Source organism: Cupressus sempervirens, chromosome 5, assembly GCF_028749045.1.
Source record: "Cupressus sempervirens isolate cs-2001-9-10 chromosome 5, ASM2874904v1, whole genome shotgun sequence".
NCBI classification, from domain to species: Eukaryota; Viridiplantae; Streptophyta; class Pinopsida; order Cupressales; family Cupressaceae; genus Cupressus; species Cupressus sempervirens.
The window spans coordinates 700,604,535-700,748,713 of NC_143122.1; the positions used below are offsets into that span (position 1 = coordinate 700,604,535).

Consider the following 144,179-nt stretch of genomic DNA (forward strand, 5'->3'; position numbering starts at 1 on the left):
ATCTGCTTTGTTAGCTCTAGGTGGCCAGGTAAACCCTATCCCCAACCTTGTCCTGTCCCCTTCAACACTCAAACATTCTTGGGCATGCCAAACTAGAATGTTCCTAAGGGTCACTAAATGCAATAGGGTTGCGATCTTTGACGGGGCATATCTTCGAGCTCATGTCAGGTATGGATGCGATTCTAGTTCCTACAGGACCATGTTGTGGAGACCTACAATAACATCTCTCACTTTTTGGAGATCACACTCCATTTTCATTTTACGATGCCATCTCGGGTGATGCTGAAACTTGCAGTGTTAGCTAATACAAAGTTGCCGACTACCAAATCTCTCTCAACTTTCATCGTGGGATCAAACCATCTGCTTTGTTAGCTCCAAGTGGCTAGGTAAACCCTATCCCCAACCTTGTCCTTTCCCCTTTAGTGCTCAAACATTCTCGAGCATGCTGAACTGGAATGTTCCTAAGGGTCACTAAATGCCATAGGGATGCGATCTTTGATGGGGCATATCTCAGAGCTTGTGTCAGGTATGGATGTGATTCTAGTTCCTATAGGACCATGTTATAAAGGCCTACAATAACCTCTCTCACTTTTTGGAGATCACACTCCATTTTCATTTTACAATGCCATCTCAGGTGATGCTAAAACTTGCAGTGTTGGCCAGTACAAAGTTTCCAACTAACAAATCTCTCTTAGCTTTCATCGTGGGATTCAACTATCTACTCTGTTAGCTTTGGGTGGCTGGGTAAACCCTATCCCCAACCTCATCCTATCTCCTTCAGTGCTCAAACATTCTCGGGCACGCCAAACTAGAATGTTTCTAAGGGTCACTAAATGCCATAGCATTGTGATCTTTGATGGGGCATATCTTAGAGCTCGTGTGAGGTATGGATGCAATTCTAGTTCCTACAAGACCATGTTGCAAATACCTACAATAAACTCTCACTTTTTTGGAGATCACACTCTATTTTTATTTTATGATGCCATCTCAGGTGATGCTAAAACTTTCAGTGTTGGCCGGTACAAAGTTGCCAACTACCAAATCTCTCTCACCTTTCATCGTGGGATCAAACTATCTACTCTATTAGCTCTAGGTGGCTAGGTAAACCCTATCCCCAACCTTGTCCTATCCCCTTCAGTGCTCGAACGTTCTCAGGCATGCCGAACCAGAATGTCCCTAAGGGTCACTAAATGCCATAGGGCTGTGATCTTTGACGGGGCATATCTCCAAGCTTGTGTGAGGTATGGATGTAATTCTAGTTCCTACAGGACCATGTTGCGGAGACCTACAATAATCGCTCTCACTTTTTGGAGATCACACTCCATTTTCAATTTACGATGCCATCTCAGGTGATGCTGAAACTTGTAGTGTTGGCCAGTACAAAGTTGCCAACTGCCAAATCTCTCTCACCTTTCATAGTGGGATCGAAATATTTACTTTGTTAGCTTTGGGTGGCTGGGTAAACCCTATCCCCAACCTCATCCTATCCCCTTCAATGCTCAAACATTCTCGAGCATGTCGAACCAGAACATTCCTAAGGGTCACTAAATGCCATAGGGCTGCGATCTTTAACAGGGCATATCTCAGAGCTTGTGTGAGGTATGGATGTGATTCTCATTCCTACAAGATTGTGTTATGGAGGCCTACAATAACCTCTCTCACTTTTTGGAGATCACACTCTATTTTCATTTTACGATGCCATCTCGAGTGATGCTAAAACTTGCAGTGTTGGCTAGTACAAAGTTGCCAACTGCCAAATCTCTCTCACCTTTCATCATGGGATCAAACTATATGCTCCATTAGCTTCAGGTGGCTAGGTAAACCCTATCCCCAACCTCATCCTATCCCCTTCAGTGCTCGAATGTTCTCGGGCACGCTGAACCAGAATGTTCCTAAGGGTCACTAAATGCCATAGGGTTGCAATCTTTGACATGGCATATCTTCAAGCTCATGTGAGGTATGGATGGGATTCTAGTTCCTACATGACTATGTTGCAAATACCTACAATAAACTCCCTCACTTTTTGGAGATTACACTCCATTTTCATTTTACGATGCCATCTCGGGTGATGCTGAAACTTGCAATGTTGGCTAGTACAAAGTTGCCAATTGCCAAATCTCTCTCACCTTTCATCATGAGATCAAACTATCTACTTTGTTAGCTGCAGGTGGCTTGGAAAACCCTATCCCCAAGCTCATCCTATCCCCTTCAATGCTCGAATGTTCTTAGGCATGCCAAACTGGAATGTCCCTAAGGGTCACTAAATGCCATAAGGCTACGATCTTTGACAGGGCATATCTTGGAGCTTGTGTAAGGTATGGATGTGATTCTAGTTCCTACTAGACCGTGTTGTGGAGGCCTACAATAACCTCTATCACTTTTTGGAGATCACTCTCTATTTTCATTTTACAATGCCATCTCAGGTGACGTTGAAACTTGCAGTGTTGACCAGTACAAAGTTGCAAATTGCCAAATCTCTCTCACCTTTCATCGTGGGATCAAACTATCTACTTCGGTAGCTCTGGGTGGCTGGGTAAACCTATCCCCAACCTTGCCTATCCCCTTTAGTGCTCAAACGTTCTTAGGCATGCCGAACCAGAATGTCCGTAAGGGTCACTAAATGCCATAGGGCTGCAATCTTTGATGGGGCATATCTCCAAGCTTGTGTGAGGTATGGATGTGATTCTAGTTCCTACAGGACCATGTTGCAGAGGCCTATAATAACCTCTCTCTCTTTTTGGAGATCACACTCCATTTTCATTTTATGATGCCATCTCAAGTGATGCTAAAACTTGTAGTTTTGGCCAGTACAAAGTTGCCAACTGCCAAATCTCTCTCACCTTTCATCATGGGATCAAACTATCTACTCTGTTAGCTCTAGGTGGTTGGGTAAACCCTATCCCAAACTCATTCTATCCCCTTCTGATGTAGAGGAAAGTATGATGAGCCCTTTAAACAACCCAAAATGAGCAAAAGTGTAGAAGTGTTCCAAGAGACCCTTCTAGGTCTTGATGGGCAAAATCTACAAATAGTTAACTCTAGGAGGTTTCAAGGCGTCAATAGGTTTGTTTTGGCATATCTAACATGTTCCAATCAATAAATTTTAGTTTCAATACCTTCTAAGCCAAAATGCTCAACGTACCTAAATGTTGTCAATGCAAGTTTTTCCAATTTTGTGACAGTAGCAGGACAAATTGATTAATAACTTTTGTTTTTCCCAAAAGACTCCTTGAAAAAATGGATGTTTTGGATACCCTTTATCCTTGCACAAAACATATATAAAACTTAGATAAACTTCCTTTGGAAAATATCAGAGAGCTTTCAGACTACCCTTGTTTCCAACAATGTAAGAATGATGCAATTACAATGCAACTGATAGAAGGACTTAAGATCTGGTTTCCAAATTTTGCACAGTCTCTTAAAATGTCTTTAATTAGGAGATTCCACACACAATTTCAATCTAAGGGTTACCTAACCCCAAAAGCCCCAATTCACCCTTTCAGGACCCTTGTTCCTAGGGCTTGGTCAATCCCACACATGCCAACACTTTTCTGACCAATTAAAGATGCAAACATCAATGTTTTTTGATCACAAGCATGTTCCCAAACTCAAACACTATCCTTATTAAGAAAAATCTCCTACTATAGGTCTATCCCCTCAACTTTAACCCTTGTTTTCACAACTTTCTTGCTTGGTGGCCACCAGTTCTTCAGATTAAATGCTCATTACAAGGTTAGTAAGCATGGTACATGTTAGAGAAGTGTCTTAGGGAGTATGGTTTTAGTTGTTCGATTGTATCTATGGTGATTCTTACAAACTAATTGATTTTTTGAAGATCCTTTGTGTTATCGTGATATTTTAAATTGGTTTGAGATAGTTTAATTTTGATTTAAAGTGTTTAAGGCAAGATTTCTAGAAACAATCTAGGAAAAGGCTTGTTAAGAGCTCATTCCACAAACGAAGCCCTAACTTGTATTTGAACCAGTGGAATTCTATAAGATTCTAGAAAATTCAAGTAAGGAGGGTATAATTATAGATTCCTAGAGCTTAGGAAGTGTCTCGATGGAAAAACCATGTTTGCATTAGCCCCTAAGTTGAATAGCTTGGTGTATTCAAGTAGGATTGAGACCAAAAAGATTTTAAAATGTTGAATTGAATTGATGGGTAGTTTAGTGGTGGATTTGAGTTATTTTTGGTTAGTAGAGGAGGTCTAAGGCCATGCACCAATTCATGCACCAATTATCTAGTAATTACTTTGAAAACCAAACCTAGTGTGACCTTATTAGGTCTATGTACTTTACATGGTTTAGGTGCTACAGGAATGGAATTGGGAATCTAGGCTTTGGAGTCTTAAATAAATTCCAAAAAGGATGTCTGAATCTACCCATAGAATAGTTAGATTTCAACCTAAGAGGAATTTAAGTCTAGAAAATTAGAGTAGGAGACCTATAAGTAATTCTATGATAGTCATCATTTTGTACTATATGACAATTGGAGGGTTAAACCAAGAGTTGATTCTCAATCAGTTCAACATATGGAAGGTGTCCCAATAGAAACTTGGGGTTGGTGAAGCCATTGGTGAAGAGTTATAGTTATTGGATTGGAATAGGGCTAGTGTCCCTAAAACAAAAAGGTGCAAGATCTTGATTGAAGAAGTACTCACTTTGGAGGAGTTCACAAATAACCTTATCACTTTGGATAGGCCACAAAAATGATATCCTAAAGGAGTAAGATATTAGGAAGGCCACAATTTTAGTTTGGTAGATTAGGAAGAAGAAAGTGCTTAAACCTCACTTCTTACTCAACATCTCCGCATTAGTGAGGGGGAGATAAAGAGGATAGATGGCTACATATCTATGGAAAAAATAGAAATATAAAGAGGGGGGGAATAAGAGAGAGTGAGATACAAGAATAGAGTGAGATACAAGGATAACATGAGCCAAAACTAACAAATTGCAGTGCTTGAATCCTTCATTAGAAAATTGACACCCAAATTTGAATACAAGTCTACAAAACAACATGTTCCTTCCACTTGTCATACTCTTTTATTTCATTTAAAGGTGCTCTATGATTTTCCATAACATGCATTGTAAATTTGTTAACGAGTATAGCTCCCTCTTACAAGTATCTTATGTGTCATCTTAGATTCGTCCCCCTCTCATGTGAGATATCTCTCTTTCCTATACATCACAAATATTTATTAAACTTTTATTTTTACCTTAATCTAGTTACTATAGAATAATAACAACACATTCCGATCAACTGGTGATTATGTTACAATCATTAATATATGAAAACACATAAAACTATCAGTGATTATGTTACATTTATGATTTTTAAAATGACTTTTTTTGCAAATAATCCATCTTTTCTCTACTATCTTTGACATTTTTTAATTGATGATAAAGAATGGTGGTTATGTATTGAAGCTCAACAAGCTAATTGTGTTTTCTCTTCTTGTCTATATCCTTTTTGTAACAATGATTTTTTCTTCTACCAAAACTTTGTGACCACTTGTGATCAAATTTTTATCTTATTTTTAGCATAAATGTTTAGAGAACTTTTGATCTAATTTTGTTGTATAGAGTAATTTCAAACAAAGATAATTGTCAATAGGCCATTGGTCTATTGATGAAGTTGAAATCTCTTTAAGCTTCCAACAAATATCAATTTTATTGAATGTAAGACAAAATTTTAAATGAAAAATCTTCTATCAAAAAATTATTTTCATAAAAGATTAAAACTCTATTATAACTAAATTATTTATGATTTATAAAGATTATAAAAATAAGTACTAGAGAAGAGCCACAAGTGACCATGAAGATTCATATTGTAAAAATGATATAACTAAGCCTATAATGAAGAAATATTTAGAGCAAAGTTATATCCATTAAAATCTTTAATAATAAATTAAATCAAAATCAATACAATTTATTACTTAAAGATATTCATAGTTCCATCTAACCAGCTCCCAAATCAAAACATCATGGAGCCAAGATTGCAATCAAGGGACAAAATTGACTTATTCAAAATAGCATCTTCATATGGATTGTCATATAGCATAAGATTGCAATGATCTCTACCTTGGACAACCTCCGTGCAAATGTGTTGATCATTAGGATCATCATAATAAAATGGCCACTTATCAACAATTAAATCATCTTCAACTTCCAACTTACCGTACACCCTTATTTTCACCTTCTTACCTCTCTTTCCAACATAAGCATGTTTCTTAACTCTATCCCTATAGCTCAAACAGTTGCTGAACATGGAGAAGATACATAGAGATAGAGGGAAACAAAAGAAGGTGTAGGTAGACATGAAGATTAAAGGAAATAAAAACATAGTGATAAATGAATAGAGATATAAGAAGAGGATGAATGTGAGATAAAATAGAGAGAGTTAGGGAGACACAAAGAGACATCTAGATGGTGATATAGATTCATAGAGATCATCATATTAATACTTAGTTTTCTCTAATTCAAAAAATACCGAAGATATCATGCTAGAACTCTCTTATTTATTTTGTATCGACTTCATACTTAATTTGTCTACTTGAAGTCATCCTTTTTAGGTTTAAGTGTATGTGCATACATTACTGATTATTAGCAATTGTAAAACTTGATCTTCTTCTTATGTAACAATATTTCTATGCTTAGATGAATACACTATTTATTTGATTATATATCTATAAAATTGGTCTGTACAATGAAGGCTAGCCGTCTATAGTCCAAGGTTTTAATTCAGCTAACAAATGGAGAGCTTCTCAAGCTACTGATTTCTTTCATGGAGTTCCTAATAAATCTCAAGGTTCTCATTTAGGTGACCAATTGCTAGGAGGTCCACAAATATTACCTGATAAAGTTTATTGCTAGGAGGTTCTAATCGATCTTGACTGATAAAGTTTATTGCCAATCAATATTGTATCAAAAATTCAAAGTAATTAGGTATTGAATTAAACTTGATAAACAAATGATAGAGAAGGAAAACTTTAAACATGAACAAGATCATAAATCATATGACAATGACATATTGTAAATGATTAACTTATGGTTAAATAGTGATAAAGTTTATTGTTAATCAATATTCTATCAAAGTTTCAAATAGATTAGGTATTGAATTTAATGTCATACATAAACATATCTAATTTAATATCATACATGCACATATCTAATTTAATGTCATACACGAACATATCTAATTTAATGTCATACATGAACAAACATATAATATAAAATGATAACCAATAATGTCATGTACATTAACAAACACATAATATATTATGATAACCAATAATGTCATAAGTCGAATAATGTCATACATCAAATAAATGTCATACATCAAATATAAAATGTCATATACATCAAACACTAATAGATTTGGCATTGATTTGTGATGGCTATGTGTCACAATTATGACAGCAATGTGTCGCCACTGCGACAGACATAGACGTCGTAGTTATTTAGTCATAATTTACGATGTCTACCCCTTTCCATCGCATTTGTGACACCTATTCATTGCTATGCAGCCACCTTGTTGTCTCATCATCCTCGTCACAATTCTTGTGTTTTTCATTGCAGTTGCGACGGGGTTGCCGTCGCACCTACAACAACCTCGTCGCAATTGGAGGGTAGGTGTGACAGCAACCGCATCACAATTCTTGTGTTTTCTGTTGCAATTGTGACGGTTGAAGGATTAAAACAAAAAAAAAAATTTTGTGCTTTAAGCTATCCTTCAATTGATATTTGGATGCCTTTATTGAGGGTTTATCCAGTACGACCAGTGCTGCTTCCATAGGCAAGCCATGCATTATGCTAGAAAGGGCTGAGAGTACTTTGTCTCAAAATGAAGCTCTCTTTAGCGTGGAACTGGCTTGCTCAAACTATCTACCAGTGCCATGTTTTGCCTGTGATAGGAAAATGTACAAGATAGAAAATAAAATTTAAAATCCATTAGAACAGGCTGAAGAGATCAATAAGGCAAACTCACTCACCTATACAATTCTGATGATTTATAGATTTCACTAAAGTTGACACCTAGACGGCACTCTTCTGACATAGAAGTTACTTCCAACATCCACGTAGCTGGATTATAACCTTCCTTGATCTGTGGAACCCCCTCAATGGCCTACATGAATCATTTTCAATTAGCTGAAACATATATGATGATTGTAGCTAGTGCTTGACTCTGAAGCTCAACGTATTGAGAATGTTTGCTAAAAGCTTAGTGGTCAACACTATTCGGCATGACCAATTCCTTTTATGTAAAATCAACTTCCTATTGGTTCTAGTACAATAAACTATGACTACTTACAACTCCAAAATTCAAACTACTCATCAAAAGGTACCAGATTCAGATCTAAATCTCTCAACAGAACAAAACTGTAGTGGATGGCATCTTACCGAAAAATATTCTATAAGTTTGTTAGAATTGTGACCAAGTGGACCTACATAGATAAGCTGACCTCCTCGCTTCATTAAGAATAGTTACAACATATTTCATTTAGCTTTAAGAAGATGCCAATTTCAAATGCTTCACAAAGCTATTTTAAGAAAACCAAATCTTTACCTCGTCAAATACCTCGAAGATATCAATACTAGGCTGATGGATTGTGCAAACAATAGTTCTCCCCGTGTCAACTATATTTCTTACTGTTCTCATAATTATAGTTGTTGCCCAAGCATCCAAGCCTAAAGTTGGCTCATCCATGAATATAATTGAAGGATTAGCCACAAGCTCTACTGCTATTGTTAACCGCTTACGATATTCAGTAGATAGGCCATTCAGTCCAGGAAGCCCAACCAAGGCACCTCTCAAAGAAGTGAGCTCCACAAGTTCCATTACTTCATCCACAAACATCTAAACATTGAATTTCACATTGTAATATTACATATATAATTAAATAGAATAAAAACAAAAATAGAGCAATGAGGCTAGAGTAGGAATTTAGAATATTAAAAAACAAATAAAAAAGATGGTGCCAAAAGAATTCCAGATTAATATTCATCGGGAGTTCAATTTAGAAGGAGATTGTTACAGTGAATATTTTTGTAACACTTATCAAATCTTTGGTAGCCAGCAACCTCTTTGCACTGGACTTCAACTAGGTTGTTTATCCAGCAGTAGTGAGTCAAGGCATTAATAACAAGAAGTCAAATGGAGATCCTGATATTCAATGCTCACAAGATCAAAACAGCTTTTGTGTATACCCCAAATTTATGGTTGGCAATGAAACTAGGGCTAGGTTTGAGGCACCTACCAAGCTTCTGCATGCTCAATCTGTCAAGTAGATGAGGACACTACCAATAATCTATTTCTCAATTGTAAGTGGACTGTTCAAATTTGGTGTCTACACAGCTACAATTCTCTACAACCATGCTTGGATTGATGATCCAAATATCAAGAGATTTAAATTTAATTGTGTTATATCCATAGTAACAATACGGTTAATAAATCAGAGGTAAGCATTAATTAGAGAGAGATGCCTATGTTCCAATTATGACAATACAAGGAAGCAAGTGGGGAAATGATTATGAACCATCTTCCCTAGTGAGTGATTTGAACTGCTCTCACAACTCCTAAGTTGCCAAATTGGAATCATAATTGGGAATGGGTAGTTGCATACAACATACCAATACAACAATGTTTTTTGGGGCTGGGTAACTCCATACAAAAAAGAAAGAAAAAGAAAAGTTACATTAATTTATTTCATTAAGTATCCTATACAACTAAATAGTAAATATACGCAGTTAACAATACTTAATCATACTATAAAATAATCTATACATAAATTTTAAGAATAAAATATCCAAGGTAACATATTTACGCAATTTGGTTACTTCAGGAAAAGATGGTGACTTATTTCAATTTGGAATATGTATCAAGTCTCAAGTCTATCTGTGATATCTTATTGAGAACAAAAATATGCATAACCTTGCAATGAAACATGGTAGTACAAGCCTTCCATAGAATATTCAACTATATGTTCAAAAGAGTTAATGCATATACTATTATTGCTTGGTGTTTTCAAATCTGTTAGTACTGTAATTGTTGAATAAGCAATATAATTGATAAATTGTTATATTATCTCTGTAAAAGAAGTGACAGATTTAAACCAGAGAAGCAATAATTTGCAAAATCACTGATTATACCTGATTAATCATGATTGTGGAGCCAGCCAATATCTTCCCCAAAAATATCTCAATTCATGTTTCCTTCCTTACAAAAACAATAGATATATGTAAGATTAGATATAATGATCAGTTCAAAGCCAGATTCAATGAAAAATAGTATTTTGCACCACTAACCCTGTTCAAGGAAATCATTCTGCACATCACCATCATAATTTTTGCATGCCCAAACATAGGCACCATCACTCTTCAAATCATACACTACCATGTCATCAATAAGCCTATGCTCATACCTGTTCATGAATCAATCATTGAAAGAAGTTATTGTGTGCCCGACAGAATCAAGATAATCAACATTGCAATCTTCATATTATTGTGCCAAGAAACAAAACCAACCAGATTCCTGCTGCATCATATTTAGCTTTCCAACTGGCCTCATATACCTCCTGGAAGATATCTTTAAACCTACCAATTTAAGTCACATATAAGAAGAATCTCCGAGAATATGAGGATCCTTAAGCTAGAGAATCATAAAGAATGATAACATGGGAAGTAAGGTGTGTTAGAGAAAAAGGTAAAAATAAGATCATCAATCCTTGTATTGATTTGAAAACATACCTTCCATCATATTTTTTTAAAATTGTGTTTTTAGTACTCAGGTAAAGTGGCCATTTCTTCTCATAAGCTGTTGCTATTGATGCATCAACAAATGCATGAATAGACTACACAGAAATAATTTTATGTGCATCAATACCTAATTTATTCTCATAAGCTATTGCCATTGATGCATCAATACCTATGACCAATCACAAAATACTCTAAACAAATCAAATCTAGAAATTTTACCTTCTTATCAGCCACCTGGAAGGGTTTCAAGGCTGCACATGAGTGCTCCTTCTAACCAGGTAGTGTAAGACGTATGGGCATCAAACTAGCTATATATTTACATCTAACATGAAAAATATAAGGCCTGTCTAGTTCTGATGTTTACTTACAAGTCCATGATCAAATTAGGAATGAAAAGATACAAACTTTGCTCTTCACGAAAATTTAATACACACAAAACTGAAATACTAGCAATATCTATTGTGGGGCTAGATGGATTTATACCTATTTGGGCTTGCTTGCATCTTCAAATATGGGATGCTTAGAAGATTGAAACTGGGTGGAGGACATGTTTTGCATAGGAGGACTACTCATTTTCTCATAGCAATGGATAGAGAAAAGAGAAAGAGAAAGATGAATCTCATCCTTACCCCAAGATTGAGTCTTTGCACTGTGCTTTTTATTCAGACCAGGCTTTGATAAGAATGGAGACAAGGCTTGAGAAGGCAATGGACATGGCGAAGAAGAAGAAGAAGTAGATGGATTAAGCATAGGCCAAAGGGAAAGAGAATATAGTTTTCGAAATCCACCAAGAGCCAAAACAACTTGTCATCTTGTGCAGCTTTATGCCATATCCTATTAACACATGAGGTTGTTGCCAATGTTCTTGCATCCATGTATCAGTGTAATTGGGAGCCTCTGAGATGACTTCAGGGAGATCAAAATTAAAGGATTTGATATTGGGGAAGGAGCGGGAAATAACGGATCTTGCACTTTGAGTGCATTTTACATCATTTAGGGGCTTTAATAGCCTATTACATCATGTAAACACTACCATCCACCCATAACTCTTCCTAGGACACCCTAGGACTTCAAATGACCCCTTACATCATATAGACTCCCTATTTGTGCCAATTTGAGCTTCACTTACATCTTATTGAGCTTCACTTTGTTTCGAGAATAGTTTAATATTCTCTACTAAACAGGGCCAACCATGTGAAGGTGGAAGCTCATTTGGCCCCACCCCCCTCCCCCTAACATCACTCTACATTCCTCGTTAACATCTAACATTCATTCATTCTTTCAACCATTAATAAAATGTAACATTCAATCAATATCACATGATAACATTCATTAACACATTAGATTCATAAACATGCAACATTCATCAATATTTTGCATTAACACATAATTCATGAACATTCATTAGCACATAATTAAATTCATTGAGACATGAAATTCAGTCATTATCAATTAAGGTATGTAGATGACAATCATTTCTTTTTTTTCTTTCTATTTCTTTTTTCTATGTAAGCTCTAAGAGGAGCATCAGTGTCATCATCAATTCCCCCCTCATCAGTTCTTTTCTCTGTTCTTGATCTCAAATTCCTATGCTGTTGCAAAGGGGGGTCCTCTGCAATAAAAAATAAAAGAGATAAATTAAAAATAATTTATTATAATTGTTACAAGTATTTAATTATTAGACTAAGATAAATTGGATGCAACTTTTTCTGATGTTGTGTTCCTTATATTTATCCATTCAAGTGTTTTACTATAGTTATTTTAGTTAAGTTGGAAGAGGAAGGACCATGTACCCACACATGAACTCACATTGGCAGAGCACAACAACAAGTTGTTACAACTTGAAATGTACTAGCCATCTAGAAGCAAAATAATAAAAAACTACGTAATACTAAAAGTAGTAAAAGCTAACTTACATGAGTTGCTATCAATCATAAAGAGAATTAACTTCTTTCTGCTACTCTTATCTAACATATTAAAGCTAAAAGTATTATCACCATGTCATAATTGCTATAGCTACTAGTATAGTTCATACTCTTCATATTCCCAACAAAGGGAAGCCAAAAAATTAATAGAGTGTCTTTGGAGAGACTATAAATCTAGTATTAAAGTGAACTAGAGTAAGTAAACAAAAAAGAGACCTACAATTGATTTAAACTTATCTCTAACCTCCCAATTCTTTGAGAGCCTCTTATAATTCTTCTTCTACTCATAGTTGAAGAAGATGGAAGGTAGCTTAATATTTTGCAGCCACAAAGACTATTTTTTCCATATTATCATCTGCAGGTTCATGCCTCCATCAATAGTCCAAAGATTTATCTCCAAGAACTCAGAAACAAATTTGAGACATGCAGGCTTTCGTAGGTTGTGGAGTTTGTTATGGAAAGTCTGATGACTTTCAATTTGTTCCATTCAATGTTGTTGATTGACCAGTCTCTAAGGATAATAGAGTCCTCATTGAATTTTGTTCATCCTACAAAATTGAATTGATATGTAGTATGACATGTACTGTCCCTAATCCTTTGTATGAAAGTGTGATTACAGCCTTCAATGGCATTCTGTGCTTTCTCATAATGTCATGCCTTTGTTTCATTCTGCATGCCCCCTCAACCCTACTCTCTCCAACATCAAGTATCCCTGAAGCATGATCCCTACTCCCTCTATTAGCATGTATCCTTGAACCCCAATCCTCACTATTTGAAACAAATTTGAGACATGGGGGAAGTATTCTTATTTCCTTCTTAGGATAATCAAAAACCTAGACCAAGTTAGGAAAGAGGCATTCCTATAGGCAACAAGGGATTAATTATTTATGTTATTGTTAGGATTGAGGGGGTTATACTCTTCTCTCTTTACGAGAATAAAAAAACCTAGAAGCTTTTGACATTTTTATAAGTATGTTGTCTAAGGTAAGTGATTTTTTCTTGATGTGTCTTGGAAATGTGAAGAGTTAGAGGAGTATGATCTTCTCTCTTTGAGAGAACAAAAAATTTAGACCCTTGAATATGATCTAATTTCTTTATTTTACCTTTATTTTATAGCAGAAATATTAGTGTTTTCAAGCCACTTCTGCTATTATTATTCATGGATTTTTGTGTGTGTGTTGAAGCAGAAGAATCCAGCAATATACAGATCTACAGATCGTTCGAGGTGCTCACTTTAGACATTGATGTAAATCAAACAAACAAAAATGAATGCTCATATCGACCACTCTTTAAAGTCTCATTAAAATTAAAATTTACCCATGTCAGCCCGTCAATCAGACAACATACAAGAAACAATACCCAAATCAAAAAATCAAAAATTCATATTCTCGTTCACATCTAGCCCCAAAAATAATACTCAAACTAACTGTCCACTACAACACCTTGTACCATTGAAAGATTTCGTAAAATCTATTCTATTTAAATGTTATATCGACTAGATAATGAATCGAATAAGGAAAGATCAAAGAGGAGGATGTCTCAGAGAAAGAGATATTTTACCTCTTCATATCAAACCTGGAGTGCAATCAAGATTTGTTTCTTTCCTTCATCTTCAAGAGGAGGATGTCTCAGAGAATGAGATATTTTACCTTAGACCTGAAGTCCAATGAATATTTGTTTGTTTCCTTCGTCTTGCATACAATTCATGTAGTCTTTGGATTCAAAATTTACTCCAAATAATTGCAGTGTGCCACAAACCTAACCTCAAAACTTTCGCTCTATGCTCGATCGGGGGCAGATTCGCTGATTCGCTGTGCTCGGAGGTATTTTTCTGCTCTGTTGGGAGATCTAATTCATTGGGCGCAAACAATGTGAGCAACACGCCCTTTTTTTTTTTTTTTCTTATAACCTGACGACGTCACAATTGTGACATTAATGTCGCAATTACGACGTCGTCTGGTCATAAGACAAAAAAAAAATGCCAAATACACATTGACGTCGCAAATTGACATCGCAAAACACTGCCTAATGTATTAGTGAAATGTGTATCGAATATGTCCACTAATGCCTGTATATATACATGTCTAGATCAACTATATCTTTTCCTTCCCACAAAGGGAAGGTAACAAAGCTCTTGACGTCTTTTGTCATCATGTGGAGGGAGACGATGGAGATGATGGGGTCCTCCTGACATGCTCACTCATCCTCTTGTTGAGGCTCTTCTCTAACTCGAGCTGATACAAACAAAGTAGATATGAATCAATATTTATTATATATTGAAATCAAATATATGTACACACAAAATTCATTATTTTCTTACCGCCATCCGATAGTCACTCTATAAGTCCACCTCGAAGGCTCGTGGACGATCAGACATGATGAGACCCTATAACAATTCAATAAATGTAATAACTTATAAATAACATTAGAAATTTTGATACTAACTATTATAAACAACAACTAAAACTAATAAAATTCTTTCATACCTCAATCAATGGCTATGAGCTAGTCATAGTTGTGGCCACTCCACGATTGACGGACTGTCAAAGATGAGGAGGAGTGTCTGATGTCATGAGCTGCATGTCATAAAATACACGTTAAATGTAATATGAAACATGAAACAAATATAATTAAATGAATTAAATTAACATGAAACAAATGTACTTGTACATAGCTCGTATGATGTCTATGCTTCGAGTCTGTAGCAAAGGTTGACAGTCTAGTAGAGAACTAAAACACATGCATAATTTTTTTTGTCAATCCTTAATATGATTACTTAATAAATATATGTATTAATTTAAATGATTACATTGATACATACCATTAGACTCGTGGAGGGGACAAAAAATGGGGCCGAAGGATCGCTGCTAGGCCCGACAACACTCTGACCCTGAATTTTGAACAATGTTAATAGATGCTAATTAATTAATCATTCACTATACATATGAGATGTGATCAAATTAGTAAATTATAATTGTAATTTACCTATGTGTCAATGCCAAATGTGTCATTCAGGAACTGATCAGTGAAGAGCCCATCATCCGCACCATCTCCAACATCAGTGGCAAATGTGCATAGGGATCTGCATGAAGTGCACATGTGACCACGATGCACAAAAGGATCCTCCTTAACTAATGGGCTCATGGAATGGATGAGGGTCTACATCAAAGCATTAATGGTTCCTAGAGTGCTGACCTCTATATGTTCCTTCACAATTGAAGGAATACTCACATGCTTGTGCTGTGGCTTGACCATAGGTGCCCTAACTACATTAGGGTCACAACATGCTCCTAGCCTCTCAAATGATGACCCCCCACCTCTACCCTAGGAGTCTAATATATCAAAATAATTGGGGATCTCCCCAAGGACAAACTCACAATATAATTTCTTCAAAAAATACATGGGGACCTCATGATTGTTGCAAGGAGGGGCATCAAAAACCATCCACCATCTATCCCAAAAAATATTTCTAATAACATCGTGTATGCACCAATGGATGGGGAACCATTTAGTACCCTCTTTAATAGTATTTTTCTCACCAGGTTTTCTAAATAATGCACATATTCTACCTTTTGGTATATATTTTTTTTAACATCTTCATATGACAATTTATTTGCATAAAATATTTTTTGTTCATCCCTCTTAACCTGCCAAATATCTAATTGAACACTAACTGAGGCTATCTAGGTCTTAATGGATTTGATGGATGATGCCAATTGAGCCCTCATTGGATTGGTTTATCCAAATTCTTTCAACCAAGCAATGATTCCTTCTAATTCAGTTTTGCCTCTCTCTATTTCATTTATTATATTTTCTTGTGTGCTTGGTGGAGGTCTTGCAATTGGTTTGAGTTATAGAATTTGTTGTTCTTCTTGGGGAGGGTTTTGGTTTTGAGGTTCTTGAGGGTTTTGAGGTTCTTGTGGATTTTCTGATTAATTATGGACATTTCCTAATAAAAGATCAATTGAAATCCAAATAAATAAAAAAATCTAAATAAAAATTGTAAAAACCCTACAAAACAATATAAAAAACTACAAAACGATATGAAAAACATATCAAACAATGCAAAATGAAGTTTAGATCACATATGGTGTGGGTGTGGGCATGCTTGTGATCTTAGATTTTTCCAATGAGGAGGCATATTGGCAAGGGGATGGTGAAAACCTTTGTTTCTTCAACCTACATACGCGTTGCTAGTGTAGAAATGCAAAAAAATTGAGATGAAAATGATGGGCTACAGATATGTAGCTCATCTATAAAAATTCACTTTTTTTAAAAGTGCGTACACGCTATTCAAAATAGAAAAAAAGAAAGAAAGAGTTGTCACCTTTTTGGCACCACAACTGGGTCCATATACCTATAACGAAGAACATATAAAGAAGAATGATCATCTACAATAGAGCATACAAGTGAAAGAAATAATATGAAAAAGAACCTTCATTTTTCTTTAAGAAGAGTCATGACATTTGAAATAAATGGAAGAGTAGGGTTTATATGAAAATATTTTTCATAGCTTCAGATCGTGCCTAAATAAAGTGCAGATGGTGCATGGAGATGTTAAGATAGTTTTTGCTTGAAAAATAATGTCAAACCCAGTAAACCACAACCTTGAAAAGAATTCCAAAAGTGCAGAAACCTATGGAAAGGGTGTCAAAAGAGCATTCGAGAAACCAACATTGAAATATAAATACAAAAATTTCAGCAGCATATGCAAAGTTGACCCGACACATTTTTTCACAAGAAAGTGAAATCATCATAAAAAAATTGAAATGTAAAAAATCTTATTTAGAATTTACAGTTCAAGCAAAGTAATAGAAAAGGCCATTTCTAGCAGAAACCTAAAGAAATATTCAGAGAGAGATTCTTTTTTAAAGAGAGGGAACACAACCATACCAGCTAGTAGAAGAAGTGTCTGTGAGGTATCTCCATTAATTTTACAATAGAATCATCTTGGATGCTCCATTTTTTTCACGAAAGCCCTAGTCTCCAAGAGAGAATGAGTAGAGAAATTTTCAAAAAGATGAAAAATAAAAAAATAAAAATGAAATAGTTGTTTTGATGCCCTAAGAAAAATGCATATTAAATGTCATTCAATTAGTCCACAAAGATATGAGTTTTCCGTTTCTTAACTTTATATTAATAATAATAATATAAAGTAAAATATTATTTTTATTTTTATTAATAATGATATTTATTAACATATAATTTATATTTGAAGGAACATAATACTCTTTAGAATATATATAATTATATCTTAATAAATATTATCTTTAGCAAAACTAAGAATATTATTTAATTTTAGTATTCCATTAGTACTTATTTTAGGAGATTATTGTTAGCTCCAAATTTGTCTTGCCAATTGTAGATACTAATACCCAAAATTTTGCTAAGTCAAAGTTGAACTTGAACCTAGTACCCATTTATTTCAACTTCTACTTCAAGCCAATATCTTTCTCACAAATGCAGAATCCTTCTTCCCATTTCCCCGTCAGTCCAATAGGTCCCATGCAAAGAAGGAGTTGAAGTTGAAGCAAGAAAATGAAACTTCAACTTCAATTTCATCTCTTTTATTTCTAATGATTTCACTTTTTTTCTTCTTGCAGGGATTTAGTTAAGCATTACTTAAAGGAGGCCCCACTTCCTTGCCATGTGTTGAAGATGTAAAAGGCAATAAATGTGATGGTGAAGCAACACATGTCAAAAGTACCAGTTATTTCTAGGAAAGTAAAAGTAATGATTATCAGGCATCATTAAAATGAGTTTGCATGTTGATGTGATGGAGACGATCAAGGATAAATAGCTAGAAAGTCTTGTCAAATAAATTCACATGTCAATAGTAATGATTTTGTAACTCCATATCTATCCTTGATTTTCTAAAATCTCATGCTTTAAAATCCTTTCTTTTCTGGTTTAATTTCCTATCTTACTGTGTCGGAGCCCAAAACATCAAGTCGGTAAGAACAAAATTGGAAGTGCCTGAAACATTCTGGCTTCCTCTATATATTTTTCTATCTTGCTCCTATTTCTTTTGATCAAAGTTTTCTTTTTTAGCATTAAGTTTGTGATCCCCTATCAAGGTGGCCATGACCATTTTCCAACCTAAGATTCCTAAACCTCAGAATCCCTATTTGTTAAGCTCTCTGTCTGATATATGAGATACTTTCCTAGTGAATGTAGACCTAACCCAAATGGTAGAAAGAGTAAGGAATGCACAAGCTGGACCCATTTACTAGAAAATCACCAGTAATGGTCGGATAGAAGTCACCACTTTCCTGACTACCATAGGGTGCCCATAGTTGATTGTTGAGTGTATGAATCATTATGATCCTCATACCAGATGTATAAAGAAGGTCATAGGTGAAGTTTTGGTAAAAATTGATAGAAATACAGTCAGTTCCTCCCTAAGGATACCTCATAAAGAACCCTATGAACCATGGGCATCTGAAGAATCTTGACGCTTTTATGAAAAAAAGAGGAAAGATTATGATTCTATTATGGCATAGACTTGGTTTTTAAAGCCAACACTAGGATGCTCAATCTTACCCAAACCACTAACTATTGAGCATTTTATTAAAGAGATTGCCGATATAGTTTTTTTGCTCAACAGAGTAAAAGGAAATGAGCATGATTTTCATTGGGATGACTGGATGTATTTTTTCATTCAAAAAATTGTTCAAGGATAAAAATTCATTGACTAGGTAGATTTGACAGCTGAAGGGTTGCACTTAGGTCTTGTAGGTTTGAATAACTTGAGTCCTTTTTTCATGTCCTCCTTTTTGGTTTACATCCTAGCTATGCAATAAGAATGGGAAGGTCTACCACATGAACCCTAGACAAAATACATGACCATTTATCAATATTATAAAAGTCTAAAAGTAAAGGAACCCTACAAAGAGTTCAAGAGAATTAACGATGTGTTCCTAGGGAGACTGGTTTTTGAGCTCTAAGGTCAAGAGAATTATAGTGTCTCTAAGGAATCTATGCAAGCTATTAATATTTATGGTTGTTTTTATGTATAGTTCTCTAGATTCACCTATATTAGAGTTAGGAGTTTAGCTGGTGAACTTCTTAAATTGCCTCACTTTTGTCTTGATGACATTGTCCTTTCTAAAATCTATAGGTAACTCCTACATGCCATTGATTTGTTTGAAAATATTAAAAAGACTCGTGTTGCTCTATTTCTTATAGAAATCAGCCACTATAGATGTCCTAATGTCAAACAGGCTATGTTGATAGATTCCACAATGTCCAAACTATGCCTCAAGCCCTACCTTGCTAGAGAGAACATTGATTATGTAGGATTTTCTAAGGAAAATCTAACATATGTGTCATCCCTCAAGAACGTTCCTCACATAGAAAACTACTCAACCAATTTCTCTGATAAGTTTGAAGTGAGAAAAAGATTGTGGTTGAGGTTGACCATAAGCCAAATAAAAGAATTTGAAGTTCAACTTGACATCAGTGAGATAAAAGAAAATAATAATGAGGAGGTGGTTGATCCTTTGTATATTGAACAAATTAAATGTCTCCCTATCCCTAAGCTAGAATAGAATAAGAGAGAAGAATATGGTTTGATTCTTGCATGATAGGATTTTTCAAGACAACAGAAAATTGGTTAGCTCAAAAGATGAATCAAGTGTCAATTCAAGAAAAGCCAAAAATGCATTTAAGAGCTAAAAAAGAGAAGCCTTCAAGAAAGTTGACTATGCCCTCTAATGCTACTGTTGGTGATTCTATTATAGGTCAAAAGGAAACTAAAGTTATAGATTCTATTCCTCCAATTCAACTTTGAGTTAAAATTCAAATAGTGAGCACTAAAAGAACTACTTGTTCATACACCCAAAGCAAGAAGGCTATGCAAAACATGGCATAGAGCATGATCATGATAAACTTGGATTCCCCAAAAATCAAAGCGGTAATAGAACAAATCATTGGCCCTAATATGTATGACTCAATAGAAGTCCAACAGAAAATGGTAGGAGGAGATAGTACATCAATGAGTACTTTGACTCTGATTGACAATACTACCACTCTTGGAAAGGATCCTGCAATACCTAAGTACTTAGAGACTTCTATAAAAGAGAAATGAAGCATGGTACCACTCTCTATGCTAGTGGATGACTTGGTGAGTAAATTCCTTGGAAGGTCTTCTAAATTTAAGAAAGCAAAATAGATTCTCAAATTGATTTGGACAAGGACACAGGATGGTGGTTGGCAGAAATTGCTAAACCTCCATAGGATAAGTCTCAAGAAGAACTCACACTTGAAGATTATCAAGTATCAAAAGTAGACCTAGGTAAACGCAGTAGAGTCATGGACATGAAAATATTCAAGGTGTCTAACAAGAAGATTGCAAACTGGTTATAGAAAGATGCTAAAGATAAGTAAAATATGAAGAAAGTGATGGGAAGAATGGCCCAATATATCAATGCAATTCTACATCCTGAATTGAAGCTTGTAAGAATTTTCCTAAGGGAAAAATTCACCCGGGAACTAAGAACTCAAACACAAGCACACAGTAGACCAAAGAGAGAGAGAGAGAGAGTATGATCAAAATGACAATGTATTCAATATGCCATAATTAATGTAATGTAAAAGTACACTAGGAGTTCCTGTATATAAAGGCCTCTGAGATACATCTAGAATGCCTTGTAATCAACACTATGATGTGTCATACAACCAAAAACATGTCCACTAGATATGGGTTATCCTCCATTAAGCATGAAAGTATGTGCAATGATGTGAGGATAAGCCTACAAGGGTGTGACATGCAAAATAGTGTTGTAGACACCATGTGCTAAAATAGAGTTGCATACTCTTGTGTTGTCTACATGACAACTCAAAAAGGTGCACAAACTCCTAAGTGTCTCACAAATAAAAAAATAATGCAAAATAATAAACTAATGCATAAACCTAAGTAAACTTAACTAAATGTAATAAGTAAATACTTATTTACACCAACACCCCCCTTAAGTGCAACTTAGGGGAATGCCCTTAAGATTACAAACTAGGATGAAGATGCATAATGGGTCCTGACTACTAGGCCATATTAGGTACCCATGTACATAATGAAGATGTAAATCTCTCATAAAGCGGAGAAAGAGGGAAAACCTCATGGGAAAAACCCTCCCCCAAAAAATAGAGATAAATAAGGATGCATCGATGGATGGAGTAATCAAGACCCCCCCATTACGACATACATCCAGTATATACATAAGAGAATGAAAGAAGGAAGAGAGATAGAATAGGATCCTCCCCCAAAAAAAGAATGCCAACAAGTGAAAGCCCCTCCAATAAAGAAGGTGGTCCAAGAATGTAGAATGGTGTTCCTCCCCTTAGGAAGAAACAAAGGAAAAGTTACATTCCTGAAGATGTATGGCGGCCCTGAAACCTACTCAAGTATCCTTGTATTGATGTTGATGTTCACCCCTTCCAACTGTGTTGAAAAGAATGAATGCAAATCTGGCAAGGATGTTTGTTGAACCTATTCCACTGAACCATCTATCTCCTTAACTAACAAAGAGACCTCCACTAATTGTTGTTCATAAGGATCCACAATCATGTCAACCTGTGAAGATTAATCATGTAGAGAAGGGACATGAGGGTCAGAGTGAGCCCTCACAACAACTGTAGAAGAATCATTATCAATGAGAAGATGTAAGTCCTCAATTCTGTCTCCCAAGTCAAGTGAAGTTGGAGCTGGAAGACTAGATGTACCATGATGTGTTGGACCTTTCACTATGGCAATATAAGCATGTGGACTGGACTGATGTGACTTCTCATTGCAACTATCGATAGAACCCCACATGTTTGAACCTATTGAAGCACTATCGCTGGTGTCACTGTCAGTTTCCACTGTGTATGATGTGCGGAGAGGAGTAGAGGATAAGCTTGGTGAACTCTCCTCAAAATGAACATCCTTCTCCACAAATATCTCATGAGTCTCTAGATCCATTAGTTAATAAGCGTTCACATTGTCTTCATAACCAATGAAGGTACAAGGCCTAGGTGCCAGTGCCTTGCAACTCTTGGAGGATAGGTTTTCCCATGCTGGACAACCCAACACTCTAAGGTGACTCACAATTGGTTTTCTACCACACCATGCCTCAAAAGGAGTCTTGCCATCTAAGGCTAGATGAGGAAACCTATTAAGTATGTGAGTAGTACTGCTAATGGCTTCAACTTCAAGTGTAGGATTGAGAGACTTAGCTTCAATCATGTAACTTGCCATGGTCTTGAGAGTCCTAATCCTCATAGCTACAACATCTATCTTGTGCAGACTAAATGCTAGTGAGTTCTAAAGATCAATCCCCTCAATTCTGCAAAAGTTCTTAAGTATTCTGTCTACATATCTGTTCTCATTCTCCACCCTTAGTACCTTGATGGCTTTCCTTGACTTATGTTCAACATGAGTCTTGAAATCTTCAAGCTTATGAACCAATTCATTCTTATGATGAAGGAAGAAGACCCAAGTGAATCTGGAAAAGTCATCAACAAATGTGAGTATGTAGCAGACTTGGCTAACTAAAGTCATTGCAAAGGGTCCTGCTAACACCATGTGAACTAGCTAAAGAAAAACTGGAGCTTGAGAAGACTTCTCTTTATCATACTTCTCCTTGAGATTCATATCCACTGAACAAGATGAACTCTCTTCATTAGAAAAGCTGATATTTGGTAGACTTTTGACCATGTGTTTTGAGAAAAGTTGCTAAAGAGAGCGGAAGTCAAGGTGACCAAACTGCTCATGCCATAAGTTGATGTTTGAAGTAGAGTGAGTTAACAAGGCTTGGGAAGGACTCTTAGGCACAAAGTGGGAGAAGGAATAAAGCCTCTTGTCATCATTGACTTTCCCCATTGCTACCAATGAATCATCTTTGAGACTTTGCACCATCATTGAATCTGGAAGGAACTCAACCTTATGACCATCTCCAAGGTGAGTGATTTGGTAAATTGATAGGAGATTGGAGCTTAGATTTGGAACATAGAGAACATCTTTGAATTCCCCATCTTCCATTTCCACATGTCCTTTCCCTTCAAATTCCATCTTAGTATCATCTCCCACGAAGATGTATGGCACATTTGACTGCTTCAATGAAGAAAAGTCTTCCTTTGAAGAACCCATATGGTAAGAGGCACCTGAGTCAAGTATCCATTCCAAAGAACTCATGTTTTCCATAAGTGCTTGACCTTTACCCTTTGAAGAGGTTGGAGTTGAATTCTTGGAAGCACCTGACACTTGAATGTTGTTCTTCTTGAGTAGATTTTCTAACTCATCGATTCTTTTTGTCTTGCAATGATGCTCGTCATGATTTTGCTTTTTGCAATATGCACAAAAGAGTTTGTCCTTATTTTCATTACTTCCTTTTTTGTTTGAAGAAGAACTTCCTTGTTGAGAGGACAATTGTTGTGTCTCAGATTGTGTTTTCTGCTTCCATTGCTGCTTCTTGTTGTTTCTTTTTCCCCCCATGACTTGATTTGTGATCATCACTAGCCACCAAGGCTTTGGTCTTTGATGACTTGAGAAGTCCAAAATCCACCAAGTGAGATTGTTCAACAATCAACATGTCAGCAAATTCATCAAAGGAAGGCTTCTGGTAAGTAGATCCCATGGTCAACTTGTGCGTATTAAAACTCGAAACAAAGTTAGCATACTCAGAAGGTAGCTTCTTCAGGATGTGATGAATCAACCTGTCATCCTTCATGGGATTTCCACAATCTTTAAGAAGTGCCTTATACTCATTGACTTTGATGATGTAATCCTGAATTGTGTCATAATTCTTAGGATCCAAGAGAAGTAGATCATCCTCAATATGAAATCCCTTTTCTTCATCCACTTTACCATACAACTGTTCAAGTTTATCCCAAGTTTCTTTAGAGTCTAAACAATTTTTAATGTGAAAGAGAAGATCCCCATGTACAAAACTCTTGATAACACCTAAAGCTTGTTGGTTTTGTTTTTGCCAATGAATGAGTTCTTTAGCATCAATAGGTTTGGTAATAAAACCATCAACATAAAGACTATATCGTTTTTCCATTAATCTACTCCATGCAATATCTTTCCATGTAGAATAGTTGTGTGAAGTTAGAGGAGGACATTTCAAACCCATGATTCAAAAATGAAAGAGAAAAAAATAGACAGAGACACAAAAAAACACAGTACACAGCCCCCCTTTTAACTCAATCAAAAGACCCCCCCAAAAAAGATGCTTTGGCACTTTATAAGTAGTGCATTTACAATGGGCCACTTGTCAAAATGAACAAAGTGGACTTTCTAATTTTTCTTTTACAACTACCTTATGAGGCTGAAATTTTTCACTTAAGCACTGTAGCTTACTTTTATAGCAATTCTGAGAAAGAATCAAAGCTTTACAATGCCGAAAAAGGCCTAATTCTGAAAGTGAGAAATTGGTCCACACAACCCTAGAATTTGACTTCAGATCTGGAAATTAGACAAAAAAAAATGCACTTTAAAAAAAATTGAACCTGAAAAAATGACCAGATGTGCCCGTACGGAGCTTTTGAAGTTGCAAAACATAGGATTATGTAGGTACAATCACCAAAAAATGCAATTTCTGCAAAATTTGTGCACCAAAACCAAAAAACAACACCACCACTAGAAAATTTAAGAAATTTTACCCAACTTCTAACAAAAATTTCACCTAAACCAGAGTCTAAATGTTCGAGTTATGGGCTCACAAAGTCAGGCTGCCAAATTGAAAAGCAATCTTGGAGAGGGGTCTGGAGGAAAACTGCGTGTCTAAATTTGACGGTAAAGCAACCGTTTCTATAGTTGAAACCTTTCTAGAAATGATAATCAAATAGCCGTCAATTTTAACTTCATGAATTGGTGACATCAGCAAAATATCACGCTCTGGGATGACATGGTAGTTGGCTAGATTATCTGTACTATACGAAATGTACGAAAAATAATGATGTGGCACTATGAGGACTGGTTACTAATTGTGATGTGGTAGTCCCAGGTTGAAGAAATGCCAAGTTGGCAATGTAGTATGCTGTCTACTGTGGTAGTCTTTTGCAGTCACCGTGTGTCAGACGTGTATTGGTTTCGCAGGTCATGACAAATATGCCTGCGCCACATGGCGCCAGGCTATTATTGCATAGTCAAGGGTTTTAACCACATGGGTAGGTTTCCAAATGGGCCAGTAATCTTTGGTGCAGCCGAAATATACTTGGCGTGGGCAAACTTTGCCAAAATACTACAAACAGTCATCGTTGGGAGCTATTATTGCAGTGAATGTCAAAGGACCAAACGCGGGTGCCAAAAGTTGAAGCTTGTCACTAGAATTTGAGGTGGGTTTAGTCCCACATGTGTGGGGTTAGTGCTATGTGCGCTATTTAAAACATACAAGCCTCCCTTTTTAAATAAAATGCAGATCGCCAATGGGACTTGGATGCCCGAAAATGTGTAGGCCAATAGTTAGTTTGGCTTTGCCAGATTTAGCTAGTTAATATCACCGAAAAGGTGTTGGTCTGGTGCGCAGTATTTGTACAAATAGATCGTGTGTTTGATTTGCAGATACTTGCCGAATATAATTAAAACCATGCAATAAAAAAAAATCTGCGGGCTGGGATGTGATGACCCAATACTGCAAAAATATTTTCTCTGACAGGAAATAATTCTGAAAAGGGGCACTAATTTTTGAAAATAATTTTGAAGAATACTTTAATTGTAGAGACAAAAATTAATTCAGATCTAAAAATTAATTAAATAGATCCGAAAATGATCATACCCATATTGCAATTTGGGGCCTCCGAGTTTCGATTTGCAAAATTTTTTTGCCTCATGGTCGACTTTGGGCCAAGGTAGCCAAGTTTATAGTTGATTTTCATCAATTTAGCATTCTGAACACAATGGTGAGGTTAGATCTGTTACTAGACACTCCCAATTTCTACAGCACTCCAGATTTGGGCTGAGGTGATGAAGCAAGTGTGGTCTCAAACGGCTATGTGATGAGAAAATCTCCAAGTTGCTCTAATACCATGTAAGAATTTTCCTAAGGGAAAAATTCACCCAGGAACTAAGAACTCAAACACAAGCACACATGAGACCAAAGAGAGAGAGAGAGTATGATTAGAATGACAATGTATTCAATATGCCATAATTAATGTAATGTAAAAGTACACTAGGAGTGCCTATATATAAAGGCCTCTGAGATACATCTAGAATGCCTTGTAATCAACACCATGATGTGTCATACAACCAAGCACATGTCCACTAGATATGGGTTATCCTCTATTAAGCACGAAAGTATGTACGATGATGTGAGGATAAGCCTACAAGGGTGTGACATGCAAAATAGTGTTGTAGACACCATGTGCTAAAATAGAGTTGTGTGCTCTTATGTTGTCTACATGACAACTCAAAAAGGTGTGCAAACTCCTAAGTGTCTCACAAATAAAAATAATAAAATAATGCAAAATAATAAACTAATGCATAAACCTAAGTAAACTTAAGTAAGTGTAATAAGTAAATACTTATTTACACCAACAAAGCTAATTAATGAAATGTTAGCCATTGTTGATGTCAAGTCTCCAACCAATCAACAATTCTTGGATGATTTACAAAAGTGTAAAGCCACAGCCAAGACATTTGAAGAATGGGTTTAGACTATACAAATTGAAGTAGTAACACAAGTGAATCTCTTGAGTGATACTCGTAAAGAAACTTCAATTGTCACTAAGAAGGTTGAATCAAATATTGATGGATATGAGAAGGAGAAAAATAATTGGATGAAAGTGATACTGTAGATTGATGAAATATAGGGGTATGGCCTATAGAAGTTCCTCTCCGAATGCCCTATGGTTGGTCTTGACGATAAAACTTTCTACATGATCCGATAATGCATTAAATGGAGAAATGAAGCAATTGCATAGGGTATAGTTGACATCAAAGAAACACTAGTTGAACTTGGGGTCATAGATGATATAATTCTCAATGACCTAAAGTGGCTTTATATGTAGTGTGCAAAAGGAGAAGGTGACCCTATCTTACCCATAGAAGATACCATCAAATAAATACATAAGAGATTCTTGGAACTTTAAGAAAATAAATCTCTCGTGAAACAAGACTTTTCTAACATCACCCATGTCAAAGCCATGTTGATAATCAACTAGAAGCACCTAGATATGTATGAAGGAAAGATAGTGAAGCTGAAGAAGGAAAAATAAGTCTAGAAATAGAGCAATTCTTTTCTTAGTTTGCCACATTAGTCAGTCATCTCATCCTTTACTACTGTATATATGAAAGTTGGGAGGATTGCTATTGGCATGGACAAAGCCTTGTGACACTAGGAATTTCTTAGTTGTGTGCTTTCTAGTTTTTATTTTCTCTACTTTGTTTTAGAAAGTTAGGTTGGTTAAGTAACCAAATAACTATCTACTCTTGGCAAGGTAATTTTGGATTCTATTATCTATCCCCAAAGGGTATATATGTAATAACTATTTTAAAAAAGACTCTCTCTCAGTGGATGCAAAACTAGAAATACTTTTGATTTGGTATCTACATTTTGAAAAGAAAACTTTGATGAAATTTTTTGGTTTTGATAAGGAAATATAAAATTCTGTAGTTTTTTGTTTTGAAGCTTTTCTAGAATAGATAATATTCTCTTTTCTATAATGATTTGTATTCTTGAGGAGATTGGTCATTTGTGAAAAGGTTTACATTGTCTTATTACAATTTAGAATCTTTCCATTGAGGTTGAGAGTATTTGAAAGGATAATAGTAAAAGTGAACTTCAAATCATTTTCATCTATAGGGATTAATCATGTGGATGATCTTGGTTATTAAATTTAAATGGTTTTTCAATCTGCACATTCTTTTCATTTTTATGAATTGATTGTTTAAGAATTTTCAATATTTCCTTTAAAATATTGTTGGGAAGATTTTTCCTCAAAAGAGGAATTAATGAATATCTTTTCAAGTTGGTTGATGCACCTATAGTATTGTGAAATAATACTAAGTAGAGAATTCCTTACACATATGCAAAATATCAATCTATTAGTTTATCAAGAGTTTTCTCTCTTTGAGGTTTAAAATTAAAGAGGAAAAACTATTTACTAATAGTTTTTTGGCGACTCTACTAGGGAATTGAAAAGAATTTTTTTTTTCCCTTGAGTTCCTAATGAATTATATGGTTTCAAAAAATGGTTCTTCTTGACCATAATCAATTTCCTATTCTACAACCAAATCTAGGGTTTTAAGATACACAATATGATATTGTTTCTAATCTAAACACTTGTGCCTAGGCTAACTAAGTTAGAAATCAACAATATCTCCAAGTACAACTAGTACTAGGAAGAGAAGAAGATTCAAGGGATTCTAGTAGTTCAGGAAGAAGCAGTTGTAGAAAGGGTTACTTGTGCAAATAATTGGTTTGATCAAATTGTAGCACTTCCCTTTAGCCTGGCTGTGAAAAGCTATACTTGGACTAATAATTTTTTAGGATTAGTGGATGAAGATTTTGAAGACTTTTCTAGAATTAACTTCAAACTCAAACTTTCTTTAAAAAGAAACAAAAGTAAAACTACTAGCAGACCATCATCTCCTACTAAAAGTGGTAGTCCTTTTCCTTCCATCTAGTCCTTAATCATCCCTAAAAATTTGATTCCTTTTGTTATTAAAATCTTCCCTATCAATTTTAGATTACTAGGAATGGCTCTCAATCAGCCTTGGGATGCTGCTATAGGACCTCTACAACTTGCAGGAAATCTAGGAAGATTTCCTAAAGGGGCATGAGAAATTCTCCCTAGATTTAGTTGAGATGGAAAAAAGTCACTTGAAGAACATCTAAATGTTTTTAATATAGTGTGTGGAGTTTTGGATGTAGCAATAGAAGATGTTGCTATAAGGTTGTTCATTCAAACCCTAATGGACTCAGTAGTCAATTGGTTTCATCATTTACCAATTGTGTCTATCACCTCTTGGGACACTATGAAGAGTGCTTTTGAGGTTGGATTCAAGTCAAGTGAAGATGCAAATTCCTTGCTCATGCAATTGAGCCAGATGAAAAAGGAGATACATGTACCTATGCATGAATTCGTAGCCATATTTAATAAAGCCCTGCATCAAATACCCATGGCTAGCATGCCCAATGATGAGAATTAAAAAGGTTTCTTTTTAAATGCCATGCCCCCAGACATTGCTTTTCCAATGAAAAAAGCTAATCCCCAAACACTTGCAACATCCCAAACTCTCACCATAGAGTTAGAAGATGATCTTATTATATCTAGAAAATGGAAGAAGGATGTGAAAATCCCAAATTCTTAATCCTTGACATCCTCTTCCTCAAATGATACACTCATCTAGTAGATCACAAATGACCTAATAGCAGTAAAGAAGCAACTCCCAAAGGTTTCTTATCCTTACCAAGATATTTTGCAAAAAAATTGAAAATAAGGTGCTCCTTATCAAGGTAAAAAATATAGCCTTCTTCCTAATCAACAGAGGCTTCAAATTGAACCTCCCCTAGCAAAAAGAACATGTGCATCTTCCATCTTACTAGTGATCATGAAGGTTTCACTTGTCCTAAGAATGTAAGGCATGAACAAATAAAAGTAGAAAAAGAAACTTCAATAAATGTGATAATAGAGGAAGATTCTTCTTAGGGACTTCGTAACTCTATAAATTATTACCTTGAGTATAAATCCGACTCAGACAAGGGCGACAATATTATGCTAATTAATTTTGGAATATCCTTCATTTTCAATCTTGACTAGAGCACAATGAGTAAATAAGATTGATTCTTCATGAAAAAACTCTACAAACCTACTCAAGAAAAATATTTCAAAGCAAGAGCTGAAGGTGGGAATAAAACATTGCAATCTCAGTCTCCTTTGCCTCAAATTCTAAAAAGGTCTAATCCTCACTCACTTTTTGATATTGTTGAGTTTTGTAAAACATCTAGAATTCAAATTTCTCCTACTGAATATTTGAGAATGAATCCTAATGAACTCTATAAATTAATTGACTTTGTCAACCAATCTTCATCAAATCTTTCCACCAACCAAGAAAATAGATTTTCTTCTATTGAAGAAGCCCAAACCCAGAAGACAACACCCCAAGTACAAAAAAAGCAACCAGAGAAAGTAAGTCTAGGGATATTTTCTAGAGGAAAACCTGACCCTTTCTATGTATCTCTTTTCTTACATGGTTTCAAGCTAAGAATTTGTATCATAGACTCTAGAGAATTAGACAATATAATGCTAGCATTAGTAGCTAAAGCTCTTGACTTACCTCTAACCAAAACATTTGGTAAATGCTACTCAATGGATTCCAAACAAGTACCTCTAGTAGGTCAGATTAAAGATGCCCAAGTTTCCCTAGTAGCCTTTTTGGATAAGAGGATAAAACTCACCATTCTAGTAGTAGACATCCCTACTTGTTATGGCATACCCCTTAGTAGAACTTTCTATTGAGATTTGGGTGGAGAAGTCAAAATGGATTGGTCACAAGCAATCATACTTGTGGGAAAGGAAAGTGTCCCTTTGTTACCCGAAACCAAGTCCAAATATACTGTATTCCCTTCTAATAACCCTAAGTCCCAAATTCTCTATCAGGAAATTGATTTTGCTAACTATTTGATTATGCCTAAAATTGAAGAAACATGAGTTAAGCTTGAAGATACTAATACACCTTGTGTTTTGGAGTTTAATGGAAGTTATTGTTTAAGTGGGTCTAGAGCCGACACAATATTAATATCTCCTTTAGGGAAGATTCTCCCTTCCTCTTTCAAACACACTTTTGAAAATGTAAACAATATAGCTAAGTATGAAACCTTGTTGCTAGGATTAGAGGAAGCAAAGAAGATGAATATAAAACTACTCAAGGAAAAAGGAGATGGTGAGTTGATATTAAATCAAGTCAAGAAATTTTTCTTGATGAAGAATGAAAGATTAAGACACTACAAAAATTTGGTATGGGTGAACTTGATTGGTTTGATGCTTTCTCCATTGAACAATACCCAAAGAGCTCAACAAAAAATTGATTTTTTGGTGGCCTCAGCTTCTTTAATGATTCCTCATCCTAAATTTGTGATTGAAAAATATACTGTAGAAATAATCCATAAACCCAGTGTACTTGGCAATAATAGTTCATGGTAGGTGTTTAGAGATGATGCCTATATTGATGCTTTCCTACAATGTATATAACTATTTGCTACTAATTACTTTGAAGGCTCAAAATTAGAATGTCATGAATTCTGCTCAAATGCTACTACTGGTAAAACTAAGCATGTCATTTAGCTCAAAGGTAACATGATATTTGAAGGGTTAGTTGAACTAGAGAAGCTCTTTTACAGGCAAGATGTTTGCTCAACTCAAAATTCAACTTTTAGAGAGGCTAAAAATAGCGATTATGAGAAAATCAATCTAGGTGATGAAGTTAACCCAAAATGGTGAATCTAGGGGTCTGTTGTAAAGGAGATGAGAAAAAATGATTCATCAAGCTATTAGGTGAATATAAAGATGTGCTTGCATGGTCATATGAAGATTTGAACTTTTAGAGGAGGACAATTTAAGCATCACATCACTTTAAAGCTAGGTACTTCACCTTTTAAGTAGAAAGTAAGAACTTATAATCCAAAGGTATTAGATGCAATCTTTAAAGAAATTGATAAAATGCTCAAAGCCCACATCATATTCCCAATACATCATTCCACTTGAGTGGCAAACATAGTGCCCATGAGAAAGAAGAGTAGAGAGATAAGTATCTGCATTTATTTTAGAAATTTGAATCAAGCAAGTTTGAAAGACAACTTTGCTTTACCTTTGATGGATCAAATTCTTCAAAAGGTTTCTAGCTCAAAAATAATGTCCTTCCTTGATGGATTTTTGGATTTTAATCAAATAGGCATTGCTAAGGAAGATCAACACAAAACTGCATTCACAACTCATTGGAATACTTTCACTTACCGGAGAATGCCTTTTGGGTTAATAAATGCTAGTTCAACTTTTCAGTGAGCGATGAACTCAAACTTTGGAGATATTCTAGACAAAAGTATCATAGTGTATTTGGATGATATGACCATATTTTAAGGAAGATCAACACAAAACTACATTCACAACTCATTGGAATACTTTCACTTACCGGAGAATGCCTTTTGGGTTAATAAATGCTAGTTTAACTTTTCAGTGAGCGATGAACTCAAACTTTGGACATATTCTAGACAAAAGTATCATAGTGTATTTTCAAGAAGACAAAAGAAGCATTTGAGGGACCTAAGAGAAGTCCTGCAAAGATGTAAAGAAATGGGATTTCATTGAACTCTAAGAAGTCTATTTTTTGTGTGACTAAAGGGAAATTTTTAGAGCGTATAGTTTCAAAAAATGGGATTAGAAGATATCCAGAGAGGGTAAGAGCAATACAACAATTTTTCCTTCCAGTAAACCACAATGGCATCAGGTCTTTCTTTGGTCAAACAAATTTCCTTAGGAAATTTGTACTTGACTTTGCTAAAACAACCAAGCAAATGGAAAAACTATTTAGTGAGAAGCAAAACTTCAAATGGGCTGATCTAGCTATCAAGTCATTTGAAGAAGTTAAGGTGGCTATTGCTAAAGCACTAGTCCTCATTCACCCTAATTTTAACTGGGATTTTGTGATGTATTGCTATGCATACGAACATGCCATGTCTTGAATTCTTCTTCAAAAGAATGAAAATAATGAAGAAGTTCCTATCTCTTTTATGAGTATTCCTTTGAAGAAACATGAGTTGCACTATTCTCTTACTAAGAAACAAGCTTTTATGGCTTTGAATGTGATTACATAGTTTTGGTATTATATCCTACATTTGTACTTTGTGGTCTATGTTCTAACTGCAACTACCAAGAGCATTCTCACATAGTAAGACGTAGTTGTGAATAACCAAGCTACTTGGGTATCAAAAGTGCATGATTTTGATCTCAATATCAAACCCACAAAATTGGTCTAAGGAAAAGGGATTTTTAAGTTAATGGTAGAGAATAAAGAGGAGGATCCTTCCCCTAATTGCCTATTGGTAGGGTTGAGAAATGAGTGGTTCTCAGATATAGCATATTTTCTAACATATGGACATTGCCCACAACACTTAAAAAGAAAAGATCAGAGGAGTCTAGAACTTAGAGCTACAAAATTTGTGATCATAGATGACATCCTATATAAGAAAGGTTTAGATGAAATGTTCCTTAGATGTGTCAATGCTGATCAATAAGAAAAGCTACTATAAACCTTTCATAATGAAGCATGTTGTGGACATGTTTCTTCCACATTGACTACTTTTAAGATCTAGAGAAGTGGGTAGTACTAGCTAGGCATGTTCAAATCTACCTATAAATTCGTAAGAGACTATGAAAAATGTAAATTTTTCACTGGTAAACCAAAATTAGCCACCCTCCCTTTAAAGCATGTAGTCATTGAAGAATTCTTTCAACAATGGGGGTTAGATTTTATAGGTCCCATAAACCCAATCTCTAGTGCATGCCACACTCATATTCTTACCACCACATACTACTTTACCAAATGGGTAGAGGCAATAATAGTAAAAGTGACAACATCACAAGTAGTATGCAAGTTCCTAACTGAAAATATTTTGACTCAATTTGGGGTACCGATCAAAGTAGTGATTGATAATGTTCAAAATTTTTCATCTTGATAGATTCAACTTTTCTTATATAATCATGGAATCCAACTGTCACATGCATCTAACTATTTTCCACAAGGTATTGGGCAAGCCAAGTCTACAAACAAGAATTTGATTAATAACATGAAAAAATTGGTAGATGATAAGGGAAGAGATTGGCATAAGAAGCTCTATGAAGCACTTTGGGCATATAGAACTTCTCCTAAAAGAGCCATTGACATGAACCCTTTTGACTTAGTTCACAGAGTAGAAGCACAATTATATCTCCCTTTAGAATTAGCTACACTAAATCTGCAAAAAGTAATAGAATGTGAGATTTTTGTCAACTCTCTTGAAATGTGAACACTTTATCTTCCAAAGATTGGAGAAGAAAGGATGGATTTGATAAACCATATAAGAGAACATCAGGCCAAGGTAAAGAAATTTTTTGACCAAAGGACAAGGCCTAGGAAATTCATGGAAGGAGACAAAGGACTGCTATGGGATAAGACAAGAGAACCTAGAGCAACACATAGCAAATTTGAAAGCATGTTGAAGGGACCATTCATTATTTCTCAGGAGCTAGGATTAAATGCTTTTAGGTTAAAGTATAATGGGGATGATCTATCCCTATCCTATAATGGACAGGATCTTAAGTTGTTCTAGCTTTAGTTTTTCCTTGTTTTTCATTGTACATATTTTTTTTCCCTTGTTGGTTTCCTTTTTTGTCTGTTTTATTTTGTTGTTCCTATTTGAGAGCCCCTTGTCTATTGAAGTATGTTTTAAAGATGAGCTCATGAAGCTAGATATTCTAAATTCCTACCAGATCCTTACAATCTTAGTTCCTAGTTAGAGCCGATTGTAGATACTAGTACCCAAAATTTTTCTAAATCAAAGTTGAACTTGAACCTAGTACCCATTTATTTCAACTTCTACTTCAAGCTGGTATCTTTCACACAAATGCAGAATCCTTATTCCCATTTCTCCATCAGTCCTATAGGTCCCATGCAAAGAAGTTGAAGTTGAAGCAAGAAAATGTAACTTCAACTTCAATTTCATCTCTTTTATTTCTAATGATTTCACTTTTTTTCTTCTCGCAGGGATTTAGTTAAGCAAAGCATGCACGTTTTACTTAAAGGATGCTCTACTTCCTTGCCACGTGTTAAATATGTAAAAGACGATAAATGTGATGGTTAAGTGGTATGTGTCAAAAGTACTAGTTACTTTTGGGAAAGTAAAGTAAAGTCTTGTCAAATAAATTCACACATTGATATTAAGGATTTTGCACACTCCATATCTGTCCTTGATTTTGTGGAATCTCGTTCTTTAAAATCATTCCTTTTTTGGTTTAATTTCCTATCTTACTATGTTGGAGCCCAAAACATCAAACTAGTAAGAACAAAACTAGAAGTGCTTGACTTAGTAGAAACTAGTGAGTGCACATTCTGGTTTCCTCTATATATTTTTCTTTCTTACTCCTGGTTCTCTTAATTAAAGTTTTATTTTTGAGCATTTAGGTTTGTGATCCCCTATCAAGGTGGCCATGACTCTTTTCTGACCTAAGCTCCCTAAACCTAAGAAGCCCTATTTGTTAAGCTCTTTGTTTGAGATACAGGATACTTTTCTAGTCAATGTATACCTAACCCGACTAGTAGAAAGAGTAAAGAATGCTCAAGCTCAACCCATTTACGAGAAACTCACCAGTAGTGGTTTGATAGAAGCTGCCACTTTCCCAACTGCCATAGGGTGCCTAGAGTTGATTGTTGAGTGTGCAAATCATTATGATCCTCATACCAGATGTATAAAGAAGGTCAAAGGTGAAGTTTTGGTTAGAATTGATAGAACTATAGTCAATTCCTCCCTAAGGATACCTTATAAAGAATCCTATGAGACATGGACTTTTGAAGAATCTAAACAATTGTATGAAAAGAATCTAAACATGGCTTTTGAAGCTAGCACTAGGAGGCTCAATGTTACCCAAACCACTATCTATTAAGCATTTTATTAAAGAGATTGTCGATATAGTTTTTCTACTCAACATAGTAAAAGGGAATGAGCATGATTTTCACTAGGATGACTAGGTGTATTTATTTATTCAATTTTTTTTTGAGGGACATAAACTCATTGATTGGGTAGATTTGATAGGCGAAGGGTTGTACTCAGGTCTTGTAGGTTTGAATAACTTCGGTCCTTTCTTTATGTCCTCCTTTTTTGTTTACATCTTGGCTATTTGAAAAGAATGGGAAGGTCTACTACATGAACTCTAGAGAGAAAAATGACCATATATCAGTATTATAGAAGTCTACAGGCAAAGGAACCCTACAAAGAGTTCAGGAGAATTAATGATGTGTTTCTAGGGAGATTGGTTTTTGAGCTCTGAGGTCAAGATAATTTTAGGATCTCTAAAGAATCTTTACAAAAATATTAAGATTTATGGTTTTTTATTATATACAATTCTCTAGATTCACCTATATTAGAGTTGAGGGTTTTGCTGGTGAACCTCTTAAATTGCCTCGCTTTTGTCTTAATGACATTGTCCTTTTTTAAATCTGTAGGCAACTCCTGCACGTTATTGATTTGTCTAAAAATATTAAAAAGACTCATGCTGCCTTGTTTCCTATAGAAATCAGCCACTATAGATGTACTAATGTCAAACAAGCTATGTTGATAGATTCAATAATGTCCAAACTATGCCTCATGACCTACCTTGCTAGAGAGAACTTTGATTATATAGGATTTTCCATGGAAAATATAAGTTATGCATCCTCCCTTAGGTATGTTCCTCACTTAGAAGACTACTAGGTCAATTTCTCTGATGAGTTTGAAGTGAGAAAAATATTGTGGTCGAGGTTGACCATAAGCCAAATACAAGCATTTGAAGTTCAACTTGACATTAGTGAGATAAAAGAAAATGATAATGAGGAGGTGGTTGATCTTCTATATATTGAACAAACTGAATGTCTCTCTATCCCTGAGCTAGACTGGAACAAGAGAGAAAAAAATGATTTTTATTCTCACATGACAAGAGTTTTGAAGAGAAAAGAAAATTGGTTAACTCAAAAGATGAATCAAGTGTCAATTCAAGAAAAGCCGAAAAAGCACTCAAGAGTTAAAAAAGACAAGCCTTCAAGAAAGTTGACTATGCCCTCTATTGTTGCTATTAGTGATTCTATTGTAGGTCAAAAGAAAGCTGAAGTTGAAGTATATGTTCCTCTAGTTCAACTTCAAATAGTGAGCACTAAAAAAACTACTAATTCATATTCTTGAAGCAAGAAGGCTATACAAAACAGAGTAGAGAACATGATCATGATAAAATTGGATTCCCCAGAAACTGAAGTGGTAACAAAATAGATCATTGACCCTAATATGTCTGACTCAATAGAAGTCCAACAGAAAATGGTAGAAGGAGATAGTGCATCAATGAGTACTTTGGCTTTTATTGACAACACTACTGTGCCTAGAAAGGAACTTGTGACACCTAAGTGATCATAGAGTTCTATAGAAAAGAAATGAAGCATGGTACCACTCTCCATGCTAATGGAATGACTTGGTGAGTAAATGCTTTGGAAGGTCTTCTAAAGTTAAGAAAGAAAAAATGGAGTCTTGAATCAATTTTGACAAGGACACAAGATGGTGGTTGGCAGAAATTGCCAAACCTCCATAGGATAAGCTTCAGGAAAAAACTCATGCCTTAAGATTATCAGGTATTAAAAGTAGTCCTAGGTGAAGGTAGTAGAGTTGTGGACATGAAAATATTTGAGGTGTCTAACAAGAAGATTAAAAACAAGGTATGGAAAGATGCTAAAGATAACTAAAATATAAAGGAAGCTATGGGAAGTATGGCCCAATATATCAATGCAATTCTACATCTTGAACTAAGGACAATCAATGAAATGTTAGCCATTGTTGATGTCAAGTCTCTAGCCAATCAACAATTCTTTGATAATTTACAAAAGTTTAAAGCCACAACTAAGACATTTGAAGAATGGTTTTATATATGAACTAAAGTAGTAACACAAGTGAATCCCCTGAGTGATACTTGTAAAGAAATTTAAATTGTCACTAAGAAGGTTGAATCATATATTAAGGGATATGCGAAGGAGAAAAATAATTGGATGAAAGTGACACTGTGGATTGATGAAATGCAAGGGTATCACCTACATAAGTTCCCCTCTGAATGCCCTATGGCTTGTCTTGACAATAAAAATTTCCATGTGATTTGAGAATACATTGAATGGAGAAATGAAGCAATTGCGTAGGATGTAGCTGAAATCAAAGAAATGTTATCTGAGCTTGGGGTCATAGATGATACAATTCTCAATGACCTGAAGTGGTTTTATAGGCAGTGTGCAAAAGGAGAAGGTGACTTTGTCTTACCCACATTAGATGTCATCAAACAAATAAAAAAGAGATTCTTAGAACTTCAAGAAAAGAAATTTCTTGTGAAACAAGACTTTTCTAACATCACCCATGTTGATGCCATGTTGATAATCAACTAGAAGCACCTAGAGATGAATGAAGGAAAGATAGCAAAGCTAAAGAAGAAAAATGAAGTTTGGAAATAGAGGATTTCTTTCCTTAGTCTACCACATTAGTCAGTCATCTCATCCTTTGCTGTCATGTATGAAAGCTAAAAAGATGGAAGGATTGTTGTTGGCATGGACAAAGCCTTATGACACTTGGAATTTCTTAGTTGCATTCTTTCTAGTTTTTATTTTCTCTTCTTTGTTTTAGTTGGTTAGCTTAATTTAGTAACCAAATAGCTATCTACTCCTGGTCGGGTTCTTTTGGATTATATTATCTAGTCCTGAAGAGTATATATGAAATAACTATTTTGAAAAAGACTTTCTCTCAGTGGATGCGAAACTAGAAATGCTTTTTATTTGGTATCTAAATTTTGAAGAGAAAACTTTGATGCAAAATTTTGATTGTGATAAGGAAATATAAGATTTTGCATTTTTATGTTTTGAAGCTTTTTGGAATAGATAATATTGTCTATTCTATAATTATTTGTATCCTTGAGGAGATTCATCATTTGTAAAAAGGTTTACATTGTCTTATTACAATTTAGAATCTTCTTGTTCAAGTTAATAAGAAAATTTGAAAGGATAATAGTAAAAGTGAACTTCAAATAATTTTCATCTACAGGGATTAATCATGTGGATGATCTTGGTTATTAAATTTAAATGGTTTTTCAATTTGCATATTCTTTTCATTTTTATGAATTGACTGTTTAAGCTTTTTTAGTATTTTCTTTAAAATACTAGTTGGGAAGGCTTTCCCTCAAAATAGGAATTAATGAATATCTTTTCAATCTAGTTGCTACACCTTATAGTATTGTGAAATAATACTAAACATAGAATTCCTTACACATTTTGCAAATTTCAATCTGTTAGTTTATCAAGAGTTTTCTCTCTTTGAGTTTTAAAATTAAAGGGGAAAAACTATTTACTAACAATTATAAAGATATCTTTAAAAATAATACTTCAAGCTGATATTTGCATGAGGAGAGAAAGAGATTATTTATATGCATGAATATAATTAGAGAGGTAATTTCTCTTTCTACATATATGTATGTATGTTGATGGGGTGATTTTATTTTTTGTTGGATTCACTGAGTCACATTAGAGTCATGAATTATCTTTTCTCTTTGAATATTAAGTTAATGAAATGTTCAATCCCAAAATAGAAACCATTTTTTTCTCAATTCCTTTTCCACTTTCCACTTATTTGCATTTCAAGAATTGTTTCAAATAGTTTGCATTCAATCACTAAAATGAAACTTTAACAGGATGGTCTAAAAATCTTATTTTTATGGTAGATATTTCATTTGTTTGATTGAAATTTTAAATAACAATGCACAACAATTATCCTCAAGAAAATAAGCACCATTAATTTGAAAGAGAAGATTACAAAAAAAAATTATGACCTTAATGCAAGCACCAATATGAAAATATATGAATGTAGAATTTAATTTAATTACATAATCAATTAGTAATTGAGAAGTGTGACATACAGACAATAACAACAATAAATATTATATTTTCTTTTCAAACTTGAGCCAGGGTAGAAGAACTAGAAATGATTATTCTTTTTTTTGAGAAAACAACCATATGGAAGAAGCAATAAGGCCTCAACAAATAATTCCAAAATACACAACAAATAATTTCAATTTTCTCACATCTATCTGAGAATAAGTCACTAAGCATTCAGATTTTGGTTCCAACTTGTAAAAGTTATGCAATACCTCTTTGTTGAATTAAATATCTTTGAATATTAAGGTGCTAGTCAAAAGTAGTAAGGATCTCAAATTTTGTATCTTGCATGTCATTGAAATAATCTTAAGTCTAAAAAATATGAACCTAGGTTAAACTAAAGAAAATCAAGTAAGATTGTGAGGAAAATAATGTTAGTCTAGTTTAGGATTTCCAAAGTCGAGAAATATGTATAAAAAAGAGAAGTGAGAAATAAGATATAATAAATTAACTTAAAATTTTTTAATAACAATAATTTTTTTGATATGGTATATCAAATGAAGAATGAAACTTCCTGTGTAATATATAATTTGCTTCATCCTATTGGTTGATACAAGTATAAAAAAGATAACCAAGGTATTGAGAGAGGGGGGTGAATCAAAATCTTAAGAAAATTTTACGTTTCACCAATTCAATCACACATTCACCAGTTATCATATGCATGTAAAACTTGTAATGATAAAATTACTGTAACATGTAAATATGATCTATCACATGCATAAAAATAAACACAAAAAAAAATATTTGTTAGCTAGAAACCCTCCAAGGTGAAGGTAAAACTGGGGTGGGGATGACATCCACAAATCTTCACTCCTGCAGTAATAAAGTTAACCTATTAGGGTTACAATATTTGATCATAAAATATGATCTACCCTATGAGGGGTCTACCTTGTTAAAATTGTAAGAGACTACTAGGTCTCACCTTGTTAGAGGATTTAACACTTACAAAAAAGTAAGGACTCTATTAGAAGATTTACAAAGATTGGCTAAGACCACTTTATTAAGATATTTACCCTAATTCAAGTTGATTAGAACTAATTAGGTACCTGACTCTCAGTATGCTCTGTAAGATGATTTGAGTCTTCCCCTTTCCAATTGATCCTCTCATATGATCTAATAATTCTTTTCTTCCCCTTCACTTCTATGATCAGGTCACTTTCTCTATTAAGTGATAGTATAACCCTTTCACTAACTTTTGATCTAATCTCTATCTTTCACTTTACTTATTCACATATTACTCTTGTTGACATGTATACACTTCTCTTCTTCATGCCATAACTTTCACTCACTATAATATAGGTTAAGATCTTCTCTATTTAAAGAGTTCTGTAAAGAGTTTTCCAAATGTTTCCATAATAGCCTCTCAATCTAAATCATTGATCACAAATATATAGATATGTAATCCACATCATTAACACGTAAATATTGCTATAAAAACCTCTACAAACATTAAATATTCCTTCCATGTCATCTCGAAAATGTTTCACCTCAAAATTTGTTACATACCTGACTTTTATGTAAACTCTGCATTGCTCAGTGGTGGGCCTCCAAAAGGCCATCTTTCTAAGTTCTTTTTATCTTGTTTTCAAATAGTTATCTTGCAAACTGTCATGACTTTATGGTTTCAAGTATATGAACTTAAGGTTTTTATGTGTGTGTGTGTGTGTGTGTCTGTGTGTGTGAAGACATGAAGTATAAATATGGATATTTTAAAGATGCTATATTTTCTTGAATTCATAGACATAAATGGTATAATGAAGTAGTTATACATGCCGATAAATGTTTCCCCATCTATGTTATGTTTTGGGTAGTTTTCCTCTTGTAGCCATATGATTTGCAAGAGTGGTAATTAGAACTTTACACCTTTTCTCTAATAATGATGATGAAAAGATATATATGTATATGGGGATTATGTGTGCATTAATTATTTTGCAAGTGTTTGCTGCAGGTATTTAATAATCAATATTTCAGCACTGGAGTAGTCAAAGCCAGCTGTGGGTTGCTAGACTTTCCCAAGTGGAGCAAATAATTTATTTGGTTTTTGTTGTTGCAGTGCACAAATGTAGCTTCCACAACTTGCTATATTCCTGTAGGATTTATTCATGGTTAATGTTGTTTCTATTTTAAACTTTATGAGTCTGTAATTGATCCTCATTAATGGAGTGATCTTAGATTTAGGAAGTAGTTGTAGTTTCCTTTAAAATAATGACTGTTATAACTTTGGGGGCAATTGAAGAATAGAGTAAGTTGATTTTCATAGCAACAAAGTGTGATACTATTTTTTAATCAAGTGTAATCTTTCACCATGAATGAATAGAATGCACAGTTCAAGTTTATATCTCTTATTTTGATTTTATTTTATGTTCACTCATCCAAAGGGGTCCACTTGGTGACCATTGATAACAAAATTGATGAATTATTCCTACAACATAGGTGGTCAAGGTAGGTTATGTCCATAATTGTATGGTTTGTTAGAGTAATTTTATTTACTAGCTCTAGTTTAGTTTTCCTGAAGCTCAAGAATTTGAACTCCATATATTAGTCTTAGATTGAGAAAGTTTAAAGAATATACTTAGCAAATGCCATTCCAGTTTACATCCCTGGTCAATAATTAAATGAGACTGAATAATTCATTTATAAATCAATTAGGGCATCCAATCCTAAATAGGTAGTCCATTGTTGGAGGTTTCTGATACTATTATTCAGCCAACCATTTTTGGCATTGTTTCTGTGGATGGTGTTAATTAAACTTATCTTAGTAGTTGCATTTCTAGTCTTAATATTCTAGAGCTTAGTCTTAAAGTATTTTATGTGTAGAAGGAAAGGCTTCCATTGGAGAGTTCCTCCTCATGATAATTAGGAAGATATTTCTAATCTCAAGTCTAAAGAACCTCATAGTGAGAATGAAGAATAATAACCTTTTGAAAATCCATTCACTAATGCTCAAGAATGAATACCCTCATCCTCTGAAGAATACTTACATTTGAATGATCTTTTTTCTAAACTTGAATACCAAGACAACCCACTTTCCCTTGTTATCTATCAATCACCACTACCAGATCCTCCTCCAAGAATGGCTTAGCCTCAACCTACATTTCCTTTTCCTATTCCTCCTCATCAAGGTCATCAAAATTTGAAGAACATACCTTCTTCTACACTTCTCAAGTTCTATGGCCTAATTACTAAAGATCCTAAAAACCTTCCTCTTTGAGTTTGACATCCTTTGCAAAAGTTATGAGTATAAAACTAATTCCCATAAGCTAAAGTTATTTCCCTCCACCCTAAAGGAAGATGCTCTGAGATGGTTCATAGGGTTGGATGCCGACATTTTATAAGATTGGCCTACAATGAGTAATCTATTTCTTAAAAAGTATAAATAATACTATAGGGGAAAAGATTTGAAAGGGGATGGCATTTTCAAAATATCCCAAAAGCAAGATGAAACCTTGGAAGACTATGTCTCATGGTTCATCTTCAACTTGCAGCATAACGCACAACACTAATTGAATGAGGAATCAAAGAAACATATTTTTCAAAAGAGGTGTAAATGATGGAAGTATTGAGGCTTTAGATCTTATGGCAGGAGGAGATATCACTTAGAAAAATTGGGCTGATATACAAAGTATATGTCTGAATTATTCCACAACTACTGTGAAGAAATGTAGGGGACTTGAAGACCTATCGTATAAGTCTAATGGTGGTTCAAGAGTATCTAAGATGGAGCTATCCAATCTTCTGTCTAATTTCAAACAAGACATCATTAATGATGTGGCTATACAACTAGATATCATATAGGCAAAAAGGAAGAAGGACAAAGTTGATGCCATGTTAGCTGAATATTGTCCACATTATAGGGAGAAGAAAGAACTATAGATGCAAGTTTTTTTGCAAGCATGGAGTCACAACCAATGCCTACTGAGTTTAAAGTCATTGATGAAAATGGAAAGGTGTTCTATGTTTCTCAATGAAGGCCATGGGCCCAAAGAAAAGGTATCCCACAAGATCCTCTTCAAAATTATAATAGTAACAATCAATAGAAAAATTATCAAAATACTAGTTTTAGTGGACATAATAATTGGAAACAACCCCAGCAAGGTTGCTAGAAACCTAAATAGGGTTAGCAACAACCCCAACACGGTTGGCAACAACCTCAACATGGTTGGCACCAACCCCAACAACATTGGTAGTAACCTCAGTAGGGTTGGTGGCAACCCCAAAATTGGAATAACCAACCTAGTTAGTAAGTCTTAATAGCACCACCTCAATAGTAGGCTCTAATGCCTCCTCCTTTAGAAACTAGTACTCTTCCTAAAAAAATTAAGCTACCAATTCAACATAATCCTAATCTGAATAATACCAAACAACCAACACAACAACAAAGCTATGCTATTTCCTTGAATGATATCCACTTAATGTTAGGTACTACTCTTCCTTCACCAAAAAAGCCTATAATAACCAAAGTTGAAGATTCCCCAGCTGAACAAGTGGATGTATTAGTTCAACAGACCTCTCCTATAGTCAAAGAGCCTCTATTTTCTCAGAGGTTGATAAAACAAGGTCAACCTACAGAAAACCAAGTAGTAATTGATTTGCTTAATCAACTGAAGAAAATAATATTCAAAATACCATTACTTGATGCTATTAAGGAAGTTCCTACCTATACTAAAGCCACCAAGGAATCATGTATCAAACAACTAGGAAGAAAGAAGAAGGATCCAAAAACTATTCTTGTCTTAGGACAATGGTTTGATCTGATGTCAGAAAAATTGATTGTACCCAAATATTCTAACCCTGGGAGTCCCATGGTTACCATCACCATTCATGGGATGCAAGTTCACAATGCTTTGGTAGACCTAGGAGTATCCATCAATTTCATGACAAAGGAGGCATTGTCTCAATTGCATGTCATTGGTCTTCAAGAAACACCAACCATAATTGAGCTCGTTGATAGTTCTACTATCAAGATATATAGGGTGATAAAAGATGTCATAGTCACCTTAAACTCATGGGAGTATGTAGTATAATTTATTGTCCTTTACCTAAAGGCTAAGATGGGTGGATATCCTTTAATTCTAGGGCAACCATGGTTAGCTACTAAAAATTCCTATATAGCTTGTCGATCTAGGAAGATGACAATATCCAATGGTATCCATACTAAGAACTTGGCTTTATACTCCTCTACTCAGCCACTATTGCTAGATGACCAAATAATCTGGCTAGACTTGGGTGATGATGATCCAAAGTTCAATTCCATCCATTATCTAATGATGATGGGTCAAGATTCATTTATAGCTTCTTGGGAAGAAGATGAGATAATTTCATCTATTATCACGAATGTGTATGGAGTAGAGTCTCAAGTGTGTCCTTAAGTAGAATGTATCCTAGAAACTATATTACCACCTTTGAACACACCTCAATATTCAAAAGCCTTACAATTCCTTTAGACATTACTACCTCATGAGGTGAAATCTTCTCTAGTTGCTCAGCTATTCATGGTAGATAAGGTCATTAAGATGGAAGTTGGTCTAGGAAGAGAGCTGAACATTAGAAATGCCCTATCACCTTCCCATTAAAAAATTGTGTTGTAGTTACTACAAGAGAATCAAAAAGAATTTTCTTGGGATTACATGGACATGAAAGGATTAGATCCTATGCTCTAGACTCATAATATCTACATCAATCTTGACTTCAAACCTGTCCAATAGCCTCAGATGAGAGTCAACCTTATTTTTGGGGATATAGTTAAGAATGAACTATAGAAACTACTAAGTGTTGGTTTTATCTACCCCATATTTGATAGCCAATAGGTCTCACCCCTATTTATAGTACCAAAGAAGGGAGGAAAATGGAGAGTTTGTGTAGATTATAGGGAGCTCAATTCAATCTCTAAGAAAGTCCACTTCCCCTTACCATTTATAGATCAAGTTCTTGACAACCTATTTAGCAAGAAATATTTTTCTCTCCTGGATGGTTTTAGTGGTTAAAAATAGATACAAATAGCTCTAGAGGACCAAGAATAAACAACCTTCACGTGCCCATGGAGAACGTTTGCCTACTTAGTTTTACCTTTTGGCTTGTGCAATGCCCCAACCACATTCCAACAAGCTGTCATAAGTATATTTTCTGATATATCTACTAAATGTATGGAAATCTACATGGATGATTTTACTATTTACAAGACTCCTTTTGAGGAAGCAAAAAAAAATTTAGAAAAGGTACTCCAGAGATGCCAAGACTATAACCTTTCCTTAAATAGTGAAAACTATTTTATGATGATGGAAGAAGGAGTAGTACTAGGTCATTACATTTCATCACAAGACATTCAAGTAGATCCAACAAAGATTAAGGTTATTATTACCTTGCCCATGTCAAAGAAGAAGAAGGATGTGTGAGGTTTCCTTGGCCATGCCAGGTACTACAAAAGATTCATCATGAGTTTCAGTCAACTCACAACACCCCTTTATAGCTTGTCAATAAAGGATTCTAAATTTGCCTACGACTCTAAGTGTACTACATCTTTTCTACATCTTAAAGAGTTTCTTACCACAACACCAATTTTGAGAGGGCCTAATTCAGGACTTCCTTTTCACATTCATACAGATGCCTCAAACTATGCTATAGGTGTCATGCTAGGCTAGAAGGTAGACTCAATTGAACATGTTATTTATTTTATCAACAAAAATTTGCAAGGTGCAAAGTTCAACTACATAGTCACTGAAAATGACCTACTTGCAGTTATCTATGCACTGAATAAATTCAGGCACTATATTAAAGGATATGAAATTTTTTTTTGTAGTGACCACTTTGGTATAAAGTAACTGATGAATAAGCCTACAATATTAGGAACATTGGCTCATTGGTTATGAATTATGTAGGAATTTGATATCACAATAGTAAATAAGCCAAAAAAGGCCCATGTGATAGCTGACTTTCTCTCTTAGTTGCATGTCCTTGATGATCCTATAGCCATTAATGACAAATTTCTAGATAACCATCTTTTTCCTATTGTTGGAAAAAAATCTATGGTATGCAAATATTATGAATTACCCAACCACAGGAAAGATGCCAATTCAATTCTTTGCTTATGAAAGAAAGTTACAAGTTGAAAAGAGCTTTAGCTATTCTTGGATTTCTGGATTTATGTTTTAAACTAGTCTTGATCAAGTAATGCATAGGTGTACAAGGTAAGATGAAACATATGATATCTTAAGGGCATGCCATGATGAGCCATGTAGGGGTCATTTTTCAGCCAAGCTGACAACCTTTAAAATATTGACTATAGGGTATTATTAGCCAAGTTTACACAAGGATGCAACTAGATACACAAAGAAATGAGATAAGTGTCAATGCATGGGGAGACCCATCAAATTAGATGAAATGTCCCTACGTCCTTAGATAGTCATTGTACCCTTTGATAAATGGGGGATTGACTTTGTCAGACCTATTGAACCCTCTTCACAAGGTAAATCCTATATTTTGGTTTGCACTAATTCTATAACTAAGTGGGAAGAGGCCAAGCCCATGAAACATCCAAGGGATAACAACATTTCCAAATTCTTGTATGAATCCATTTTTACATAGTTTGGTGTCCCTAGGGAGTTGACATCTAATATAATAGTTTCTCTCATGGAGGAATATACCATTCTGCATGGCAAATCATCACATTACCATCTGTAAGATAATGGCCAAGTAGAAGTTACCAATAGGGAGCTGGAAGCCATTTTCACCAAAATAGTAGCACTCCATAGGAAGGATTGGATCACATACCTTCTTGAAGCTCTTTGGGCTTATAGAACAACCTGGAAATCTACAAGGGGTTTCGCTCTTTTTGAGCTCATCTATGGTAGCTTAGCTATAATACCTATGGGGTTTGAATATAAAACATTGAGGACTTCTCTAGAGCTTTGCATGGAACTTACTGTTGCACAAAAAGACCAAATTTTGAGTTTAAATGGCCTCGATGAATGATGCAAATCTACATTGAATAACTTATAACTTATCCAGCATGAACAAAAATAGTGGCATGATAATTTTATCAAGGATAAAACATTTGTTGTAGGGAATTGGGCACTTCTTTATGATTCTAGGTATCAACACAATCTAGGAAAGTTTCAAACTCATTAGTTAGGACCATATGAAATTGTTGTTGTATTTCCAAATGGAGTGGTCCAATTGTCTACTATTGATCCTATTCGATTCAAGTTACTTGTCAATGGGCATCGCTTCAAACTCTACAAAAAACCAATCAATCATGAGAAGTTCTTGTAGTAGTTCTAGCCCAACAAAGGCATAATTGTTCATGTAGCCAAAGAGTTTGGGTCTTCTAACTTGACTTCTGCTAATTCTTGATTCCATTCAAGATTTACATAATAAATTCTTTCTTCTTGAAAGTCATTTCTCTACCATATAGCCCACCTCACTCTCTCTCTTGACTGTCTTTCCATCCCATCCCATCACTCCATCAATTCTGGTGATCTTTTTTAGAACACTTTTCCTACAACACTCACCAAGTTCGTGCCACATAACCTTCCATATATTTTATTTTATTCATTCTTTATTAGTAATTCATGTTTTAAATTTACTACTCTTGCATATCCTTGCCTGGTGGGACCTATGTCCTTAGTTTGGGGGGGGTGGAATATTCATTTTTCAAAATTTCAAATTGCATGCAAACTTTGAAGTTTTTGTCTTATGAGATGACTATCGTCACATGTTTGATGAACTATCCTTCCATAATTGCATCATTAAGGACATTAAAATTTGAAGCTTAACTTTTAATGATATATTAGCAACATGTTTAGGGTGGCAAGCCTGTACATAAGTGAATAATTATGAGACTTGATGCAAGAAAAGATATCATGAGATTTTGTGCATTGAAAATCTTTAATTCCAAGAAGCACATATTAATTGTGCGTCATTTTTTTTGGTTTGTAATATCTGGCTCTGTAAGACTACAAATTTTGTTAATTCACCATTGATGAGTTCCTAGAACACAATGATTTTTCAAAAAAATGTTGTTCATAACAATGGAAGGAGAAATTTAGAGATATGAGCCAGTAGATCATAGGGTTTTGTTGAGTGATACAACTAGTTGTGAAATGTTCAAGAGAAAAGGAAGGTTAGACTACTACCTTAGTCTTAAGGGATTTGATGATGAGGTTTATCTTCAATTTCTAAACTTGAAGGATGGCTTTGAAATGGTCAAGGGACTAAATATTAAATTTATAGAAGATGTTGTCACTAAAGTCATTGGATTACCCCAAGAAGGAGAAAATTGGGTAAAGGGTTTTGATTTACGTTTAGCTAGGATACAATTTAGTTTGCATCTTGACCCTCCACTGGACATAGACAAGACGAAAGGCACTTCTAGATTAATTTTTCCCTTGGATTTTATTTAGTTAGCTACAATTATTATTCAATACTTCACTTGTGAAGGTCATTACAAGTACCTACATGCTCTAAATTTCAAAAATTTGGCTCATCTTCAGCATGACCATAGATAGGTAAATCTTCCCAATTTCCTATTTAATATTGTAAAAAAGAAAGCCTCTTTAGTTCAATCAAGAAATGATCAGTCTGTCTCCCATCATTGTTTGATAAAATTAATTGTGGAAAGGGAATTAAACAAACAATCAATTAGGACATGGGAAGAGTTTTTGTAATTAAATGAGGTAGAAGCTAGATTGGATGGCCCTAGAGGCCAGGGTGTTGGTTGAAGGGAAAGAACATCCACTAATTTTTGTAAAGTTATTCCTAGGACATAAAATATTCTTGAAGCCTCTCTCTCTAGTTCTAAACCAACCAGGAAAATAATTTATAAATCTAATGCCTCCATTTCTAGAAAGAAGAAAAGTAAAAATAAAGAAACTGCTAGTGCGCCCAAGACCCCATTGTCTATTAAGATTAGGTCCTCCATTAAGAGAGGCATGGGTAAAGTTGTGAAACTACAAGAGGAAAAATTAGAAAAAAAAACTCTATAGTGAAAGTTATATTAATGAAACCCTACACTCACATGGGGAGGAAGCTTTAGAAAAACCTCCTGAAGCAGCTAAGTTAGAAATCACCACAAGAAAGAGGAAATGAAAGAATCCTCCATGCTTGTCTACACCCCCTACAAGATGAAGTGCAAGGATTTCTAAAGGTAATAGGGTTACTGAATCTTTTGTTCCAATAGTTAACCTAGAGTCTTCTGAATTTTTGATGGAGTCCTCTTGGGAGGGAAAATTTCAACAAAATATAGCTAGTGACACTGAGTGCAGTAACCAGAAGTTGATCTTAATGTTAACTATGTACTTATTGATAGTGATAAGGATTTTGAAGAGTCTAAAGCATCTAAGGAATTTGAAGAAAATCTTGTTATGCAAGACACTTAAGAGAATTCAAAAGACCTTCCTTCTAAGTAATATCTAGAGTTCAAACAATAAATTATCAAAGAAGTTCTAGAAAAGCTCAATCAAGATGGACTAGAGATGTTGGCTAAAGCAACAGTTGAGTCTAGTAAGAAAGAGAATGTGGTGACAATGCTTGTTATATGGAAGGGAGGATGATCCATGCCATAAAGTACCATAAAATTTCCTCACTCAACACTTGACCGGGTAGATATTCTCAGCCAAGAGCCATTGCCACCATCGGATTTGTCTACACCTCTATATGTAGGGATCAATTTATTTCAACAATTATTGTGGGAAAAAAGACAATGGGAGATGGAAAAAGGAAAATGAAACATGTCATTAATGAACAACGTAATCAATAATTCAAGTAAAGCTTAGACCAAAATGAAGTTTTGATGAGGAGGATTGAACAAATCACATGATTGATTCTTGAGCTTATGACATGCAGATCACCATCTCCAATGTATGCATTATTCCTTAAGGAACATCTTGTTAATTTTAAATTGACACTAATTTTAGAAGGGCTTAGTCCCTCCATTTCAACTCCTCATGAATTTTATGATGCATTCCAGTCTATTCCAATGCCTCTAAATAATTTGTTGTGTGAATTATATCTACATAACTTGGCAGTGCCAAATGATATGGAGTGGAACTCACTCCTTTATGTAGGAGATGTGCAATTGAGGTTAGTTATGTCTTGGATGCAAAATGAAATAAGTAGGGAACACCAAGATGCACCATACAAGGACAATGAAATGACAAATCATTTGCTTATGAGACTAGAAGTCCAAAATTCTCAGCGAACATTTTTGGATTGAATTTTTATTCTGGGGAACCCAAGCAGAGATAATAAAGTATATCGAGTAAGAGAGAAAGCCTTTGTATATTGGGAGTAACATTCATCTCGTAATGTTGAAATAGAAATCATTGTTTCAAGACAAAGGTGGACACAGATGTCACATGATCTGAAGATAAGAGAACCCCACTCTCCACAGAACTTAACTCTTGCCACTATCAGAATTCCATGATATATCAATTTGGGAAGGATTTTGTGCCAATACTGGCTTCCATTAAGAATTTAACATCCCATTCTCCTACATCCATTACTAGCAGTAATTGACAACATAGAGGATCATAATATGTATATAGAAGTTTAGTGATGGAGAAGGCTTACGGAAAATTATGGATACTTTGGTTATGTTAAGAATGAGACAGGCGAGAGGACAACTAGTGATTGGAGAGTTCAAGCAAGAATCTAGAATTTCATGGCTGCTGGGGACCAACAATAGCTCAATTGGGGGGAATGATGGGCCTCCAAAAGGCCATCTTTCTAAGTTCTTTTTATCTTGTTTTCAAATAGTTATCCTACAAATAGTCATGATTTTATGGTTTCAAGCATATGAAGTAAAGATTTTTATGTATGTATATATCTGTGTGTGTGTGTGTGTGTGTGTGAAGACATGAAGTAGAAATATGGATAGTTTAAAGATGTTATATTTCCTTGAATTCATGGATAGAAATGATGTAATGAAGTAGTTATACATGTTGATAAATGTTTCCCCATCTATGCTATGTTTTGGGTAGTTTTCCTCCTGTACCCATAGGATTTGCAAGAGTGGTAATTAGAACTTTACACCTTTTCTCTAATATTGATGATACACACACATACACACACACACACACATACATATACATATACATATACATATACATATACATATATACATATACATATACATATACATATATATATATATATATATATATATATATATATATATATATATATATATATATATATATATATATATATATATATATATATATATATATATATATAGATATATACATACATACATACATACATACATATATATGTATGTATGTATGTATGTATAGGGATTGTGTGCACATTGATTATTTTGCAAGTGTTTTTCATGGGTGTTTAAGAATCAACATTTCAACGCTGGAGTAGTCAAAGCCAACTATGGGTTGCTAGACTTATGCAAGTGGAGAAAATCATTTATTTCTTTCTATTGTTGTAGTGCACAGATGTAGCTTCCACAACTTTCCATATTTCTGAAGGATTTATTCCTAGTTAATGTTGTTTATGTTTTAAACTTTATGAGTCTATAATTGATCCTCATTAATGGAGTGATCTTAGATTTAGGAATTAGCTACAATTTCCTTTAAAATAATGGAATGACTATTGTAACTTTGAGGGAAGTCAAAGAATAGAGTGAGTTGATTTTCATAGCAATAGAGTGTGATATTGTTTTTCAATCAAGTGTAATCTTCCATCATAAATGAATAGAATGCAGAGTTTAAGTTTATATCTCTTATCTTGATTGTATTTTCTATTCACTCATCCAAGGGGGCCACTTGGTGAGTGGATTGTTTTGTTAGAATAGATCTCATTTCCTTGTTTTTTTCTAAGTAAGGTAAAACTCTATTGCTCCTACAACCATTGATAACATAATCGATGAACTATTCCTGCAGCATAGGTGGTCAAAGTAGCTTTTTTCCATGATTGTATGCTTTTTTAGAGTAATTTCATTTACTGGCTCTAATTTAGTTTTCCTAAAGCTCAAGCATTTGAATTCAATAGATTAGTCTTAGATTGAGAAAGTTTAAAGCATATACTTTGCAAATTTCATTCCAAGTTTATGTCTGTGGTCGATAATTAAATGAGATTGAATAATTCATTTAGAAACCAATTAGGGTGTCCAATCTTGAATAAGGAGTCCATTGCTAGAAGTTTTCTGTACTATTATTTAGCCAACCACTTGGCTATTACTATTTTCTGATGCTCAACATTGTTTTTGCTTAGTCTATATTGTTCATGACACATACTATGTCACTTGAAACTTGTATGCTTGAAACTTTCTCGATCACTATTGAGCTTGACTTGTATAGAAAATATTCAGTGACCATACACTTTCTCAGCTCTTGTATATCTTGATACATACTTTCTTATGGACAAGACTTGGCCTATGTAGAGTAGCTTGGTCACAGTGATGATTGTCTGACTATGCCTTGTATAACTAAGTGACTAACACTAAAATAATAGGTAGAGATACCAACAATCTCTGCCTTTGACATTATTGGAAATAATATTTTGTCATATTTACATTGGTACAATATAATATGATATAAACACTCCACCTAAGTCTTACGACTTATACCAATGAATAATTAATAAACAATGTAAAATGAATATGAATCAATTTCCCATAACAAATGTATGCATCTCCCTCTACATGACCTCCAAGTGAGGTATCATCATGGCTTGAATAGAGATCAAATTGGATCTCAAATTTTTTTTAGCTGACTGAAGCTTGACTAATGTGCCTTGAGCATTTAGTACATCACTACAATGACCAATGCTTGATCCTAATAACTTTGAAATAATACTATTGGATCTTTTCATCTCAGCTTGAATCTGGTTTATTTGTACTTGAATATCATTTGTGAATCTTGGCACATCTAAAAAAATGGTTATGGAAACTTTTTCCACAACGTTATTCTCAAATCTTCTTGCAAACCAATCCATCAATTTTTCATTTGACTTTATATTTCTAGCATTGACTTGATCAACTATATTTACAAGCTGGGTGAAGATTGGCACTTCTTCATCAAAGTTTTGAATATCAAAAGTATCAATAATAATATGCTTTACATCATAGAGTACCTAATTTTTCTTTAGATCTCTCTTCATCTCTTCTTGTCATTTCTTCTTTTCCAAAACTTCTTGTAGCAAAATTATTTTCTCTAAGGTGAGATTTTCCAAGTCTAATTATGGCATCTCAATTATTTCATCCAAACTATCAAGAAAAACTTCAATATCTGATGAAATATCCTTTATTGTTCTTCTTTTTCTTGAAAAAGGAGTGTTGCTACTTGACACTTCTTTAGGATTTAGTGAAAGAGTTTCACCACTTTTTTGTGCTAGTGCATTGGTTCTTAAGACAACAATAATCAACTCTACTTGACTCTTTATTTTCCTCAATATGAGGTACTAAAACAATCTTACTATCTACACTTAATTCTTTTACTTCACCTTCTACCTCTGTACCTATAAGCCTTGATTTCTTGACCTTTGGAGTGTTAGGGGTGTCGGCATGTATTGGTGACATGCTCCCTTATGGACTTGGCACACATAAACTTTCTTCATTACTGTAATCATCTTTGATGTTTAAAATGTTTATCTCTGCTCCCTTGGTTGATAATCCAAAAATGCTTTTCCAAAGAAACTCATCTTGTTTTTCTACTATTTCCTCTTTATTTTGTAAGACAAAACAAATTCTATATTTAGGAACAAATCTACTCTTGTACTTTACCAAAAATATGTCTTATTGCTCCTAGGATAGATTAGGCATAACTCTGAGTAATGTGTTAGTTTTTATCTTTTTCTCTTTTTCCTCTGCCTACTAACATCTTATTTTAAGTCTATAATGTAAATTTTTGGGTATCTTTTTCTCAATTTCAATAAGAGCTTGCTTATGATTTTTAATTATGTCTACCATAGCCTCCTCAAATTTGTTTCTATCAATATTATCCAATGTATTATACTTTACAAATATAAAACTAGATAATCCTAGGGAAATTTTTATGTCTGCACATACCTCATCAATAGACTTGGATAGCCCTTTAGGTGGTCCTTTAACCAATATCCTTCTCTTGGTTTTAGGGGCATTGGGCTCTATGGTCTCTACTACTCTCTTTACAATCTTCTCGACACTAGAAATTGTCCTAGTCCTTGGCTTATTTGGTGGTGGAGGAGAGAGGGGTGTCATTGTTGGCTTCTTCTTGGTTCCTTTAGCTGTCTTTCTAGGTGGAGTAACAAAAACAAGGGCTTTTCCTTTGTCACCTTATTCTTCTTCCTCTTCCTTATCACCACTGTCTTTTTCCTCATCTTCTCCAAGACCTTGTGTCAACTATAATTGTTCCTTTCCCTTGCCTAGGGTGTCCAATTTTACTTCTACGTCTTCAATCATTCTTTTCCTTTTCTTCTCATTAGAAGTTATCTTGTTATTTCTAGTTATGCTTTCTTTATCTTCCTCATATTTCCCAAAAGGTTTAGCCTCAATGTCTATCTCTCCATTTAATAATGCAATAATGTTTGTACTTACTAGATCACTATCAATTTCATAGTCAAAACTTTGTAACCAAGCCTTCCTCGGCTTTGCTATCGATACAAATGAATTTTTCGTGTCTACAAGAAAATATATGTCATTGCAATACCTTGTGACCGACTTGTTAGGTATCCTCATCCTCATTTGCATTCTTTGCTTAAATTCATCAAAATAAGCATCCATTACATTCTCAACGTTTGCTCCTAATTGAGTAATGTATTTATTTATCTATCTTGTCACTGGTTTGTCTTGTTCCCAAACAACATCATCAACACTAGGGAAATACTTCTATATATAAAAGAAAATACATACAATGAGGGATCCAAACTTACAAATTGAATTCTTTTCTTTTCTTATAGATGGCATATTCTCTACAAGCTGTAGTCTTTGTAGTGTGACAAGATCATAGTCACAATCTTTCATCATTGTTTTTCATGCTTGGTCCACTGTCATACATGACACACTATTCAATTGTCTTGATTGGTAGAATTTGTGAGCTATTACTCTCAGTGAAAATTCAATTAGTGGATCAAAAATATTTGTAATGGATAGGCATCATCCATTCTAGTTGGCTCCTGTAGTGCCTGCCCCTAGGTCGCATTTTTGCTATCATGGTCAGACTATGTTAGACTAGTTTTATGTTGATGGTTAGCAACATTGTTTTGAGATTATCAAATATTGTGCTATGGATTTAGTTGATATGTGATGAGATTACTTAGACTCTACATTTCATGTATGCATGATGATTATTCAAGTGATTTCATTTATTGATTATTTAGATGGTTTATTATCATGTGTTTTCTTATGGATACTTACCCCATACTTGCATGTGTATGGTGTGCGTGTTTGTTCTTGGATGGCATTTATGATGTGGTTAAGGAAGGGAGTCGTAGTCATCCGATGCGATGCACCACTTCTTGCCATTTCCTATTTAGTTTAGTATATATTGTGCTTGTAAATGCGTGGTTTTTATGCAGGTTGTAGGTACCAGGTATCGACTTTCCTGAATTGCCAGGATGAGCGCACCCTATCACATTATCTCAATGGTAAGAGAGGGGAGATAAATTCTCAAGTCCAAATCCCAACCCTTTAAGCCATTTGTCCTAATTGGAAAATTAGGACAAGTATCTGAGTTGAGTACCCTCTGAATGTGTTAGATGACGTAATTTGTGATATTAACCCTTTTGGTTTGATTTTGTATGTGTTTTGGCTATGATGGGTTTTTGTATTTTACCTTGTGAGTCTTTGGTGTATTTTGTATTAATTAAGCCTAATTAAAAGATTTAATTAATGGTTTAATTTAATAGAAAATTAATATTTATTTTATTTAATTAATTGGGAAATTAATTAAATAAAATAATTGAATTTGAAGATAAAAGTTATAATTTTAAAGTTGGAATGTGATAATATTTATTTAAATTAATAAATATTTTAGCATCTAAAGTTTCAAAAATAAATGTAAAAGTGGAAAAGATATTAAAATTATTAAAAGATTCTAGATTTCATGTGATTAAAATATAAATATATTAAGATAAAAACAAGTGGAATTATTAAAGTTAGTGCATGAGATTTAATAAATAAATAAATTTAATTGGAAAGAGTAAAGTAAATATTATATTAAATAATGTGCATTATTTTAATATTTGTTCACATAGGAGTTTGCAAATTCTCGAGAGTTGTCATGTAGACAACACAGGAGTTTGCACTCTAAGTTTGCACAAGTTGTCTACACTTAGGAGTTAGCATATTATTTGAGCACATGGTGTCTACAACCTTATGACTCATCTAGAAGGTTGGAGAAGAATCATGCTTAGTTGTCATGCTTATCTTCTAGTTGTTTCTAGAGACATTTTAGATGCATCTTAGAGGCCTTTAAATAGAGGCTCTCCTAGTGTGTTTGGACAAGCTTCAAAGCTTACATGCATTTGAGAAGCTCATATGCTTCTACATGCTCATATGTTTCTACATGCTCTTATGCTTCTTCAAGCACTTTAGTCACGTGGGAATTTTGGTTGGCTTGGATCATGGAGGAATTGCGAATGTTGGAGAAGGAAGGGATTTTTCTATGGACTTCTGAGGCATGACAAATTAGCATCAGTGTCCAATTGCACTTTTGATTTTCACTTATTCTATTGCACTCTTTCTCTTCCTGTCTTCGTCGTGTCTGTTATATGTGTCTGAATACTCTCTGTGATTGAATCTACAATTTGAATTGGAATCTAGATATGTATTTATTTGGTTGCAAAGAAAACAATAGGAAACCCTAGTTCCAAATGAGAAAGAATTAGATCTAAATCGGGTTTGGGTTCGAGTTAGAATCAAATTGATAAATAGATTTGAAAAGGGTTTCTAAATCTATAGTCAAACCTATTTGAGAAATTAATGGATAAATTTAGAGAACAATTACCATCCTTAATTCATCGAAATGAAAAGCCCTTCTTGTGTAAAAGTAAATATATGTTCTCTTTGAAAATAGTAATTTTCATATATATATATATATATATATGTGTGTGTGTGTGTGTGTGTGTGTGTGAATGTTTATAGTTATGTATGCTATCCTCCTATCGCCACTAGACTTCCTGTCGCGACGCAATTTTGGATTTATAGTTCTGTATGCTATCCTCCTATCGCCACTAGACTTCTTGTCGCGATGCAATTCTAGATTTATAGTTCTATATGCTATTCTCCTGTCGCCACTAGACTTCCTATCACGATGCAATTCTAGATTTATAGTTCTATATACGATCTTCGTGTCGCCACTAGGCTTCTTGTCGCGATGCGATTTTGGATTTATAGTTTTGTATGCTATCCTCCTGTCGCCACTAGACTTCCTGTCATGATGCGATTCTGGATTTATAGTTCTGTATGCTATCCTCCTGTCGCCACTAGACTTCCTGTCGCGATGCAATTCTAGATTTATAGTTCTGTATGCGATCTTCCTATCGCCACTAGACTTCCTGTCGCATAAGCTCTCTGTTCTGCCACTGCAGCAGGTTTGAATAGAATCTTATTACTATGCATTAGATTTATATGATTTATTAACTAATCTAATATAATTTAATTTTAATTAAAATTAGTTAATACTAGAAGAAGTCTAATTAATTATTAGTCAATTTAAGTAAATGGATTTTTAAATGAGGTCGATTTAAAAGAAAAAAGATATTAATATTGATTAAATTTAATAGATGATGATTGAAGATTAGTATATAATTGTTAATTAACTTAATTAAATATAATTTAATTAAGATTAATTAATGGGGTTGCATTATTATTAATGAAATTAATAGAGTTGATGGTTATCTTATTAAATCTATAAAGATGATTATCCTTAGAATGTTTTAAGGAAATTGATTTCAGGGAAAAAAAAACTATTATAGGGGAAATTCCATATATGAATAAGTTTTTAGAATTAATGAGATCATTATTTAATGGATAAGATTATTAATGAATGATGGTATAAATAGTTTTAACGAGACTAATTGGTCGAGTTAGAGGAAACAGAATTCATTCTATTATGATAATGATTAAATCAGAATCATCGCTTGAGAGAACATTAATTATAATGATTCAAACATTTACCTTTAGTTGAGTTTAGAAAGGTTGATTTCAAAACATTATGAGGATTATACTATTTAAACGAGATAACTATAGGGTTAAAGGAAGTCTTCTTGCTTGATAATAATCATTGAGTTATCAATTAAGTTATGCAATGGATTGATTAATTGAAAATTGATAAGCATTATTTTGATAGTTTAAAATAATCAATTACTACGAGTAATTGTACCTATCATTTAAATATAAAAATGGGTGGAATCAAGAATCTCTTCTACCTAGAAAATACTTTAAATTTGAAAATAGTAGTTGACTTATAACTTACAAATTATAGTTAGTTATTAATCAGCTGATATTCATTGGGTCGTTGATATGGTTATGTAATTATTAATTAAATCAATTAATTACAGTTAATTAGATTTAATTAATAATTAAGTTATGTAATAGAGTTTTTAATTGATATGATTTTTACATCAAAGTTGATAAGTATTATTGTAATGACTTGAATAATGACTTTAGGTATTTTAATGATTGTTAGTGATGATTTAATCAAGAGACTTAAGTTTTAGTGATATTTAATTGAGTTTTAATTAAGTATTATTAGAATGATAAAAGTCATGGATTGGGTACCTATGTTAATTGATTGATTTAATTGATCATTTTAATAAAGTTATAATCTTCTTATTCAAAGATTGATAACTGGCTTTCTTATAGTTTAACGAATAATGATCCTTTGATTATGTTGAAAAGTTGAAGTAGCATTAAAGAAGAGTTAATCAATTAGAATATGGATCACAGTTAAATAAAGAGAACAATTTAATTAAAGGTTAATGATTATTAGTTTAATGAGTAAGTATTCATCCTTCAGTTATTCCTAGGATGTAATTTTAAATATTGGAAGGATAATGCTATCGAGGGAACAAATGGGTTGACTTGTAGGTCAAATGATAAATCCTATACACTTGAATTATACTTGAAATGAAAACTAAAACCTCTACACTTAATTCAACTATGTGATTCTAGTAAATCAAAACATGTGTTTGCATTGTGTTTTCTCTATGCTATCTGTTTTGGGTTTTTGGGTTGACTAGTGTTGACCAGTCTTAGGTTGTTACCAGAGGCTCGGGGGTTATGAGATGTGATGGTATGTTGATCTTATTTGGTCTCGATCATTCTAAACCCAACCATGGTAATGTGATGGTGTGCTCTATGAGATATTTGTATTTACTGATTGTTATTGCTTATCAATCTTCTTGGGTGAAGCTGAGTTATATGTATATGAGACACTTGACTTAACCATTTTTGACTCATCGATCAGTTATCCTTGGATTATTTTCCAGTCACCATGATGGGACTGAAATGTTGATTTATGATGTCATGTTGTGACATGTTTTGACTCAACCATTTTGGAGTCTTTGATTAGTATGATTTTGAGATATATTTTGATTATTGAGAACCAATGGATACTTTTGATTATCAGTGATACCTTCAGTTTCCAATAGAGAACTATTGTGGTCATGATTATCTATGGATGCTTTTCAGATGCTCATGAAGATTTGATGCTTTTATTATGGATATTTGATGATTCTTATTGTGGATTATCTTTTGGTATTTCTTTCCAGTCGCTTGTATAGGACTGGGGTGATTTTATGATTCCATGAGCTTAGGGTAGGTTATCTACTTGTAGTGTCAGGAAGTGGCTTACAATGGGGGCCAGGGCCCTAAGTGGCTACTAGGGTAACTCATTGTAAGTTTTGTTAATAAGTGATAACATTTACACTAAAATGGGGATTAAATGAACCTAAAAAGATAATTGATTTGGTTCTCGCCCATGCCTCGAGTGCTTGTACAGACTAGGATGGGAGTAGAGAGAATGCTTGGTTGCGACCTTGCATTCCATAGTATGCCTTGTCAGTATGAGAGGATACTAGTGGCCACATGAGGATCAGTAGGGACTCGTGGAGTTTAGCTAACTGCCAGGGTAACTTCTACATGATATATGTGATGACACTTTCCTACTTGCATAGTAGGTTTCCTACATGTCATTGTGTGCCTTTGGGATTAGATGTCAGTTTGTGATTGGAATCTTTGAGTTAGTATTTTTTTAGGATTCCTGGACTTAGAGAGTATTTATGCTTTGTGGTTGTTAGCCTATTTGGGACTTGAGATTATCTCCTTAGCATAGTGGGAGTGGACCACTTAGGTTCCATGCGGTCAGGTGGTAGTGTATTTCCACTCTTATCATTTGAGATCCGTCTAAGACATCATGGTTGGAGTATTCTTGGTTGGTATTTATCTTCATTCTATTCTTGGATCATTATGATAGGTAATATACCTTATGATGGATGTATTTACTGGTATGTTTTTTATATTGATGATTTGCATATGTTAGATGATGTTATCTTATGCTTTACTTTGCATGTTAGATTTCTTTTCTATATATGATGTAGTATGTTTTAGGAGTGACATTCCTACTATGTTAATAGCCAATGATCTCTTTGGTGCTTTTGGATGTTACACGCGGAGGGATGGCTAGGATTCATGATGATCTAATGATGCTATTTATGATTGGGAGGAACCATGCATTTAGATTAGATGTGTTTTATGATCATGGCTATCTTTTATGATGATGTATCATGTATGACATGTTGTTTCATTTACTGCATCATGGATTAAAATTGGATGATGATGTACTTTATTGACATGGATGTTTTTTTTTTTAAGCCTTTCATACCCTATGGCATGTATAGCAGATGATTGTGCAGTTGGAAGTGTAATTTAAGAACGTTGGACTTTGCATTGTTATTTCATAAGGATGTGATGTAGATGAATAGTTATGATTAAGATGTAATTCAACATTAAGGGATCTTTAAAGAATGTAACCTGTTAAGTTATGTTATATTTACTTTTCTATTGCTTTTGTTATTGTGTATAAATTGTAAATGGTTTACTTTCATGTTTTAAAAAAAAAAATTGTTGGGCAAACTTAGTGAAAATTTAGATTAATTCTTTGGATCCCTTGGCGGGACATTACAGCTCCTATGTTTGTGTCAACTTCTGTATGACTCAAACATCACATGGTTTTCTTCTTTTCTAGGCTTGGATATCATGTAACCCTATGAATATTTTCTTTGTGACCTCCATGGTTCCATTATGTAACCATTACTTCATATCATAGATTCTTCTCAAAACAATTTTAATCCATTCAATCTTGAAATTCTTCAAAAATTCTAGGGCACAAGTTAACCCTTTCCTCTCAACAATCTTAAATTCATACTTCAAGATTCCTCCCTTGCAAAGCTTCTCATATGCTTCTCTAATCTCATGGTCTCCTACTTCTCCAATCTTACACATGTAACAACTCCTAACATCATGGATTATAGTACATTTGGATGGTATTGAAGATAACACACGCATTGAATCTCCTTTCATCACAATTTTTGGAATAACATGAAACTTTGGTGGAGGACAAGAATCACTCTTCACTAATTGAATTCTACCAATGTTTTAGCTCATTCCAATGGTGGAAAAAGCTTCCATATTTGTTATTAGGGTCTGAAGTCTTTTCTTTCTCTTTTGGATTACTCGGCATAGTACAAATCTTCACTTGTTCAAGCTTCTCATCCAAATCACTCTTGAGATCTTTTACTCATTGCTCAAATTTCCAAATCACTCTGTGCTCTTGAAATCTATATGCAAGGTGTGAGCTAATGTCTTCAAAATTTAATATATACCTTATTTTTATCAATTTAGGGTCTCCATTAATATTGTGTACTTAGGTAGGTGGAAGCTAGCTATCTCAGTCGATATTGGTGCCTTTTAACTAGATCTTTCATTTACAACTCCGTCTCTTCCATATCATTTAGTCTCTATCATTTCACTTGATTTCTACCATTTCACTTCTGATGTGTTTGGTCTATGTTGTAATGCTCATTCAACATAGACAATTTTACTGACACTCGATAAAATTTCATTAATATGTTCTTATGCATCTTCACATATGGAAATATGGACTTTGGCACATTCCATGTAAGGAATTGATGTATGATATATCAATTAAGTATACATATCCATACATACCTTTCTTTCTTAGTTTTAGATGACATGATCACCTTCTCCATTGGATTGGGTGACGAAAACTTCATTAGTTCCACTATTTCCATCATCTATTCTCTTTATCCATTTTTGGTTCATTTCCTTCTTAATTTTCCCAATTTCTATTTTTCCTTTGCCTTTTCTTGATTTGCTAAATGTACTTGAGTCCTACAATTCTTGCTCAGATGTCCAAACTCGTGACATTTGGAGCATGCATTGCTAGGTGCATAGATTTTCCTCTGATTTGTCTAGTATGATTTTGTACATGATCTACATTCATATGCTCTATGCCCATACTTCTAAAAATTATAGAAAAATCCTTCAAATCTAGGTGTAGTAGATACATTCTTCATTCTTGACCTACACTCATGTATTTAATGTCTTTGTTTCTTGCAGTAAAAATAGTAACCAATTAACTTATGTTTAAGATTTTTCATACCATGTTTTCTTAGACAAATATTTCCAGTATGACCAAGTTTTCCATAGTGATAACATGTTAGCTTGTCCTTTGATTTTGCATCTCTCAGTTCTCCATTCCTAGATGATTCTCGTTTCTTAGTGCATGAATGTGCTAACCCATCATAACATCTAGATGACTTCATAAGTTCTTCAAAGTACTTCATTGCCTCTTTAGGTTTGTTGAATCTCTCCATAGATTCTTTCTTAACTTTTGGTTCATTTTCCAGTATGTCCTTTTTTGATTTGAGATTTACAATTTCTTCTTCCTTGTGACTTAATTCCTAATTTGTAAGTATTAGTTTATTCATCATGTCTAGTTGTGTGTTTGTGAGCTTTTGCACATCTGATATCCTTTCTTCAAATCTTGTAGCCATTACTCTTTTGTCTTCTTCAACCATAGTTTTGTCTTCTTCATCTTTCTTCCTTTTTTAGTTACTTCACATAGTATTATTGACTAGATTTCATGTTCTCTTTTTAGTCCTCATATTTCTTTATTCAGGAGTTTGTTCTTTTCAAGTAGGTCTATAGATGCTCTATCATTTGTATTAATTTACTCAAACAATCCTTTAGTTTCAACTTCTTCATAAGAAAAATTATTTTATCTGGATAACTATTTCCTTTCTACATTTTAGGGAATCCTTCAAAACTTGTCTTTCTTTTTTAAGTTTCTATAGTATGAGTTGGATGTCAATCACCTGATTGTCAATAACCTTGTCTAGTTTGAAAGCCTCCATCTCCAAGTGATTAAGATTCTCTCAAAGAACCAATGCTCTGATACCAATTGCTGTCTAATGGAGGCATAAATAGGATAACCAAGATACTGAGGGGGGGGGGGGGGTGTTGGGAGGGGTGAATCAGAATCTTAGCACTTTTTAACTTTTCACCAATTTATTCACACAGTCACTAGTTATTCTATGCATGTAAAACTTGTAATGATAAATTTACTATAACATGTAAATATGATCTACCACATGCATGAAAATAAAAACATAACACAATATTTGTTACCCAAAAACCCTCCAAGGTGAAGGTAAAACTTGGGTGGGGATGACACCCACAAATATTCAGTACTGCAATAATAAAGTTAACCTATTAGGGTTACAATGTTTGATTATAAAAAATGATCTACCCTATGAGGGGTCTACCATGTTAAAAGCTTAAGAGACTTCTAGGTCTCACCTTGTTAGAGGATTTAACACTTACAAAAAAGTAAGGACTATGTTAGGAGATTTACAAAGATTTTTTAGGACCACTCTATTAAGAGATTTACCCTGATTCAAGTTGGTTAGAACTAATTTAGTACTCAAATGTTGGTATGCTCTATAAGTTACTTTCAAGTTTTCTCCTTGCTAACTGATTCTCTCCTCTGATCCAATAATACTTTTCTTTCGCTTCACTTCTATGATTAGCTCACTTTCTTTGTTAAGTGATAACAAAACCCTTTCACTAACTTTTGATCTGATCTCGACCCTTCACTTTAATTATTTTCATATTACTCCTTATTTGCATGTATACACTTCTCTTCTTCATGCCATACTTCTTCATTCACTATAATCTAGGTTAAGATCTTCTCTATTTAAAGAGTTATGCAAAGAGTTTTCCAGATGCTTACATAATAGCCTCTCAATCTGAATCATTGATAAAAAAAAATAGGGATATGTAGTCCACATTATTAATGTGTAAAACTCTCTATAAAAACCTTTACAAACATTAAATATTCCTTCCACGTCAGCTCAAAAAATGTTTCACCTCAAAATCTATTTCTTACCAAAATTATATGTAAACTTTTCATTGCTTGGCCTTTACTATTTTTAAATGCTCGACATTACTATGGCTCAGTCTATATTGTACTTGACACATACCATGTAACTTGACACTTTAATGCTTGAAACTTTCTTAGTTGGTATTGAGCTCGACTTGTATAGAAAATACTGAATGACCATACACTTGCTCAACTCTTATAGAGCTTGGTACATACTTGCTTATGTACATGACTTGACCTATGTAGAGTAGCTCAATCACACTAATGACTGTTTGACTTTACCTTGTAAATGACTAAGTGATTGACATTAATAGACAACAACAAGTAGAGATACCAACACATCCGTTCGCACTATCTATAATATTTATCAACTATATCATGTCTTGAGATGTACAATTGGATAAGAAAATTAAATGATAGTGCATTTTTGTGACAAAAAGATGAAACAATATTCATTGTGATATTTCTATCATGATTTAATGGTGTTTTTTCAGTCAAACTTGTTGACTCATGTTTCATGAGTAGTTGTTCATAAGAATCCATCTCTCGCAATAATAGATAAAACATTAAACACTCATTGGATCTAGGTAATTCTCACAAATTTGAAACACAAAAAATTCCTTAGAGGTCACCTATTTCAGCTCTACTCCAACTCAAATGTGCTTAAATACAAAGTTTCCTAAAAAATTAAGACCATTATGTGTGTCAATACATCAAATTAAAAAAAAATTCACCAAGTGTTGTGCTTTACTGAATCACCAATTATAAATTTATTAGATTTTTTTCAATTTATAATAATAATTATTTTATTATTATTTGTACTCTTGTATAATAATTATATCTTTAACTTTTCTCTCCCTCTTCTCATTCTATCTATTCCTCTCTTTCTATCTTTGTCTCTCCCTCTATACATCTTGATTTATTTATCACTACTTTCTATTTGTTTGTCTCTATATCTATTTGATCTTTAAATTTGTTTCCCTTAACACCTCCCTTCTATCTCCTTGTACCATTATCTCTATATCGCTCTCTCTACCATTTATATATCTAAATATATTCCCTTCCTATCATTCCTCTTTATCTGCCCTTTTAAAGTCATCTTAAGATGACTTTGATTATATCTATTTAATATATTTCTCTTCAACTAGATTATACCAAGATAAGCTAGATGATCCAAACAACCAAAATTCAAGCTCTTTATGCTAAGTAGAAATTTAATTTAATTCCAGATTTCTCTATTCTATAAGAAAATGTAGATATACCATTATTTTTTAAAATTTTAATTGATAATTTAGAGGTTTTGTAATTAATAATTTTTTGCATTTTTTTGAATATTTATATTTAGGCTACAAATGATGGTTGTTGTGGGGCTTACATTATTCTTGGGATTATGTAAATTATAATATAAAATATTAACTAACTAAAACAATTCACTTACATGGCTCTAGTTGATTCACCATACATGATACTGAAAGCTTCTAATAACCAAGGAATATAAATGCTATACACTAAACATTAAAACAAAAATAATAGAAAAGCCTACAATTATAAATCTACAAAAAGTTAAAGAATATATTAACATGATAAAACATTTATCGATTATTGATTTAGTTATTTGTTTGAATGACTAATTATTAGTGGCCAATTGTTTAATCATATTTTTAGTCACTTATCTTTGTCTAACCTTGTGATTTTACCCAATGACCAAATTAGTCATTTATTTAGTTACTTATACTTATAAATTATTAAATATTACTTGCATTTCATCACTTTTAGTCACATAGTCATTTATTTTCCAAAATTTTAATAGTGTATAATTTTAAATCCTTTAATCAAGGTAGACTTAACAATCTTTTATTGTTTTTAACCAAGCAAACCCCTCACAAGGTAGATCATCAGAAGTGATCAAATTATAGCTCTAACAGACAAGCTTTAATATTCTAGTAGTAAATATTTGTAGGTGTCATCCCCACTCAAGTTTTACCCTCACCTTGGAAGCTTCTTGGTTGTGAGGCCTCGCCCCCGACCCATCATAGCATAGTGATACATTACTCTTATTTTGTTATCCACGACTCGAGATGTCGAGACATTATCTGATGCTTAGAACATATTTTATTATTTCATGTTGTGTGATGTTATTTCTAGATATATTTGATGATTGTCATTTAATGCTCATGTATATGTATGTTGATGAAATCAGTAAAATGTGGGATTAACACATTGAGTTGGAATCTTTATGATTAAGGATATAAGTAGGATGCAAGAAAACCCTGATTTATGTATGTTTCAAATTATGTAAATTTCTGATACGTATATATGTACATGTTATTTTTGGGACTACTGAAGTGTGCAATGAGTGTGCAGATATTTAGCCGAGAAACCCTACGGAGGAACAAAACTGATCTCCATGTGCTAAAATTTGGAAACCCTATTGTTCGTAATTATGTTCTTTCAGTGTCGCTTGACACTCATAAAATGTTATGTGCTTCGGTATGCTGGTTAGGGTTAATTGTTTAACCTTTGGTTTCAAGTTAGTGTCAATTTTCTATTAGGTTCTTAATTAGGGTTAGTTTTCCCTATTTCAGATTTGTGCTTGATTTGCAAGTTAGAGTTGTTAGATAGACCTATTTTATCTCTAGATTTTTTTATTTGACTCTAACCTCTTCCCTAAGGCTCTAAAACATGTTTTTATTCTAACCATAGGGTATGGGTATGGGTTAGGGGTCTTTTCCAACCCCTAAGCCCCTAGCTTTGACTTTTGAGGGCACTCAAAAATCCCCTTTTTGCCTTTGTGCGAAAATTGCAAGTGGTTGTCATGAGTTGTCTTACCCCACCTCCTTTTAGGGTTTAACAAAGGTGTAGGTTGAGTTAGGAGTTTCTAGTGTGGCTAGTGGGTGGAAATAGTTATTGCTCCTTTTGGGTGGTTGAGTTGGAGGCTTATTTAGAGGCCTTCCTTGGTCTAGTGGTGGGGGTTGCCCAATCTCTACATTTAGAGAAGATTCCTTGAAGCTTGAAGGAAGGCGGGATACTCTACTCAAATTTGTTCATTGCCATTACCTCTTTGAGAAGGTAGGAAACTCCCATCTCCCTTATTCAGTTTTTGTGTTTTGTTTCATGTTCTTGTTACCTTGTTGTTGTTTTACTGTTGTATGGTTGTGGGTATGTTGGGAAGATTTGTAAACCTTGTTTCTTTTGGTTGTTTTCCTTTCTTGTTTATGTTTGCAATCTTGAGTTTCCTTGCATGGGTGTTTTGGTATTACTCACCCTAGGAGAGGGCAGAAGTGACCAATTTTGGGAGAGGTCTGCTTAGTTGGACTCCAACCTATGTAGAGTCTCTTCTCAAGATGAGAAGAGGGATAAAGGGTAGGGTGTTATGGGCCCCTACCCGTAAGCACAAACCTGGTATGAGTATGGAAAGTTTAAATGGAAGAACGAAAGTTCTTGGTTATTGGCCTCGATTGGGCATTTGAATTGGTGTTGTGCTTGACTTCTCCAGTTGGAAGAATCCACCTCTCCCTAGTCTTGATTCACTGTGAATCTTATTGTGTAAACCATGTATGATTATGTATGCTTGATGTTCTTTTGGCTCTGCTTGGTTGTCACCCGATCAGTTATTGGTTTCTTCCATGGTTCTTGAAATGAGATTTAGAAGACATTACAAACTCCTTGTTTTGATCATGAAGAAAATTTGATAAAATTATTGAAGATTGGGATTGAGATCCTATTGTAAATTGTATTTTTTAAACCTTATTATATATGGCAACGAAGCCGAGTTTTCTTCTTGATTCTTTCCCGGCTGAGCCTTGAATCAGGTTGATAATAAGATAAGTGATTGAGTAAATTTACTTCTCTTAAAATTTTCGTATTCTATGTTGTCATATGAATGTGTATCAAAGATAGGATGCAACAATGATGTTCAAATTATGTATGATTAAATTTGTGATGTATGGTGATGCCTCTATTCATATGGACGGTAGTGAGAGATATTACTAATCCATGTAAATGTATGATGTCTTTATCAAGTGTGAAATGATTTAGTTCATGGTTGATTGTGTTGAAAATAAATTTGCAAGAACATGTAGGAAGAATTATGTCAAGATATCCAAGCTACAATTGAAAACATGATAGAGAAATAACTTTGTGTATTTTGATACTCCTTTCAAAAGGAATGGAGCATTATCATTTTGATCTCTCTTATTGTCTCAAATGCCTTATGACTAGTTTAGTCATTATGTTTATCCATCAGTTTTATTAGATAGTTAAATGAAAACGTAGATGGTTATTTCATGTAATGTGGTTTCATTGAAATGCATGGCCATTTGAGGATTCATGGAAATAATGAATTAGAAATTCATAAGAAAATGCATACACCTATTGTGGTAATATAATTGCAAAAGAAAAATATACATTGAGTTTCAAGAGAGAGTAGACAAATTATCAAATAATCCACCTACAGGATGCTAGAGTTTGTATGAGAGAATGTGATAATCTTTGGTTTACAATAGAGAATATTCTAAGAATCTATTAGTGTTTAAAATTAGAAGTAAAACAATATATATATATATATATATTAAGGATATCTAATACAATGCATAAGTTAATTAACCTTTATAACTTTAATATTCTTAATACCCTTTCTTACCATAAAAACTTTATGTCATCAATGCCCAACTTTTCCTCCTTGGGCGTCAGCCTTAGAAATATATATTTTAAAGGGCTTCTTTGAAAAAAGAGTGGATTGCAAGTATTGGGTCATCATATGGGATGATGTCATTCTGACCCTTGTCCCATCCCTCCCCCTCATCATTTGGTAATGGACGCAGGTGTTTGGGAAAAGCATTTCAATTTTATTTGGTTTAGTGCTAGCAAGCAGACCCTTGCTTATGTCCAACCTCGAACCTTGAGTTGCGCTGACCTCCCACTTGGGCCAGACTCAAGCCTGGGACAGTACATGCCGAGTCAGACTCGGGCAGCGCGTGGCCTGGAGATGTGAGGGCCCCGTGGGGTGAGGCAGGCCTAGGAGTAGGGTGGGCTTAGGGGGTTGGTAGAATTAGTAGGTGTGTAGGGAGGGGGCTTAGAATAGGGGGGCTAGTTGTAGGTAGTTCTCATTTAAGTTTTATTTTAGTGTGTAAGTAGTATGTGTAGTTAGTTTATTAATTTGGTTAAGTTGTGTTTTATTTAAATGCTATTAGATATGTTAGAGTGTTAAGAGTTGTAGTTTAGTTGTAGTTAGATTAGGAGATAGTGTTAGGTTAGTCTTAAAATTTAAGTTTAGTCTTAGATTAGTTAGTTATTTAATTTTTGATCTTAGTTTCTTTATTATATTATATATATATATATATATATATATATATATATATATATATATATATATATATATATATATATATATATATATATATATATATATATATATATATATATATATATATATATATATATATATATATATATATATATATATATATATATATATATATCTAGTTAGTTTAAAATGAATTTAAAATTGTTAAAGAATAATTAGTTAAATAAATAAAGTTTAAGGTTATCTTATTTTTTGATTAAGGACGTTGGTTGTAATTGTTAATATTTCTTTTGTACTCAGTTATGTTTAAATACTAATTAGCTAGTTTTAAAGTAAATGTACTCCAATTGTTTAACCATTAAGTAGATTAAAATTATTGATTAATTGGCAATTTAAATAAGTTTTAATGAAGGTTTGATTGATTTGATATTGCAAGTAATTTGAAATCCCGAATTCATATACATTGTTATTTAAATAAGTTTTATTGAATATCATTATAAGTTAATGAATTATCATAATGTTACCGATATTAATCTAATAATGCAAGCTTCAACATTTTAATGATGTTATCACCCTCATGTTTAAAACCTAGGATTGTAATGTAAAGAACCTGTACTAAAGCTTCTATCTCAATCATAGCAAACTTAGAGCATGTTGAGTTTTAAATACATTATTTAAAAAAAAATAAAAAAAAATTGTTCTTGCCTTCATAGTTTGGGCATGACATCGGTTTCCAAAATCTTAGTGTTATGTGTTTATATTTTCATTGATGTTATGCTTAGATAGATTTCACTTTAGCATTATAGTTTATGATTATATGATATGAGATCTAAGATATGAGATGGATTAGGAGTGAACGTGCTTAATATTTTATATTGTTTAAGGAGCTAAAAGTTTAAAAGATCCTAATTGTGGTTTTTTGAACCTATTTATCCCTCTTCTTTAGCATTCTCATGTCCTATATTGTTATGCAATTTTTGAGTCTTTTCTCCTTGTAAAAGTAATATAACAGTGATCTTCTTTGGCCTTATTGTTAATTGTTTATTGTCTCTTAAGCATTGACAAATTTAAGTTAGTGTGGTTTTCACAAATCCTTAGCTTTAAAGCTAAGTGTTTGAAAGGCATTAGAGAGTTAGTTTTATGAGAAGACTAAGTGTAATTTGTGTTCAATCCAAGCTTAAAATTTGTGAACAAGTTTCATTCTTTTGAACCCCACACCTTGTTACATTTTATGGACTTAGAGTTAATAAGATCTTTTTGTGATCAAACTATTATAGTCATTTCTAGTTGTGAGTTTTCCATTCAAAGTTCTATCATCCTTGTAGTTTTGGTGAATCAATTTCATTTCCAATTTAGTTTATGTTACTATTTCTCTCTCCCCTTTTCCTACTAAGTCCAAGTACAATTTTAATAGGTGATTCAAGGGAAGCTGATCCTTTATATTAGAGGTTGATCCTCTTTATGGCATACACATAGGTCAAGGATCATCCCATGTTTCACTAGATTGTTGAAAGTTCAACTTTAGTACAAGGGTACAATCTAGTTGACAACAATTATCATTAAAATTACATTAACACTTACTCTATAATTTTCATCTTTGTGCATCAATGCAGTCACACTCTTGCGTTATTGAGCATTTTGAGGGTATTAGTTACCAATTGATTCAATTCTTTTCCAATGTTATGGGGGACCTTTTGAACTACAACCATCTGGTTAGGGCTTATATGGAATCAAATGTGAATGGGTCCTCCTTACATGACTCCTCCTAAGAGACTATATGTTATTTTACTTTCTCAGATCATCACCCATTTGTGAAAACACTATTATTACCACTATTAATATGAATCTAGAACATGTAGTGAATAAAAAAAAAATGATAACATTTTGTGTATATCTAATTTGCACAATAACAATGAGGTTTACTTGTTAGGAAGAAGAAGTGCATAAAGGATCATCATTGTCATTTCTATGCAGCAACTCCATATTGTAGCCCTGCATTTTGAAGGGTTTTCATTAAGACATATTAAAAAACATGTTATTCTAAGATATGTTGAATAATATATACTTATAATAGAGCTTAAATTAAAAGAAGAGAAAATTAGACTATACAATAATACTCTATAACTCATTTTTTCCTTTTCAAAAGATTCTATATCATGTAGAGGTTCATTTTACTATTTAATATCAAAATATAAACAAGTCCAAATAGTTATTAGAAAGATAAGTGCTAATTACACTCAACTATCTTAAATAGTACTAATAGTTTACAATTAGGAAGAGAGTGATATATATTAGTAGACTATGCAAGAACTTTGCATGCATATTTTTGGCATAAAGGAGAACTACAATGTACAAAGATCAAATAAGAAAATGTTAGCAAACAAACTTAATAACTTAATGGTGTGTTGGAGTCATTGATTGGAAGTTAGTTTAAATGGTGCATATCATGTACCACCCTAATTATGGTATCTTTGTTTGTATCTATGCAATTCAAATTGTAAGATAAGTAGGTCTTTTCCTACACGTATTGATTTTATTGCACATGTAATACATAATTTCCCTGACATGCCTCAACTATGTAATTGGGTTGCTTAATAGTTGATGCTGGCCACTTACTATTTATATACCCTATGATATTTATAGTTTATTTTTTCCTTCCATCAATTTATATATCAACTCTTTTAGTTTGAACATTGTCTTTTTGTTGTATATAATCTGGCAAGAGTGCATACTTACACATACTTTTTTTTATATCAAACAATCTACATCCAACTACTATAACTATAACAAGGTTTGACATACTCCATCAATTTCAAAACTTTATTGTAAGAGAGGTTTATATCATCCACGAAAAATAGGCCCAAACCATACAATTATGACAATGCTATGTGATATATCCTCTCTCTTACACAAAAATCAATATTTATTGGAAGAATTTCCTTGAAAATCCATTATTTCTGTCAATGTTATTACCTAAATGGCACCTTAGAGTCACCTTTTCTCTCATTGTCATAAGAAGATATTCCCCCTCGAGTAAGAAAATATTTCATGCATTTATTTAATTTATTTTTAATTTTTTGACCTCTAGATATTATCCCTAATCTATACCTACTAAATGTCTCACTTTCTTCTTCCACCCCTATATTTCCCTCACTTGAGGGATACATGTCTCAAAAATACCTAGTTGTTGGAACCTGCACTTAGTGAAATAAGAGAGATAGATGGAAATGAGTGAGATATTTTTCAAATGGTGAAATATAGTAATCTCTACTGGGTCTATTGAGTTATATACAATGATCCATGAGACTATGTGATGCTCATGAAAGGGGTTGGGGTTCCTATGTATGTAATTCAATTATCTTATGTTAGCTGAAAAAATCATGATATGTATACTTAAAATTACATAGTATACAACATGAATAATATACACTGATAATCATTATATATTCTATGCATTCATTACCTTTACTTTATGGTGTTTATAAAGGACACTCAATAGAAGCTAGGTTGGTGATGTCTATAGTCCATTGCATGTTTTCACCAAGGGTGAAATCTTCACACAAAATATAAACATGAAATCAACACCAATAATAAGTCTAAATATATCACATCTACCATAAGTATCACATATAAATATTAAAATCCACATCACAAATTAATCAAATTAAGCATTGATTGTATAACTATACATTTCTATCAATAAATAAATATTAAATATAATAAGAATTGATTGTGTAACTATAGATTTCATTTATGTCATTAGTCTTCTTCTTCATCCATCTCATCATCATGATCATCTTCGTCATCAACTTCATCACCACCACCATCATTGTCATCATCATTGTGATCACTAACAATAACATTATGATGTTCTTCTTCTTTAATAAAATTTGTTCAATAATATCATCGACTAAATCTCAATCATGATCATCATCTATATCATCTTCTACTTGTTCTTCTTCCTTGGTATCTTCTTCTTCCATCACATTATACTTTATCACCATTCCTCTTGGATCATGTCTAAAAACAACTGGGAAACCTAGTTTATGTGGAGCCTCTAAGTAAAATACCTAATAATTTCTCACATTGACTTGGAAGAACATAGGGGTCATCCCCAACTGGCTCAAACAACCTTGTATTAATCATTGGAATTCTATTGTCATGTTCAATAATATTTCTATCAAGATCATTTTGATTAAGTCATATCATGTACCATTTGAAAATTAAAATAATTAATTTTAAGGAATTAAAGTCACACTCAAGAATATCATCCTAAATGCCATAGTATCAATTTTCATATTTCTGAGGATGTAAGTCATTTCTTGATAAAATATTAGTCACCTAAAAGACTGCACTTATCCTAGAATCCCAAATTTTTTTTGTGTCATCAAAATTGTTGAATTGAAATTTATTAACCATTTTGTAACATAGCCTTGTGGTGTTTCACCTGCAATAATATGTCAAACATGTAAAAATGATTGTATCATGAGTTAACAAACATATAGGTGATTAAAATTTTTATACATACTTGGAAATCTCTTAAACCATATGCTAAATCTATTACCCTTTGTGTGATATTGGAATCTTCATTATGATGAGATTCTTTACCCAATGAAGACACACCTTCCTAGGTTAATGTATAACCAAAATGTTGACATTGTTTAATCAATACCATAATCCAATCTTGATTTTTCACAATATACTATTGTACCACATCCCACTCTTGACCAACTACATGAAGAATAAATAGAAAAATTACAAAAAATTATTTAGAAGATTAAGAATCAATAAAATCTAATAACATCTTATAATTTTTTACCTCTCACTTTCCTCAATCTACCTTTCCCCACCAAGTACCCCCCCTTCAAATTTTTTAATGGGTTTGGGATCCTAAATGCAATTGATATGGGTGTTTGTTGAAAGATGAGGAAGATATTGAGTAACATACACCATAATGTAGTATACCATATATCCCTACACCATAGAACCCTCTAGATATTTTCTTTGTTGAACCAAAGCCTTCAAAAAATTTAATTGTGTCTCAGCTATCTGCATTGACCTGGTTTAGGTCCACAAAGTTCAATCTCCTCAACTTGGTGTATGAAGTAGTCTTCTAGTGCAATGAAAAAAGTTAAAGGTAGAAACTTTTTCATTTCACACATTAGATGAGGAATTCTTCTCTTCCAATAATTTATATTTTTTTTTAATGGATTTCTTTAAATGACAACCACCTACAAGAGATTCAAGATAGGAAAATGTATAAATACGAGACAATGAGATATATTCCATAACAATTAAAATAAATTGAAAATATGATAAATATATCAAATAAATTTTAAAAATATCACTTCTTACCTCATTTATTTTACAAGATAATTATATATCACTTTTTAAATGTATTTCTGAAGTTCTTAGGGAGAGATAAAGGCAACACATATTGCAACAATTATAAGTTGATAATTTCATTCTTTTCTAACATGATGCAATGAAAAGAACTTGTAGTTTTACAAATCTATTGTAAATAGAGAAGAACATGACTTACCTTCATGAAAGTATGCCAATTTTGCATTTTCAACCTTGGCCAAAATTCACCTTTCTTTGATATGGGATCACTTATGTTTGCAATGTGGAAAATCAAATTTTTTATATGACTTATTTTATGGCATCACTTTGTTTCTTCATTAATAACCTAGGAAGGGCACTCATATCAATTTGGTCTCCATTTCTATTTGATTCAATGAAAATTTTCATTGCATTATTGGATTCATGAATGTCACTACAAATTTCCATCTAATATTTTCCACAATTCCTTTATTATATTATTTCCAATATGCATAGTATCAAACAAATGCATAGTTTCTAGCTACTTGTAGTAGAGAAATATACTAAATTATCTAGGATAACATTTTAGTGCCTTTAGAAGGTTGTTAGTAATGACTTAATGACCTTCACAATCATCAATTACATTATCAATAAATAAAACATGATGAAATATATAAATTCCAAATATAAACCATTAGGTAGAATGACATTACCTTGACGGTGAATTCTATTATAATTCAGCTTCCATAGGTGAGGTGTAATTCATTGTGGCTTTTATGTAGTCTCTTATTCCTAATTGAAAAGATTTTTTTCAATATTTTGATAATGATTTCTATGGAGGAAGTGTCTATGCTCATCAAACACATTCTTTCTTAACCTTTTCAATGACCAGATTTCATCTTTGGACAACAAACTAGTCATGCAAATTTTCCCTTTGTTTGAAGACCTACAAGATAATGATACAAATGGATTAAACATGTCAGTTTTTATAATTTTAATTATTATGAGAAACTACAATTCACCATAACATGCCATAAAAATATGTCATCCCTAGGGAATCATGTATTTTCCATACAAGTATTGCATGGAATTGAAATTGTCTTTGTCCTATTGGTCTATAGATCTAATACCTTGTGACACCATTCCTTAACTCCACAAAATATTTGATAAGAGGATCACTATATACATTCATACCTTTAACATGGTACTTAACTATTTAAAAGAACAACATCATTATATAATTATAGTGGCCATTTTATTACAAGACTTTTAATCACATGTACATAACTATTTAATGATAAAATAATTCAAACAATCATTTCCAACATAGTGTGATTTCTTCATATTGACATCCATAGAGGAAAGTAATTGTTGATAGTAAAAATAAGCCACACTAAGTAAGCAGATCTTAGCTCTCTAAATGGATTGATATCATCTACTGCCAATGAAAGCTTGAGATTTTGAGGTTCTTCTATAGAGTGTGGTCACTTTTCTTTTGTGTCCATAAATGTCAAACCATCCACATGCATTCAAATAATTTCATCTTGACTTCTATTATGTGTACGATAATCCATAAATTGTTCCAAGATAGTACACCTAAAAAATTGTTACAAACATTGAATAATGAGGATGTAATGAAAAACCTTGTGAGGTACCATTTTTGTTATTTTATCTAGTTGATGTCTACTCATATCATATTTAGGGAATTCTATTACAAATTCACATTCTTTATGATAAATAATATGATCATTGGGACACACATCTATTGCTTGATACTCTATTCCAATATATTTCATAATGGCATGTAATTCTCAATATGAGAGGGGGAGAATGTTTGATGGTGGTAACACAAACTCATCTATCTATCTACACAAAAATGTATAAGTTGTTAATATATACAATAGTAATGCTACATATTTCACCCTTTATTTAGTATGATGACATATATGACAAACCTTAGCATACATGATGTTGTCATTTTTGGATAAACTATTCAAAACCTTCAAATTCATCAATGACAATACAACAGAGAGAAGAGTTATTTGGGAGCCTCCTTAAAGGGTTGTGGTTTCATTCTCAATTAGAGGTATATCATGGAAAAAATCAACATCATCCTAATCATCATCATTATCATCAACTATGTTAATACTAAATGTGTCATGGATCAATACATTCAAACTATCATCTTCAAATGTGTTTTATGGTGTATGATCATTATCTTCAATAAGATCATGATCTTAAGCTTCAATATTTGCACCTCTATGTTTATCCACTCCCAAAACCATACTCTCTTAGATGTGATGATCTATATCACATATTTCCCTAGGGAGATCGAACTATAGAAAAATGATGAGCATAAATAAAGCATATCATGATCTTATCATCAAGTTATTTCATATGTATATTAATTGTTAAAACAATATAACAAAAAACTTACTAATGGATGATAATTAGACCCACCTTCAATGTTACAATTGTCCTTACAATATCTCTTAGTTTTTTATTAGGACTATTCTAGTGTTTAACCCCTTACACCTTTTGCAATGATATAATATTTTGTATTTCCTTCTCTTTGGAATTTAGACCACACTCTAGCAATTGTCTCCCTATTTTGATCTAATTCATTTATATTATCTATCATGATCCTTATTCATGGGAAGCAAAATCTGGTCTAGGGAAACTTTGATCTATAACCTTCACAAAATAAGAAATTTGATGCAAAAAGTAAAAAAATATTCTTAGATCTAGTTATATATAGATATTGAAAAGTTAGTTATGGAGGAAAAAATAGATGTCTTTAGATTATTAGGACCATACTAATAAAATAAGAAAGTATTGTATGTTTCAAATTAGGAAAAGACTCAAGAAGTTGTTAAAGAGTCATTATATGTAAAAAATTTTTCCATAAGTGGTACAGGGGCACACAAGAAACCACCAAGACCTTGGAGCAATCATGAGGGTAGAGGAGGCATTAGGAAGACACAAAGCATCAACTATGGATTGTTGAAGCCAATAATATATTTTGATTTGAATGAATATAATGTATTGTCAAAATGTCCAAATGGTCCTATAAGGACAATTGGACCTAAAAGTAATAATACGTGGAATCATGATTGAGGAAGGGTAAAATAAAATAAAAAGATGTAAAGGGGCTTATTTGGGGTCAAAATAGCATAAATCTTGAAGTTATATATTAGTTAGAAGTTGAAATAAGGAAGCTAGTAAATTTAAATCCAAAATCCAATGGTTATTTGGTAGTTTGGATGAAAAATTGGTTTTAGGCTTTGTTTATCCTTTCTAATCACCAAAATGGATTGGATTTTGTTAAAAAAATTAGACTTTGTGTTGTAAATCCTCTGAAAGGATATACCAATGTATGAGTATGCATGGAGAAGCATCTATTTTTGAATTGGTAAATAAAACACATTATCTTTGTAGTCCAATATTGGTGTAAGCATTAATGTTTAAACTCTATTGAAGGTATATTGATGTTTCAAATAAATATTTTTAAAAATAACTACAAGATATTGGATGTTTTGAAGTTGTACCAAAATTTCATGCCCATAAATTGGGGTAAAAGCACAACAACAATTTTTTTTTAAAGGTGATAACAACTATGTTAAAGACATACTAACATTGAATTCATACGAGAAGGATTGCGACATGATAAAGTGGGTTCGAGACACAAGGTTTAGGTGACAATTAAATTATGATTATATTTCATGAGGATGAAGATTTGACATTAAATCTTACTGCATGGGTTCAAAACCCATAAATCAAAGTGCTATAGGAGCACTTAGTTTGAGTTGCATAATTCAGTTTGACTAAACCATATTTCAAATATGACATCATATTTCGGGAAAATATTAGGATTCCCTACTTCTAGGGTTAAATTTGAATTAAATATGTTTAATTAAATAATTTTAGATCCATAAAATATTATAAGTTATATTAGGTTATTATGTCACCTTCTAATCGTTTCAATATGTCAGTTCAAACTTTTAATGATGATGTTGCTTCTGGATTCGATTGTGTAAGTTTTTTTATCATCAAACTTTTAAGTGAATAAGTTTCACATCTTCAACTATTTATCTAATACCTTAATACTTGATCTCATTTAAAATAATATTTTGATTTAACTAACTAAATCATTATTATTCATCATTTAATTACTTTTGACATTCATTTCATTTTAAAACCTAATCTAAACTACTAACCCAAGATGCCCAGTCGATCTTGACTTACAACACCTTTGAACATTACATGGACATTAAAACTTGACAACTTCACACAACCTAAACATTAATAAACATTAAAATTGTACAATTTAAATATTTAATAGAATGATATGATGTTTGGATTTATTCATTTTTAAAAATATATTTATACTTATACTAAAACATAAAAACAATAATTAGTTTACCTCACTAGGTCACAATTCCCGATTTGACTCTAACATTACACCTGAAGACTGTTATCCCAAAATCATTTTTCCAACTTAATTAAAACCATTATATTCTAAATATGAAATTCAATTTTCAAATGCCACCAAAAAATATTTTAATTCAAAATCCAAACTAAAACATTAATCTCCTAACTATTTTTTAAAAACCCCACTAACCAAGTCTATCAATGCTCTTCTTTTAAAATAAACTATTAATATGTTACTTTTTAAATAACATGACAGAATCATAAATTGTCAAACAAAAAAGTAAAAATAAAATAAACTAATACTAACACTAATCTAAACTATCCCTAATCCTATGATTACTAACTATTAAACAAACTACTAACAATTACTAATGTGCACTATCCACCAACTTATAAATAAATAAATAAAATCTAAATATACATCATGATATCAATAGAAAATACTAATCATATATCACAACACTAAACTCTAATAAATACCATCTAAACTTTATCAAAAAAGAAATTAACCAGCCACTAATCCTAACTCCCTTCCTAAACACCTACTAATTGCCTACACTTGGCAAGGGGGACAAGTAGGTTGTCCCACCTAGTTTCCCCACTTCCCACTACCCACCTACACTTCCCAACCTTCCTACATGCCACCCCAAGTCTTCTTCCTGCCACATGGATGATAGGATGCCTAGAATGGTGGGGGAAGTTTGTAAGGGATGAGGTTATGCTCCCACAAAAATGTACAATTGACCAATTTTAAAAAGATTGAAAACATGATGGATTTTTAAAAAAAAATGTAGTGTTTGATCTTCATGATCTGCATAGTTTATAGTAAAAAAAAACCAAAAAATTAGAAAAAAAATCATTATCTTTTCATGAATCTAGATTTTTTTTTCGACATTTTTTTGTCTTTAGTAATTTTTTGTGGGAGATTAGCCTGTACTATTTGTAAGGGGTAAAACATTAAATTTGGTTGACTTTAAAATAATCTGCACTCTTTAACAAAGACCTACGTCCAATTTGAATAGAGAAGGATATGAGGTGGGGGTGGGTAGCACGTGCTGTCCCATCCCCCCTCTCTCACACATTGATTTTTTGTTTTGTTTTTAAATGTTTTATTTTCCTTGAAGTATTTTCATCCACTTGTAAAAGTGATGATGGGTATTATATATTTTCTCATTCAACATATTAAAACAAAGGGATAAGTAATTGGGCAAAAATGTTACAAAGAGTTTAGTGTCTATATTTATTTTACTTCTTAATAGATTTCTATTTTAAATTTGAAAGAGGATATTCTTGTAATTTCACTTTTGTTGGCAAATAATATTCTCCCCATGCATTTTACAGAGAACATTTTGGCTCTCTCAATTTGATGGAAGTTATAAGTTTTCATTTCTCCTTTAAGTACTAGATTTTCTCTAAATTGGATCATGTGTTAAAATACTAATTAAGATAATAATATCACTTATGAACTATGTTCCTAATATTTTATATGGGCTTACTAAACTAGCAATATATCCATTAAATCTATTAAATCAATAACGTTGAATACTATGCAATTTATCATATCCAAATGTAAATTAATCCAATTTATCATATTGGAAATTCACAAACATACTTAAAATTAAATCCTTTCATTCTTTCATCATTTACACAAGTTGCAAGGGGATGATTTTTCACTATAATGTAAATCAACATTTAACTACCTATATATATATATATTCATTTAAAGACAAAATTACAATGGAGGAACTATTGAAACATTATAATAACTCAATGAAACTTTTCTCATATAAGGACTATTATTTTCTATTGATAAATATGTAAATACAACCTGGATACTTCCATACATTGCAATGAAATTGCCTTCATTTCCTTCAATACAAGCTTGCAACAATGCAACAAGGAGATAAATAACAATGGAGAATTTTCCAACAAATAACTCAAGGAACACTACTAGGATTCCACCAAAAAAACCTGGGATTTCTCCATCATGAGAACCTATCAGACAATCTAAAAAATGCAAAGAAAAACCATCGAGAGCTCACCTCTCAACCTAGGCCTCAATGTGAGACCACACCCTAAGCTAGGAGAACCAACAACCGACCGGGTCACATCAAGAAACCAACACAATGACACAACACAACATATAATTATCATCCAAGGTATACACAACAAGTTTCATAATGAACCTATGATTAGGGAGAAGGTGTATTTTTCTAGGTAGGAGATGTTAATGACGAACATAAATCATATGCCTCTTCCAAGGTTACAAAATCACATAAACTTCCATTTCTTTATCTCCTTATTTTCCCAAAACAAAATTAGTTTTATATTGACAAGCAAGGGTCCATAACACCTTACTTTCTCCCTCTTCTCAACATGAGAAGAGACTCTACACTGACTTGGAGTCCAACTAAACCACTTCTAATGCACATGTGGCCACTTTTTCCCTATCTGAGGGTGAGTAATTGGCATGCCCAAAAATTGGGGCAAAAACACACAATTTTTGTTTGTTTGTTTTGTTTTAAAGTTAATTAATCCATTATGTTAATACATGCTACATTTAATAGGTTAAGGAAATTTGACAAAGGATTAAAAGTGAGTTTTGGTTACATCTCATTAAGATGTAGAGTTTTCATTTCAACCATATTATACAAGTTCGAAACATTTAAGTCAAGGTGCTATAGGAACACCGAGTTCATGTTGACTAAACCCTAATAGTTGATTAGGTCAACCTTTCTTTGACCATTTCATAAGTCACATTACTAATTTTATGAAATTTCATAAGTTATATCAGGTTATCACAATATCTGCTATTCATTTGGTGTGCCAGATCAATCTCATAGGTGAACCAATTTTGCATCTTTGACAAGTTCATCAAATACCTTAATTCCCATTATTAAAACTAACTGTTATACTAATTAAAATCATTAACTATTTATTATTACATTACTCACAATATTTTTTTCATCCTTAAATCATATTCCTAATCTCTATCAAGTTATCAACCGAGGTCCTTTCAACGCCCCTTCGATCCTATAACCTTCACAATTTGAATTAAATGAACTTTTGAGTCAATGTTCTTAAACATTAAAATGAAATATTTAATTTACTTTTCAAATAATATAATTATAGATTCATATGTTGTTTCAATGTTTAATATCAAATCAATCTTTCAACATACACAACTAAACAAAACTATTACTCCTAGCACTATCTCAATTTAACTCTAACATAACCCTGTAGACTAATGTTCATAATTTATCAACTTTGTTAAATTTTATTATAATCTATTATAAAGGTAGAATTCAAGTATCAAATGTCCCAAAAGAATAATTAAATTAAAACTAAACTCTAACATATAAATTCTAACCATTTTCCTGACATAACTAAACCTGTCCCTTCTCTTTTATGAAAACACACCTAATAATTACCCTTTTAAAATACATGTCATGTCTAAAACTTATCAAAATTAAATTAAACCAAAGAAATAATAATTAAATAAAATTACCAAATAAATATTCTAATCTTCATCAAACCAATATTACCTTTATTTTCATTTCCTTTTAACTAACCTAACTAACCTATTCCATATACTCCTTACCCTTGTCCCTTTCCTATGGCCACTTGGCAAGTGGCCTCCCCTCTTCCCTAGGACACTTGGGCATACTCTACTAACATGACTCATGGACATAGCCCCCATGTTAGACCTGTCCCTCCTCTTAATTGAGCACTTAACAAGGGAGGGAATGTTGATTAAAGTTTAAGAGGCCAAAGTTGACTTTGCCTCTACACATGTTTTTAAAATATATTTCCTGCCACCTTTTCTTAAGGATAAATGCCAAGTGGGATGAAAGGGTACACATTCCATAAGGGAAATCGACTTGGGGTAAGCCAAAAGCCTTATAGAAGTTATGTTTAAAAGTTTATTAGGTGAGGGGGAAAGGGTAGAACATTATAGGGGTTAAATTAAAACATTTAACAACATAGATATATTCTTGTTTTAGGATTTTATGAATATAATAATAAAATTCAAAATATGGACTATCATAACCTTTTGAAAATTAAATATTTTTCTCTTACAAGATAGCATCCTATAGGTGCTTCTTCACTTTTGTTTTAAAAGAAAAATTGGGGATAAATTACGTAAGTTTTCCCATATTCTTTTTAACTATTTCTTCACTTGGGCAACATTGTTTGAATGTATTTAATAGGTTTGAGGGAATGTTTAAATATTTATAGTTTGTAATTCAAGATTTAATTTAATACTACTCTTACATCACAATTTAACACCTTAGGTGTTTAAGGTGTATAATGCATAGGATGCAATTTAAATTCAACATTAAACCTCCATAGGAACTCTATGTTAAGATAAGGTCAATGTAATTTTTAATTCCTTTTATTACATGATATTCATGAAATGATCTTAATTTACATTGTTTTAAATCTAAAGATTTCAAAAGGAACTATGAAGTTATCCATTCAAAACTCATGCAAAACTAATATACTTGAGAGTAAGATTAAGTATGAAACTCATGGAAGCTCTATAAATCACATACTTTGTTTAATATAATAACTTGTATTTGCATTTCCATATTTAGAATGATCAACAATTTGTAATGCCCCGCCAAGGGATCCAAAGAATTTCACTAAGTTTGCCAAACAATTTTTTTTAAAAACATGAAAGATAAACCATTCATAACACTTGCGGAAGCAATAGAAAGTACACATAACATAATATAATAGATTACATTCTTTAAGGATCCCTTAACATTGAATCACATCTAAATTAACTATTCATCTAACATCACATCCTTATGAAATAACAATGATACATCCAATGTTCATAAATTACATTTTCAGATTGCTCAATCATCCACCATACATATCATAGGGTATGAAAAGCTTAGAAGATCATACATCTGTGTAAATAAACTACATCATCATAATATCTCTAATCCATGATGTAGTAACATAAATGAAACCATAATCCATACATGATACATCATCATAAAAGATATAAACACCCATCATAAAAGATAACCATATATCACAAACATAAATAACTAAGTGCACGGTTCCTCCCAACCGTAAATAGCATCATTAGACCATCATGGATCCTAGCCATACCTCCATGCATAACATTCCAAAGCACCAAAGAGATCATCGGTATTATCATAGTAGGAATGTCACTCCTAAAAACATCCTACTAACATGCAAAGTAAATCATAAGATAACATCATTTAACATATGCAAATCATCAATATAAGAAGCATAGCAGTAAATACATCTATCATAGGGTATATCATCTATCATAATGCTCCAAGATCATAATGAAGATAAATACCAACCAAGAAAGCATCAGCCACAGTGTCTCAGACGGATCTCAAATGATAAGAGTGGAAAATATACTACCACCTGATCGCATGGAACCTAAGTGGTCCACTCCCACCATGCTGAGGAGATAATCTCAAGTCCCAAATAAGCTATCAAAACCACAAAGTATAAATCTCTATAAGTCCAGGAATCCTAAAAGTATACTAACTCAAAGGTTCCATCACACAAAACTGACATCTAATTCCCAGAGGCACACAAAGACATGTAGGAAACCTACTCTGCAAGTGGGAAAGTGTCATCGCAATTATCACGTACAAGTTACCCTAGCAGTTAGCTAAACTCCACGGGTCCATACTGATCTCATGCAGCTACTAGTATCCTCTCATACTGATGAGGCATACTACGGAATGCAAGGTCGCAACCATGTGTTCTCACTACTCTCATCCTAGCCTATACAAGCACTCAAGGCATGGGTGAGAACATCAAAACAATTATATTTTTAAGTCCATTTAATCCCCATTTAGTGTGTAAATGTTATCACTTATTAACCAAACTTACAATGATTTACCCTGGCAGCCACTTAGGGCCCTGACCCCCATTGCAAGCCACTTTCCGACACTACAAGTAGATAGCCTACCCTAAGCTCATGGAATCATAAAATCACCCCAGTCCTATACAAGCGACTGGAAAGAAAATCCAAAAGATAATCCATAAAAAGAATCATCAAATATCCACAATATAAGCATCAAATATCCATAATAAGAATCATCAAATCTCCAAGATAAGAATCATCAAATCTTCATGAGCATCTGAAAAAAGAATCCATAGAAAATCATGACCACAAAAGTTCTCTATTGGCAACTGAAGGCATCACTGATAATCAAAAGTATCCATTGGTTCTCAATAATCGAAATATATATCACAATGTCCATTGGTTCTCAACAAGCAACCAAGAATATCTCAAAATCATACTGATCGAAGACTCCAAAATGGTTGAGTCAAACATGTCACAACATGACATCATCAAGAAATAAATCCACATTTCAGTCCCATCATGGTGACTAGAAAATAAACCAAGGATAACTGATCGATGACTCAAAAATTATTAGCTCAAGTGTCTCATACACATACATCTCAACTTCACACATGAAGACTGATGAACAATAACAATCAGTAAATACAAATATTTCATAGAGCACACGATCACATAACTATGATTGGGTTTATAATGATCAAGACCAAATAAGATCAACATGCCATCATATCTCATAACCCCCGAGCCTCTAGTAACAACCTAGGACTGGTCAACACTAGTCAACCCAAAACCCAAAACAAGAAGCATATAGAATACACAATGCAAACACATGTTTTGGTTTACTAAAATCACATGGATAAGTTAAGTGTAGAAGTTCAGTTTCCTGTTTGCAAGTATACTTAAAGTGAATAGGATTTACCATATGACCTACAAGTCAACCCATTTGTTCCCCGATAGCATTATCCTTCCATTATTAAGAGTTACATTCTAAGAATAACTTAAGGATAAATATTTACTCATTACACTAATCTTCATTGACCCTTAATTAAATCATTCGCTTAAAAATCAATGTTACTAATAATTAAATAAAACTCTCTTAATATTTAATTCAATTTCTCCAAAAATAATTAAAGGATAATTAACCATCTAATATCACAAATAATTCCATCGACAACTTACAATTTTATTAATAATTAAATGAATCCCCAAATCATATTAATTTATGCTGAAATCTGCACTCAATATAATTTCACAAGGAACTGATTCTAAGAAGTAATCAAAACTCCCAAAACCAAACAAATTACTAATAAAAGCTGCTCTTAAGATTTGGCTATAGCAGCCTCTAATGCTTTGTAAAACCGATGCTCATGAGGGTTAGACAAAAGACTCTTAAAAATCAGATTTTTCTCAACTATGTTTTAACCTTGGAATAAAATCTACATTCGTGGTTTCTAAACCAAGTTGATACTTTATGCAGCCCACTTAGAATCTGATTCTTATACCAAATTAAAATTTAATAAGAAACAGATTTTGCCCAAGTAAAATCAGCTACAAGAAAGCCGATAGAAACATGCAAACTTTTAAAATTTAAATTAGTTCCATAACCAATTCTTGAGAATTGATTCTTTTTAGATTTCAAATAACAAATGTGAATCCGATACCGTGAATTGGTTTAAGGCTGCAATTTAATAATAAAGAGAAGGATTTCCGGTGGTTATAAAAGGTTTGAATGGGTTTTAACGAAGTTATTTGCAGCAATATATTACATACAATAGCAATGTACTAAGTTTATGTTCAAAGTGATTTAAAAGACATTGATAGAAGCTTCACGTGAAAACAACAATATGAATGAATATATTTGAGAATTTTTTTGAAGAGAGATGATAAAATATACACAGGTCAGCAGTCAGATTTAGCATACTGATATAAGACATACGATAGCCACAATCATACTGTGAGTTCAGTTTAAAGGAAACAATGAACTTGTGCATGCAATAGAAACAATAAAATACATGTAGTTTAGATTCTACAATAGTCTATCAGCAATATTATTCTAAAGCATATATGTATTCTTTCTTGCTGTCAATAAAGTCCATCTGCGAACCTAGTAAGGAAGAGTTTCAGCAAATATTAAACCGTCAAAACCAACTGGAAAAGGCACCAAGTATGGACCAGTAATAAACACACACAGGAAAATGAAAGGAAATATATTTAAGATGGCTTGATAAAGTTGCAATAATATTTTCAAAGGACTGGAGTATATATATATATATATATATATATAGCGGCTTCATGTATAATGGCAAGGACCACATCAGAGATTAAATACATGTGACTGTATTGAATCCTGATGCATAACAAGGAAGCGATTGAATATAGTTCAATATTTACCAAGATTACATGTGTTGATAGAAGATAGAGATCATTTTCAAGTCATTAACATGGCGTAATAAAGAATTTAGATGATGATAGAAAAAAAGATAGAGTTTTTAGACAACACAATAGAGAAGGTTAAGTTTTTATAATGTCTGTTCCAAATTCCACGTATCAGCAAGGAATGCCAATTGTACAACTCTTATTAATATCAGCTCATGATGAGTTAATATACTGGAAGATGTTCCACAGTAACTCATAGTTTCTCTAACAAGTCTGCTATGGAGCTTACTAGGCCATAATATCCTCTGAGTATTTAAACTTAAGTTAAACTGAATTCAACATGAATTAAATCCTCAAGCAAATTTCATCCCTGCGACAAATATGTTTAATGTCATTGACGTATATCATGGCCACTGAGGTCATGCAGTCTGCAGCACACGTGGTAAAAAGGTTAGAAGAAAGGTGGGATGCAATTAAAAGAATTTATGTGATTTGATGTCGCCAGGCCATTGAAGTTTCATGCAATTTAAATCACCATGGATAATGATGAGGCTATGTGGTCTGTAATAAAGGTGTGTGGCAATCATATAAGATCTGCCCCCATCACAGATATAGTCATAAATGGGGAAGCATTGGGCTACAAGTCGTGGCTATGCACAGATGCGTGCTCAAGTCCGAAACCTTCCCAGAAACACTACAAAAGCAATGTAGTACCAATTTAAGACATTGGCCACAATAGGTAGCTAGTTTTTTACCTCTATATTGCGTTAATGATTGTGACATCTTTACCTCAATCTTTCCATATTTAACAAGGTGACGATGTCTTAATCATTTTCTGAGTAGTTGGATGTGGGACGACTATGATGATGCATAGAATAGGCATTGTAACTTTGTAACTCTATGAGACAATATTGCCCTAACGACATCTATACCTTGGGCTTCTTGTAAACGGTTTGCCCATGTATGCATGACAAATTTCCCCCATTAAACTCAAATACTAATCCGATAATTCCCTTTGAACCATGGAAGAGGGTGATACACATGATGCGGTTTTCCTGATACAAGATTTAAATATCCACAACGTAATTGACTCTTACACAACACGAATTCCTCAGAGACACCAAAGGACAGGAAGATAGTGAATTAAATAGAATATGGGAAATAAACTCAAGAACCTACCTGACCTCTGATGCTAGTTTCACTTTGCCTCAAAACTTGTGGACAACCCTTCCTTCTCTAGCAATCGTCATTACTCCAGCATTCGATCTTCCTCAAGTGACTAGAAGTGCTTGAAGAAGCATAGGAGCATGTAGAAACATATGAGCATTTAGAAGCATATGAGCTTCTCAAATGCATGTAAGCTTTGATATCTAGTCTGTCAAATAATTTCTCAAACATATTGAGTCATAACATGTTAAAATAAAATGCATCATGGATTGGGGCGAGGCCTAACTTCCTCCCCCACTGGGCATGAACTTCCTCCTTGATTTCATCAAAAAGGTATGGGTACAAAGATCTCATCTTTGCTGCATCCTCTTATGAAGCCATGACCTCATCATAACAATCCCACTAGACCCTAACTTGGTCCAGTTCTCAGCCTTGAAGAGCTAGGGTTCATTAGGCAATAATATGGATAGGCTCTAGCACTAACTACCCATTCAACTCCACCTACAAGGCATCCTAGTCTATAATGTGAGACTCATCATATGTATATCCTCTAAGTATAGAGACATGGAACACATCGTGGATGTGTGACAAGCTAGGTGGAAAGGCTAGATGGTAGGAAACTAGTCCTATTCTCTCCAAGATCTCAAATGGTCCAATGAATTGAGGTACCAACTTAGAGCACTTTATAAATAAAAATAGACTCTTGTGTGGTCACACTCTCAAGAAGACTCTATGTCCAACTTTATACTCTCGATCAATCCTCTTCGCATCAGCATACTTCTTCTGCCTATCATGTGCCTCTCTGAGGCATTGTCTAATCAAGGTCACTTATTATTTCATCTCTTTGACTACCCAAGGACCAATAGATACTCTATCTTTGATCCTTTCCCAACTCAAGGGTGTTCTACAAGGTCTTCCATATAAGGCCTGATAAGATGACATGCCTATAGTGGAATGGTATCCATTTTTTAGGAAAACTCAATAAGATGCAAGTATTCCTCCCATTTGACATGATGGTCCATCACATACATACACAACATATCCCCCAATACTTGATTCACTCTCTCAGTCTAAACTTTGGTCTGAGGATGTTATAATGAACTAAAATAAATCCTAGTGCCCAATGCTACCTATAGCTATCTCCAAAAGGATGATGTGAACAATGAGTCTCTATCCAAGATGATCTTATAAGAAATTCTATGAAGGCTAAAAATGTCCCACAAAAACACTTGATCTATGTCTCATGTTGTGTATGTAATACTCACAAGTGAGAAGTGGACACCCTTGGTCAATGTCATGGTGGCAAGAAGACATGGAAAGACCAATAATAAAACCCATAGATATAGTATCACACTTCCACTCTAGAATCTCATGAGGCTAAAGAAGCTCACTAAGATAATGGTGCTTTTCCTTCACCCTCTGACACTTGAGTCATCTCACAACAATGCTATCAATTTTCACTCTCATGACTAGCCAATGATATAACTTCCTCAGACATGTCCTCTATGATATAATAGTCCATCAGACTCCAATGAATACTTTGAGTACTTTCCTTCTAGGGGTCTCTGAGAATGCACCAACTAATTAACTTCTATATTAAGCTCATCTTCTAGCAAATGATGTAGGATACACTCTCTCAAATTAGTGCAAGTAGTCATAGATGAAAGATTGTGGCACCTTATACTTAAGACATCTACAACCACATTCTCCTTTCTCTTGATGTAATGAACATCAAAATCATACTCACAAAGGAACTCTATCCACCTTTGCCTAGCATTAAGGTTTGGCTGTGTAAATATGTACTACAAGATCTAGTGGTTGCAATGAAGCTCAAATCTATGACCTAGAAGGAAGTGTCACCACCTTACTAAAGCATGAACAACTACTAAAAGTTATAGGTTTTGAGTAGGTTAATTGAGTTCATGAGTCTTCAACTTCCTAGACTCATAGGAAATAGGCAGTCCATCATGCATAAGGACTACCCCTATACCATCTAAAGATGTATCTATGCACAACACAAAATCTGTAGAAGGATATGGCACTACAAGGATCAATGCACTCATGAGGGCTCTCTTGAGCTCTTGGAAAGCTCTCTCATAGTTTTCTGTCCACTCATACTTCTTCCTCTTTCTTTGGAGGGATGTGATTAGGTGTGCCAATCTAGAAAGTCTTGCAATAAAGAATCGGTAATATCCTGCTAGTCCCATAAAAATCCTCATGTCTATGACATTGGTGGGTGCTGGCCAATCCATGATGGCCCTAATCTTTGAGGGATTTACTGAGACTCCATCGCTTGATATAACATGACCCAAATAATGTATCTCGGTTCTAAAGAATGCACACTTTGACAAGCTGCCATACAACTAGCTTTCTCTCAACTTCTGCAACACTTGTCTCAAGTGCTCTTCATGCTCCTTCTCATTATGAGAATATATCAAAATATCATCCAAGAATATGACTAAAAAAATATCCAAAAAGGTACAAAATACTCCATTCATGAGGCTCATGAATACAATGGGAGCACTTGTGAGGCCAAATGGTACCACAATGAACTCATAGTGACCATACCTTGTATGGAATGCAATCTTGTGGATATCACTCTGCACAATCCTCAATTGATGATAACCCAATTTTAGATCTATCTTCAAAAATACCTGAGTACCTTATAATTGATCAAAGAGATCATCAATCCTAGGAAGTGGGTATCAGTTCTTAAGTTTCTTTGATCATCTACTAATAATCAATGCACAACCTAAATGATCTATCCTTCTTCTTTACAAAGATCATCAGTGTACCCCAAGGTGACACACTAGGTTGAATATGCTCATTCTCTAAGAGTTCCTCTAGCTAAGTCTTTAGCTCACCAATCTCATGAGTAGTCATCCTATAAGGTGCTCTTGACACTGGCTTGACTCCTAAGACAAGATCTATGTGAAAATCTGCTGGTCTAGGTGGAGGCATACCAAGGAGCTTTGAAGGAAATACATTTGCAAACTCCTATAGAATAGGGAAATCATTGAGGGAGGGCTCTATCTTTGAATCCTTCTTTCTATCAATAATGATGATAGAAAAAAACTAACATCCCTTTCACATGTACCATCTAAGCTACATAGCAAAAATTATAGGAAGAGATATTGGTCTCTTCACTCCAAATATCACTCTAGAAATCCCATCTTCATCCACACACTCTACTTTTTTTTATCAATAATCCATCTTGGCACTGTGGGCATAAAGCCAAACTATGCCAAGGACAACATTATATGAGCCTAGAGGGGTAATACATAGAGCAGACATTGTGGACATGTCTCCAATTTGAATCTAACAATTATGAATCATGGAACTAATTGACACTCTAGCTCTTGAGGCTAACTCTACTTCCCAAATAACATCCTATCTAATTGCCACCAACTTGAAACACTCTACTATAAATGGAGATATAAAGGAGTCGATAGCTCAAGAATAAAATAAAATAGCAACCATACTACCTTGTATTATACCTTTGGCCTCGATAACTATGGCCTGATGCTTAGACTGGTAGTTATTGACTGTTACAAACACTCTATTGGATGAACCCATATCACCAACTGTAGCCTCTAAAGTAACCCCTCTCTAACCACTAGTTGATTATCCCCATGGACACTCTCTATCTAGGTGACCCATGCCACCACAAGTGTAGCACAGTCCTTGAGTATAAGCTTATACACCCTATGGTCTGGACTATTGTGGACCTCAAAACCTACTAGATCCACTATATCCACCCCTAGAAGACTACCAAGTCTTTGTTGGCTATGACTATTGGGCATGTGCTTTTTTATCCTATTTAGGATCCTATGACTACCACTACTTGGGTTTAGAGCCTTGATACCATGTGATGATTTTTTCCTGGAGTCCTATTGTAGTTTCTACTACTGGCATTGTTGGCTCTTAGAGGACTCAAATGAGTGGTTTTGATTCCCTTTCGAAGGGGGTTTCTATTATCCTGACTACTAGGTAGATTTTAGGTTTTGAGACTGATATTGAGATTCTTGTCTACCCCAAGTGTCCTTAGCAACTAGTGATATCTCAACTACCTGTCTAAAAGTAGTATGGAATGCCAAGACAATGTTACCTTGAAGTGAGAAATTAAGGCCCATGATGGAACATTAGATCCATAATTTCTCATCTTTCATGTATTCAACATAATGAAGAAGCTCAAAAAACCATCTCCCATACTAGGCTACCATGAGGCCCCTCTATTGTAGAGAATGGAACTCCTCTATCTACTTCTATTTAAAGTGCTCAGAAAGATAACTCTCTCAGAATTTGGCCATAAATGTCTACCATGTGAGGGTGTCAATCCTCACTCATATAGATTTTTCCTATTGCCACTAGTTGGAGGCATTCTCCCACATTAAATGAACTATAAGTCATTCCTTGAGATTATTTTCATAAGGATGTAATCCAAAGCACCACTGCAAACTCTATAACCATGCCTCTGCTACTACTCCATTAGTGGAACCCAAAAATAATGGTAGTTGGAGTCGTATCAACTCTCTGATCTCATCTCCTACATGTCTAGGAGGTCTATCGAGTGGTTGCTCTAACTAATGCACCAACTCACCCTCATGATTGCCCTATCGCTCAACCTACCTCGATGGGGGACTCCTACTTCTCTCTCTATCATCTTCCCTACCTCCTTTGGGTACTTTTGCTTCCCCTTTCAGAATCTGCTACTTGGGCTATACTATGGGTGGTCATTTTTTTGGACTACTCCAATTAGGCTTTGGAGGGCACTCAAAATATCCCAATTATGGTTCTATGGTGGTGGTGGTGGTCCATCCTCCTATTCTGCCCCAACACCTATAGCTCTATGACCTACCTCATTAGGTGTTTCATGTGACAAGAGGCATCCTACAAAAATTAAAGTTTAAATAAGTTAAAACATAATGGGTTTAGGTTCCTAGTGTTGAAACTGATGCTCTAATACCAAAATTTCATCAAAGATTTGGGCAAAAATGCATAATTTTTGTTTTGTTTTTTTTTTGTTTTAAATTTAATTAATACACTATGTTACTACATACTACACTAAATAGGTTAAGAAAAGTTGACAAAGGATTAAAATTGAGTTTCAATTACATCTCATTAAGTTTCAAAGTTGTCATTTCAAACATATTGTATAAGTTCAAAACATTTAAGTCAAGGTGCTATAGGAACATCAAGTTTGGGTTGACTAAACCCTAGTTGTTGATTAGGTCAACCTTATTTGACCATTTTTTATGTCACATTATGAATTTTATGAAATTTCATAAGTTATATTAAGTTATCATGATATCTTCTATTCATTTGGTGTACTGGTTCAATCTCCTTGGTGAACCAGTTTTGCATCTTTAACAAGTTTGTCAAATACCTTAACTCCCATTATTATAATTAACTATTATACTAAATGAAATAATTAATTATTTCATCTTTAAATCATACGCCTAATCTCTATCAGGTTATCAACCTAAGGTTCTTCCAATGCACCTTTGATCCTATAACTTTTGCAATTCAAATTAAATAAACTTTTGAGTAAATGTTCAAAAACATTAAAATTCAATATTTAATTCAGTTTTTTAATAATATAATTATAGTTTCATATTTTGTTTCAATGTCTAATATCAAATCAATCTTTAAACATACACACCTATAAAAAACTATTACTACTAGCAATATCCTGATTTAACTCTAACATTACCCTATAGACTAATGTTCATAATTTATCAACTTTTTAAAATTTTATTATAATGTATTATAAAGGTAAAATTAAAATATAATATGTCCCATAAAAATAATTAAATTAAAACTAAACTCTAACATATAAATTCTAACCATTTCCTAACATAGCTGAACCTATCCCTTCTCTTTTATGAAAACACACTTGATAATTACCCTTTTAAAAAATATTTCATGACTACAATTCATCAAAATTAAATTAAACCAAAGCAATAAAAAATTAAATAAAATTACCAAATAAATATTCTAATCTTCATTAAAACAATATTACCTTTATTTTCATTTCCTTTAAAGGCTTATTAGGTGAGGGGGAGAGGGTAGAACATTATAGGAGTTAAATTAAAATGTTTAACATCATAAATATATTCTTGTTTTAGGGTTTTATGAATATAATAATAAACTTCAAAATATGGATTTTCATAACCTTTTGAAAATTAAATAATTTTCCCATACAAAAGACAACATCATGTAGGTGCTTTTTTCACCTTTTTTTTTTTTGGGATAAATTACATAAGTTTTCCCATATTCTTTTTAAATATTTCTTCACTTGGGCAACATTGTTTGAGTTTATTCAATAGGTCTAGGAGGATGTTTTAATATTTATAGTTTTTATTTTAGGATTTTATTTAGTACTATTATTGCATCACTATTAAATACCTTAGGTGTTTAAGGTGTATAGTACATAGGATGTAATTTAGATTCAACATTAAACCTCCATAGGAACTCTATGTTAAAATAAGGTCAATGTAATTTTTAAGTCCTTTTTGTTACATTATATCATGAAATGAACTTAATTTACATTGTTTTAAATCTAAAGATTTCAAAAGGAACTATGAAGTTATCCATTCCAAACTCATGCAAAACTAATATACTTGAGAGTAAGATTAAGTTTGAAACTCATGGAACTTCTATAAATCACATACTTCATTGAATAAAATAACCTATATTTACATTCTTAGATTTAGAATGATCAACAATTTCTCTATTACATAATTAAACATCTAATTACATCCTTTCTTTATTTAAGGTATACAATATACAAGAAAGGGATATCAAAATGGAGAAGTCTCCATGACAACATAACTTAAGGAAACCAAGAAGGTTTTGAATCTAGTTTTTCTCTACTACTAGATATTTTCCAAGCAATCTACAAATAAATAAGAACAACCATGCAGAGATCAACTCCCAACAAGGCCTCGATGTTAGGCCACAACCTGAGCTAGGAGAACTAATAAGTGATCAAGTGACATTTAGAAATAATCATAATGAAACACTCAACATATAGTTCTCATACAAGGTTTTCACAATAGGTTTCATAATAAACCTATGACTAGGGAGAAGATGGATTTTTCTAGGTAGGAGATGTCAATCACAGACATAAATCATATGTCTATTCCAAGGCTATCAAATTACAATAAACTTCCATTTCTTTCTCTCCTCATTTCCCCAAAACAAAACTGGTTTGTATTGACAAGTAAGGGCCCATAACACCTTACTTTTTTCCTCTCCTCAACATGAGGAGAGACTCTGCATTGACCTAGACTCCAACTAAAGCCCTTCTCCTATACATGGCCACTTTTTCCCTATCCAAGGGTGAGCAATGTCAGCACACCCATTCATAGTTTTCCTATAAAAAAAAAAAAGGAAAACATGAAATGGAAGCAAATAGAAAATCCAAAAATACCCATACCTCACATGTTACAACACAAACATCCAATACACACATGCAAGAGATTTGCATAAGCAAGCAATGAACAGTGAATGAAGAACATGGAAATGGAGAATCCTACATTCACAAAGGTTATGGAAATGGAGTTTTGAAATGAGATAAATCCTTCTTCCTCTTCAATTCCAAGCTTGACTTCTCTAAATGTAGAGAATGGGTGAAAAACCTTCAACTCTCCAAAATGGCCACTAAATAGGCTTCTAAACTTATCTACCCCAAATAAAAATAACTCCAAACTTGACTTAAGCCTTCTATGGTCTTCCCACTTGTTCCTACCATCAAGACAACCTTTTAAGAGAAGTGTAAACTTGACTAACCTCGTGAAGATGCTCCATTTTCGCACAAAGGGGAAATTGGGATATTTTAGAGGTCATAAATGGAATTAGAAAGTTCTAGAAGGGTGGAAAAGGTTCCTAACCCATACACATACAACTTGGGTGCTTGAATTACATTAAATTTGGCTTGTAGAATCATTTTAGGACCTATACAAGTGGCTTGAAAAACCCTAAGGATATAGCCTTTCCACTAAACCCTAATTAAGGAGATTAGTCTAGGTTACTAACTTAATCAATCTTTGGGTAACAGTTTATATTGTCAATCATAATTAATATGTTGATACACATATACATATCACAAGTGTCAAGTGACACCATAAGATTCACTATTAGATAACATTCGACACCTTACAAAATATAGAATGATACACACATTAAGATTATGAAATAACTTAAATACGAGACATGGAGGTTTGTATCTCTTCATAAGACTTGACCTTGGTTTCACAAATTATACATAGGGTCAATTCTTGGGTCTTCGATTAATTCCATTGTTAATTATCCTGCACACTCAATTTGAATATCAATACTTCGATAAAAATCACATGTATATATTTAAAATTCATTTGATGATCATATTAATCAAAATATTATAACCCACATTTGAATAAGTTTTTCCTCATTCTTGCACATAGTTTTAATATACTAATTGCATAATTAAAATTATTGACATATTCATAATTGTGATATTGCTATCAAGATTTAACTATGTAATTTTGAGTCAAACTCATTGACCCATGTTTCATGAGTAGTCATTCAACATGAATCCATCTCTCATGAGAATAAATGGAACACTTAATACTCATTGGATCTAGGTGATGCTCATAGGGGTGAAGCACCTGGACTTCCCCCCTATGAGCATCACCTAGGTCCAATGAGTGCTAAGTGTTCCATTTATTCTAATCAGAGATGGATTCATGTTGAATCACTACTCATGAAACATGGGTCAATGAGTTTGATTCAAAATTACACAATTAAATCCTGAGTTGTGGAAATTATCTCCTACTTATCAATATTCATAATTTACAATTATCAATATTGAATATATCAATATCAAAATAAAATATATCAGGTGTGTTATGATGTATTGGGGCGAGGCCTCATAGTAATTCCAACACTCCCTTCATAAATTCCCCAATAAAAAAAGGAAAAGAACCATGAAATGAAACAAATAAAATCCAAAATTACCATCCCTCACATGATATAAATACACACACATACTACAATATGCAAGAATTTTACACATACAAGCAATGACCAAGAACATAACCATGGCAATGGAGATCCTACCTTTGCAATGGTTATGGAAAATGAAATTTGAGGTAAGCTAAATCCTCTCCTTCTTGCAACTCTAAACTTGACTTCTCTAAATGTAGAAAATGGGCAAACAACCTTCAAATATTCCAAGGAACTCTAAATAGGCTCCAAACTTATCTACCCAAAATAATAATAACTCCAAACTTGACTTAAGCCTCCTATGGTATACCCACTTTCCCCTATCATATAGACAACCTTTTAGAGGAATGCAAACTTGGGTAACCTCATGGAGATGATCCATTTTCGCACAAAAGTGAAAATGAGACATTTTAGGAGTCATAAATGTTGCTAGTGTTGGAATTCACAAGTGGGAAGATTACTTCTGGGGGGGGATGAATCATAAGTAACACATTTTAACCTTTAAAACTTTTAGCTGAAATTAATCTCATGCACGTTAATATATCTAAAAAACATGAAAATAAAGACATGCATGAAAACACATAACAAAAGATTTTTGTCACCCAAAAACCCTCCAAAATGAGAAGGTAAAATTGGGGTGGGGATGACACCCACAACTTATCACTACAATTATATGTAACTGATTAGTGTTACAATGTTTTGACCATCATTGATGATCTACCCTATGAGAGGCTTGCCCTATTAAAGGCTCAACACTCTATTAGAAGTGCACCTATCAAAAGGATTTTACAAAAATTCACTTGGAATGTCACCCTATTAAAGGATTTGCAATATGGTTGTTAAACCAACCTATCATCATAGGATTTTCATTCTTCTAATACAATGGTTAGAATGTATAGTAGAATGTTTGACCTGATTACTTACAACCTTCTGTTGCTGATTTTAGATCAATGATCTATCCAATCTATTTTGATCCTTGTTGATCTGATATGTCTCTCTTCAATGTGCTAATGCTCTATTCTACTCTAACTGATCTATCAATGCTCTATTTCACTAAATCACCCTTTTTCTCTTCTATAATTCTACTCCAACAACATGAATTAAAAAGTTTTTTCCTTCTTTCAAAGCTTTTATGACTTAGGTTTATTTATGAATCTATGACTGAGATTCATTAATTTTTCCTCTTTAGCATTTGAATTATTTCATTGGTTGCATGCAAAATACATGGGGACTCTAAAAGATTTGATCTTATCTTTTATAACTCAAAATCTGTCTCTTAGTTGGTGTTGGCCTAGTTTTTCAGCACCCTTATTTTGTTGTATTCATTAGTGAAAAACCCTAAATGTGCACTCCAAGTAATTTGAAATTTGGTATAAAAAAAACCTAGGCAAAAAATTCATCAAATAACCTTGTGCCTTGCCTTGTTTGGCCCTAGCCTTTAAAAACTTTAGAAAGTATTATTTCAAATAAATTTTGGTGGGACATTTTTATCCTAAAGGTTTATCTGTGCAAAGATAACTTTATTAATCTTTTGATAAACCTTATAAAGTTTGCCTTAATTGCATTATTTTATTTGAAAAGGTCCTATGTAACATAGACTTTGTGTGACTGTTGATCTTGATCAGATCAACAGCCATCGCATTCCCACAATAAGAAGATGTAGGGTTTCTAAACAATGCAGGCATACCCTATGATGACACATAGCCCTTCCTAATGTTCCAGCCTTAGTGCGCTGCAAAAGGTTCATGGTTGATAGAGCTAGTCAGACCTTCTTGCAGAGTTGTCAGTGTTCTCGTACACATTTGAAATTCTTGCAATATCATTGGCTCATTCTTTAATGAAGGTATTATTTTATAGTTTAGAGTTTCTAATCGTTGATCTTGCAAAGAATCAAGGGCTAGTGCATGCTTGCAATAATAAAGTGCATGAATGTTATACATTGCGGGAAGCACCAATGTGACACGTGGCATAGTGTGACATCATGGGCCTGCCTTTCTCAGAAGGTAATAACAACTTGTCTTATGTGGTACTTGTCAGATGAGCTAGAATATAGAGAAAGTGTCTCATTGGTCCGACTAGCTGACTAGATATTACATTCACAGAAGATTTTTGATCACCGTCAATCTAAATAAGATCCAGGGTTAGTGCTTACCTGCAATATGGACTTGCTCAACATTTAAATAATGCGAGCAAGCGAGAACAGTGGGACCAATACTTAAAGGGAATGATGAGTTATGCTATGCTAGAAAGGTTAGATGAAGTAAAGTACGCTCATTGGTGGAATATGACTGGTATGCCAAGTTGAAAGCAGTAATGTCATGGGCACTAAAAGTTTAAATGCAGTAGTCAAATCTATCAGAGCATGTTGATAAAAGGATGATATTTTATTGGTTAAGCCAGTTGAGTGGACCATCAAAGAAAAGGACTTTGGCCCATCATCGATCTAGGAAAGATTGATGAAGAATGCATGCCTGCAATAAGAAGTTGCAGGAATTTTAAGTAATGTGGGCATGCACCCTTTTGACACAAGGTTGGGGTCTCTGAATTTTTTTAAGGCATTTTACTTTTGAAATAAGCCATCTGATCTTTGAGAGATCGACACGTCAAATTCAAATTTGAAATATAACATGAAACTAATGGTTACAAGAATTAATATGATTTAAAGTTTGCTTCGTGCAACCTCAATGCACTAGTATAATATGAAAAATTGCCATTATTGAAGCACACAATCATAGATTGTCTTAGAGCAAAAAGGATTTCCAGAGTTAGGGCACGAAATTTCATAGTGGTTTCAGCAAAATTATAGAGAAAGAAGGGAAAATTTAGTGGGTAAGTAACTTGTAACCATAAGAAATCCAAAATTTGCTATTGTAAGAGTTTAAAAATTTTAAAAGATGCCTCCACGGAAGGAGTTTTTTGGGCAAACTGATTACTTAAAGAGGGTTGTGCATGATTATTTCCTAGAACAATTTCCCTTATCAGTAAATGAAATAACTAAAGTAAGAGAACTCATTTCTAAGAACCCTAGGGTAGTTGTCGCTGAGGGTTTTTATGATAGGGAAAATTGGGTAAGAGACACTCAAGTATCTATCAGGGGTTTGCAATTGTTCAAAAAATGGTTCTTAGAAAGGAATTTAGATACCCCCATGAGAAATTTTAGGGAATTTGACATTGGAAAATTGATAGTCCCTACAATTTTCTTTGATAGTGATCTATTGACTGACCTAGCTAAGAAATACGATCCTATTACGGGTTGAGTGAAGAATCATTCTGGAGTAAATCTTTTTAGGGTTTGCCCTCATCTGCTCAATGAAATTTTTAACCTTAACCCTAACCATGATGTACATGAAATCATTGATATGGATGATTTGCGAGCAAGATATGATGCACAAAGAATATACTTAAGGACAGGTCCATTGTAGGAGCATGCTACTAAAGTTGGAACTTTGTCTATGATTATTGCTAGCACAACCGAGCCATTACTAAAAAGATATTTTAACCCTAGGGCTCAAGCATTATATATTTCTCTTTGTAAAATTTTTGGAATGGATGAAGTTGAGCAAATCCTAGGCTCAATTGTCCTTATAATAGCTCAAACTCTTCAATTTGGAATGAGCACTATTCTAGATTTTGCTACTTTTCTTGCAAAGGAAATTCACAACGGTTTGGTGGGGATAGCAAGTGGAAAAGTGGATAAACCTTTCTGTTGGTATTCATTGATCATGCATATATGGTTGTACAAGGGATTCACCTTTTTCTCCAAGGGTATGAAGTTGGAAACAACTAGAAATGGAGAGAGGAATCCAATACAATTGTGGAGTGTGGATATGACCTCAGAAGCCACAGATTCCAGTTATGTGAGGTTTGATAGATATTTTGCATCAAAGCTTAGATTGCTTTTGAGAGGAGATAGCCCTAGAATTCCACAAGCACAGTTAGAATTGGTTTGACCCAAGGACCATGGAAAAGGGCTATTGGTTAGTCATAATTGGGGGGATATAATTCCCTATAATGTTTCAACAATGATAAGAGTATATGGCTTTTTGGGAAAACCTCATGTGCTGCCATTTCATGCACCTTTGAAGATAGGAATAGCTGAGTTGTTATGGAAAATAGGCACTATAGATGAGAGGGAGTTGCCTAAGAAGGGTACATTTTTTCCAATTTTTATTGTGGCATGTGATTTATTTTTTGTAAGGGAAGGGTGGAAGCATTTGAATTTTTTCTTAGATAGATATGACATGGCAGAGTATTATGCTAGATTTATTGATTCTAAAGGATTCTATGACCTCTTAAGAGAGAGAATAAAAGCTTCCCGCATGGTACAACAAGTTTACTATCCAAAGGATGTGATTAGAAATGTTTTTACTTTGCAAGAACAAGAATTGAGAAAGGAGAAATGGATAGTATTTAGCAAAACCCTAGAATTCATTAATGCTTTTGACCTCCATTATGATCCATTGAAAGAAAAGAAATATTGGGGAGCCAAGATGCATGCATTGATGAATAATTTTGCTGTTATAATACAAGCCATGAATGAGAAGAAGGATGCATATGTCAAGGCTTATCCAGACAAGGCTGTAGAAGTACAGAAGAGAATAAACAATAGAAATATGGTGTCTCCTAGTCAGTACACTTTGCAAAAAAGGGCATGATATGTAATGATCCAAAATGTGCAATAGGCTCCCCCTCAATAGAGACTAAGGCCTAAAAGCCCACCTATAGCCAGTGCTCCAAAAAGACAAAAGTTAGAGCAAGGGTCTTCTTCCCAAGTGGAGCAATATTCCCCAAGCCAATCTCCAATTAGGATTGATGATGAAACATCTCTAAGAGATAAGCTTAGACAAATTGGTGGAAAGGGAGATGTAATTTTTACCTCCATAGATTTGGAGGTTGGAGAGCCACGAGAACCACCTAAACCTTCCTTGGATTTGACTGTTGCTGATTAACAAGGTAAGGAAATTGATCCAATAGTTGCCCAAGCCTCAGAAAGGTTTATTAATGATGAAAATTTTGTGAAATCTAGGGCATTTGCTCAATTTTTATGGAGGTTAAATATAGGAAATTTTGAGAAGACTTGTGAAATGATAAATGCAAAACAACCTAATAAATTGGATTTTGCTATTAAGGAGGAGGTAAAGTCTAAATTTTTGAATGATTTTTCTCAATTTACCCCTGAGGCCGGAAGGCAAGTAGTTAGATAGTCAGGAGTCCTTATTTTACCTAAATGGGATATAGTGAATGCCATAGTTTTTGATTCAGTAAGGAAACAAAAGGATGTCCAGCTTAAGATCGAGGAAGAGATATTACAGGCTTGTAGAGGAGTCAAATTTAGTGATGATCATCAAGCTCTTGTTATTTGGTCCATTGAAAAAAGGGATAAGACCATGATGTAGGAAATTTCCACTGTAGAGCATACTAGTGCATTGATAGTTTTTAGGGCTAGTGAGGTAGGCAGTAAGAAAATAATAAGAATGGCCTCAGAAATGTTAAAATTTGGTAGTGTTGTATCTAGCTAGGAAGAAGATAGATTTTCCCAACTCAATGCTAGGTTTGAAGAAGTTTTGAAAGCATATGAGGAAAGGGGTATGCAAATACAATCATTAGAAAATAAAGTATCTCAAATGGAGAAACAACTGGGGAAAAGAAAAGTAGAGGAATCTAGCAAACCCAAGATTGTATACCCCCCAAGCCCCCTATTGAGCCTTTTAAATTGACTCTAATTGTTGAAGTACCAAATACCCCAGAAAGGCCACAATTCTACAGTGCAGAGGAATTTGAGGAAGAAAAGAATAAATTATATGCACTGCATGTGGAACTAAATGATCAACATGAAGAAAAATTGAGATAGGGTGTCATGTATTTCGTAGATAGAATTAAATGGCCATCATTTTTTGATTTGTTATCAGGGATTGCAACCATCAAGGATGAATTGAAGAAAAATGAGGGTAGTTTAAGACCCCTTATGCAGAAATGGACAGAAAGGAATAAAGATATCACTACTATGTGTATATCTATCATTCAACTACCATGTCATCAAATAGAACAGATCTTTGATTTGCTAAATAAATTGCAAGGTTTTGATGACAAACAAGATTCTTTTCAAAAAAGATTAATTATTTGTTTTTCCAAGTATATTGCAAAGAAGTTTGATTTATTTCCTTGTGCTTTAAAGACCATTGATAAAGTTAAAGAAAAGGAAGAGTGGAAAAGAGAATTAGATGAAATTCTTTTTGAAAGGATGAATAAAATCATTAATGAGATTGGTCATTTTTTGTGGGCAAGGACAAATGAAGAGCTAGTAAAAGTGTAGTTATTCTACAACACCATTAGAAAAGATCTGGTGGATATGGAGGCAATTGCAAATTCCCTAATAAATGTACAAAGAGAAGTCTTGAATTTTGATTGGCTAGATGACACTGCTTATAATGAGTGGAAAGATAAATTCATGTCTATAGAGTAGATGTTAGAAGATGATGAGGCAGAAGATGATGCAAGTGTAACTGTTACTTTAAGAGTTGATGATTAAGATAGAGAAAATCCCCAAGTTAAAGAAAACTTACAGGTCACTAAAGAGGACACATCACTTTCAAGCCTCATGGTCACTTATTCTGAGGAATTAGATTGATAGAAGAATCAAATCATTATACTCTATTGATTCCAAAGGATGTAACATAAAGGGGCCCATAAAAGGAATGTTTGATGTATAAGTCTTTATGTTACTCGATCACATTTTGTCATTTTGTGATAAGTGTATGTAAATATTTCTTGTAAAGGACACCTATCATTTTCTCTTAGCCTGAAGCTTGTTGCATCTCACACTATATAAGTGAGATTCCAGGGCTAGAGAAAGGGTATGATTTCTATTGCTTCTAGGTGATATACTTTTTTTTTTTCGGTCCAATGTTTGAGCAATTTTACAATGTATTTTCTCTATTAGTTCCTAAGAATATGTTAATATAGAATGATCTCTGTGTTTCTTCTTAAATTCATTCTGAGTTCACCGCAAATGTATACAATTTTCAAAGAAAATGAATACAAATTATGAGCTGTCCCCATATCAGTTCTTTCTAAATTTTGTCACCTTTTAGTTACTTAGTCATCTTGATATTTTATGAATAAAGGCTTGTGCAATTGAATGCAATCTAGTTAGGTTGTATATCTGTTCACCATTGCTATTAGTTCAATGGATTAAGTAAAAGCTTTGATGAATTTGATAAGGTTGCTAAAGTAGTAGGAAGGATTTTTGAATGATGAATTTTGATAAGAATTGCTGATAATATTTTTTTGTAAGGAAACAAATTAGATCTAAGCATTTGTAGTAGACTCTGAAGCCCAATGGATTAGGCACTGGTTGAATTGATTCAGTTGGAAGAGAAATATGTCATAAATGGTTTTCAAATGCAGAATTATAATCAATTTTACTTTTATTTCTTGAAGATCTTCAAAGTTGGCTAGTACTTGTTTGCATGGAATGTTTTAGCTTCAATTAGCCACTATTGCTAAGAACACGTGCAGATCTGTAGAAGAATTTTTGCCAAATCTATTATATGGGATGTGTTTATCAAAGTGTCAAGAATTATGCATGTATTTGAGGATTTGAGATGAGAATTAAAATGAAACTAAAATAATTCTCATACAGTGTTTCCCAGTCTTGAATCATCCCTGGGTATACCCACCCTAGTTTTGTAGAGCCAAAAGAGTAGAAAACCACCCTTGGTTTTGTTGAAGTTGGGTTCAAATGGTTTGCACACATAATTTTTAATAGGAATTGAATAATCCTTAGATTGTGTGAGTGATATAATTTTGGTATTGAGCATTTTGTTACTTAGTAGTTTTAAAATACCAATAGTTGGCATGCAACATGATCTGCAACTGAGTTTATGAAGGCACAAACTCATATGTTAAAATAGTGTCACTTGGCACTTATAGTTTGCTAATGCTTAACACATACTGTTTACTAGTGCTCAACACATATAGGATTTCTATATTGCTTGAAACTTATACTTCACTCAGCACATATAGTGACTTGACACTTATACTGGCTCAACATCAATTGTCACTAAGCACTTGATACTTGCTCTGTACTATCTATCTGCTCAGCATCTGAATAGCTCAACACCTGTTGGATTTCTAGCTTGACACATACTGTAGCTTGGCACCTTCATTATACTTGACATCAATTTAGAGAATTTGTTAAGTGTGTTTGACACTCAATTGTCAAAACCAATCTAAGACCAACAATCTTCCCCTTTGACATGAGTGTGGAAAACACTTAACTATACATTATTAATCTGATCTCTATGAGTATAATACACATTTTTTTTGACATATGTACAAAGCTTCAAAACTATTCAAAATGTTGTAAAGAACTAATACCTTCAAAATTGAAAACTTCCCCTAAGTTGATGTGCCATTTCTGTAACCAAAATTTGGCATGCTGGATTTGTCTCATGCTGACACTTCTGCCTTGCTCTACCTTCTTTGCTCTATCTATTTCATCTACCCTATTTTTCCTCTATTTTTACATGTTCTACACTGACTCCCCCTTTTACACATCTTAACCTTTAAAACCTTTGTCTTCAATGGCTCTTTTCTTCTGTTTAGTCACTCACAAAGTATCATGGCTTGTGATTCTTGCTTAATCTTGAGAGATCTAATCTCTTATACTTGAGCTTTATTCTTCTCAATTAGCTCTACTATTGCTACATCAAACTCCTTTGAATCTCCATTGGCAAACACTTTTGAGGTATCAATCTCCTTGTAATGTGTATCATTTTTAGCTATGGCAATCTCTCTTCTTCTCTTTAGATATTTCCTCAACTCTTCCCTAGCTTCTTCCAAAGAATGCAGAATGAGATGTATCTCAATCTCATGGTTCTCTATGATCTTCCCAAGTTTGTAGACTTCCATCTCTACATATTTTTCTCCAAGTTGTAAGGGTTCTCCTTGTAAGAACTTAGATTTGATACCAATTGTTGGAATTCACATGTGGGAAGATTACTTCTAAGAGGGGGGGGGGAGAGGATAAATCAAAAGTATCATAGTTTAACCTTTAAAACTTTTAGTTGAAATCAATCTCATGCACATTAATATATCTAATAAACATGAAAACACATAACATTTTGGTCACCTAAAACCCCTCCAAAATGAGAAGGTAAAACTAGGGTGAAGATGACATCCATAACTTATCACTATAGCAATATGTAACCAATTAGTGTTACAATTTTTTTGACCATCATTGATGATCTACCTTGTGAGAGGCTTGCCCCATTAAAGGCTCAACACTCAATTAGAAGTGCACCTGTCAAAAGAATTTTAAAAACATTCACTTGGAATGTCATCCTATTAAAGGATTTGGAATATGGTTTTTAAACCAACCTATCAGCATAGGATTTTCATTCTTCTAATACAATGTTTAGAATGTATAGTAGAATGTTTGACTTGATTACCTACAACCTTCTGTTGCTTATTTCAAATCAATGTTCTATCCAATCTATTATGATCCTTGTTGATATGATATGTCTCTCTTCAATGTGTTGATGCTCTATTCTGCTCTGTCATCTTCTATCATAGCCTTATCTTCAATGGCTCTTTTCTTCTGTTCAGTCACTTCACAAAGCATCATGGCTTGTGATTCTTGCTCAATCTTCAAAGATCTAATCTCTTCTGCTTGAGCTTTATTCTTCTCCATCAGGTCTACTATTGTTGCATCAAAATCCTTGGAATCTCCATTGGCAAACACTTTTGAGGTATCAATCTCCTTGTAATGTGTATCATTTTTAGCTATCAAAATCTGTCTTCTTCTTTCTAGAAATTTCTTCAACTCTTCCCTAGCTTCTTCCAAAGAATGCAGAATGAGATGTATCTCAATCTCCTAGTTCTCTATGATCTTCCCAAGTTTGTAGACTTCCATCTCTAGATCTTTTTCTCCAAGTTGTAAGGGTCCTCCTTGTGAGAAATTGGATCTGATACTAATTGTTGGAATTCACATGTGGGAAGATTACTTCTAAGGGTGGGGGGGGGGGGGATGAATCATAAGTATCACATTTTTATATCTAATAAACAGGAAAACACATAACACAAGATTTTGCTCACCCAAAAACCCTCCAAAATGAGAAGGTAAAATTGAGGTGGGGATGACACCCATAACTTATCACTGTAGCAATATGTAACTGATTACTATTACAATGTGTTGACCATCATTGATGATCTACCCTGTGAGAGGCTTGCCCTATTAAAGGCTCAATACTCTGTTAGAAGTGCACCTATCAAAAGGATTTTACAAACATTCACTTGGAATGTCACCTTGTTAAAGGATTTGCAATATGGTTGTTAAACTAACCTATCAGCATAGGATTTTCATTCTTCTAATACAATGGTTAGAATGTATAGTAGAATGTTTGACCTAATTATTTACAACCTTTTGTTGCTGATTTCAGATCAATGTTCTATCTAATCTATTCTGATCCTTGCTGATCTGATATGTCTCTCTTCAATGTGTTGATGCTCTATTCTGCTCTGTCATCTTCTATCATAGCCTTATCTTCAATGGCTCTTTTCTTTTGTTCAGTCACTACACAAAGCATCATGGATCATGATTCTTTCTCAATCTTGAGAGATCTAATCTCTTCTACTTGAGCTTTATTCTTCTCCATCAGGTCTACTATTGCTACATAAAACTCCTTAGAATCTCCATTGGGAAAGACTTTTGAGGTATCAATCTCCTTGTAATGTGTATCATTTTTAGCTATGGCAATCTCCCTTCTTCTCTTTAGATATTTCCTCAACTCTTCGCTATCTTCTTTCAGAGAATGTAGAATGAGATGTATCTCAATCTCCTAGTTCTCTATGATCTTCCCAACTTTGTAGACTTCCATCTCTAGATCTTTTTCTCCAAGTTATAAGGGTTCTCCTTGTGAGAACTTAGATCTAATACCAATTGTTGGAATTCACATGTGGGAAGATTACTTCTAAGAGGGGGGAGGATGAATAAGAAGTATCACATTTTAACCTTTAAAACTTTTAGTTGAAATCAATCTCATGCATGTTAATATATCTAATAAACATGAAAACACATAACACAAGATTTTGGTCACCCAGAAACCCTTCAAAATGAGAAGGTAAAATTGGGGTGGGGATGACCCCCATAACTTATCACTAGAACAATATGTAACCGATTAGTGTTACAATGTTTTTACCATCATTGATGATCTACCCTGTGAGAGGCTTACCCTATTAAAGGCTCAACACTCTATTAGAAGTGCACCTATCAAAAGGATTTTACAAACATTCACTTGAAATGTCACCTCGTTAAAGTATTTGCAATATGGTTGTTAAACCAACCTATCAACATAGGATTTTCATTCTTCTAATACAATGGTTAGAATGTATAGTAGAATGTTTGACCTGATTACTTACAACCTTCTATTGCTTATTTTAGATCAATGTTCTATCGAATCTATTCTGATCCTTGTTGATCTGATATGTCTCTCTTCAATGTGTTGATGCTCTGTTCTGCTCTAACTGATCTATCAATGCTCTGTTTCACTAAATCGCCCTTCTACTCTTCTATAATTCTACTCCTTCAACAACATGAATTAAGAAGTTTTTTCCTTATTTTAAAGGTTTCATGACTTAGGGTTAGTTATGAATCTACGGCTGAGATTCATTCATTTTGCCTCTTTAGCATTTGAATTATTTCATTGGTTGCATGCAAAATACATGGGAACTCTAAAAGATTTGATCTTATCTTTTAGAACTCAAAATTTGTCTCTTAGTTGGCATGCAACATGATCTACAACTAAGTTTGTGAAGGCACAAACTCATATATGTTAAAATAGTGTCACTCGGCACTTACAGTTTGCTGATGCTTGACATATACTAATTACTGGTGCTCGAGATATATTGGATTTATGTCTTGCTCAACACCTATAATTCACTCAACACATATGGTGACTCGACACTTATACTAGCTTGACATCAATTATCACTCAACACTTGATACTTGCTCGGTACTATCTATCTACTCAGCATCTGAATAGCTTGGCACTTGTTGGATTTCTGGCTCGACACATATTGTAGCTTGGCACTTACATTATGCTTGAAATCAACTTAGAGAATTTCTTAAGTGTGTTTGACACTCAATTGTAAAAACCAATCTGAGACCAACAATCTCCCCCTTTGACATGTGTGTGGAAAACACTTAACTATACATTATTGATCTGATCTCTATGAGTATAATACACATTTTGTTTGGCATATGTACAAAGTTTCAAAACTGTTCAAAATGTTGTAAAGAACTGATACCTTCAAAATTGAAAACTCCCCCTGAGTTGTTGTGCCATTTCTATAACCAAAATTTGGCATGTTGGATTTGTCTCATGCTGATACTTCTTCCTTGGTCTACCTTCTCTGCTCTATATATTTCATATACCCTATTTTTTCTCTATTTTTACATGTTCTGCACTGACTCCCCGTTTTACACATCTCCCTTTTAGTTTTTGTATCCTTTTGGCTTTATTCAAAAAAATTATTATCTTCCCCAAAAATTTTATCTCCCCCTTTGGGTATCTCCCCCTTTGGGTCTTATTATCTCCCCCTTTTTGACACTTATGTTAAAGGGTTCTTATGGGGTAATTGAATACTTAGCCAAAAATAATTTGTTTACCTCCATGATTATTTTAAGAGAAGCATCCCAATTGTCTAATGCAATCTCCAGTGCTTTGAGTTGGATGGTTGTCTCTGTTGCGAGGTGTACAAGGTCTTCTAGAGTAGAAAGATTGGGGTATTTCTTTTATACATTCTCTGCTTAGGCCAGATCCTTGTGTAATACCTCCATGTGAGGGGTTATTGCCAATTGAATCTATATTAATTTGGCCCTTACATAAGCCTCATCTATTGTAAGTATAGCTAGTTCCTTTTTTGTGTGAAGCATAGTGGCAAAAATGCTTCTCACTTTGAGTTGGATTCCTTGGTAGTTGCATGCTTGATACTTTCAAGTTCCTCTCCAAGCTCAATATCCTTTGGCTAGTCTCTTGTGTGAACAATGATGAATCACATAGTTTGGAGTATAGTAAGAATATATTCTCAAGTACTGCTTTGACCTTTTCTATCTTCTTAGCCAACTACACCTATGAAAGTGATATTTCACCATATATTTTCTCAGTCACTTTCATTTGAAACTTTCTTTCAGACCATTCTAATAGTTTAGCATTAGTATCTAGGTCTTCACTTTGTACTTGATCCACTATATGGGATAATTACTCCATTATGGGCTTTGTTCCATTAGATATCTACAAGTTGAATGCATCTAGAAAGATGTCTTTGATTTCTATCAATGCTTGCTTCTACCTATACTCATTTTTTAGTATCTCTTGTTGCTTCTTCTTCTCAAGTGCCTCTTGCACTTCATTGATCTAATCAATGTTCATTGTTTTAAAGTCATACCTGGGGATGACTATCTCCTCATCAAGTGTAGGGTCTCCATAGTGAAGTACCCTTGCTACCTTGGTAGAGCTCAACCCTAGTGCTAATATTTGTAGTGGTACTACCTCAATGCTCATTTGTTGTGTGGTACTTGTGGGGGTCCCTATTGTAGGTAAGTTGATTAAAGTTTGAATTGCCTCTTGTTCTTTTTCCTTAGGGCTTTCCTCCTTGTCCTCTTCAATTCTACCTTGATCAATTATAGTGAACTAAGGAGGTGCATCTTGACTTTGTGCTGAAATGATAGAGGTATCCTTCTATCTTGTTTCCTTCTTTCCTTGCTCCTTGATAGTTGAAGTATCTTGCAATGTTGAATCAACCCAAGAAATTGTGTCTTGCACTGCTTTCTCTTGTGGTTGTTCACTTGTAGCTATTAGAGTATGAGAAGGTCGTTCTTGTGGATTCACCTTCTTCTTTGTTATTTCAGCTGCTTCCTTTTGAAGTTCCTCCACACTCACCAATATTGGATTTGCACATAATTGGGCTTGTAGTGAAGTCTGGTGAAGGATCTTCTTGAGATCCTCTACAGTCAATGGGTTAATATTATGACTAGAGGTGTCAAGAATAGCTTGAACTATCACTGAATTTGTAGGTGTGGGTGTTATATGTGGAGAGCTAGGAGGTAGCATTTGTGTGTCTTGAACACTTTGATCTAGTTGTTTCTATTCAACAATTGCCTTGTCATCCATTTGTGCATCCTTCTCCATTGTAACCCGTTCCTTAACCTTTTCTCTATCTCCTTCTTCTTCCTTGTCATCCTCATCATCATCTTCATCATTTCTCCCTTCAAAGAGATCTTCTTGTCCTTCTTTGACTATTTGAAGGCCATATATCACTTTCCACATAAGAGTGGACTTCTTCACTACATCTTCAATGTTATTTTGAAGTATGTTGAAGGCTCTATATTTGGGTGCAAATTTTCTCCCATGTTTCTTATTTACCTTGGTTATCTAACCTTTTGTCAGTTCTAGCATAACACAAGCCAAAGTTGACTCTCTAATCTCCTTCTCCATGTTAAGGCAATAATGCCACTTATTCTTAACAATTGAATACAACTCCTTAGGCATTGTATTGTCTAGTTCAAGCATAGTATTCTTGAACTTTTCCATCATGGTATAGATAGACTCTTCTACCATGTTTTGTTCTTCTCTTGACAACTTATTGAAATCTAGGCCTTTGAGTCCTGACAAATTTGCATTGTCCCTAATATTGTCACATGTATTCTCTAAGTCAGATTTGGTGGTGTGGCTGACCACTCTGAATTGTCTATTATCTTTAGACTCTATCCTCCCATCATCTAACTCTGGAGGTGCCATATATTTTCTCCTCTACTTTTTCTTTACTGGTCCTCCTTGATCTATTGCCTTCTTCTTTTCTTGTTCTTTTGCTACTTTAGTTGTAGCTCTTGTTTCAGCTCTTGTTGTAGGCTTGGCTGGGCTAGTCTTTGCCTTCTTCTTATCTTTGGGCTGAGTAGTAGGTGGTTTTTGTGCCTTTCTCTTCTTAGGTTCTACCCTATGTGCTTCCTCTACCTTTGTCTCCTCAACATCCTCTTCTTCCTCATCATCTTCACCCATGCCTTGGGTAAGTGCAAGTGGACCTTGCCTCTGTTCCTTTTCTTCTTCTTCTTCTTCATCTTCTTCCTCTTATACCTCTGTTGCCCCTTCTTCAAATTTGGCTTTCAACTTCTTATCTACTTTTTCTTTTTTCTTGATTGTGGAAGCAATCTTTAGTTCCATCTCAACTTTGGATTTCACAACAAAAAATATTCCAAAGGGCTTAGCAGTTTTGTCAATTTCTTCTACTAATAATGTCGTTATGGTTGCAGATGCCTCATCTATGTTGATCTCATAACCAAGAGGCCTAAGCCACTTGACCCTTGAAATGGCTACTTGTATGTAGGTGTAATCAATATCAACAAGAAAATCTATGTCATTTACATGTTGTTCCACTAGAGAGACTGGAATTCTAAGTCTTTGCTTCATTGAATTTTTAAAGTCCTCAAAATAACTAGTCACTATGGTCTCAAAATTGGCTCCCATCTATTCAATGTATTCATCAACTTGGACTTCCACAGACCCATTTGTATTCTAGTTGACCTTACCAAATGAAGGAAACTCATTTTGTACATAAAAGAACAAACAAATCAAAATTGATCCAAACTTGCATTGTGCACTTTTGGATCTCCTTATGGCTCCTAGGTTTTCCATGATTTGTTGTAACTGCAACTCAACTAAGTCATAGGTATGGTCTTTCTTTAATATCTTGCAGCCAACATCCACTACTATGTAGGGCACACTATTGAGTCTACTGGATTGGTAGAACTTGTGGGAAACCACTCTAACTGCAAAATCAACAAGACGGTCCTTGATAGTGTCAATGGTCATCCATCTCTTGTTCCATTTGGCTCCATTAATTTTCTCAATAGCTTCTTTGGAGTTACTTCTAAGGGTTTTGGGCCATTCTAGGGTTGGATATCCTATTACCCTATGAATGATTCTTTTGAAAATTTTTACTAGTCCATCTTCCAACCACAAACTACCATCGTGTATCCTACTCAACACTATTCTAATCCAGTTGGTCTTGAACACAGTAGGAAAATCTAGGGCATGAGTTAAGCCCTTCTTCTCAACAATTTGGTATTATTCCTTGAAGATTTTGTTTTCACATAATCTATCATATGCCTCCCTCATCTCCATATCTCCTAAAACTCCTATTTTTTAGTTGTAGCATCTTCTAACATCCTGAACCATTACTACCTTAGGAGGAATTATGGATAAGGCTCCGGTTGGGTCATTTCTATAGGCAACTTTTGGAATAGGTCAAAAATTGAGTTGCTTAACCTCATTAGATACCAACTAAACCTCAAAAGGCTCTTTTTCATGGGGTTTCCTAGAACTTGAGGCCATTTGTGTGAACTAGGGTTTCAAAACATAGAAATTTGAAAACTGCATAGCTCGACAGAAGTAAAATACCTTGAATTGATGATATGATGCCAAATCTATGTTGAAATCTACACAAAATGATCGAATCTCAATTGGGAAACCTTTCTATGCTCTTCTTATTCTTTGCTCTTTGATCGCGATGGTGAAAAATGGTTCAAAATGCGATCATATACCCTTTTTTTTTTTAGCATTTAATTCTTACTGCATTTACAGCTGACCACTCGACTTCTAAAGCAATTCTATATTACTTGCCATCCATTGATTTCCAATCACTCAGCATACATTGGAGTTCCTTTTACTCAGCTTCAATACAATTTTCACTTTTATTAGCTTCCACTACTAACTTGACTCCTACTAACTTTGGAAAACAACTCAGCATATGAAGGCAATTTACTCAGCATCTAAAGGAAACTTAGCAACTTTAACTTTTCATCTCTATTCATGTTGATCTATCCTTTTCAGTACTTGTTTATTTTTGGAACTGATGTATGATAAAGCATTCAATATTAGTCCCACACACCTTCTTCTACTTAGTTGGATGAAGTGTGACCACTTGACCTTTTGGGCGAAGTGATCCCTCCATTGGATGTGCTACCTCCATCTCTTCCATGTCCTATTCATCTCTCCTTTGATGTGTTCAACATCAATTTTTTCTTTTCCTTTGTTGAACTAAAAGTTGGTTGCCTTTGACGTAGTTGGGAAAAACTTGTTGATGTGTCCTATCTTTAGACATCTAAGGCAAGTGGTTTGACACAACCATCTATTATAGTTACCACTAAAGTGTGTTCTCATGCAATTCTCAAGAATATGTCCATATTCCTAACAATAGTGACAACTTTGCCTAGTGTTGTAGTCCCAATTGTACTGATGTCCAAAACTTTTGGTCTTTGCTGGTTGATTTGGTGTCCACATTGGCTTTGATCTGCATTCAAAGGATCTATGTCCATACTTCTTGCAATTGTCGTAGTGACCTTCAAATCTTGGTGTCCTTATGGTTCTTGTCTTGCAATCTTATGCTTGATGACCTTGCTTGTTGCATTTGTGACAATGACCCATGTTCTTAGGTTTGTCATGCTAGTTGGCATTCTTACTCCTACATAAATTAGAGATATGTCCCTTTTTACCACAGAAATGACAAGTGGGTTTAGTGTTCTTACCTTTGTCACTTCTTTCTTTTGCAATCTTAGATGACTCTCCTTCTTTAGTGCTAGTGTAACCTAGTCCCAAAGTGTCATTGTTGGAGCTTGGTGATTCGAGTAGTTGTTCAAAGTACTTGATAGCTTCATTAGGCTTTTTGAAGCTCTCTACAATCTCTTTCTCTCTTCTTAGGTCATTTTGTAGTTGTGCATTTTGCATCTTCAGTGTAGAGATCTCAATGTCCTTAACATTCAGCTCATGATGTGCATTCATAATCTGGCTTAAGGTGTCTGGCTACATGTTGGAGACTCTTGCAAGCTCAATTGAATTTTTCACCAATCTATTGGCAAGGTTTATCTTGTCATCTTCTATCATAGCCTTATCTTCAATGGCTCTTTTCTTCTATTTAGTCACTTCACAAAGCATCATGGCTTGTGATTCTTGCTCAATCTTGAGAGATCTAATCTCTTCTACTTGAGCTTTATTCTTCTCCATTAGGTCTACTATTGCTACATTGAACTCCTTGGAATCTCCATTGGAAAACACTTTTGAGTTATCAATCTCCTTGTAATGTGTATCATTTTTAGCTATGGAAATCTCTCTTCTTCTCTTTATAGATTTCCTCAACTCTTCCCTAGCTTCTTCAAGAGAATGCAGAATGAGATGTATCTCAATATCCTAGTTCTCTATGATCTTCCCAAATTTGTAGACTTCCATCTCTAGATCTTCTTCTCCAATTTGTAAGGGTTCTCCTTGTGAGAACTTGGATCTGATACCAAATGTTGGAATTCACATGTGGGAAGATTACTTCTAAGAGGGGGGGGAGGAGGATGAATCATAAGTATCACATTTTAACCTTTAAAAATTTTAGTTGAAATAAATCTCATGCATGTTAATATATCTAATAAACATGAAAACACATAACACAAGATTTTGGTCACCCAGAAACCCTCCAAAATGAGAAGGTAAAACTGGGGTGGGGATGACACCCATAACTTATCACTGCAACAATATGTAACCAATTATTGTTACAATGTTTTGACAATCATTAATGATCTACCCTATGAGAGGCCTAACCTATTAAAGGCTCAACACTCTATTAGAAGTGCATCTGTCAAAAGGATTTTATAAACATTCACTTGGAATGACAACCTATTAAAGCATTTACAATATGGCTATTAAACCAACATATTAGCATAGGATTTTAATTCTCTAATACAATGGTTAGAATGTATAGTAGAATGTTTGACTTGATTACTTACAACCTTTTGTTGCTAATTTTAGATTGATGTTTTGTCCAATCTATTCTGATCCCTACTAATTTGATATGTCTCTCTTTAATGTGTTCATGCTTTTTTCTACTCTAACTAACCTATCAATGCTTTGTTTCACTAAGTCATCCTTCTACTCTTCTATAATTCTACTCCTTCAACAACATGAATTAAGAGGTTTTGTCCTTCTTTTAAAGGTTTTGTGACTTAGGTTTTGTTATGAATCTACAACTGAGATTCATTCATTTTGCCTCTTTAGCATTTGAATTATTTCATTGATTGCATGCAAAATACATAAGGAATCTAAAAGATTCGATCTTATCTTCTAGAACTAAAAATCTATCTCTTAGTTGGCATGGAACATGATCTGCAACTAAGTTTGTGAAGGCACAATCTCATATGTTAAAACGTTGTCACTTAGCACTTACAATTTGCTAATGCTTGGCACATACTGGTTACTAGTGCTCAACACATAGGATTTCTATCTTGCTCGACACCTATACTTCACTTGGCACATATAGTGACTCGACACTTATACTAGCTCAGCATCAATTGTCACTTGACACTTGATACTTGCTTGACATTGTCTATCTACTTGACATATAAATAGCTTGGCACTTGTTGGATTTCTGGCTTAGCACATACTATAGCTCAGTACCTATATTATACTTGGCATCAACTTAGAGAATTTGTTAAGTGTGTTTGACACTTGGTTACCAAAACCAATTTGAGACCAGTAGCTAGGAAGTTCTAGAAGGGTGGAAAATGTTCCTAACCCATACACATACCATTTGGGCACTTGAATTACATGCATTAATTTTGGCTTCTAGGATCATTTTATGACCTATACAAGTGGCTTGAAATATTTTGTCTTCAAGAAAACTAGAGATGTAACATTTCCACTAAACCCTAATTAAGGGGAACTAATTTAAGTTACTAATTAATCTGTCTTAGGTTAATGGGTTACTCGGCTAACCCTAAATTTATATATCGGCACACATATGCATATAACAAGTGTCAGTGACACCATAAAATTTACTTTTACATAACATTCAACATGTCACAAATTATAGAATGATACACATACATTCAAATTATGATACCAATTACACACTAGGCAAGGAGATTGGAATAACTTATCGAATTTAACCTTATTCTTTTAGTTTACACATAGGGTCAACTATCAATTCTCCATTTAGTTCCATGGTTAATTATCCTTTTCACTCAATTTGAATATCAGTAGTTTCATAACATCACATTCATATATTTAAACCAAATTTGCATAATTGCATTGATCAAAATATAAAGCTTTTATTTAAATAACCTTTCTCATTTCTACACACATATTTAATCATCACTAATATCATAATTGAATCATCATAACTTATTCATAAGTTTGAATTAGAATACTAGAATAATCATCATATTGCATACACATATCCAAAACATCATAAACCTCATCAATGAAGAATATTTAACCAACTGAATGCATATATCCTAATCATCAATGTACCATAATTAACATCATCATAAGATGAAACATCTCATATCATTGTTAGTACAAATCAATGTTTAAACAATCAAACAATGTAGTAAGTCTCAAATCACAAAGTATCAAAACATAAACATATAAACTAATCTCAATTTCCATTAGGACACCTAAACCATAAAATATTAACTCATATCCATCATCATAATTGTTATACATAAGATAGCTATAATTTTATCATGACATCCTCAACATGGTTTCTAGCAAGAACAACAACATTTCCCCATACCATTGCCTTGTTGTGCTCATATATCCATTCAAATATCCTACAAAGGATTTAAAAGAGAATTCATATTTAAATAAGTACATATGAGGAGGAATCTTACACATAAGAAATAGGATGTATTTTTGTTGACCTCATTTAGGAAATTGCTTGATATTGAATAATTTACTGGTATATTAATGGATTGGGTGGCTATTTCATAGATGTAACCACTTATTCCTATGGAATGGTCATTCTTAAGTTAATATTAGCCTATACTAACAATCCCATGTAGAGATAAATTGGAATGTATTGGTGATCACCATTATACGTGTTGGTAAACATATGAAATTAAAGGGTATGCTACAACAATAAGAGATCTAACTAAAGAAGGCCCCATTTTTATGCTTGGATCAGTTAGTTCATGCCCAGGAGATTTTCACAATCCATGAAGTAGTTTTTAATGTTTCTATATTTGATTATGTGTAAGTTTTGGCATGAGCACAAAGTCAATTATGTCAATTTTTCTATTCTTAATTTTTTGTAAATAGACATGAAAGAATCCATTATATTATAATTCAAATAAATTATTTAAAATTCAAATTGATCACATATTAAACTAACAAAAAATTTACAAATTTTATGTTGACTTTTATTAATTTTGGAAGAGATGATTGAATCAAATCAAATCCCTTTTGGTAGCCCAATCTTTTAATGAATCCAATCAACATAATTTAATTATTTTGCTAAAAAAATACCAAAAAAATTAACTAAAAATGAGTAACTTCCTCAAGCTCAATGCCTACTTAACTTGTATAAAATTGCAATTATCAATTCAAAATAAAATCCACAACATACCTTTCCTAAAAGATCCTCCGTGGAATACTGATATGTAATGTATTTTCCATTAGTTACATCTATACCATTTGTTATTCCTATTTCACTCAATAAAATAATAATAAGTGCTATTAAAAATCAATTCCACATTACATTACTAATTCTACATAGAGTCACTAAGGGGTCAGGGTCCAGGGAGACTGCCAGGGTAACCTTAGAGTTGACTCATGTGATGCCACTTCCACATATGCATCTTAGGTTTCCTATTTAAATTTATATTCATGTTTTTTTTTAGGTTGCCTTTGGGATCATCTCTTTGTATGAGTAGTACCAGTAGTTATAGGGAGATTTTAGGGTCCTTGCCTAGGATTTGTATCATTGATTTTGTGGCTTGATTATCCATGTGTGAATTGTAAAAGTATTTCCCCTACACGATGAGAGTGGAAGCTTGACTAGGTGACCATGTAGTCAGCAGGTAGTGACTTATTACCATTTGGGTTTTCCTCAGATTGGCACTGATGTTGGATGTTCATTGATGGATTTGTACCATTAGCATTCTTATTCTTATCTTACATACTTTCTATTTAGATGTTGTATCTACATATCCATGTATTTTGTATGTTGTAATCCTACAAGATGATGTACTATATTTTGATTTATTTTAATTTGTTATTACATATCGTGCAAAATGTGCAGTGGATGTGGTTATTTGCATGTGGTACATTGTATCAGTTGTACTTATGTATCTTCTTATGAGATTATGTTTATGTTTTCATCATGCCTATGGACATTGTACTTAATATTAAAATAAATTAATAAAACTTTCTTAATGTGATTGAACATGAAGGAACCCCTGAGGAATGGAAATTCTATTAATAATATCTTATGAGTATTTGATGTGTATATATTTCTTCCGCATTATTATCAAGTATGTTGTATAAACTTTTAAAAAAAAAATTTATCCACTAATATATTGTAACATACTAGGTTAGTTTCTCTTGGATTCCTGAGTGGGGCATTACATTTAGTATCAAAGCCTAAGTTTCTACACTAAGAACTCTGGGTATATTGTGTGCCATCATAACAAATAATAAAACTTGCAACAAGGTCAAGCAACAAAATTTATGAACATTAAACTTAGACAACATAGATTGGACAAGAAAATTGAGAAACAATAGAGCTTGAGAAAATAAAATTTGATTTCATAAAACTTGGTATTTCAAACTCTTAGTTTGTGACTATACATTTTATCTTTGTTATCCCTTATCCAACTTGAAGTTCTTCTTGAATAAGTTAGTATTAAAGACTCAATTACTTTTGCACTTGGTAATGTGGAATTGATTAGTATTTGATGTCTAGACTTATATGTGTTAATTGTGTATTGCACACTATATAGTATGAGTGTTGTAATAAAAACATGAAATTATAAGGTAGTTCAATATAATAGTTACCATTTATATTAAAATGCATTGCGTATCAATTTGAAATAATACATTACTTCTTGTGAGTTAGACATATCTAGTGTTGGGTGTGTTCCTTATCCTAGTAAATCAATTGGGTCGAAGACTTAAGTCCCCAATTTAATTATGTATTACTTTCATAAGATAAATATTATACTTGATATGTTAGCAATATTTTACAAAAATTGAGTTAGGAAAACATTGCAGTAGATGCATTGTGTAGAATTTCATGTATTAGTAATTCAAGCATTATAATAAAGTATGAAATGATTGCTAGTAAGTAGGGCTCATAAATGCATGGAATAACATGAAAGATATTTGTAATAGTCATTAATGATCTATCTTTTCATTTTATTTAAAGTGCATTCTCTAACACATCTAGTATAGTCAACCCCTAGATGTCATGAAGCAATTACTCCCTAGAGTGTGGCTACCACTAGTCACCTTGTTATGTGAAACATGTTTTTGTGGAAGTTTTTATTTTTTCTTACTAACAATTTGTTTGTGTTGTGAGTGGGATGGCATTAAATTTTTGAACCACTAGTCACCTTACTCTCTTTTTTCTATAAATTTTGTCACACTGGACACCCTTGATTTACTATTGAAAATCATCATGATGTTCTTTTCATTTACTATTGAACTTGATATTCACCCACTTGGGCTTTCCTTTTGAGTTTTGTGCTGACTATCCGAATGTTTGGTATTGTTGGCCATGTTATGTGACAAGTATTGTTTCTATCATGTTCATTATGGACCCATGATAGTGTCTATAAGGGAGGATAGTGTGAGATTGTATTTTGACTACATGTATAAATGAAAGCCCTTTGAATTGCATAGGTTATATTACTTCCGCATTAACTATGATTGGGTGAATGTTGAATTAACTATGATTGCATGGGATTCTCAAGCAATTATTCAAATGTAACATTAGATTTTTTATGTCTTTCATGGTGCTCATTGAATGAAAATCTAAACCTATTTAAGAAAGTTGTTAAAGGTAGAATGTTTGATCAATGTGGTTTTTGGTTTATGCTTAAACCAAAATCATATTTCTCTTAGTTGGACAGGTATACTTAGTAAGTTAGATTGTATTAATTTCCTATTTGACTCTTTTGTATGACATTGTAGATATTACTTTTAACTTTGAGTATCTTAGTAGTGATAGTCAACTTCCAAGAGTAAGCCTATTTTAAGGGGAGGTGGATATAATACCCCTACTTTACTATCATTGTAGACTCTGTTGTTAAAGTTTGATCTAACTCTTCTAAGGACATGTTAGCCCTTAAGTGATATTTGAAATGCAATACTTATTATGTAGGATAATTTATTATATCACATAACAATGTTTACTTACTTACAAATATGATTCTTTACTTGCTCTTAATTACCTTAATTATGACATCATATGTTGTGTCTTTGAAATATTGATCATATTTTCATGTTGCCTAGTTTCTTATGTTAGGATATGATGATATTTTTAGTCATGTTTTATTAATTATCTTATGCTATACTTGCATGTGTATGGTGTGTGTATATGTTTTACATTTCTTGTTCATGTGCCTAATGTGGTTGAGGGAGGGAGTTATAGTCACTTGTGAGTCAAGATCTATATGATGTATCATTGCATGTTTACCTTAGATATATATGCACATGTACATGCTTGTCTATTATGTAGATTGTAGGTACTCGACATCAACTTCCCTGAATTATTAGGATGGGTATCCCTTATCGCAATAGCTTAATGACAAGAATTGGGAGATAATATTCAAATCCAATCCCAGCCAAATCCTAATTACTTGTTTTGAGAAGGACATTTATATGACTAACTACCCTTTTAAACTCATGAGTTTTCTTTGTGTGTGTTGTTTGATTTTGACTTTGGTCAATTTTTGTTATGTTACTTTTATGCGAGTTTGTTAATCATATGGTATTTTAATTATTAAATATTACTTGATTTAATAAGGAAAATATTAAAGTATAATGATTTTTTTCTTATTAATAAGAGGTCAAAGCCAAGGTTAATTATTATTATTTGTTGTGATTAATTATTCCAATTATTAGTTAATCTCGAGTAGATTTGAACCTAAGACCTCCCACTTAAGAGGCTCACAATTTACCATTGTGTTTTAGGCTCTTGCCTAAAGTATAATGCTATTTAATTAATTGAGAAATTAATTAAATATGTGCTTTAATTTAATTTAAAGAATTAATTAAAAAGTCTAAATTAGAAAATTGAGTAAAAGAGAATTAAAATATTAAAGAGTAAATATTAATTTTTTAGAAGTATTTAATAATTAATAATTAAATTATAGTTTTATTTTAAATTTTAAATTTTAATTATTAGTATAACTTAAAATAAGAAATTGTGACTATAAAAGCATCATGCAAAATAAATAAAGTGGAGAAAAGAAAGAAAATAATATTTTATATAAAAAATGCTTTCTGCATGATTTTTTATATTAAATTAAGTTATTCAATATTTAATTAAAAGTAAGTCTCTTTTTATTAAATTAAAAATTAGGAAACCTTAGTTAGGGTTGGAGCTCTTTATTAGAGGTTTTTTGGTCATTTTCTAGAGAAAGATGGGTTTTGGGATAGCAACTGGATGAAGAGCTAGAATTAACATGTTTAGACAAAGGTTTATGGTGATTCAACATTGAAGTCAAAGAGTAAATTCAAAGCTTACAAATATTTTGGATTGTGTGTTTTGGGCTTGCATTATCTTGGAAATTCTACTCTGAGATTTGAGGTAGGGTTTGAAATCCTTGTGAATCTTTCCTTTAAAATTTTTTATCTTCTCTATGCCTATCAAATTGAGTTGTGATTGGTACAATTTATGAATAATTTTATTTGTGAAATTTAAAAGAGAAATTACTTTTGGGTTACATTATTTTTGAGAAATTAGAAGGAAATTTTTGTTGTTGTTCTTGTGTAAAAAATTCTCATGAAACTTAAATCTAGAAACCCTTGTTTTAAAATTTTCAAAACTATGTTGAATCTAGAAACCCTTGTCTCAAGATTAGAAAAATCATGTTGCATGAAATCTGTCAAAACTCTAGGTTCCTCTTGATAATACTAACATGCAAAATAATTAGTAAATAAGAATATTCATCCAATTTAGAGCTTGAGTAAATGTCTTTGTAAAATTGAACAAATTGAAAGTCAAAGATGAACAAATTAAAAGTTAAATTTAATATTAGAATAAAATAAAATTGAGAGAATTATATGACAAAATATATTTATATTTTTTATAAATAAAATAGAATATTTTTACTATAAAAAAATTATGTTTTAAAAAAAGAAATATACGTATAAAGATATGCATGCAATACAAAGTAGTTATGTATTTAAATGAATGAATACAAATGAATATTTATGCATGAGAAAATGAATAAATGCATGTTAGAAAACTAATAGAATTACTTTTATTTTATATATATTAATTTTTAGATCTATTAAAATTATTATTAATAAAAATTAAAGATTAATGTCAAAATTTAAAAAAAAAAGAAAAAATATTACTTATATATTTTAAAAATTAAATAAATATTACTCATTTATTTCATAAAGTGGATGTTAGTATTAACATTTTCTTAAGTCTAGTTAACTCTTTAGCACATAAGTGATAATATTTCAATTAATGTAAATTTGAGGTTAATAAATATATATAATTATAATTCAAGTTGAGCTTTTTATAATAAAATAGTGAATTCATTGGAAATTAAATATTAATATTGGACTTATATGGACGTTAAAGTAATACTCTAAGAATGGTATTGATATTAATATTTACTATAATAATTTTTATTATGAACTAGGTGATTTATAATCTAAGATCATTTAAATTAATAATAGCATGATAGTATGAAATAGTTAAAATTGATAAAATAATAATATTTAATTAAAAGATAAATTTTGAGTCAAATATTAAATTATTTGATAAATAATAGGAAATAATATCATTATAATTTTGATTGTGTGTGTGTGTGTGTGTGTGTGTGTGTGTGTGAAGAGTCTATTTATACTTATACCATTGGAATTCATGCACGTCTTTGAACATAAACTCGTATAGCCAAATCAAACCTTAGTATATAAATTAATTTTGTTGCAAAACTAAACTTGTATTATTATTGTGATTTCTTAGTAAAACTATATTGTGATTTCTTTTATGATGTTTTGGGGGTTATGTAGTTGGCCAATTAGTGCTCTACATTAGAGGCTATGGGATTCTAATTTCTATGTGAAATGATATAACCATTTTTATGTTGTGATTAGTCAGTATGTGTTTTGGAGTGTGAGCATGAGTAATCCTTCTTGTTCTAATCATTATTTCTTTAACCAAAAGGGTTAACAACCATTATTTTGTTAAGCTTGATTTACCTAGTCACTTTCTATTATCATTTATGTTGATCTATGTTCTAGATGGTTGTGTTGTGGAGTATGTTATTTTATGATTTATTATATAATTTGAATGGTTATCTTTGTGTGATGTACTTTATGTATTGATAAATTAGTTTATTGTTCTCATGATTATGAGACTTTATGGATTGTTGCTATGATTATGAGATGGATGATTGTTTGACATGTTATATTGAGATGAATAATAAATCCTTCTATGAATGTGATGTTATTTCCCACAATCCATTATTTAACTTTACTAACTTTCATGATTATGGTTTATGAGAATGTTTCTGAATTATTTGGATTATTTTGAATGGAGCATTAGGGTAGGCTATCTAGGTGTATAGGGGGGAAAGTGGCTTGCAAATGGGGTTGGGGCTCTAAATGGATGCCAATGTAACTCATTATAACTAACTTAATTAAGTAAAAATGCTACACATTAAATGAGGATTTCATAATGAATTAAAAAGATTAAGTGTTCTAGAGCAATGCCTTGAGCGCTAATAAAAGCTAGGATGGGAGTGGGAAAAGATGTTTGATTATTGCAATCTTGCATAATTAGTTTCCTTGTTTGTACAAAAGGATTACTAATGCCCCATAGAGTCACTAGGGGACTAGGGTCTAGAGAGGCTACCAGGATTACCTTAGATTTGACTCATGTGATAACACTTCCTTATATGCATCTTTAGTTTCCTATTTATATTTATATTTATGCTTTTCTTTTGGGTTTCCTATGGGATCGTCTATTCATATGAGTAGTACCACTTGTTGTAGACAACTTTTAGGATCCTTGTCTAAGTTTTGTATTGTTGATTTTGTGGTTTGATTAGCCAGTGTGGATTGTACATTATCTCCCCTACACTTTGGGAGTGAGAGCCTAACTAGGTGATCATGTGGTTGAGAGGTAGTGACTTCTTACCATTTGGGTCCCCCTCAGATTAGCATCAATGTTGAATGTTCATTGATGCATTTGTACCATTAGCACTCCTATTCTTATCATGGAGACTTTCTATTTAGATATTGCATCTATTTATTCAAATATTTTATATGTTGCAATCCTACAAGATGATGTACTATATTTTGATGTATTTTGTGTTTTTTATTACATACCCTATGACACGTGCAATGGATGTGGTTATTTGAATTTTCTCCATTATATTAGTTGTACTTGTGTATTTTCTCATGAGATTATGTTTATGCTTTCATCATGACTATGGATATTGTACTTAAGATTAAAACTAATTAATAATACTTTCTTAACATGATTCAATGTGAAGGAACCCATGAGGAATGGAAATTATATTTATAATTGCTTATGTGTACTTGATGTGTATGTGTATATCCACATTGTTATCTTATGTTTTATAAACTTTTACTATTTAAAATTGTTCACTAAAATATTGTAACATAGTAGGTTAGCTACTCTTGGGTTCCCGAGAGGGGTGTTACAATTACTCAAAGAGTACTTGTTGAATATCATTGATATTTTGGGAGAATAATACTCTTGATATCAGATGTGATATCAAACCTATTTTAGTACTTGGTGAATATCATTGATATTCTAGGAGACCAATACTCTTGATATTAGATTTGATATCAAACCTTTTTGAATACTTGGTGAATATCAAATCTCAATATTTTGGGAGACCAATACTCTTGATATCAGATGTGATATCAAACCTTATTTGAGTACTTGGTGAATATCATGTGTTGATATTTCAAAAGACCAATACTCTGGTATCAAATGCGATATCAAATAGTGAAAATATTTGAGATATCAAATAAAATAATTATTTTTTATATTACATTGAAGTAATATATATATATATATATATATATATATATATATATATATATATATATATATAAAATCTTCCCTATCTAAGAGGAAGTGTTAGTGTTTTACATCTTCTGTCAAATAAACATAAGGTGTAAACATAAAGGTTAACTCTTTGATTAAGTATTATTATAGATATATATCTAATTATATATTATATCTATACTATTACATATTATATGTATCCTAATTATATGATAGTTATAATTATAAATCAAGGTTTCTTTATTTATATATTTGCATTCATATACTTTTCATATATTAGGCATGCCCATATATTAATATCTTCCAGGTGCTCATGCATGCTCCCATTCATAGGCATGTACAATATTCAAACTTGTTGAATCTTGTGTCCTTCATAGAAGTGTCAGGGAACACCAAATGTTTGTATCGAGCATTTCATAAATCTCTTTACTAGCTCTACCTGCAAGCACTGGCTACGGTGCAACTTATTTGCACTGGGCTACACTGCCCATCTATGCCATCGCTAACATCTATCCTCCTCATCTATGTTTGTCCAATCACCTTTGTATGCAGTAGATCAATTATTATTTATAATTCATTTGGAATGGACTAAGCTAATGGCAAGTTAATCCATATGCAAATGAAAATAGATTAGAGTATTAGAGTTAAATATAATTATAAGGATAGTACATACACTTATATAATTACAAGTATTGTTTTTTATTGTTGAATATTAATAATTTCATTATATAAATATCTGATTGATATATTTTTAATTATTATAAACACAAACAAATATGCAATTTTTGTATATTATTTTTTATTGATTTTTTATATTTTTAAAATTATATGATGTTTATTATTTTATCAAAATTGTAATTTAAATTAACACTCATACTATAATTCAAAAAATATAAATTACTAGACTAAAATTATTTTGTTTAGGTTTAATGCATACAATTTGTTAATTAATGAACTAAATTTTTTCATCAAAATTATGATTAGGATTTAGGGTTCAAATTTACAATAAGTATTATAGTTACTTCTGTATATGAGCAATGTTAGTATGCTAATAGAAACCAAATTTAAATAAACCTTCTACAAACTAAACAAAATTCATAAACTTCAAGATAGACTAAGATGAACTCTCAATTGAGAATATGAGCCATTAATGGACTCTCTCAATGAGAAGCTCTCTTGTTGAGTGGCTTTGTCTAAATAGATAGGATGTATGCTCAAGCTTATGCTTCAAAAAGGGCTTCAAATGGAGTTGGAATTTGGGTGTGAGTGTATGGTTTTGATGTAAAATGACTTTTTAAAATGGCATTATGACTTTACTTCATGGATTGTGTTATTTTGCAAAGGGGAAGGATCCAATTTATAGGCAAGAGGCTTGAGGGATTGAGGGCTAAGATGCAAAGATGGGAAAAAGCTCATGGAGGGCTCAGATTGCATGAGAGGAGAGCACATGGATTGTGCTTCCTTACAGCCAATCAAGGAGTGACACATGTCACATGGTGAGAGGATGGAGGAAAGGGGAAGGATGAGTCAACAAAGGAGGCTCAAGGGATAAAATCTTCATAAAGACCCTCATAATGTCTTATAAGAGCAATAAAAGGGCTTTGGAAGAGTCATTTATGGCCTAGTGGGCTTCATAAAGTTTTATGATTGAGATATTTTGAGGGAGATGAGAGAAATTTTGACTTGGGCTTGATTAGGAGGGTTTTAAGCTTGCTTAGGCTTGTGCAAATGATTAGAGGATGGATTAGGATGGTTTAGGATTAGCTTAGGGATAGGCAAGTGGATGGCATTTAATGAGGGTGGGTGAAGGAGGAGGTATTTGTTAACTTTGGCTTGGGTTAGTAAGTTTTAACCCATGTTTAGGGAATGTGACAAGGTTAGGAGGGGATTAGGATTAGGTTTAAAGACATCTTCTAGAAGAGTCTAGATTTTGGATGAGGATAAAGACTTTCTAGAATAGTCTAGAATTTCCTAGGATGAGGATGAAGACTTTCTAGAAGAGTCTAGAACTTCTTAGGATGAGGATAAATTAGATTTTTAGGAAATAAATAAAGTTTTATTTATTTCAAGGGTTTGGGTTGAGGAGATATTTATTAAAACTTTTTTAATAAACATGAGGATTAATATTTAATCTTAATTAAATATTTTGAGTTGGGATTAGCCTTTAATCAAAATTAAAGAAGGATTAGAAGATTTTGGAAGAGGATAGTGGTCTTAAGGAAATTGGCCAAGTTTTGGGCAAAAAATAATTTTTTTATTTATTTTGGGTTTTTTGGTCAATTTATTAATTAAATAATTAATAAATAAGGAAATAATGTTTAAATAAGATTTAAACATTTTTGGGAGCAATTCCTTAATTAAATATTTTTAATTAAGATAAAGGGATTTAATGGAATAAAAATAAATAAATTAATTAAATAATTAATTAATTAATAAATGATGATGTCATCAGGAATTTTTCAAAAAATAAAAATACTTTATTTTCTAAAGGTTTTTATGTGTCTACATTTTGCCCCTCTTTCATGTGATGCCACAAGTGGCATGGCATCAAAGATAAGAAAATAAGATGCCCAAGGCTAGAGCAAAAGAGGAGAGAATGGACTGCAAGATGCCCCCTCAAGAAGGTGGCGGGGAGAGAAAGCGAGGCTCGATGACTTCTTGAAAAGTACAAGAATTCGAGATGAGCAAGAAGACTCAGATTGGCTTAAGAGAAGAAGTTTAGTTAACTCAAACTCTCACTATGGGAGAATGATAAAGGAGAATCGAAGGCACAAGAGGAAGCAAGCTTAAGATCTCAGGGATTGGAGAGGATGAAGGAGCAGAGTGCTATAAAAGGAATCCAAGATGGGGAGATGGATGAGGGGATTAAAAAGCTGATGCAACAGGATTTCAAAGAGTCAGATTGGTGGAAGATGGGTTTCGGAGATCCCTAGGACTAGGATTGTGGATCTCGAAAGATGAGGCTTGGTGGATTGATTTGGATTGGTGGATCCCTAAGACTAGGATTGTGGATCCCTAAAGCTAAAGGTGAGGAGTGATTCAAAGAGATACTGATGCATAAGCTAGGGTAGGAGAGACGGATGCTAGATATGGATGGGGGACAATGGAGATGAAGGAAAACCATTGAAGCTTTTTTAGTGGGGGGATACTTCAAAGAGAAGTACCACAATGTAGTTGAGCACTAGATTTGCTATAGGACTGTTGGTTAATTGCCAAGGTTACCAAGAACATCAAGGCCTTTTCACCAACTGTCTAGAGGACTGACGAACTGATTCAAAACAAACACGCAAGGATTGCCCCAGCATCACACATGATTCCTAAAGGAAGTAGTGTGGAACCGACACTGGGTAACCCACAAGCAGAAAAGAAAAACAAACAAAAGACATGATCAAGACCTTATGCTCTGATTGCCCCATTCACAGTATACCATGATATGGAAGATCGTGGCAACCTTGAGGAGGGAACAAGGAGATTTCTTGGAAAAGATATTTCAAGACCCAACAGGGAAGAGTCCAAATCAAAAGAAAAAAAAAATCCAAAAGAGAATCGTTTGTCAATGAGATCGGTAGGATGAGGTACTAAAAGACCAAGATCAAACATGAGGAAAGCTATATCCTGCAAGGACTTATCAGAGAGCACCTAAGCTGGTGGATTTGGATGAGTGATGCGTCTAGCAAGCTGAACTAAGAAAGATAACACTTTGGTGACAGGAAATCTAGCTAAAGGATGCATTGGAATAGCTAACCAAGATGTGCGATGGGTGTAAGATGCTGATCAAGGACGAACTAACATGAACACTGGATAGATACAATGGTACTAAGCTAAAGAGGATGTACAAGCTGATGGACCAAGATATTTACAAGCTGAAGCTGACCAAGATAGTTACAAGTAGGCAAAAGCTCAAGATGATAGGATAGCGGGATGGCTCAAGTTGGTGCAAGAGGCAAAAGCTAAGGATGAGGTGATAACGAAAGATATGGATTTGACAAGATGCATCCAATGATGATGATGGGGACAATGCTAAGGTTGGTGGTAGCTGAATGGATAGATGGCACTAGAGTGAATGGCTAATGAGAGGATGACATTGGATTTGCATGAGGATAGCCTAGAGTAGGATACTAATGACAAGGGAGGATGGACAAGACAAGATATCCAAGGAATATAGTGAGCCCAGTCAGAAGATGACATGTGAAAGGAGGTATTATGATGGATGTGATAGGATTGAAGCTAGGATGGAAAAGTTGAAGGTGCTAGGGAGATGGATGATAACTGGGATGATGGGGTGAGGTTGCAGAAGATAAGTGGATAGTGATAGATAAAAGCTGGAGGATGAAAGATAGGTGGATAAATTGGAAGATGGAGCTAGATGGCAAGATGTGACCAAAAGCATGAGGATGATAGGCTAAGCTGGGGATGGCTGGATTACGCATGATGCTTGTTTGCCAAGTTTTCATCATGGTACTTGTCCAAGGCGCTTGAATTGCCAAGTTTTCACTAGTGGACGCTTTATTTTTCTTCTTCTTTTTTGACTTTGTGACTTTCGACTTAGTTGGAATGATTTTGGCTTTCTTCAGCTATTTTTGGCTCATAGATGTTGGTAGGATGGATGAAAAAGGATTGGATTGAACAAGTGGAATGGTGGGTGGGAGTTTGACAGATAATGGATGTGAAGACATAAGGCTTGTGGGTAAATGGATGAGGAAAATGGAAAGATCATCATTGGCACACACCTTAAGAGGTGATAAAGTAGTGGGAAAGATGGTTTTGAGCGAGGTTGAGGAGAAAATGGAGGAAGAGAAAGATAAGGACTAAAAGTAGAGTTGGAAGATGGAGGATGGGAAATTTAGGATAATAAGCATATGGACTAAAAGTGGATTGGGGGGATGAAGGATGCTTATATGGGGATTTGGATGAAGGATAGATGGATGAGGCTTTTTGAGTAGCATGAATGGATGCCAATTGAGATTTTTCTTTGAGATGCATTTCTTTTATGAGAATCTTGGGTATCCACATGATTTTTGAGTTTTTTAGTTTGGGCTTTTGTGGCCTCTTGACTTTTTCTTTGATTGGGATTAAATGTTTCTTGTCTTGAACATGTATTTTAGAAGGGACATGTTGAGACTTGGATTTTTGTGGATTTTTGGATTTATGCTTTTGTATTTTGGCATCCAATATGCTTCTATTAGCCATGGGATGGGAACAAGAGCATGGAGGAGATGGAGGGATAATTGATGGAGTGATAGGGTTTAAAGTTTGGAAGGGATTCAAGGGTGAGTGCCTTTGATGATCTAGCTAGTGGATTTGAGGGATGGAAGGATAGATTGGAACATAGGATATGGATGGATATAATTGCCCAAAATGGATGGAGGGAAGGAAGGATATGGGCCCAAAATAGATGGAAACGGGGAAGGTGTAGGTCCCAAAATAGATGGAGGGGATAAAGGATTCATATTAGGTATGTAAAGACCCAAAATGGATGGAAAGGGTGTGGGATTTAGATAAGGGATATATGGACCCAAAATGGAGGGTTGGAGATAAGGAGTAGGATGAGGGCCCAAAATAGATGTGGAATAAGATGGATGGGAACTTTGGGGTGGAGATGGAAGGACTTGGGACCATGCAGGAATAGCGGGGATACCAACATCTAGAAATACATTTTCATTTCTTTTTTCAATATGATGTTGATTAATTCAAACACAAGATGTGAGTCCATTACTAACTGAAGGAGTTGGAGCTTTGGATATGATAATTACTTCTTTTTCAATGGATCTATCATCATGGATTATGGGAGATGTATGATCATGAAGCAGAGGAGATGGGAGGATAGGATCTTGAGTTGGGTGGGCTGAGGGAAAGGGATCTTGATATGGAGTAAGTAAGATGGTAGGATTTAGATATGGAGGGGATGGTAAAAGTGGATCATGTAGGGGAATAAGTGGGATGGCGGGATCTGCTGTTTTGTTGGAGGATATTTCAACATGCTTTTGGACAAGATCTTGACAGGAATGGATGGGAGTGGATGCATGAGGTTCATTATATGGGATTTGGATAATGCTTGGAGGAGATGTGGATGGGATTTGGAGCGATTCGATGGGTGGTGGGATTTTGATGCTTGCGGGAAGTGGAAGGATTTTAAGAAACTTGATGGATGGTATGGGGATGATAGCTATGGGAGATGGGGGTGATATTATAGATGGGGAAGCTTCATCACTGACTACTTCACATGGTTGGATTAGATGACATGGCTTATCGACTTTTGGAGGTAGCTTTTCTTGTATTTCCTCTAGGAGATTCCTTGGAGACTCATGTGTCAGAGGTGGAGGTGGTGGATTGATAGGAATAGCTGGTGTGATGAGGGTGGAAGATTGGAAGCTTGGTTGATTGGGTGATGGAGGAGAAGCTGGGATATCAGATGGCTTGACTAGATAGTTTGGAATAACTCTTGGATTTTGGGGGATGGTTGGTGGAAGGCCTCTAAGGCTCTCAAGATACCCGTCATAGTCAACAAGATTTTCATCATCATTGGAATAGGAGGTGGCGAGAGCAAGGACAATACGACCGAAGAAATCATGATAGGTTTGGGATTTCATGTTTTGATGATGAGTCGGATGGGGATGGGGTCTTGCATATGGATGAACACAGAAGCTCATGGTTGGATTTGGATTAAGCTCAAATTTTGGATTGGCTAATGAAGGATTTCCTAGGGAGAGTCAAAGCTGTATGACAGACCTAAGGAGGATTAGCTGGAGATTTTTGGCTTTCCTATGGATGGAAGACTTCAAGGACATGCTATCAAAAAGTGAGAGTTTTGCTTTCCTATGCACTGGATTGGTGGAGATTGTGTCAACTTAAGGATAGACTAATGATCCTATGGGCATGACATGAGATTGACCACTTGTGGATCCCAACCTTTAGCTCAAGGTGATGAGGGATACAAGTGACAAAGCTAGATTACCCTAGACAATGCTCTGTCAAAGGGATAACCTTGGTGAGATTGGTTGATTGGTAGGATTGATTGGATAGCAAATTCTGGCAGAATGACAACTTTCTAAAGGCTTGGGTGTGATTTTGGATTGGGTTGCTAGATGGCTAGGGGGGATGATTTGGAGAGACTTTGGATTTGGGATTGTTTTAAAGCAAGGAACTAGATAGATTCAGTTGCAGCGGGGGAGCTTGGATGATTTTCTGATGAGGTAGTGACTACGCTAAGTATGCCTTGAGCTGGGATACTTCTGCTTTTTTGGGATTTTGACCAAATTTGGAAAACATTTATTCAAAAGCTATGAACAAAAAAGCAGACAAAATTTTGGAGCAAGCACGTCAAACACACCAACATCCTAGGAAGCTTTCTACAAGGATGAATTTTTTTATAGCTAGGGAGTCCTCGATATATGCAAGGTACATGAGGCCCAAATCTGAAGATGAAACCAAAAAGATGTCACACAGCCGAGAGGAGCAGTAACCCACTTCTCCTCTTTCACTTCTCAAGGGTATAAAGTTCCTTGAGGCTTAGCCCGAGTGACAAAATCTTGATTCCAAGAGAGGTGTCTTTGGATTCACCTCCCAATTTTTATACTCCACCAGAACGCTAGAGTTGAGGTCGTCCCAAGGGGTGATGAAATCCCCAAGTAGGCCTCCTAAAAAGTGTAACACAAGACCACATACATGATCTTGGGCTTTAAAAGACACATGTTTATTCCAATTGATGATTTAGATTTTGCAAGCTATGATTGAAGACACTTGTGATTATGGCATACAATGTTCATTCCAATTTGACAGCATCGTCAGCATAATGAAATTTGAGAGATCATCAACACAAGAAATGCGAGCATCATTGAAAATGTGTCCAAACCATGCAATGTTCATTGATTGTTAGGCATTCAAGATTGAGTGTGAGTTTGTTTTAAGCCCAAAACAAAGATGTGTGAAACTCGATTGCCAAGCGTGCGCCTGGAGGCCCTCCACGTCAAAATTTGTCCAATTTTTATGCCCAAATGAACTGTGAGTGAGATTAATGTGCATTCAAGGAATTTTCTAACTTAGAAAAACCACTAAAGACCCAAGTGAGTGGAGTTTGATCTTTGTAGAGCACTTAACACCCTCTTAGGTAGAGCCATCTCCATAGATGGCGCTGAGATTGAAACCAATGGTTAAATTAATGGGTGATTAAAGAGGGTGAGTCCAACTACAAACTCACCTAAAGCGTCTTTATTTGGTTTTTATAATTTAGAAAGTTTCTATAATGTAGATTCTTTTTGTGCCCCAAAAGATGATTATTTGATCTATGACATTCAAGATTGGATTTGTTGTTTCAATCATGCATTCATAAAAAAATAAACTTGATTTTAATCCATGGCACTCAAGAGTGATTTTAGCAACATGCATTCAAAGACAAGTGATTAAACATTCAAGTTTTTTCCTTTGAGCATTCAAGATTGAGATTTTGTGTGTTATTTTAAGAACTTTGAAGTGCTTTGTTTTAACCTTAGATCATTCAAGATTGTTTTGGACTCAAAAGTGAAAATGACTCTTTGAACTTTTATTTTCATTCAAGATTTTGTGTTCTAGTTTGCATATTTTAAGCCCAAAAATGATATTCCTAGATTGTTTTGATGCATAAAAAACCTAAGAAACATTCAAGATTTTGCAACAAGACATTTGTTTGGAACGAATAACAAAGCTTTTAGGAAAATTTTTGGAAACCATTTAGGACTCTTAGTTTTCATGAGATTTTTAAAAGAACTTTAAAATATTTGCAAATGAGGTTCATTTTATCCTTGATTGATGCTTTGAGTTTGATTTAGATTCTAGTGTGCACTTAGTGTTGATTTTGAACCTTTTGAAATGGAAACTTGAAGTTCTTTTTAAATTCCCAAAAATGAAGTGTTCCTAACTTTGCATGAATGCATCTAAAACCTTGATGTTGCAAGGATGCAAATGATTGGATTGGTTTAGTTTCACTTGTTAAAAGATTTTTTCTTTTTTGCAAATTTTTAATTTTTTAATGGATTTAAGTATGATTTGGGGGTTCATTTTAAGCACTAAAAAGAAGTGTGTATGATTTTTCTTCCTTAAAAAAAAATGGCCAAGATCTCCCACAAGAAGAAGAAGAAGAAGTAGATGGAATAAGAAGAATATAGACAAGAAGAGGAAAAAGAATTCCAAGTGCTTTGTCCACCTATAAGCTTGAAAAATCTGCAAATACTATGAGATAGACTATGAGTTCTTTTGTCTTCTTCATGCTCATGTGGACCTACAAAACCAATTTATACAATCCTACCAATCACAGAAACAAACAAAATTAGCCAAAATTAGCAAATGACATACAAAACTTGACTAAAAAAGCTAATGAAGATGACCCATGCGGGGTCCCACCGGGTGTGCCAAAATGTATATGAGCAATGTTAGTATGCTAATAGAAACCAAATTTAAATAAAGCTTCTACAAACTAAACAAAATTCATAAACTTAAAGATAGACTAAGATGAACTCTCAATTGAGAATATGAGTCATTAATGGACTCTCTCAATGAGAAGCTCTCTTGTTGAGTGGCTTTGTCTAAATAGATAGGATGTATGCTCAAGCTTATGCTTCAAAAAGGGCTTCAAATGGAGTTGGAATTTGGGTGTGAGTGTATGGTTTTGATGTAAAATGGCTTCTTAAAATGGCATTATGACTTTACTTCATGGATTGTGTTATTTTGCAAAGGGGAAGGATCCAATTTATAGGCAAGAGGCTTGAGGGATTGAGGGCTAAGATGCAAAGATGGGAAAAAGCTCATGGAGGGCTCAGATTGCATGAGAGGAGAGCACATGGATTGTGCTTCCTTACAGCCAATCAAGGAGTGACACATGTCACATGGTGAGAGGATGGAGGAAAGAGGAAGGATGAGTCATCAAAGGAGGCTCAAGGGATAAAATCTTCATAAAGACCCTCATAATGGCTTGTAAGAGCAATAAAAGGGCTTTGGAAGAGTCATTTATGGCCTAGTGGGCTTCATAAAGTTTTATGGTTGAGATATTTTGAGGGAGATGAGAGCAATTTCGACTTGGGCTTGATTAGGAGGGTTTTAAGCTTACTTAGGCTTGTGCAAATGATTAGAGGATGGATTAGGATGGTTTAGGATTAGCTTAGGGATAGGCAAGTGGATGGCATTTAATGAGGGTGGGTGAAGGAGGAGATATTTGTTAACTTTGGCTTGGGTTAGTAAGTTTTAACCCATGTTTAGGGAATGTGACAAGGTTAGGAGGGGATTAGGATTAGGTTTAAAGACATCTTCTAGAAGAGTCTAGATTTTGGATGAGGATAAAGACTTTCTAGAATAGTCTAGAATTTCCTAAGATGAGGATGAAGAATTTATAGAAGAGTCTAGAACTTCTTAGGATGAGGATAAATTAGATTTTTAGGAAATAAATAAAGTTTTATTTATTTCAAGGGTTTGGGTTGAGAAGATATTTATTAAAACTTTTTTAATAAACATGAGGATTAATATTTAATCTTAATTAAATATTTTGAGTTGGGATTAGGGGTAGGAAATGATGGGATTAGCCATTAATCAAAATTAAAGAAGGATTAGATGATTTTGGAAGAGGTTAGTGGTCTTAAGGAAATTGGCCAAGTTTTGGGCAAAAAATAAATTTTTTATTTATTTTGGGTTATTTGGTCTATTTATTAATTAAATAATTAATAAATAAGGAAATAATGTTTAAATAAGATTTAAACATTTTTGGGAGCGATTCCTTAATTAAATATTTTTAATTAAGATAAAGGGATTTAATGGCATAAAAATAAATAAATAAATTAAATAATTAATTAATTAATAAATGATGATGTCATCAGGAATTTTTTAGAAAATAAAAATACTTTATTTTCTAAAGGTTTTTAGGTGTCTACAACTTCAACTTCAAGCCTAAGTTTTTGAAATGTCTAAGTTTTTTTTCAACTTCAAGCCTAGCCATCTATCTTAAGTTACTTCTAAATTTGTAATAAATAAATCTCTATGTGCAAGTAAAATTCTTATACAATATGTTTGTTATTATATAAATATTAAAAAATAAATGTGAAGCAACATACAATGAGAAAAAATCATGTTGTATACTATAGAAATATGCATCTTACTAAATAGATTTTATTTTAACATAAGTTAAAATTTATAAAATTATTGTACTATAACTAATGCAAATAAATTCTCTATCAAGTGTCTTTTGGGCACTTCAACTTCGAAGGAAATTAAATTATGTTACTTTTATGCTGAACTTTTAGAACATGACTAAACAACAAGTGCCCGTAGTACACTAAATATAAGACTTATAAGACTTTTATAAGACTTATAAATATAAGATTTATAGTTATATATGCTCGACTTTTAAATATAAGACTTATAATTATATTTAGTCATGTATTAATTTATTCAAAATTAAGAATGATGCATTATTCAAATATAATTATAAGTCTTATATTTAAATAACTTCTAATCATAAATTTGTTGCTCTCTTTGCTAAATACTTTTATAATAACTTCTTACCTCTCTCCCAAAAAAAAATAACACAACTGAAATCGTATTGTCAAGTAAAAAATAGTATGTAAGAATTCAGCCTAAAAATTTACAAGACTCTTCCCTATTCAACCTAACATCCGTCAAACTTTCAAAGAATAAAATATTATACAAAAGACTTTAATATATTCAATACAAAGAACATTGTTTAGAGAGAATCTCTTCATACATTTAAGGCAAAATAGAAATTTTGTTGTAATCTTTTACTAGATACATTAGGCTATCTAGCAATTAGAACTCTAAATAACGAACAACATAATCTGTTCTACTATACCCATTACACTTTAATGCCAAAAATGACTTAAATGCTATTCAATAAACCAAATAGTGTTAAAGTGCCTGAGTTGCAAATATACAATTCTAGGAGATACTACTATACTGTGCTCTGAGTACAAAGATAGTACATCCAATAAACCCTAACTATTTCAACAATGTTTAGTACTAACTAAAGCAAAAGAAGAGACTAATCAGTAAGGCTACTTAAACTCCAACTATCCATAATCTACTATCCTTACAATCAAATGATCCATAAAAGACATCATGACAATCTATTCTCCTTACTCATTCTCCTATGTCCTTAGTGTAAAACTGGACTTTCTTTGGCCTGGTCTTCTTTTCTACCCATTTTAGATACATGAACCTTTTTGCACCCTAAAAACACACAGGACATGAAACCCTTTGGTTCATTTGAAATGGGCAATTGCTTTCCTCTTCTATCGCTAACTGGGGAGATTTCTATCTCATTTAGTGGCTCCCTCCAACAAACTTTGTGTTTTGTTTGCCACATTTCATTAATGTCCCCTTGATTATTTTGATGAAAAAATTTAGTTCATTAATTAACAAATTTTATGCATTAAACCTAAAAAAAATCATTTTAGTGTAGTAATTTTTATTTCTTTTAATGTATATTTTTTGAATTATAGTATGAGTGTTAATTTAAATTACAATTTTGATAAAATAATAAACATCATATAATTTTAAAAATATAAAAATCAATAAACAATAATATACAAAAACTACATATTTATTTGTGTTTATAATAATTAAAAATATATAAATCAGATATTTATATAATGAAATTATTAATATTCAACAATAAAAAACAATACTTGTAATTATATAATCATATGTACTATCCTTACAATTATATAGACTCTAATCTATTTTCATTTGCATACGGATTAACTTGCCATCGGCTTAGTCAGTTCCAAATGAATTATAAATAATAATTGATCTACTACGTATGAAGTTGATTGTATAGATAGAGACAAGTAGGACAGATGTCAATGATGGCATAGATGGGTAGGGAAGCTTGATGCAAATAAGTTGAACCATAGCCGGTGCCCTACTTGCATGTGGTCAAGTGTACATCAAACCTTTCACATGCCATGTTGTCTTGTCAACATCTTTTGATGTTTTTATTATTCGTATTGACTTGTGTTTACCTGTGATTAGTTCCATTAGATCTTAATTGATCAGAAAGCTTTATGTGGAGTTGCATCCCCTTCTTTTAAATTTCATATGTATTATGGTAAGACCCCCACTTTGCACAATACAATACATTGAAGAGTAGCCCAATTAAGTTAGTGTCTAGTGCCACCATTGTATAACAAGACATACATATATTATTTTCAAGTGCTTCACAAGTTTAAATATATATATATAAGAGTTCTAATATATCAAATCATAATTTTGTTGAAAGGATTGAGAACCTTATATATAGTGAATTTAAATAAATCTAATTTGACAAATTTAACACTTTATTATATGATAATTAAAGGGGGGCCAATTACAATAGACAAAAAAGGAACAATGTACGGAATGAACTAGACATTGAAAAATTCTTTGTTTCAAGATTTAGTTGTCAAAACTAAATGATACCTTTGGAGAATCCTATTTATTATAGAATATCAAACATGTAGAGGTTTTTTTTCTTTTGAAGGAGTATTTGTGTTATAAGTGGGAAAGAGAAGGAAAGTTATAATAGACAAAAGTTTTTCCTTGAATAGAAATAAATTTCATGTCTTAAGATTTTGTCTCCGAGCTAGGGTATCTTGATTGATTTATGGAAAAGATTCATGACTTTGTGTTTGAATCCATTGGATGTGATGCCTCTTTGAAAGTTCAATGTCCATTGCCATGTGTTGGTTTTATTAATTTGAAATGAGATGGTGGTTCCTATTCAAGCATGGTGTTATTTGTTTAAATTTCATAAAATTTATTAGGGTCATAAGTTCTGAAGAACTTTGGTTCTAACTTTTTCTTTTTTTCTTTGTTTATTATTTTTTAATAACATGTCCTTCATCTAGGAATGAGGTGATAAACCTTATGCACTTTCTGGTTAAAAGTGTATGAGTGTATTTATATTAGATAAGATTAATTGGAAATCTTAAGAGGGAGTTGTACCTCATTCAATTTAGAGGGAAGTGATTACCATACAATTACCCAATTATTGGTTGATAATCTTGTCTTATGATTTGGGAATTCAAGGGTCATTAGGTTGAAATTGTGAAAACACAATATGTTAGCCAACAAGTACATATAAAAAGAGCACGGTATTAAATGATTTGCATGTGTGTGAATTTGATTCAACCTACTATACCATTTGCATCCTCTCTCTTTTGCAATGCATCTATGATTGCCTCATGTTCTTCCATTTAAAGTGTCCATAATATCTTATTGGGGAGGTCTCCCATTGTTCTTTTTAATTTGATATTCGTTGCCACTACCAAATGAGAATAGTGTAAAATCTTTTTACTAATTGGTAGTCTTCAAATGTTGGTAAAGCATTCCTTCTTTTTAGATATCTATGTAGCCATGTGCTAGCTACAATGATAGACCCAATTAGATACTAAAAACTATCACCATCTACTTGATGAGATACCATTTTTTCTTAGGTTCCACACATCTAGCTAGCCAATACTCAGACTGTTCATCATTATTAATAGGTGCAATAACAACATAAACATATCAAACAAGATAAGTTAAAGTACACATGCATGTACTTGAATAAAATTTATGACATACAATAATAAATAATATAAATCAAAGAACAATCATAAAAAATTAAATTAAAATGTACATGCCAAGTTGTATGAGGTCTAAAATACGATCATACTAATCTGATGTAAATGCTAGTCTTGGGTCTTCATTTCTTATATCATCTTCAATGTGCGTGAGAGTGTGTTCTAATGATTTTTGTTGTCATTCTTCAACTCATTTTGTACTCTCAAATTCTTACTATTCACTTGAAACATAAAATTGACAAAAATTTACAAGCTCCCTAGTCTGTATAATCCAAGTGTTACAATTAGAAATCCTAAATGAATACCATTTAGCTAGCTTGCTAATTGTATCATAGTCATATCTTGAAAGTATGTTCTTCTCTTTAACTAGCTAGAAGAAATTTCTAACTATAGAGTTATGACTTGATCCTTTGTATAAATATTTTTTACTCCATTCCACAATGTCATTTGCATTTTTGAATTTGGCTATTTCCTCAAATTTTAGTTTCTCTCTTCAAAGGACTCTCTTAACAAATGCACTAGCACCATCATATTCTCCTTTATCATGTCCAGCCTCAAAATAAATCCACATATGTTGGATATTAGTTTGCCTATATTTTCTACTCAACCAATAAAATATTCTAGCATTCTAGAATTTTCCCATGCAATTATCTAATCATATTAGATGTTGTGTCATTTTAATTTCTCTCCCCCTTTAATTATCATAAAAGACCTTGGAGCAATATTGGACAAACTTAGCTGAGTGTAGTTTATTATCACTCGTATAGAAATGGTAATAAATATAATCCTCTTCTATACTATGAGGTGCATGTTTATAAACAATATGAACAAAAATTTATACTTGCACTAAATTTTAGTATTGTGATTGTACCTCATCTTGGGGTGCAAGTGTGTAGTTCTATGCAAAGCTAACCACTTAAAGTATACTACCAATAGGAATATTATTCTTGATATATTAAATTATATATTAAGCCTTCTATCATAGGAAGAGTGTTTAACATATTCTAGTATGATCTTACTCTTCAACTCATTCATAAATTCATGAATTCATGACAGCTAACTTTTTCTTTAATTAGGTCACACCTTCTTTCAACACTTCTATCTTTCAATGGATATTCAATAGTTTTGAATATTTTACAATAACTAATTATTTCCCAAAATCTATCAAAGTATTTTCATGAAAAAATTCATCTAACAAAGCAAGATTTCCACACATATTGTTGATCTCAGATTGGTTTTGACAATTGAGTGTCAACACACTTAAAACGTTCACTTAGTTCATGTCAAACTAGTAATGCATGTTGAGTATAA

General features: G+C 33.4%; 1 protein-coding gene across 1 annotated transcript; it reads right to left on the reverse strand.

The window, feature by feature from the left end:
- Positions 1-10,302: 10,302 nt before the first annotated feature.
- LOC149557921 (cytosolic isocitrate dehydrogenase [NADP]-like) lies at positions 10,303-114,242 on the reverse strand. The gene is made up of 4 exons (XM_089830508.1): positions 114,012-114,242; positions 10,749-10,852; positions 10,527-10,595; positions 10,303-10,423 (listed from the first exon to the last, which is right to left on the reverse strand). The coding sequence occupies exons 1-4, from the start codon at positions 114,240-114,242 to the stop codon at positions 10,303-10,305; spliced, it is 525 nt and encodes a 174-aa protein (XP_089686634.1).
- Positions 114,243-144,179: the final 29,937 nt, after the last annotated feature.

Bases quoted from the DNA above. Each gene is read 5' to 3' on its own strand.
- LOC149557921 (XM_089830508.1), bottom strand. From the start codon at position 114,242: ATGGGTGAAGATGATGAGGAAGAAGAGGATGTTGAGGAGACAAAGGTA. The intron at 10,853-114,011 runs GTAAAGAAAAAG...ATTTCTGTGTAG, and splicing joins CAATAGATCAAGGAGGACCA to TCTATTCATGCATTTGTTGA. The intron at 10,424-10,526 runs GTTGGTTTTGTT...ATTCATGAACAG, and splicing joins TATGATGCAGCAGGAATCTG to GTATGAGCATAGGCTTATTG.